This window comes from Gallinula chloropus (genome assembly GCF_964237585.1).
Source record: "Gallinula chloropus genome assembly, chromosome: 1".
Taxonomy (NCBI): domain Eukaryota; kingdom Metazoa; phylum Chordata; class Aves; order Gruiformes; family Rallidae; genus Gallinula; species Gallinula chloropus.
Window position 1 is genome coordinate 199,671,126 of NC_140085.1, and position 114,610 is coordinate 199,785,735.

A 114,610-nucleotide genomic window follows, 5' to 3' on the forward strand; every position below is an offset into this window, starting at 1 on the left:
AGGCCTTGGCTCAGGAGCAGTGTTTCAGGTCAGGGCCATGCCCCTGGGTACTGTGGGAGCAACGCTGTAGCTGTACCTATGCTCAGCACCGCACCTCACTGCTCCTAATGATGTTGACTTGTCTTCCAGAGTCTCCTCAGAGCTGCCCATTGCTGTGGGTTTGGCTGGCTAGCTCTTGGCTGTGACAGACCTCCGCCACCATCCTTGTTCCCGCCCTCCTCTTCCGTAGGACTGCAGTGTGCTGAGGAGAGCACCTCGCCATCATCCTCAGTGCTGGGCTCACCCACCCTCATCAGAAGCTTCTCCTGCTGCTGCCTGACAAATAAAGATCTAGAATGTTCCTGGGACATCCTTAAAATTAAATACAGCCAGGAAAAAGGTGTAAAGCAAAAATAAAAACTTTTTTAGTGATCTTTAAGAAAACTACAAAGGAAAATTGTCACTTACTTTCTAGAGCGAGTAAGCAAACTTTATCAGGAGCTTTCCTGGAGCTGCATAGAATTTTATTTTCCTCTTTCATTTTAAAAAAATATTTTTCATAATTCATAGCTTGAAACAGTATTTCTGCTGATGTGAAAACCATCTACCTCAGCACAGTAGGTAGGAAAAAAATGAAATAGATTATTCCTTAGAAGTGGTATTAAAAATTCAGTTCACTTGGCTAATTTAGGTAAACAGTCCAAGCAAAACAAACCAAAAGCTGGACATTTACCGTACATAAATACACTGGCAGCTCCTGAAAATTCTCCGGTCAATTTCAGGACAATGGATACAAAGTGAATTGTATTGTCCTCGTAGAAAAAATCCCCAGTGTTTGAAGAGATCTATAAACCCTAAGCTTGAAAGCACAGGTTATTATTGTAAGAATTCAAAATAGCTGTGATTCTTCAGGTACTTTGTTGTTGAACAAGACAGGCTGAAGTCCACAAAAACCCAAAGAGAAGATTCATCAAAAATGTATGTCGTTTGCACACTAATCGGAAAATAATTTGAAGACATTTTACAAAAGCATAGCTTGCTGTTCAGAAAGAAAAGGCAACGCTCAGCTTTTTCATTATCTAGTAATAAGAGCGCTTTAAAAAAATAAATACCCCAAACCCCACCCTGCCTACTGATTTATGGAATTATGTGAAAGCAAAAGTAAATGTTCCTTATCCTGGATGGTACTGCCTGAGGGGAAATTCACTCCAGCTCCCTTCAAATCCCTGGGCGGCTACTGGACGCCCGGCGGCACCCTCCCTCCCTTCGCGGAAAGCAACCCCTCATGCCCGCACCCGCCGGGCTCTGCCCCAGCCCCGCTGCACTCCCCTCAGCCCTCAGGCTGCTTCCCGCCAAACCCTCCAGCAGACGTCCGGAGCCTGCATCCGCCCCTTGGGCAACGGCCCCGTTCTCGCCCCTTGCACCGCCGCCTGCCTTGCCCCGGTGGCCGGCCCGCCTCGCTCCGCGGCCCCCGGCTGCCCAGCCGGCGGCCTCAACGCCTTCCCGCCTCGCCCTGCCACCCTTCGCGTTACCGCGGCGACGGAGAAAGCCGGCCGGCCCGGTCCGCAACGGCCGCTGGGCGCGGCGGGAGGAGAAGGCGACGGGCGGGAGCTGGGACAGGGTGGGGGAGCAGGGCTGACCGGGCTGCGGAGCTCCTACGGCCACCACAGTTACAGCGGGTGCGAAGGAGCGACGGGGGAAGCGCGGCAGGTAACGGTCGGGGAGGGGGCGGTGTCAGTCCCCTGTGGTGGCAGTGCCCCCGTGGCAGTGTCACCTCAGGGGTCAGTCCCCTGTGGAGGCAGTGCCCCCGTGGCAGTGTCACCTCAGGGGTCAGTCCCCTGTGAAGGCAGTGCCCCTGTGGCAGTGTCACCTCAGGGGTCAGTCCCCTGTGAAGGCAGTGCCCCCGTGGCAGTGTCACCTCAGAGGTCAGTCCCCTGTGAAGGCAGTGCCCCCATGGCAGTGTCACCTCAGAGGTCAGTCCCCTGTGGAGGCAGTGCCCCCGTGGCAGTGTCACCTCAGGGGTCAGTCCCCTGTGGAGGCAGTGCCCCCGTGGCAGTGTCACCTCAGAGGTCAGTCCCCTGTGGAGGCAGTGCCCCCATGGCAGTGTCACCTCAGGGGTCAGTCCCCTGTGGAGGCAGTGCCCCCATGGCAGTGTCATCTCAGGGGTCAGTCCCCTGTGAAGGCAGTGCCCCCGTGGCAGTGTCACCTCAGGACCCAAGACTGCAGTGCCATGTGACGGTGTCCACGTCTCTGACTGTACTAATACCCATTCCCTGGACACCCCACCACCACCTTCATGAGGAATTAGGTCAAGCCACCCTGTCACCCGTACTGTGACTGGTTCCTGTTGTTGCCTGCAGCCATGTCCCGGTGTCCTGCTGGACCTGCAAAACCGGACTGGTCCCAGCAAGTGTCCTCTTCTGTCCTTTCTACTGAAGAGCTTGATGTCTTGCTGTCTTCATGCTGCATCTGCTAAGTGAGGGAGTGAATACTCAATGGAAGTCCAAAATTGTGCTTGAGGGCAATTTTCACCTGGGTATAGGTTAATTAGGGTGTATGAAGGTACGAGAAAGGCTAGTTTAATGCAGCCATGGATCAATGACAAATTCAAGTGTCTTGGCAAATCATTGACATGACATGACAGGGAATGATCCAAAATAAACTGTTTCTCATGGAAATTGAGGGCTATCCTCAAACTAGAACCACCCCTATTAATCTCAGTGCTACACCAAGTGTGAGAGCTGCTGAGTTTACTCCAGGTTTCGGCTTGCCTATTCCAGCCCATATAGAGAGCTGCATTCCTCTGCCCCTGATGTTTGGAGTGGGAGGATTAGAGAAATTGAAAGGAAAGCATAGGACTATCCAGTGTACAATACTCAGCTGTGTAAATGCACACATTTAAGAATCTGAACTGTTTGATATTTGTTATTTCAACAGGTTAAAACAATCACCAGTACTATGGAGCAGGACTTGGAGGAGTTTCAGGAACAAGCTGTCAAGTAAGTGATGACTTACTGTTTGGAAGATGAATATATAATGGAATTGAATTATGTGTGTTTATTAAAAATGTGAAACAAAACAATGCTTTTAGAAGCAAACATGCTTCTTTTTCAATTCCTTCTGCTGCTTTCTATGTGAGCTGGAGAGGTTACTAATAATTAAGACAAAACATCTTAGTGCTTTTACTAATAATCTACTGCCTGTTTCTCTGAGTTATTTAAATAATTTTGAAATTTATATTGGAATAAAAAGGGGGGAAATGAAAGCTATGTGGGGTTTTATTAAAATGTTAAGAAATATGTGTTTTAGAAAAAGTTGAAGTTGCTAGGCTACAGCAGTATAAACTTGCATAGCACAGCTCTCAAAACAGTCAAAAATCTTAAAAACAAGGCTATTAATTGCTAAAGCCTTAGTCTTATATTGCACTGGTAATAACCACAATTGTTCTTACCAAGTATTAAGTGCACTTTTCATCACAACACAATCATCTTTTTCTGACATAATCCAAGTTTAGTTCTATTAATGTTAATCTAAAAAAAAATATTAGTATACAGAAGCACTGACTCACTGAATGTTAGGAGTTGGAAGGGACCTCAAAAGATCATCTAGTCCAACCCCCCTGCCAGAGCAGGATCACCCAGACTAAATCACACAGGAACACATCCAGGCAGGGTTTGAATGTCTTCAGAGAAGAAGACTCCACAACCTCTCTGGGCAGCCAGTCCCAGGGCTCTGTCACCCTCACAGAGAAAATGCTTCTCCTTACATTCACATGGAACTTCCTATGCTCCAGCTTTCACCCACTGCCCCTTGTCCTATCGCTGGCCATCACTGAGAAGAGCCTGGCTCTGTCCTCCTGACTTTCACCCATTACGTATTTATAAACATATTTAATAAGGTCACCCCTCAGTCTCCTCTTCTCCAGGCTAAAGAGGCCAGGCTCCCTCAGCCTGTTCTCATAAGGAAGGTGTTCCACTCCATCATCTTGGTGACCCTGCACTGGACTTTTTCAAGGAGTTCTATGTCCTTCTTGAACTGAGGGACCCAGAACTGGACACAATATTCCAGGTGTGGTCTCACCAGGGCAGAGTAGAGGGGGGAAGGACCTCTCTTGACCTACTCACCACCCCCCTTCTAATACTCCTCAGGATGCCATTGGCCTTCTTAGCCATGTGGGCACATTGCTGGCTCATGGGCGTCCTGCTGTTCACCAGGTCCCTCTCACCTACGCTGCTCTCCAACAGCCCAGTCCCAAACTGTAATGGTACCTGCAGTTGTTCTTCCCCAGATGCAAGACTCTACACTTGCCCTTGTTAAATCTCATCCAACTCTCCATCCTGTCTAGGTCTTGCTGAATGGCAGCACAGTCATCACAAGATCTCTAAAGAAGTATAAACATGGGTGAGATTTGATGTAGGGCCTCATCCCATCCAGACTGTTCAAGGAATACTGCAATATAAAAAGTACATATAAGGGTATTTATTTATGAAAAATTTGTAAGTAAACTTCTTACCTATTTTTTGTATAAACCAGTTTATCACTGTTAACAAGAAGCAATTCATGGTAATGTCAATGTAAAAGTATTTCTTAAAATAGCAGAAACACACCTTTATGGGACATGGCCCAGTAAAGTTTTAGTAGTATTTGCAAGTGTGCTCTGTTTTACCCAAGAAGAATGAGTGCACCATAGAAAAAAAAAAATGCTGCATTATAATGTGGCCATTTTTTTTTTGTGCTTTGAGAGGCATTCTTTTTGTTAGTGATATGACTGGTAAATATTGTCATATAAAAACTTGAATTTAAAAATATAAAAAATACTGCTATTCTCTGAACACTTTATTAACAAGTCAGAAGCTTATTACAAGTTCAGATCCTGCCTGGTCTTTGGTGTATTTGACATATGAGAAATTTCAGGCCATTGCAGATGAACCTAATGCATGATTTCATAGAATCATAGAATCATAGGGGTTGGAAGGGACCTCAAGGGATCATTGGGTCCAACCCCCTGCCAAAGCAGCTCCCTAGGACATATTGCACAGAGAGGCATCCAGACGGGTCTTGAATATCTCCAGAGATGGAGACTCCACCACCTCCCTGGGCAGCCTGTCCCAGGGCTCTGCCACCCTCACTATGAAAAAGTTCTTCCACGTGTTGGTGCGGAACTTCTTGTGCTCCAACTCGCAGCCATTGCCCCTTGTCCTGTCTCCTCAGACCACTGAAAAGGGGCTGGCCATTTCCCCCTGCATCCCCTGCTTAAGATATTTATAAACATTAATTAGTTCCCCCCTTAGTCTTCTTTTCTCTAGGCTGAACAGCCCCAGCTCGCTCAGCCTTTCCTCATAGGGGAGATGCTCCAGGCCCTTATTCATCTTCCTAGCCCTTCTCTGGACTGTCTCCAGAAGATTCTTGTCTTTTGTATACCAAGGAGCCCAGAACTGGACACAATTTCTCCCATCATAAACAAGGTATTGTAGGTAGTTACTTATTTCCATTAACTACACAAAGACTCTAAAGTGTGGTTTAGACTACACATCCAATAATAGCAGACATTAGTTTCAATCTACGCTGACAGTGTTCCAGAGCCAATGCAGATAGCTTTAAAATTTGGGAAGATGGCTGAATAACGGTGGTAGAAATCCTGACAATTCATCCCCGGTGCAAGAACTCATAAATCACAACTTATGCATCCGTAGAGGTGTATGGTTCTGTATGGCTGAAACTTGTTAAAGAAATGAGTTGTAGTTCATATAGTGGAACTTTGGGGTAAAAGATTCTAATGGACTATTGTATCACAGCCGATTTATATATTTCCTATTTTTAAAGCAAGTTTTAAGAATTCATATTGGCTCTAGAAGCTGGGCTAATGGTCAAATTCTAATGAATATACTATCACAGAATCATAGGGGTTGGAAAGGACCTCAAGAGATCATCAAGTCCAACCCCCCTGCCAAAGCATGTTCCTTAGGACACATCACACAGATAGGCAGATGGCATCTCCAGAGGTTGAAATCTGTATTAATGTTCTGCATAGATTTTACTTGTCTTTGCATAAATATAGTTATACATTTTCTTCTATTTGTCCACAAATCTGAATAATAAGGGAAGCAAGCATGAAATAGAGAGTCAGTATGAACCCAACATTTCTTAGTGTCAGTTTCTAAATTACAACTTTATTCTAAAGTGTATGGACAATAATATTCTTTCTATGTCTATCAGGAAACAATCAGAAAAATACCTATCTGTGCAGAACTCCAAAGAAAAAGGCAGATAAATAGAACTAGAAAGCTGTAACTAGTACAAAAATCCTTTGTGATAAAGATAAGGGCCTCGAGTTGGTAAAAGTTATTACCTGGATTTTGGTTTGTCTAAATTTGGAAACATCTGGATTTTATGTGAAGACAAGTAATAATGACAGCAGAATATGAATCATCTCTATTTTCACCAATATGGAAATAGAATAAAAGAAGACTAAGAGCTTGCCTACATCACTTTAAAAATAAGAAGTCTTTAAGTGTTTTGAACTGTTTCAAAGTAAATGCCACAAAAATACATAAATTAACTGCCTTTTGCTGAAGTACAAGTCTTTACTTGGATGTATGAAGAATCCATTTGATGTATGCAGTCTGCAAAGTGGGAATGCTGAAAGCATGTACCTAAAAACCCAGATGAGTACTTGTTCTTTGTGTGTTTCTTTACAGCTCCCTTTTATATATTGGTGATTCTAGGTTTAATAAACATGCAAGAAATATTGAGAGAAAATTTTCCAGTGACAGCTGCAGAACTTGCCTTGTGCAGGATGGTCTGAAAAGGATAGGAAAGATGTCAGCTGTGGGTTGCATTTGCACTTGCTTGTGACACACCATAAAGGCTGAAGTCAGGTAACAGTGGTTGCTGGTGGTTCACCAAGGTGTTGCTGCCTGACATTTACATGAGGCTTGGAGGGCACGGATCCTTATAGCAGTATCAAAGGAAAGGTAGTCCTGTTTCAGTATCACTTCATCTTCTGTTTTAAAAATCACATTTTGTATTCCACACAGAAGGTATCAAAGTTTGTTGCATCATTAATACTGTTGAGATGAGCTTCAGGCACTTGGCGAGGGGGCATTTTTGTTTTGTGATATGTACATTACAGGGTACTACTTGCTTGCATTTGGTTAGCATCATTCCTTGTCTTGATTTTAGAATGGCATTGCTAACAGTTTTAACATTAAAAAGGCGTTAAGATTTATGTGTGTATGTAATTTTTTTCCAAGCTTAACATTAATAATGTTCAAGTTTCAAGCATTTGTTGATAGAAAAGGTTTTAAAGAATAATACTGTAAAAAAATCCAGTTTTAATTATGAAACTGAAAATCTAGCATATTTGCTCCAATTTACAAATGGATGTGCATCATTTATGCACCAAAAAAAGACAGCTATTAAACAAATATCCATCCATCCATCCGTCCATCCATCCACTAGAAGACCTTTAAAGGTGTCTTTAATCTCAAATTATTCTATGTTTCTCTGTTAGCAAACTCTTTTGTTATTTTAATACAGTCAGAAGTTGAGCATTCAGGATATGAATCACAGAGTATGGGGGAGCAGCAATTGACCCAGGGCATAATCTACAGGCAGGGGACTTCAGGACACTAGGTGAACAGACATTTGGAGAGCCGGCTTAACAATTGGGATGTGAAAGATTTCCAGAAAAAAAAGGAAGCATTTTCATGCTTTCCTATGGTGACAGGCAGGGAGAGTCGAGGTTATTAAGCCTGAAGAAGAGAATGCTCCAGGGAAACCTTATTGCAGCCTTCCAATACTTAAAGGGGGACTACAGAAATCATGGAGAGGGACTGCTTACAAGGGCATGGAGTGATAGAACAAGTATCCACAGTCACATTTTCTATATATCCTTCTTATTTAATATTTTTCTTATATTCATTATCATATACAAAGTTGGCATGGATATGGAATAAAGAAATCTCCACAGTAAAATTCAAATACTTTTTATATATCTGCTAAATGTTATACACCTGCTGATTTAAACATTGTTTGACACTGTCCAGAGAAAGTTTCTTTTTTTTAAATTAATATACTGCTATGTTAGGGGCAATATAAGAGGGCAACTTTGCTTTCAGTTTCTGATGGCTCTTCAAACATGCCATAAATTAACTATATTTCATTATTTTGTTATTGGGACACATCATATTCCTAAAGCAACAGTGTAACCATTGTCTGTTACTGACAATGAAGTCATAGCATCAGGGATGTATTTTAAATTTAAACTCAGAAGTCTAGGAAAAAGTCTAATTTTGTGTTGCATATATTGTAGAAATCTCTATGAAATCCCATACATGGTCCCTCAAAGACAAGGTTTTTTCCAAAATGTGCTCACTTCAATATTTTGTAGTAGAATTACTATGTAGTATTATTCAGGTCACCTTGTTTATTTAAATCAATTTTCCCCAAAGAGAATTAGAAAACAGAGTATAAAAGTTGAACTAACAAATAAGAACTGTGGCTTGCTTTCAAGCCAGCTGTTTAATAACTTCCTCCAACAAACTCTGCTTCCATCCTTATGCACCCTTAGTAGGAAGTCCTGTGCCTACAAGCAAATTTAATATTCATCTCCCTCTACTCTTGTTCACTGAAGTTTGGGGCTGGATATTTTCAACTCAGCTTGTGCTCATTTGACAGTTCATCCCAGAAAGAGCAAGAGGATATCAAACAGCACTGAAGCTAGACAAAAAGTCCAGAACACACTTAATACTCTGTTTTTGACTTCAAGTAAACTTAAGATAGATGAAGGAAGATTCCACCTGCATTTGAAGGCATCATTTACCTTTCCTATTTCTTTATTTCTAATGTTGAAAAGTGATTATTTCCATCAGAGTTAAATTAAAGTCCTAGCAATGTAAATAATTTTTCTGCCTTTATTTGAAAAAAACAAACCTTTAATTTTTTTTTTTTTACATTATTAGAACTTCTCCATGTGAAGCTGAACTTCAGGAATTAGTGCATCAAATTGACATCATGGTAAACAGAAAGAAAGTGGAATGGGAAAGGAAGATGAAGGCTTTAGAAGCAAAGGTGGATATCCAGAATCAAGAGTTAGCAAGTGCCCATAGCAAAATGGATCAAAAAGGTCAAGAGGTATTTAAGAACATCACGTTCTATAAAGAAAGTATTCTGGGAGTTAGTTAATAGTATGCTCTAAGTGCTCTATGAGGGGACCCGTTTGTTCTATACTGTAAAAATATCAAATGCCCTTTAAAGGTCACTAATTATTCTTAGTATTTTGTTTTAAAGTGTGCTGCTGTTCTGAAAAGTGATTGTAAAAATGTCATTGAAAGTCTCATATTTCTTCTATTCCCCTAAACTCTAAACCAAATATTCTCCATTTAGCTGTAAAAAGATAATTCGATGTTTTTCTAAATGCCAACACTCCGAGTTTCATCAGAAATTGTAAATAGAAATGTACAGTTCAAAAAGTTTCACAAAATTATGTCTTTTTAGTTCCTGTTTACACCTGATTTTTATAATTTTACATACACTCCTACTGGTTTTGTATGATAACTTCATTATTAATAGTGATGACTTGAATCATATTGCTACTTAGACTTGCTTATCAAACTGAAAGCCCTGGTGGACCTGATATTGTCTGTGCTTCACAGTCTTGTCTGCTGAATATTCATTCAGAAGCAGCAGTAGATCCTAGGACAGCATTCAGTGCTAGTTCAAGACATCGGAAGTTAGGTGTTTACACATGGGAATCCTTGTGTGAGCTAGGTGTCTAAACTGCCAGCAAGAGTTTTGAAAATGAAATCTCTCTCCCTAATGAGCAATTAGGAACTTGCCCTCAGTCACTGGAGTCAGAGAAACCAAGAGAATAATTCAGCTAGCCAAGCCTTAAAGCATCAATTTATTTGCCTGTACAACCTGAAATATTTTAGCATATTCCACCTAGCTTCCAGCTGTGCCTGCAGACAAACAGAGATGTCATGTATGCGCTTTGTCGTATTTCCCAGATCTCTGTGAAACTCTCAGGTAATTCAGGATATCTCAAATGGCACTGTACTTAGGGACCTGAAATGAGACTACTGTGTCTTCTGGTAATTTTACATAAGTAGCTGAAAGTCATTTGTGTGATTATATAAGCCATTCCAGCAAAATTTTCACAACGGGGCACAGCAGTTCATTCGTATAGTTGGGTCAGAAACTCCTTCATTAAATGGTCTTTCATGACAGACTCATACAGTATTATCATTAAATCATAACATAAGGATAGAATGAGATTTTTTACTATAAAATCCCTAACTTGATGTTTACACAATCTGGGTTTGTGGTACCCGGTTTTATTATTAAGTTACTGAATGAATATATATTTTTAATATCTACCTTTGAGCGATGGTCTTCTTTCAAAGTTTCAAATGACTGTTCCATAAATGACATATTATAGAAGATTTCAGAAGAGGTAAATTTGAATGCTTATTCTAACTGTAGGTGGGACTACTTCGACAGAAACTGGAAGACTTGCAGAAAACTAAATATGAAATAGCTCAGAATTATGAAACTCAGCTTCAAGCACTGAAATCTCAAGTAAGAAAAATGTCACTGTCATTATTTTATGATTGCAGTACAAAGAGCACATACATGCCTAATGCTATAGATATACCTTTATGGATTTGGGAAAGATGAATTGTGTCCTACAAATGATGATGACTAGAGTTTCCTACTAGGCTCCATCATAATTTCTGTACTGACATGTCCAAACTCTTTGGATGGATTTTGATGTGTGATACCTGTTAGGAAGAGAGATACTCAGTTTCCTGACTTTGGTCTAATAAACTAAAACATTCATGAATAAATGAATGAAATAGATACTTAGATTCATGCTAGTAAGACTCTCGTGCCTATTAGGAATTTTAAGACTTAAACTGTACTCAACGTATCATCACTATAACTTTTTTCTGGTTTCAGTTTGCCTGATTCACAGGGATTATTAAAGTGGTCTGATAGCTTTCCACAAGGGAACATAGTATCAAAACTGGAGTAACCTGTACTATTGACAGTGGGAATTTGTTGTGGCTTAATTTATTTCAGAGTGGGCTTGGAACCCAGAAATACAGTTGTATCCTGGGCTGCATAGAAAGAAACATGGACAGCAGGTTGAGGGAGGTGATTCTCCTGCTCTATCCTGCTCTCATGAGACACCACCTGGAGAACTGAGTGCAGCTCTGGGGTCTCCAGTACAAGAAAAACATGGAGCTGTTAGTGCAAGTCCAGGGGAGGACCACAAAGATGATCAGAGGCTGAGAGAGTTGGGCATGTTCAGCTTGGAGAAGAGAAGGCTCCAGGGAAACCTTATTGTGGCCTTTCAGTACTTAAAGGGGACTTTTTATGAAAGGTGGAGAAAGACTGTTTACAAGGGCAGGGAGTGATAGAACAAGAGGTAATGGCCTTAGGCTGAAGGAGGGTAAGTTTAGATTGTATGTAAGGATGATTTTTTATTTGTTTGGGAGGGTGTTGATACACTGGAACAGGTTACCCACATAAGTTGTAGATGCTTCATCCCTGGATGTCTTCAAGGTCAGATTGGATGGGATTTTGAGCAATCTAATCTAGTAAAATATGTAGCAGGTAAGGTCGTAATAGATGATCTTTAAAGATCCCTTCCAACCCAAACCGTTGTATAGTTCTATCATTCATTTAGTCTGTGTTTGCTCTGTGCCTTTATTTTTGTTTCTTTGTTATTTTCCACTCCAATCATGAATCTAAATTCATGTGACATTCAGTCTCTTCTATTTCTCATATTTTAACACATTAACATACATGACTGCACTGATTTTCCTGCCATTCTACTGCTTTCTTCACTGGATTCTCCTACCAGCTATTTAGTATTATAATTAAAAATTTCCAACCACACTTACAATAGAATCATCTTGTATAGCATAAATTTGATGTCATTTTTTTCATTTTAAGGTGATAACAGCATCTAAATCCATCAACCTGATAAATGTATAGCTTGTTCTTAAGGTTATGTTGTCTTTATTTTTTCTTTGCATGTGTATATTGATTTGGCAAACAGTTCTGTGAGTAAGCAGAGAATGTTTTGGTTGTTATATAATAAACACTTTTAGTCATTTGGGGAAGGAGCTAGAAACAAAAGCTGGTTTATAATTTGCAAAAATTACAGAAAAATTTACATCTTTGCATGATTATTGAGAAGACAAATATCATACAATGAAAAACGATGTGACTTTTTACGTATAAGTTGTAAGGTACATTTAGCAATGCAGAACTGTCTCCAAAAATACAGCATATCTCTCTTTTCTCCTTGTTTTTCAAATTTGCTGCAATATTTTTCACTTCTTGAATGTTTTATTATCATATGCTAAAAATGAGTAGGTTTATGTAATATTTTGATGCTAAGAACTTCACTGAAATTGAATTTTCTGATATTGAAACTCCAGGTCATTTTTTATAAAGATTTTTATTTTGAAGTTGTTAATTACCCTACAAGTCCTTTTCTTGGACAAATGCAAGCTGTTATCTTTTTGTGGTGTGGTTGTTGTTGTTGTTGTTATTATTATTGTTATCTGACAATTATTATTATTATCTGACAATTCCTAACTTCTTGCCAAGATGCTCTTTTTCAGTTACTGCTCAGACCACCTAATTTTCTTCATGTTTCGTGGCCACTTCTCCTTTTATCTTTCTGCAAGAAGTTTGGATTTCTTGCTCTTAAGAATATACATCACTTTCCTAGTCTATGCCTTCCAACATTCCTTCTCTCCACCAAAGGTTCCAGCACTGATGCCATTTGCATTTTATTCTCTGATTCCCATTCCTCTCTTTCACCAAACCATTTGACTTCATGAAGTATCCATCCAGTACACACTGACCAAAGAAGTAACTATTAGGTGTCTAAGTTAGGAGACCTACCTGTGTGCTAAGCAGAAAGTCTGCTGGTCAGAACAATTTCAAGCACCTATGCTAGACAGTAGGAGTCTTCTACCCTGCTCCTCTAGCTTTTACTGAGTGTCCTTATTGAATTTCTATGATAAATTACTGTGCTGCAGTGTCTACAATCAAATGACTTCAATGTCTCCAGTTTTCAGCTGCACAAGCTCATACCTAAAATACAGAGCCTCCCTGACAATATCAATCTTTGCCTTATCTCCTCTGTCTCCTTTCTTTTGGTTCTTACCCTCAGTTGAAAGTTGTATCTCCTTCTACATTGTATAATCTTAAGAGCTACAATTTAGTATTGCAGGAGCCGTATCAGTGTTACTATTTACCAGTAGCATTGTATCCTTCTCCACATGGTATTCTTAAAATCCCTCCCAATTTTTGTTCCACCCTAATCTTGGTGGAAATAGAAAGGGTGACCTTTTCTTGCTCTAAAAACGCTAGGCTATTCAGAACAAATTTCTCTCTGATATACTGCTTCTGTGGTCCTCAGTGCTTTTTTTACCCTTGCTACTGATAAAAGCAGCTGTTTAACAAGCAACATTCCCACTGAATTGATTATATACCTGTCAAATGCAGTAAAACCTGTATTTTCCTTGTATTAGGGAAATAATTCCTGATATGTAACCTGAAACTCTGCTACACTCATACAAATGTACATTTTGTCAAAATTAAATAGGAAAAACTTCAAGGGTTCATCTTCATTACTTTTCTTTCTTCATTTTTTTCTATAGTAATGTTTAGTAGTTATTATAATTTTGAAAATGACAGAAATCCTTCAGCAAAAGAACAAGAATCCAGTCTTGCTCTAAGCACGTTAGCAACTAATTACCTCAGACATGTAAAAGCTAGATGGCTATATCTGAGCTACCTCTGGCTCCCTTTAGAATCAATGGAGGGAAATGGACACCCCTATGATAAAATTCATGTCAGTTTATGATGAGAATTTAAGATAGCTTAAGCACTTGGAGGCAGCTTTTTCCAGTGCAGAGAAGCTCAGCTTTTGTTGTCTAACTTTCAGAAATCTAAACTTAGATGAATTCTATCCCAGAACTCACAAAAATGCTTCCTCTTTTTTTTCTCACTTGTAAAACATCCAAATAGAACAACTTAGATCTTATTTTTTAAATTTACATCAAGCATTAAATGTAAAGATTCATAGATTTCAGTCTAGATTCCAGTCATGATAACATTCATACTGAAACATCTGTCTGAAATATTCTGCTTTCATTAAATAAACTTATTATTAAACTAAATTTTCTTATTTTGGCCATTCTGTTGCATTTTTGACTGATTTGCTGAAGTGTTTGATCCTGTATTTCCAAGCCTTTTTAGCATGAACAGTCTAATACCTGTCTTCATCTGAGTTTGCACTTTCCAGGCAATTCATATGTACCGTAATATATTCAGGAGGAAAACTGGTGTTGGATTAATAGGATTCTGTTCTGTTTCCAATTACTTCCTTGGAAGTAATTTCTTTTCCAGATAGTAGTTCAATTGGGCAGTTAAGAAAACTGTGAAATTTTATGGGGTCTTTTTTGGTTAGATGAAGAACTTTATGATAGAGTCAGAATTTTTAAAGTGAAGCCGTAATTGTTACAGAGAATGTAAACCATCATATATATCTGAATTAAAATGATCAAAACAACATATTAGATTTCATGTCTATCCAGTATTCATAGCTGCAAGCTTTTCTACTCAATATACTTTGCAAAGTTATTTCATTTCGCTTCCATCAAGTCCATAGTTTTCATGTTTCCTTTGTCAATATCCTTGGGTTTTTCAAAACAAGATGTACATACCCTACCCATGTCAGTTTGCTGTATCAAGCCTGTTAGCAGCCACTAGCCCCTCTGCTTGTGAAGCTCAGCTAACTGTTGATCAGTGGCCTTTTTTCTGGAGAGGCTGGTACCTTCTGGAGAGGCTGGTACTTCTGCTGGCACCTTTCCTTTCCCTGCCTGTGACTGCTTTGGTTCTGACTGCTAAACCATGCTTTCATGGTGAGATCAGTAGGCACAAGGGTATTTAGCGTCTAACTCTTACATACGTTCTTTGGCACTTAACGATTCCAGAAGAATGCGATCATCACATTCGTAACATTTCAACAGTTTTCATGATGAAAAAGGAACATGGAAGTTTAAAATGCATCCACCAGAATCCCTCATTCTGGCTAGTGATGCACCCTTTAAAAATGTCAACGCAAGATGGCAGTAAACAAGTATAGAACACTTCGTATACACATTGTCGAGGAAATGACCCTATGGGTAACAGTGCCATAAAGAACTCCAACTGAATTAAGTCGTTCTCAAATGAACCTGCTTGAACAGTTAGCTATTATTTCCATGAGAGCTTAGTCTTGTTCATCTCTAAGAAATTAACTTTATTAATTGATTCTTTGATACACTGTTTAAACATTTGGAATGCTGAAGCTGCAGTTGGTGATTCTAGTTTAAAGAAAATTTTGGCCATATCATCATATTTGATAGATTCTGCATGTTCAACTCTGCTTTTATTTTTAGTTTTCAAAGCTGGCACATAGTTATGAAAAGCTGCAGTCACATCAGTTAAAACAAAAAAAGGTTGAAAGAAGAGAAAACTGTGAGGAAAGCTTAGAGACAACATCTGAACTAAGCAATTTATGCAAGAAAATGGAGGTAAGAAAACTTTGTTATTATATTCTAATCTTAATATCATATTAGAACTAATTTGTGGTTTACAGCTGCAAACTTAAATTTGCTGATAATTCTACAAAAATATATCATTTTCTTGCTCTGGCAAGAAAAGGTGCATAGTTTAATATTCAGATTTTGTTCTTTTATCCAAGTTTTATTAATGTTTCATGAGTTAATGTAGATAATTTTCTTCAAAACCATAGATACAGATTTTTTTCTTCCGGATTAATTTATGTGTACCATTATCCATATAGATTTATATGGATAATATAATGCTTTGAGACATGACCTTCAGGTGTGCAAGATACTGACACATAACACCAACCATTAATTCAAGTTTCAAGACCTCAGGACAACTTTGGCCATGTAGGGCTAAATAGAAACAGTGTTTAGGATTGGAAAACTGCTTGTTATACACATATCTTGTCAGCACCCATGTGCCTGAGGCAATCCACAACCTTGACCTCAGTGCATAATTTCCCAAGGTACTGCATGAGGAAGGATTAAAAATATATTCCACAGGATACAGCATCCTGAGTGAGGGACTAGATAATAGTCCTCTACCCTTCCCTCTGGGCATAGAATGGATTTTAGCTGACATTCTTGAGTACAGAAAGATACTGATTTCTGATCATAATTAATTGTCTTGAGTTCTCAGAGTTAGATCACATTATTATCTGTGTAATAATCAAATATTTATTGCATCAACAGGAGAATTAGCCAGCAGAGAAGTGGCATATAAAGAGTATACCTCCAGGTGGTGGCTTCTCCACAAATACTCTTCTGGCTACACTCACTGCTGCAGAAACTCATATCCAGTCTCACTTCTTATAACAGAGCAATGTAGTCCCTAGCTGTACTAATTTTTGATTCTTGTTTTTTAGTTATGCAATAAATTTGTTGGTACCCTCTGCAAAGTGAAACAACTTCAAAAGGAAGAATTCCAGAGCCCGTTGAAAAATAATAACTTTTGTTTATTTGGTAGGAAAGTAACATGGGAAGAATCTGATTCAGATTCTGTCTGGAGGGAAGATTATTAAGTCTTCCACACCTGGGGAGAACAGTCTAACCACTAGTCTGATGAAGCATAGGAAGATCACCCCCAAAAAATCAACCTTTGCTTTGGTCATCCTTTGCAGAGAGCATAATGAGGTGTTGTGTGCTTTGAGTGTTTACTGAACTGGGTCCTGCAGGAAAAGTAAACAGAGGAATGCCAGTTCAAAGTGTCAGCGAGTTGCATAGCTGCCTAGCATTGTGATGATGTACTGGTTTATGAGGTAGATTTATGATGTTGATTTATGATGTAGATGATTTAGACACTTCGGGAGCTTTACAATTAAAAATTTAAGATCTAATAGATTTTAAGTACTTTCATACTCAAGCTGCAGTTAAGCAGGGTTTTAGGAGCTTTATTTTGGACTTGGCTATCTTTTATGTTACTCTTTAAGATACAGGACTGACTTCTGTGTCTTTCAGCTCATTTTACCTCTTTAACAGCACACACATCCTATCTCTACATAATGTTGCTGTAAGAGTCGTCACCATCAGAAAAGCTACAGCACTTTAGAACACAGCATAGCTGCCAACATCTATTACTACAAGAATAATAAATGGGTTATACATCTATCGTTGACTAAGTATATCACTACTGTGAAACTGTCTGATCCAGCTAATTTGAGAATGACCTTATTCAAGATTAAAATGTGAAAATAATGTAACACAATGCTATAATTTGATTAATTATGCAGTATGAAAAATGAGTGCTTGGAATATATTCAGCAAATTCTAGTATTTAGGAAATAATTACTGTGTTGAAAATCTACTAAGCTCAGCAGTGCTTTAGTAATGCCTTGAACCTGCCATCCTCATTAAGTAGTCTGAAACTCCATTTGTATCACATTTTGTAGAATGGGAAGATGTTTATTGGTTTAAAATGCCAAAGCAGATATTAGGAAAGCTGTAACAGAAGATTTGTATTAATCTATGTTGGAAAGCGTTCAGTTTTGTTTCAGTGAAAAATAAAATGTTATTTTTTTAAATTTGGGGAACATGACAGTTTAGGATAATTATAAAAAATCATCTATCTTTTTGGAACCAACATTCCCATTCTTAAAAAGCTCTCAGAACAGCTCATAAGTATTATAGTTTTCACTGTATAAACCAGTATACTGTTATTTTTTTAATTCTTCAAACTAAAAGAGCAATGGTTCTAGTAACTGGAGTTCTCCCACTCATTTTGTATGATACTGCCTTTAAAGTCTAGTTGTACATGTATAAGTTGTGGTATGATTTAAGACCAAATGCAAATGCACTATAAATAGGAATATAAGTGCAAATACAAAAACAATGTTAGACAAATATAGTATAATAGAATTTATTAAACAATTTTTTTGTTTAAACTAGGTGAACTCCAAGCCAGAAGCAGCAATTGTAAAGAGAACAAGATGTAAAATATATTCACAATAGCTGCTGTCCCAAAACAAACCCAAAACCAAAAACCACAGAAAAAAGGGAGCACTAAGAACATTTGTCTGAAGACTAAGGATTTGATTCCCTGCTGATTACTCTATTTGGCACTGATATAGCTTTAACATCACAGGAAATAGTCTCCAATAAAATGGGTGCATTATAGTCATAATGCCAAGATCTACAGCAATAGAAGTGATGTAAAATGTTTTATCATTTTTATTCAATGATTACATTTACCACCCATTTTTTTCAGAGTAACAGCTCTTAAGACTAGATTTTTTTTCCTGGTAAGGATGTCTCAATGTCTGTTTTGTTGTGGGGATGGTTTTTTTCCTATTTCCAAAATTACAGAAAGATTATGTATTAATTAAAAAACTAGATTTTTCTTCGAACTATGCAAATTACAAAGTTATTTAGATAAGGAAAAAAAGCTTTTTCCCCTGGGTTTACTAGCTTTCTTTTGCTGTCTTTCAGGAATTTAAGGCAAAATCAGGAGAATGGGATAAGAAAGAGACAATCTGCGAAAATTTTCTCATTTATTTAGATGCTCAGCAAAAATTATTGTCCAAAAAATATAACACATTTCAGGTAAAAATCTTACCTTTCTGCTTTAGGAACAAAATGAGGTCTTAGCTCAAATAGAGTTATTTTAACTTAATTTTTTAAAAAATCACGATACACGGATATATTGGTAGTGAATACATTGCTTTAGGAAAGGATCAGACTAAAAAATCTAATGATACAAACAGTTCTTTTTATTGTTCTCATGAAAATGAGAACACGAATAAGTATCATGATGACAACTATAAGATTTCTGACAAAAGACTCTGCAAAAGCAGTGCTCCAGTGTATGATCCTTTTTACTTTTTCAAGTATACTGTGGAGATGCTTTTATCTTCTATGCTTCTAATATGCAATTATGATGACAAGTATTGAAACGTATCTTACCAAGTAGAGTAGTACATGCCACCCCTATGTTGACTCAAATGTAAAGTTTCCTCAAATCTGAGTCCTTTTTTTTAAGATCATAAATATACATTAATATCATTTATGCAGGAAAATTATTTTCTATACACTACTCCATTTGTTTTTTGGATGATATATCACTTTTTTTTCTCATATTTTTCAGCTTTTGAGTTCCCACTCAGTCCTTGATTGACTTTGTGTTTCTTTTTCACTTGCCAATTTCTTATTACTTTTTTTATATAGCTTATTGATCTAGCATATTTTTTATTTTTCAAGTTCTTCCAACTCAGAACAAAATATTGATTTAATGATGTCTTGATAACCTATCCTTCTGCAAAAAAAAATTAGAAAATAACTTACAAATTAACTGAGTCACAAGACAACTTGAAAATTGAGGGGAAGCCAATTACATTGCAGACTTGTAATCCCCTTTTCCACTGTTAGTAAACTTATTGAGTCTTGATCTAGTGAAACACTTTCTTAACAGTTCCTATAAGACTCTACCTGTATCCAGAGTTTCCAAGGTTGACAGTTAAGTTTTGGTTTTAGATGCCAAAAGCATTACATTGCAACTATCCAACTTTCATACACATGTAAAAACTAAGGCTTTGACTAGACAAAACTACTGTTTGGTTCATGTTGACTATATAGTTAGACAAGTTAAACATTACTCAAGGTGATCATCTACTTTTTTTGTTGAGGCTTACATCACTGCCATCAGTGAACTTTCTCTGAAGACAATTTTCTTCACAGCTGTAAAATCACATGGACTAGTTTATTAAATAGAAGTCCAATGGACTGTTACCTCTTAACTGCTCCAAAAGTATTAATTGATCCTGTGTCTTTGTCTCAAGCTCCTCTATTATGAGGTCTTTGATTTTCAGCTGGAGTCTTGTGTTATATTTTTCACAGGATGCTTGGAGGTTATGTTATAAAGGACTCCATAACTTCCATGTCAGGGCAACTTTAGTTTATTATTGATGGAAATTAAACTTAACAGCAAATTATTTCCGGCTTTTTATTTGATAGGCAGCCCGTGGTCAGTTCTTCTCAGGTGTTCAGCCAACACATTATGGGAAAACAGCCATGAAGTCAAAAGCTGTCTAAAGCAATGAAATATGGTATTTGCAACCCTGTTGATTTTTAATATTAATTTTCTTGTTCAACTTGATCTCTGCAAATGACATAAGGTTTCCAGGTTATATTCTGTTGTCATTTTTCAGCAAAATCTCAGTCTTCTGAAAGATTCACAGTGAGGGTGACAGAGCCCTGGGACAGGCTGCCCAGAGAGGTGGTGGAGTCTCCTTCTCTGGAGATATTCAAGACCCGTCTGGATGCCTATCTGTGCAATATGTGCTAGGGAGCTGCTTTGGCGGGGAGGTTGGACCGATGATCTCTGGAGGTCCCTTCCAACCCCTACAATTCTGTGATTCTGTGATTACTGCTGCTTGTTAATCTCCCAGTAGAGGGATCCATGTGGATAATTTTTTTAAACTGTTAAAACTGTTACCATAGTAATTATGCTTCTTCACGATGCCTGTGAATTCACAAATACTGTCAATACCGGTTTCCTGAAGTTTTAGGTTTAGGATTTTAATTAGTACAAGAAACTGAATGGACTGTGGGACTCTGCAGAATGTGCATATGATTCCTCCCAAAGTTGAAGAGTAATGATAGCAAAGAAGTACATTTACTGTAGTAACTGAGCTGTTTATATGTGAACTATGTAATGCTAGCCCTCTAGTCAAAAGTTAATATCTATCCTGAGGCACACGCACACACATACACACAACTCCTACTGAGTTCAATGAATCAAAGAAGAACATTTCTCTAATTTATTTTTTTTAGAGGTAACTGCTTTGAGTAGGTCATCATAATCGCCTTTTTCAAAATTGGGGCTAATTAACATTAAGTGCTTGGGATATACACAGCAGAGGAGAAAAATCCTTGAAAAAATTATGTGCCCTTGAAAGTTTCTGAAACATTTTTCTTACTGAAAGCAAAGAACTTGAGACTTAGAAAAAGGAAATATCCTTCAGAGAAGTAATTCAAACTGTCCCAAATGTGCCATCTTTTCTATGCAAATGCTGGTCCAAACAGAAATATCCTTATGATTTTAGTAGTAATGGTTTGAATTTAATGTAAAATATTTTCTTGTTTTATAGCAGCAGACACAGAATTATCAAGTCCAAATAAGCAATAAGGAGCAAAACCAGGAAAAGGCAATTACCTATGGCCAGTCCAAAAGTGAAAACGATGAGTTAATTATTGAAAAACTAAAGGCAACTGTGAATGAAATAAGAATGAACAAGAATAAACTAGAAGAGGAAAATACAAAACTCCGAGAGGATCTAAAAATGTACCAAAACCAGTGCCAGGTAGTAATACTTTTTCTCTTTTATGATGACTGTGGAACTAATGTTGGAACATATACTTTAAAAAGTTGTACTGAGATGCCTGTAGAAAAGATCTGTACAGGAGGTATATTCTCTGCATGAAACGTGCGGTGAGCAGTACAATTTTTTTTAAGTAGCACTTAAAGAGAAAACTGAAATACGTTTTATATGTAGTATTTTATTCCTGTCTTTATAACTTTCCTATATTCCTATCATCTACAAAAACTTAGTTCATTTGGTTCCTTGTATATAAATGACTTCTATGAAAACTCTTATCCAATCTACTCTTCGTTGTAGGCTGTGCCATATAACTAATAAATAAGTCTATAGAAAAGTGTATGGTATAGTTTATTACTGAGAGAAGATTTTGCAGTTAATGGATTTTTAAGTTGCCAGTCATGTGAAGAACCATCCATTTTTATCTTATCCCTAGTGTACCATTTTCCAATGAAGCATTGATCTATGTAGAGAGCCATTTGGGCCTCTTCTTTTGGTCATGATATATGAGTTCTGACAAGACTGAGATAATACAACATTTTTACAACCTTTTACATTATCTGTGTTTGAAACAAATCAGGAATGAGATTCTCCTTGATGGTTTTTTTCTTGTTAACATGTATAAATTATGTTTTTCCTTATTTATTTAAGCACTTCAAGGTTCAGTAATATATTGAGTGCCCAACAATTACTTCAAATCTTTCTGGAGAAAGAGAATTTATTTATTTTATAGACAACCTTGCAGAGTTATAACTTCATGTGTAATATACTTTATATAAATTAACATACATGTTGTGGAGGTTTGTATCAGGTGCTGTCAGAACAGCCAAGATTAGCACATGTTGTTTATACATTTCTTTTGCACATTAGTTCACTGAGTCATTTGACTCCATACAAGTTATATGCAAGTCTATACCACTGTTTGGGGCCCGTTAAAAAGGCTGACATTAAAAAGTAGTGGGACTAGAATATGGGGTGGAACAAATCAAAGTGAAGAGGGACATGACAAAATGTCTTCTTCCTAGAATCCAGTGACAGAACACATAGGAATGGTTCAAAGTTGCTCCAGGAGAGTTTTCAACTGGACATTAGGAAGCATTTCTTTACCAAGAGGGTGGTCAAACACTGGAACAGGCTTCCTATAGACGTGGTTGATGCACCAAGACTGTTTGGGAGACATTTGGACAACACCCTTTTAACTTGGTCAGCACTGAGTTGGTCCAGCAGTTGGACTAGATGATTGTTGTAGGTCAGTTCCAACTGAAATTGTCCTGACTCTCCTCTCCTCTCCTCTCCTCTCCTCTCCTCTCCTCTCCTCTCCTCTCCTCTCCTCTCCTCTCCTCTCCTCTCCTCTCCTCTCCTCTCCTCTCCTCTCCTCTCCTCTCCTCTCCTCTCCTCTCCTCTCCTCTCCTCTCCTCTCCTCTCCTCTCCTCTCCTCTCCTCTCCTCTCCTCTCCTCTCCTCTCCTCTCCTCTCCTCTCCTCTCCTCTCCTCTCCTCTCCTCTCCTCTCCTCTTTCTGCAATAATTAGAGCAGATGGATAGATGTTGTACTGCAGAGAGATAAAACTGTGATATAGCCTTTAAGAAAATCTTCAAGCAAGAGGATTTTTGGAATTGCATAAATATAATGCAGGAGCTGTAGGAAGCACTGAAGGCATTTTAAGTATAAGTGGAGCTAGAGGTAGTAATTGTAGCCATACATGAGAGGCAGCCTGAAAATATGACACAGGAGGCTTAGTTCTTGGAATGTCTGCATTAAGTCAGCTGCTGGACACTAATATACATTGAAATGCAGCATATAATTGTATAAAAAAGGCTGAACAGCTTTGAGTAGAATTACAACAGAAGCTCATCTGGAATTTTTCGATACTTCGGTTTGGTATTTGGCAAACAAGTTAAAGCAACACTTTTTACCGAAGAAAAGAGAAGCTGAAACAGACTCTCAAGAATTTGTATTTCATTACATATTTTCTAAAAAAAAACCCCAAATTTCAAGTTTTCTGATTCAAAATTAATCTTCATTTTGGTTTTTTAACTAGATGCAATAGGTATTTCATAAAATAATAAGTGGTTCACATCTAAATTATTTTTTGGAAGTGATATATAAAACTCTTGACCTGAAGTTCTGTTTCAGTCATTATTGTGGCTGCTGCTGTGGCAGCTGTTGTTCCTGCTATTATTATAATTCATAGAAGAAAATACAATTTATGTAAATATGTATGATGACTGCAGCCTGCCACACTTGATGAGTTTCATCACACAGTTGTGCAGCATTCATTCCCCTTATCCACCTCAGAATGAATTTGGAGGGGCAACCCTCCCCTTTATCCATCCCAGAATGAATTCAGAGGGGTGACCTTCCCCCAAATTCATATATTATAAAATAAATGTGTCCATTTCTAGAATGTTGAAGTCATAAAGATGATCATAAGCAAAGTCTTGCAGATAATTTTAACAATTCATTAAGCTTTATTTCACATGAATATGCCCAGACTTGCATTTCAGAGTTTAAAAAAGCTCCCTCAGACTTAATCTAACAAAGGATAATATGAATGAATCTGTATATGCAGCCCCTATAAAAAAAATGCAAAAGCACTTCATATCTGTCTGCAGTAGTCCTTTCTGCCAGAGGAAAACCACAGGCTTCTTGGAAGGAAGGTCATTCTAATAGGAAGCTGTAATGGAAATAACCCTTTGAAGTTCCTTGCTTGTGGTGTCATTTCTGGATTGCATATGCCTTTTGAAAGTTTAAAGGCTTTATATTTGCTTTTAAACATGGAAATGATATTAGAATAAAATGAAGAAATTATGAAAAGTCCTAGTGGTTTTAGTGCAATAGTCTGTGAAGGCAAAGCATCAGCACCCTTGGAAAACATTTTTTTTAAATCTGGGCACTGAGCCAGCAGTGTGCCCTGGTGGCTAAGAGAGCCAATGGGATCCTGGGGGACATCAGGAGGAGTGTGGCCAGCAGGTCAAAGGAGGTGATCCTCCCTCTCTACTCTGCCCTGGTCAGGCCCCACCTGGAGTATTATAGTGTCCAGTTCTGGGCTCCCTGGTATAAAAAGGACAGGGATCTTCTGGGGAGAGTCCAGAGAAGGGCTACAAAGATGATTAAGGGCCTGGAGCATCTCCCCTATGAGGAAAGGCTGAGTGAGCTGGGGCTGTTCAGCCTGGAGAAAAGAAGACTAAGGGGGGACCGAATTAATGTTTATAAATATCTTAAGCAGGGGATGCAGGGGGAATCAGCCAGCCCCTTTTCAGTGGTCTGTGGGGATAGGACAAGGGGCAATGGCTGCAAGTTGGAGCACAGGAAGTTCCGCACCAACATGTGGAAGGACTTTTTCCCAGTGAGGGTGCCAGAGCCCTGGGACAGGCTGCCCAGGGAGGTGGTGGAGTCTCCATCTCTGGAGATATTCAAGACCTGTCTGGACGCCTCTCTGTGCAATATGTCCTAGGGAGCTGCTTTGGCAGGGGGTTGGACCCAATGATCTCTTGAGGTCCCTTCCAACCCCTATGATTCCATGATTCCATGATTTGGATCTTGGGTGAGAGGCTTGAAAGCAGCCCTGAAAGGAACTTGGGAGTACTTGTGGTACATGAGCAACCAATGTACATCTGCAGCCCAGAAGGCCAACTGCATCCTGGGCAGCATCAAAAGAAGTGTGGCCAGCAGATCGAGAGAGGTGATTCTGCCCCTCTGCTCTGCTCTAGTGAGACCTCACCTGGAGTACTGTGTCCCGCTTTGGAGCCTTCAATACAAGAAGGACATGGGCCTGTTGGAGCATGTCCAGAGGAGGGCTACAAATCTGATCAAAGGGCTAGCGCACCTCTGCTATGAAGACAGGCTGAGAGAGTTGGGCTTGGTCAGTTTGGAGAAGAGAAGGCTCTGAAAGGACCTTATAGTGGCCTTCAAGTACCTGAAAGGTGCCTATAAGAAAGCTGGGGAAGAACAGTTCACAAGGGCATGGAGCAATAGGACAAGGGGTTATGGTTTTAAACTCAGAAAGGGGAGATTTAGTTTGAATATTAGGATAAAAATCTTCAGTATGGGGGTGGTGGATCACTGGAACGGGTTGCCTGGAGAGGTAGTGGAGGCCTCATCCCGGGAGATATTCAAGGTCAGGCTTGATGGGGCTCTGAGCAAGTTGATCTAGTGAAGATGTCCCTGCTTACTGCAGGGGGGTTGGACTAGATGGCCTTTAAAGGTCCCTTCCAACCTTACACATTCTATGATTCTATGAAACAGATATTTTCTGGGTATTATTGTTGCAAGAATTTTATTATTAATGCTACTTTTGTTATTTGTGTGTTATATTTCCAAGTTCTTATCTTTAGTGTGCTTTCAGTGTATTTGGGGGGAATTCTGATTTTTTTGGGAATTCGGATTTTATGATGCCAAAAGTAGCATGTATCTTCAGGTTTTCTATCACATTACCCATCAGAAATTAAAGGTAAAATGGAGCAAAGATTTGTGGAGTCCCCAGGAAAATTCTTTTTGTGATTGTTTGAAAATTTTGTGATGTTCATTTAAATACACTGTTAACTCCATGCAGATGGATCTAGTGTTTGACATGATTGAGCACATAATTTATCTAAGTAAAGTACATTAAGTCAGATTTATCTGCTCCAAGCTTCCAGGCAATATTTAATGAAGACATGCACCTAGCACTGCCTTTCTATAGCCTTGCAGTTTTCAAGCTTATAAATTTGGAAATGCTGTCAGGAAAACAGAAAATGGAATTTTCTTCTGGAACTAATGCTTGTGTATGAAGCATGTTCTAGGGTGCAGAACCTGCTGAAACAAGCAAACTATGTATTTTAGAGTTATTTAGTACAATTCAGAACTTCTGAATGATGTTTTCTATGATAGTTTCAGAGAGAAATGCATTGGAATGTTGCAAGAGCTAAAGAATATTCAGCATCTGATTTTTAGATGACATTTCTGGAGAAAGAAACTGACATTAAAGCAATGTATTTTCCAGAAATGAAACTCAAAATCAAAGCACATACGTCCTTTCATACAAATTATACAGGTATCGAAAAAGATGTGTCAAAATACAGCAGTTTGAGCTGTCTAATTTTATTTAACTATTTATGTATTTGCTTGTTTCTTTAGAACATGGAGGCAAGCTTTTCAGAAATGAGAAGTGAGCTGCAGTCACGGGAGGCTCACTGGAAAAGGATACAACTGGAATGCCAACAGCTGCATGAAGAATTATTGAAAATCAGAGAGAATAAAGATATGCAGGAAATTCAAACAAAGTATGTATGTTGGAGACAATAACATTAACAAGTATTTATGAGCTAATAGCTTTTTTGTTACATTTGATTGAAATTTAGCCTGTTCAAAAAGATACTCTGAATTCAAATGTCAGATTCTAAGAAAATTTAGAATAAACATTTTCATCGGCAATTATATATGACAAGATTGCAGGCAAGAGATGCAGGCTCTCTTAAAAGGCTTTAATGCTTCCTAGATCTTTCCAAAGCAATGCATTTTTATATTTATATGTTTATGGTCTCTTTCATTTTCTTGGCATTAAAACATTTTAGAAGTAGGGGGATTAAGATTCCCCTGAAACTCCTTTGAGTAAAATGTTCATATTTTTATGGTTTATCTAATCTGCCATAGCTATTTGAGAATATATGAAGTAGCAATCTACAAGAGATTTTAGGATTGTTTCTGCATGCACCTCCATTGTCCTTAATCACTAGAAATCTCCCAAGATCCAAGGTCCAACCTGGTTTTAGGGAAAACCTTTGGTTATAGGGTTTTTTTGAAACAGCAAGCAGTACTTCCACAGTCTTACACTGCAGAGAGGATAGTGTAAGGTAAAGGTTATTGAACATTCTGGTTCTTTCATGTTTTGTTTTGTGGTTTTTTTTCTTATCTAAAGGCATCAATCATCCTGTGTACAGCTTACTGAGCAACTAGAAAATAAAAATGCTGAGTTACTACTATTGGCACATAGTCAAGGACATCAACAAGAAGAGCTAAACAAGGTATGTCTTATTAAGTATTTCTAGATCCTAACTACAATATGGGATTTTTAGAAGAGATAACAGTACTGATCTTGAGTATGGCATATGCACAAGAGAGCAGGAGGACAGATCATGGGTTTGGGAGAGCATGAAGTTTACATATATGACAAAGTTTTCATATATGTGTGTATTTCTGTAGGTAGTTGTATAGCTGTAAAATTGACATTCTGATTCTGTGTGCTAACAATATAGCCAGCTACTCAATTGAAATAATGGAAGAGACCATGCCTAAGCACCACTGGGATTCAAATAATACCATGCAAGTAATAAACCCTCCAAGGCTATGAGTAATTCATAGGCTATAGGAGGTAAGTAATAGTTTGCAGGTGGTGTCTAATGTAAAATATGCTGAGATCAACCCACAGAAGTCACTACAGCAGGTACCCACACAAGGGTAAGCTTAATCAGTCACCTGCTGCAGTCTAGGTCAGTGCTCTTTAGTTCAGACTATGCATCACATTGCATTGCAAGTGCAAGTGCTGTGTGCAAGCAGCAGTGGAATGGCACTGTGCAATGGCATATGGCTTGGCAGGACAAAACATTTTGGGAGTAGAAGATGCTCAGAACTCCTCTTTACAGGCATGTTGTGGTTTTGCTGAGTAGCAATGTAAGCAGGAATATCTCTAATTGGATGCAGCTGACTTGGATGCAGCAATTTTGGCATGATAGTCATGATCTAGCTCATAGGTTTTTCAAATCCACATCTATTTGTTTACAATTCTGTGTAGTTTGCATAAATAAAAATGAAATGCCATCTGTTACTGATTGTATACAGTACTGTGAGGAATTATTAAAATGGGTTCAAAGGTTGTTATGCTGGGTTTTGTAATTTTGTTTCTTACATGATAAAAAATCTATCAGTACTAAATTGCTGGTTATAGTAGAAAGATAATGAAAACAATCTTTATGTTGGTTCTTTGAGAACTCTGCACAGAAAGTTTGACCTTAAATTTTATATGTAGTGGCAGGAAAAAGTCTCATAAAGTGATTTACCACATATACTCTTTATTTCTAACATAGCTTCTCATTAAAGAGTCTCTGGATTGATTTATTGATATTGCTCCTAAGTTAATGTAGGCTGCATTAAACTTATTTTAAACCTAAATTAAGTTAGGAACAATGTAAATAAATCACACTTAAGTTTATTGAATGGATATTTCCTTGGATATTCTTTGCCATAAATTATGATTCTTAAAATTAACATTATTTTTATTACATGCTTCTTAAACGTTAATTCAAATAACAGAATATCAGAATCACAGAATCGCAGAATCGTAGGGGTTGGAAGGGACCTCAAGAGATCCTCGGGTCCAACCTCCCTGCCAAAGCAGCTCCCTAGCTGATACTGCACAGATAGGCATCCAGACAGGTCTGGAATATCTCCAGAGAAGGAGACTCCACCACCTCCCTGGGCAGCCTGTCCCAGGGCTCTGTAACCCTCACTGGGAAAAAGTTCTTCCGCATGTTGGTGCAGATCTTCCTGTGCTCCAACTTGCAGCCATTGCCCCTTGTCCTGTCTCCTCAGGGCTGGCCATTTCCCCCTGCATCCCCTCCTTAAGATATTTATAAACATTAATTAAGTCCCCCCTTAGTCTTCTTTTCTCCAGGCTGAACAGCCCCAGCTCACTCAGCCTTTCCTCACAGGGGAGATGCTCCAGGCCCTTAATCATCTTCGTAGCCCTTCTCTGGACTCTCCCCAGGAGATCCCTGCCCTTTTTATACCAGGGAGCCCAGAACTGGACACAGTACTCCAGGTGGGGCCTGACCAGGGCAGAGTAGAGGGGGAAGATCACCTCCTTTGACCTGCTGGCCACACTCCTCCTGATACACCCCAGGATCCCATTGGCTCTCTTAGCCACCAGGGCACACTGCTGGCTCATGGCCAACATTTCATGACTTGCACTTTGTTAATTTCTAATACTAAGTAGGCAAATGAAAGTACAAAACGGTTGAAAAAAATATGTATAAATAAAAGAAGCTATGTGCACTGACTCATGAAGACATCTTACTACACAATCTCAAAAATCTTTGATTTGGTTAGAAGAGTTGATGTGTCTTGGAAGCAACAGCAAAAAGAGTCATTGGTGTAGGTAGCAAGTGATGCAGTCGTTTTTACTGCACCACATTTTTACTATTTCAAACACATTTGCTACAGATAAGAAGCCATGTTTATCGAGAGGAGCAGTACCATCGCTCTGAGCAGGAGAGAATGAAGACAGAAATCTCTGACCTGACAGAAGAGCTTCATCAGAAGGAGATCACTATAGCAACTATCATGGAGAAAGCTAGTCTTCTGGAAAGACAGTTAAAAATGGAGTTAGAGATAAAAGACAAATTGTTAGCAAAACAACAGGTATGCAAGCAGGCAAAACCAGCCTAGATCATTTTACTCCACACTGTTGATAATGACATACATTATCTATAAAAAAAAAAGACATTACATTTCTTGCTGGAGTTTTCATCACAGTGCTGTAATATCTGTAAAGTATCACTCAAGCAGCCAAATTGATACCGGAACAAGAAAACACCGGTAAATGTCAACTGTACATCAAAATTGCAATCCATTCTGACCATCAAACACAGTTACTATTTTAACAAGAACAAGATCTCAAAAACTTGCAGTTTGCTGTTATTATATGTGCTTTATCATTAGAACCATTTATTAGATTATCTAGATTGTTTCATAATTTCTCATGTTTTTAAAGCTTTTGGAAGAACATTACAAATTTGCCCTGAAAATTCTGGTAATTTTAAAGCTGAAAACTGTAAGATACCAGTGTTTTAATGACATATTTCAGTTTTAAAAACAAAATATTATATACTCATTACTTAGTTTTGTAAACCAAGACACCTTTCATATTTTGGAGATCGCTGGGTATCTCTGGCTTTTCTGAGAGGGTCACAGCCTATTGCTAATTATGATCTGTGTAACATTTCACTTTTGACAATAGGAAAGTTGGTGTTTGGGAAAATGAGAGACATCTGCTAGTGTATGGCACTCTTTACCAGACCATATTCCCTGTTGTATCACTAAAAGAGCGGATGTCGTTTCTAGGCTTCATGACTAGGATTTCATCCAGTTTCAGTGGCCTCCAAAATCTGTCCCTCTTTGTATCTTGTAACTAGATGTGAACTCCCTTATTTTCTTAAGTGGTTAATTCTTTCAAAAACATAAACAAAATCAGAGGCATTGCATTTGCATATCTTTTATAGATTGTTTAAGGCTTTTCTGCTTTAAAATGGCTGTATTCTAAAAAAAAATAATCATAGTTTCATGATTCTTTCTGTATATTTTGTAAAATTATACTCACACATATCCATAATCAGTGTTATTTCAAGTTAACAGTACTATTCTTGCATATAACTAAGAATTTAATCTTTTCCTAGTTGTTGGATTTCCAATACAAAGTTATCAAATCTGAAAACACACATCTAAAGGAGATGGTGGAAAGCCAGGAGTGTAAAAGCTGCACGGTAATCTGTCTATGCAATATGCAGAACAGTTACTTTTATTTACTGTAAATTTAGATTGAGACCATGGCACATTTAGAGATTTCTGTCCCATGTAAAATAAATAAATAAAAATAAGGTGTGTGACATAACCAAAGCCAAGTGGTTTTCACACACAGCCTGAAGATGGGTATGGCCAAGAGTAATTTTAACCTTAATTGTAGTGAAGTAGAAGTAAGCTAAATTTTTCAGTAACTGTCTAGACAATGAAGAGTTCCTGGTAGCTTATTTTTGTAAGTAATGTCACTAATTTGAGAAAATATGTATTTTTAAACACTCATCATTCTCACAGATACAAAAATATGTGCTTTTAAAAAAATTATTTTATCCCTTTGTGCATATGATATTTAAATAAAAGTGTAAAAGGCTGACACATTTTGCCCCCACTCAGCTCATTTTCATAGTTTAGTATTTATTTCTCTCCAAACAGGGGATGTTTAAAGTTTAATTCCTTTAAAAGTATGCCATAATGTCATGTGGAACTATAGTTCATGTGAATATAATAAATATTACATATGCCAACTTCCACAAAAAGCTTCAAAACATCCCCTGCTTACAGATCATCCACAGTTCTTGTATCTATCACTAGAAAAAACACTGGCATGTTGCTCATGAGCAATGCTGCAAATACATCTTTGGAGGATTTGTAGCTTGTTCATTGTCTTACTGTAGACTGACAAATGCATGAAAAAATGTCACATTTTCCACACCCTTAAAATAGCACCTGTGTCTAGCAGTGATGTATTTATCTGAACATACATGTACAGTATTATGGATATATATATGTGTATATATTATTGTGGAAACATAGATGGATGTGTGTATGTATGCCTAGCTCTTCTCTTCAGTGATATTTTTCATGAAGATTGAAAGGGCTGTCTGACCAGAATCCTCATAGATATCAGGTGTTTGTTCAAATTTTACAGTAAAATCCAATTACTGGATATACTCAGGTCACTACACATATCAATGTGCTTTTGGACTTAAAAATTCATTCCACCTTTAACGGTGTATTGTGAGGCAAGACTGGATTCTTACAGATGTGTGTCTACGGTACAGTAGAGCACTACACAGACCCCTCGAACTAGTGCCAGCCCAAGTCAGTATGATGTCATGCATCATCAGGCAGGGTTATTGTTTAGATTTCAAAAGCAATGTAGCAGTGCCAGCCCAGATTTGGTGTTCATGCCATTAGAAATGTAATGCTGATCTTAGAGCTATTAGTGGTAGGGTGACATAGCACTGTTCTGCCACTCCTCTCCACTCAGGAGGCACAGCTGAGCACCTGCCCCCCCATCCTTGCACAAAATACACATTTTTCTTTACGCTTTCTGGCACTTCCATACCAGTTTGGGTCATAAATTCCCCTAAAACTAGTGAAGCAAGGCAAGGTTTATGGGAAGAGATGACAGCAGACCAGTTAGTGCAAAGAATAGACTAGCTTTCTGGTGTAGGATCCCTTCTGCGCCATCAGTATACTGAGAATCAAATCCTTAATAATCATGAATTATTGGGTTCCAAAAGAATACAGAAAATCTAGGAAGACATGAAAGAACAAAATAATAACATGTATAGGGTTTTAGATAAATCTTTTGAGCATTTTCTGATAGATTACTCTTACTAGAAATGTATTTATCCTATGTGGTACAGTATTCTGCAGAAAGGTAGTTCTACAGGTTGCCCAGGGAGTTGGTGGCTGCCCTCCCTGGCAGGGTTCAAGGCTAGGTTGGATGGGGCTTTGGGCAGCCTGGGCTAGTGGAGGGTGTCCCTGCCCATGGCAGGGGGTTGGAACTAGATGGGCTTTGAGGTCCCTTCCAACCCAAACCAGTCTGTGATTCTATAATTGTGTGATATATTAGCTAGCTCAGGTGTGCAGTATAGGCTTCATGGAATAAGTGATGGGGCAAAAAAGGAATCCTGGCTAGTCAAACCCTCTTGATATCCTAGTGCACAGGCCCCTTTCACCCCTGGTCACAGTGCACATATTGCTTCCACTTTCATCATTTTGACTTGTATACTATGTGGGCTAACGCTGCTGAGAAGCAGAATTTAGTAACAGAGAGCACTCTGCTAATGTGGCTTCACTATACTGCTTCTGAAACTGAAGATGACTATATCTCGACACAGCTACCAAATTGTGCCTGTAGACAAACCCTGTATCAAGTACAGTAATGAACTTCCATAATTTTTCTTGTTATTTTTGGTGGAATTGTTCCTAGAGGGAGCAATAGAGTCTGTAGCTATAGCTGTTATGGTTGCTTTTATGTCATAAGTTGTACAAAGCAAGCAATGAATTTACAACAACAATATTTGGAATGCATGTTTGTTGAGAAATATTGTTTTCTTGTGCTATAGAGGTTGTTGTCCCTTCCATTTATCTAGGGTTGTGATTTTTTGTGTGGAAGCAGTTCTTTTGGTTTACTATAAGTGCTGCACAATTATATATGGTAGCCAGGTCTTTCTTTAGTATAAAACATTGTTTTGTGTTTGCTTGTTAAAAATGCTAACATCCATTTATTGTGAAAAAAATAACTATTTAATGATGGGTTTATCTCCTTTTACAGAATATAGATTTATCTAACAAAGAAAACAGAAATTTCACAACTCCTATTGACAAACTGGAACATGAGAATTTAGTATTACAAAACAGTCTCCTTAAACTACAACATGACACAGAAACATCGATATTGGGTGGCATGGATATGCATGGAGAAAGAGAGGAGAGATACCAAAGCCATTCAAAGATGCAAGAGAAGGAGGAGAGGTAATATTTAGATTATAAACATATATGAATGTTCCTGTAAGTTTTTTTTTGAAACATCTAACTGTGCCAACTTTTTTCTGTTTCTGTTCATTCAGAACACCCACCAACATAAATATCAGACTTAGTTAGTATATTTGTAAGAATTTCCTACATTTTTCTGGATGGCTAACTCAATTTGGCAATAAATGAAGTCCCAGAAATGTCTGATTTGTATTGCAGTATTTGTCACATAAAACAATTTAAAAAACCTTTTTATGGGCTGCTTAAGTTATTCTTAGTTCCAGGCTTTGCAGAATGGGACAGAATGTATTTTTACTGCCAAATAAAAACAAGACAAGGAAAGGATAAAAAAAAGCAACATAAGAGGTAAACTGCTCCACAGGAGGTTATCTTAATAAGCAGTTTGAACTACAACCCCTGCTGAAAAGCTTTGTGTCCCGCCAGTTTCATTTGTTAGAAGTTTCATTAAATATATTTTAATGCCTTGTCTAGTTTTGGTGTTCTTGGGTGACCTGAATTTTAAAAGAAACATAATTTCAAATGCCCTGAATAAATCATTACTACAATAAACTCCTTGTTAGGGAAAAATAATGAGACTTAAGAATACTGAGACTCATAGAAAACATTGTAGTGATGACTTCCTTCTTAATTCCATGTATTCAGTGAAGCACTGAATTAACTTCAAACATGGTATAATCATGGCATTGCAGTAATATAAAGAGAATTAAACTCCCTGCTAAACAATATTTCCCAGGACAGGAGAATAAAAATTAATAGGAAGCGAAGTATTTTGATCATTTGTAATAAACAATTTACATGATAGCACTAATGTAAAACAGTTCTGTGAAGCAAAGTTTAAATAATAGGAGCCAAAATTGTACAGGGTAAGATTTCAAACTCATACACTTGGTCTTTGGCAAAATTCAAAGTTATTTTCCTCCTGCAAAATGAAAGGTGTCCCATTATATGTAACTACATTCTTGCCTAAAATTTCTATTTAAATATGATGTTAATGTTGGAGGTAGTATCATCTGTGTGTAAAAAGCAAATAAACGAACAAACAAGTATGTATGTACACATATATAAATATATACACAAGTATAATGTACACACTTGTATATGGAAGGGGCAAGTATAGCTGTTTTGCTACTAAGTTTCAAATTACATTGAAGGTTTTGATGAAACAAATATTTACAAACCAAGACACAGACTATGTAGGTCTTAAAATTTCTACAAAAATTGGTCAGCACAAATTTGCCTCATGCTATGACAAGTGAGAAAAACTAAGAGTTTTTCCCATTTTCTCAGGAATTACACTTAATGTACATGAGGAACTGTGCAATTTCATTCATGAGAATTAAGCATATGAGACAGTTGAGCCATGCAGGTAATTTGCAAGGTTCGATTTTGTAGCCATCGAAGGCCAATGTGAAAGTAAAACTTGGAGAGAGAAACCTGGGAGAGCCAACCCTTCCCACAGAAATCTCAACCCCACTACTGAACACAACTGAAATTATGATCCTAATTAATCTGATGAAAGAGAGATACTGAATCTGGTTTTCAGGATCTGAAACATGCGTTTGATTTCCTAACTAAATCAGCTAAATACATGTATACACAGATTTAAAAAATCTGCGAATTCCATATGTACTGTATATATCCATCAGCCAGCCAGTCTTTTTAAGACTGAGCCTTCCCTCTACTATCATTTCTCTCTTCCCAAACACAAAACTACTTCAAGATTTTCTCAGAAACCTAAGATTAAATTTTCAACCCTCAAATGTATGCAGATAAACCAGGCAATTGATGTTGGTTGAGTTAAACTCTGGGGCATGTTTTATTTTATTGTCAGCATAAACCATGTTATTTCTGTTTTAATTTGCAGTTCTGTTTCCATGGTAATTATGGCACTGGAGAAAGGGCACAAAGACTTTTTTTACATAGTAAAAAAATAGAAAACATGGTGTTTGTGCAGGAGGGGGGTGTGTTTGTGTTTTAAATAGTAATTTTCAGAAGCTGTACTTTTTGTTTTTCCTGTTTGCATTCAGAAACCTAGAAAGGTTTGCACAATGAAAAAAAAAGAATGTCTTCAATCAAGTATATTCTATAGTATTTTTCAGTCATGTCTCACAATCACTACTAGATTCCTAGGCATGGGCACGGTCATTAGATGGGAGACCTCTAGAGAAAATACAGGAAATTGCAGGAAGTTATACAGGTCATTTAGAAGGAGGCATAATTTCTTCTTTCTTTCAGTACACAATGAATTCCTAAATATTACAAAGGAAGATATGCAGGAGTGGCATCTTTTTAGCTAAAAAAGACTGTAACAGCATCCAACCTATAATCACTTTAATTAATTACTGTTCTCATATATGATAATTGGCTTACTTCTAATTGCCATTTACATAAACTTCCATGCCTTCAAGATTTCACTCCTTTATTTAAATTTTTACATGACTAAAGAGGGCTTTCTCTGATGAAGCTGGGGTGCTTAACCTGTTTTTTTCCAAATTTGAATATGCATGTGAGCTCCCAAACAAAAGGCTACTTACTTACCATCAAAATATATGCAAAATAGGTAACTAGTGAAGCCAAAATGCTCTTTCATCGTTAGGCAAAAGTGAGGGGCTAGGACTGAATGCCTGCTAAGCTAGCTGAGGGTTGCCTAAAGGATCTGTGTTGACAGTATCTGTCTTATGGAGGTTTTCACTGCCCTTTGGAGGTCACACTCTTAGTCATACTCACCACTGTACCAGTTATTGTGATAAACACACTGGGCCTTCTGAAAACAATCTCTTCAAGAAAATGCTTGTTTACCATTTTCAAAATCAAGCAGTTACACTTGCAAGGACACAAATTCAGAAAAAAATGTTGATCATTAAAGATCTGTTGTTCTCTACCTCAAAACTATGCACGTCAACCAGCCCAAGCTGGGTAAGGAATCGGTTTTGCACTGCTGAAACCATTGATCATATAGGGACCAGGTTGGTTGTATATATGAGTCTGAAAAATTACATGCTGTCTATATAAATTCCCTTTGCCAGGTCATTGTTCTTTCACTTCTTGTCCCATATGTCTCCATGTCAACAGTGATATTATTTTTGTGACGTACGAGTAGATGTTAAATTCTATGACAGAAAACCCACTGAAAGCTTAAGTTATTCAACTGCAGTTACAGCGTATTTGTGTTGCTAGTGATAACAAATGGACAGGTTTTTTACAAATTTGCAGATATTTGCCTACTTTTACATTTGTATTCAAAGTACAACTCTGTTCTTAGATATAATTTTCACTGAACTGGCAGAAATTTCAACCCCAACTGTGAAATCTGTCTGAAGGCACAGTATTCATATCAAAACACCTAAATGTAGGCATCGTGTTTTTCTGAGATAGCAAACAGCCCCAGCAATCCTACCAATTACCATAGCAAGTGCAGTTCCTTTTAAAAATCAGGGGGGTGGTGGTTTATCTGGTTTTACTATCTAAAAGCTACTAGAGGATGTTGGCACCCAAGTCTGAAAATTCTGGTCTTAGTGAAGCAAGCTGTAACGTAACAGTAATAACTGTTATTAAATACATAGAGAAGCAGTTCGGGGAGGGGGGGGGGGGGCGGGAAAGAACACAGAGCACACAGACTTTACTGTGGGTTTCAAGAGGAAATTACTTCCAAAAAGGTCAGAACACAAGATGACAAAAAAATCTGTGATTTTTATTATTCATGCTGTCTATCTTCAATTGTGGCAGGGTTTTTTTTTCAGTGTACCCTTCATCCAAACAATAGATGGACTTTAAAATAGGGGGATAAAAAAAAAACCCCACAAAACAAAAAAGATAGTCTCTTGTGCCCAAAGAGCAGTGTATTTATTTAAAGAAAAGCAATGAAGAAAGGAGAAAACTCTGCCCCCATAAAAGTAAACACTTCAGGTCATTTAGAAAACTGGAAGGTTTGGTGAATATTCTCAGAGAGTTTTATGTTAGAATATATAATAATAATAATATAACTTGCTTTCCTGTAGCATTCAGAGTATCTTTTTCACTACTTCTTTTATAATCAGCGAAAAATATGTTCTTCATTAGTTCTCTGAGTTGTTCTGCGCAGTCCATTTATGGAGCACTCACATTCCTGTCTCAGGCCTTATGTATGAGCTGTGCCCATAAAGACTGCACAGCCACCATCTCTCACCACCAAATATGTAAAGTGAGATTGGAAAATGGTGTGATCTTTCTGCAGAAAACCCTGTCCTTTCCCTGTGCTGTCAAAACATTTTTTATTTATATAAAAAAAAAGCTGTTTTCCTTAGATCTGAACAGCACTTCGTACTGTTCAATATTTATAATAATTATATTGTAGTGTCACAGAACCTGATCTTTAAAAGTTTTTAGAGCTGTGTATCAAATTAGTTAAGTGTGCAACGATAGGAGCCTTTCAGATAGCTATCATGTTTAAGTATAGTAGTTACTGCCCAGGACAAAAATTTCAATTTTATCATAACCACAGACCTCAGTACAATGGAAATTTCTACCTCTGACAGAAATTTCATAACAGAAATGCAATCAAATCTGAAATAATTTAAAATTTTTGCATGTTTTGACATGTGTGATTGAAAATTACTCTAATTCAGCAGACATCTGGGAATACTAGTCTCAAAAGTCTCTGCTCTAATCCATATGGTTGGGGAGGGGAAGTCTTATGAGGAGAAGCTGAAGTCCCTGGGTTTGTTCAGCCTGGGGAAGAGGAAGCTGAGGGGAGACCTCATCATGGTCTGTGGCTTCCTGAGGAGGGGGAGCAAAGGGTCAGGCAGCGATCTCCTCTCTTTGGTGACCAAGGACAGAATCCAAGGGAACGGTGTGAAGCTGCAACAGGGGAGGTTTAGGTTGGATATTAGGAAGAGGTTCTTTACTGAGAGGAGGGTTGGGCACTGGCACAGACTCGCCAGGGAAGGGGTCCCAGCACTGAGTTTGGCTGAGTTCAAGAAGTGTCTGGATGACACCCTCAGTCCCATGTTGTGACCTGGCTGGGCCTGTGTGGAGCCAGGAGTTGGATGGACTTGATGATCCTTATGTGTCCCTTTTAACTCAGGAGATTCTGTGATTCTCAATTCTGTGGTTTCAGAATTGTACATTTGACTGTCAGGAAAAGGAGGTATTCTGAATGGGAAGAACACAGCTTGCTGCTTTTTTTTTTTTTTTGAAGTTGCTGTTAAACATAATAGTTTTTGCTTTACAGAACTACAAATGAATACATATCTATGCTTTTACATCTATTCTGAGCACTGTAAGTGGGATTTAAGAGTTCTTTTGTAAGCTTGAAGATTTCTCTTATTGTTACAAAAGCATGTTCTTGTGCAATTTTTAACAAAGCATATGTTAAACATTTCTTTATCTCTCTTCTTAATCTCCAGTATGTTATCATTAAATCATTGGCAAAATTATTATTGCAGTAAAAAAATAGGATTAAAGATTCCTATAATATTTTAAAATTGTTTTTAAAATTATTCTAAATTCTAATTATTTGATGTAGCTGTTTAAGGTGCTATTAGATCAAAATCCAACCACTAATAACAGTTTTTGCTTCCCATCTCACCCTTTCACATGTAGTTACCTCTATTTGTGTGGCTAAATTCATTCTAGTTTCTATCCTATTGTAAGCTAAGAAAGCTGGAGGGGGACTGTTTACAAGGGCATGTAGTTAGACAGTGAGGAATAATGGCCTTAAGCTGAAGAAGGGTAACTGTACATCAGATATTAGGAAGAACTTCACAGAATCACAAAGCACTGTAGGGGTTGGAAGGGACCTCCAGAGATCATCGAGTCCAACCCCCCTGCCAAAGCAGCTCCCTAGGAGAGGTCACACAGGTAGGCGTCCAGATGGGTCTTGAATATCTCCAGAGAAGGAGACTCCACAACCCCCTGGGCAGCATATTCCAGTACTTCTTCCCTGTGAAGGCGGTGAGACCCTGGCACAGGGTGCCCAGAGAAGCTGTGGCTGCCCCCGGATCCCTGGCAGTGTTCAGGGACAGGATGGATGTGGCTTTGGGCAACCTGGGCTAGTGGAGGGTGTCCCCGCCCATGGCAGGGGGTTGGAACTAGAATAGGCTTTGAGGTCCCTTCCAACCTAAACTGGTCTGTGATTCTATGATTCTAAGTTATGAAGACATGGCTGAAGTGTGCTTGCAGAGCTCGGAAAAGCTAAAGGGATTGTGACCCTTGTCAAAGGATGGGTAACAAACAAGGGAGTACTGATAACCTCAATACCTGAAGCAAGTCTGTGTTTCAGCTCTTGTCCTGCCACAGCCACTGCAAGCTTACTCACCTTAAACTCCAGTGAAAGGGTTTAAATTAGTGTCACAGCTGAAGCAGACAGAGGATGCACACTCAGGTATTTATAGCAACTTAGGTGGAAAGTTGCTAAATTGCTGCAACTAGATAATGCTTAATCTTACGCCCGTTATCTTCCTGCAGGAAGCAGTTTGAACAGCTAAATAATGAAAATTGCACAAACAAAATTTTTAAAAGCTTGGTTTTGTTGTGATAACATCAAACTGGTTTTCAGACTTTGGTATTTTTTTCTCTTGTAGAGCTTTCCAAAAGAAAGATGCATGGGAAGTGGAATGTCAACAGACTGCTATGTTCACAGCCAGTGGATACCACAGAAACTGTAGTCCTGCTTTATATGGCCAAGGCAATATCACTGGTTCAACGAGTGACAGCATTTTATCTTTTCATACGCATCACAGAAGTCATGAAAAGAAAATAGATAATAAATGCCCATCACCACCCACGGGGCATCCTGCAGCCTTTGGCGAGTCATTTCCTGAAAAGGTTGGAAGAGGCAGTTTTCTGAACCCTGCTTACAACACAGAAGAAATCAAATTATCAGTAAGTAACTATTTTCCTATAACACATATTCTCAAAGATCTGTAGACCAAATGGAGCCTTGGAGGAGCCAAAAATTAGATCACCCCTGTTGTCATTATTATTTATACAGTGCCAGCCCAGCAAAAATGGAAATACCTTATCCTAACATGAATGCAGTTTTCCTGGAGATTAAACATCCCCTACTGGGCCATACCTCTATTCTAATAATGATGGTGATAATTACCTGCCATTATGTGACTGTGAGAGAAATTTCAACATTTTAGCTCATTGCCTTCTATATTGGGGCATTCGGCTTCATATTGCCTTCTGTAAGGGCACTCTGCTTTAACTCTATTTCCATAATGCCTGCAAACTTACTGCCTTAAGTGCTGTTAGACAAACCAAATTTCTACAGCATTTGATTGATGGATGAAATAAGAGGAATTGCAGCAACTATTTTCTGTGTTAGCTATTGTATTTGAAAAGGAACAGAAATTATAACTGGTTTAATCCTTATTTTTCGTGAAATGAAAGAGTAATTGTGCAGCATTCTTTCTTTCAGTTTTCATAGGCTGGAGATTACTACCCTCCATCACAAGTGGGACAAATCCACTTGGGCTAGGGCAACTTCTTAGGAAAAACTTTCCATAATTCTTTGACTTTAGATGTCTCTTTAAATTTGAACTTTATGCTCTTCCTCAGTATCTTCTGCTCTTCCTTAAGCCTCCACTACAGGCCTTTTTTTCCACTTGGAAACTTAGCACTTCTTTTCCAGACCTCAAAGCATACAAACCACACCATCATTACATAATGGAACTAACAGCTCAGTAAGGAATGAACTGCAGCCACCTCTCTGCCCTGTTGTGATACTTATATCTTTGTACCCCTGGATCCTGAACTGCAGGTGTGTAGCTGAGCCTGGAGACAAAGAGGGAAGACTTCAGCATTTACTGAGGCAATCAACAGGCAGTTTCCTTGCCATTCGTCACCTTAAGTAGAATGAAGGGGCATCATGACATCAACAATCACCTTCAAGCAGTTTATGGTTGTTGTACCCCACTTCTGCTCTGCTGTCCACTTCAGGGATGGACACACAACCTTCCCGTTCAGAGATGTGGCTGCTGGAAGACAGTCTTCACAGTCCAGAATCTCACTGTAGATAGACAGCACCATAGTGGTGGCCTGCCTGGGAAGCAGGGACTGCAGCACAGCCCTTCGCTGATGCTGGTCCTGGCAGCTGTGTCCCAGTAGTCAGAGAACAGTGAGAACCACATAATGATGGGTGTTTGTCCTCACTTCTATTTTTATATTCTTATGTTTCATAGGAATTCTAAGTAAATGGCTTTTGGTTTCTCACATCTTGAGAGCTTTCTCTTTAAACTGCTGATTGTGAAAAGTCTAGAATTTCTCAGGAGAGTTTGATAATCCCTAATTCCCCTCCTCTGTTCTGTCAGAAGTGTCCAACAGAGACAGCAGACCACAAAGCTTCTGTTTCCATCCAGCCCAGGGAAAATGTCCATTCTGGGACACTTTTGCAAGCTACAGGGAAACTATTTCCCAGCTGGCACTCAGGATGGGGTCAATGCCAAGGCAGTTGACTAGATGATACAGAAAAAACACTTTCCAGCTGGTGTGTGGGCAAAGTACCTAATGAAACTATTAAGAAATTATATTTTTCATACAGAGTCAAAGTCCAAATCAGTGGTACTGAAGCAGGTACAAGTTCTGAAGATTGCCAAAATTAAATCATCACTCAGACTGACACTGGGTACCACATAGTGCAGAGATGAGTCAACAGTCTGTTTCTGTCTTCATATGGAAAGCCATTGCATCAAGGAGAAAGAGAAAAAACCCATACAGTATGTTGTAAACCAGAGTTCTTTGACAGAGTTTTCAGGACTGTGAAACCTCCAGTATGTTCAAAACTTCTGAAGATGTTACAAGGAACCATTTTTCTGGATTGAAAGTGCAGGTGATGTCCTGATATCTACTAAAACTACTCTGTTGGTATTTAGGGAAAAAATCGTTGGTCTTTAGAGAGAAAATAGTCTCTAGGCCTTTAGACAAAGACTTATGTCTCCTCCCAGTAGCGAATCTTCAGACAAGATTTATAAATGTTTCACTAGCACCTCTGTCCTTTCACATTCTTTCTTAGAGGTTACATGTGTAGAGAAAGTCAGTCTTGCCTTGAAGTAGAAAGCTTGACGTGGATTCATTAGAAATTTCCATAACCCCCAGAATTCTTGCTTCAAAGCTTTCCAAACCTAGGGAAATATTCATTCTCTGATCTGTATGTTGGGCTGTGGTCTCTTTCCGAAATGATCAACTTCAGAAAATGGTTTCCTGATCCATTCCCAGTCTCTGGGAAGATTATTCCATACAACAGTCCAATGCCCAGCTTCAGAAAATAAATAAAATAACAAATAAGTTTATTGGCAGCTTCAGAATAGTCCATTCCAACATAATTTCTCCATTTTAGCTGGAGGAAGCAGTTATGTGCATTGTCCTTCCCAGACCAGATCTTTAACTTTTAGTCACAAATACCTTCTCATGTTTCTCTTCAGATGATGGACATTGTTGCTTCTTGCTTTCAAACTTGGAAAGACAAGAAAGACTCAAACTGTAGCAAGAAAATATAAATTGTGCATTAGCAAACTTTCTAACATTAAGTATGGAAAATGGCTTAATAAAGAGATTGCAGTGGAAAATTAGGAAAATTTTACCCCTGTCATGATTAGAAATGACTTTGACAGCCTTGATCCTACCCTGAGGCAGGCTGTGGTCCATCACTGTTACCTACGTGGTTAAGTACTTCAGCCCTCTAAAAACCTCCCTGTGTGGGCTGGAAATTCCCCGAGCATCTCAATTTTTATTTCCACATTTTCAGCAGAAGCATGTTGAAGACAGACATCTATGCCTGCTACCTAGGAAGTACTGCAGTGTAGGGTCAGAGAAAACTACACCCAAAAGCCACCAAATTTAGTTACAGTCAGACTAAAATTAGCCAGACAAATTAATTTGGTGGTTTGTGAGAGTGAATAGACCTAGCTTCCTGAAGTGCTTCTACCTGGCAATCCAGAGTTAATTCATAAGCACTTTGAGAAGTTGTTGCTTAAGAAGAAAACATCTTTAGCACACATTCCATACATGGAAATAGGCGTCTCTCTCAGGTGCGTTCCTTCTTTTCCAGCAAATGATGAGGCAAGAAGGTGATTCTCATTGCTGGTCTACACTGAAGAAATATGGGGTCAGCTGACACTGTAGAAATGAAAAACTAGAGTCCTTGTTTAACTACCCAAACAAGTGAGGTTGAAAGTTTACCAATGACCTCACTTCTACCCAGCTCCAGTGAGAAAACCGAAAGACATAAAAAAGGAGAGTTACCTGAGGAGAAGGAATTCAAAACTAGGCACTGTGAATCTTGTCTGAGACGTGGATTAAAGCAGTTTCTTCGTGTTTTTTCTTCCTCAGGCATTAAAAGTAAAGTGATAAAAAACATAGTGAAAGAGGTTTGGAAAGCAAAGCTTAGCTGCTAACAAGAAATGTTGCCTTTTAGACTTGTTTAGATACAACCTTCTCTCGAAGTGCATAAAGCCCGGTGCATTAGGGACCTATCTAAAATGATAGTCAGTCATGTCTGGCCCTCGGGTAAGGAGCTGTTGGGAACCATGATCTGCTTATTCTAAGTGATAAACATTCTTCTCACAACTCTGAGGCAATTCAGAAATGTATCATCAGGAGTTTACAGTGTATTTCAAGAAAAAAACCGCACCAAAGTAAGTACCAGTTGAAGCAAAGGACACTGGCATTTCAGGAAGATGGCTTGATCATGAGGCTGCGATGTTTGTCATGACAAGCCAGCAATTGGAAACGTTGTAATGAATCTCCAAGAATCCCTTGTAACTCCATATAATGTTTCTGAAAGCTAGCACTCATGTACATCTGCTCTCCATATGGAAAAGCCCGACATGACTTCTTTTCTCAAGGTGATGACCCCTATTAAATTCATGTTTCCAATTCATATTTTCCCCAGTTTCTTGTGCTTCTCACAAACTGTTTCATTTACTCAAATGAATCAGTGATTGCAGAACTGGTATTCAATAGGCAAAACACACAGTGGTTCTTCAAGTAAAGCCTCCAAATCCAGTGTCTTCTTCACAATACAAAAGCCTTCTTCAAAGACTTCAAACTACTACTTCCAACTCTATCACTGAATCCAAACATCACAAAGAGATATATTGGTGTCCTGGGCTCCATGAGAAGAGGGGTGGCCACCAGGGAGAGGGAGGTGATTGTCCCTCTCTACTCTGCCCTTGTGAGACCCCAGCTGGAGTACTGTGTCCAGATCTGGGACCCACAATACAAGAAAGATGTGGAACTGTTGGAGAGGGTTCAGAGGAGGCCACGAAGATGATTAGAGGGCTGGAGCACCTCCCCTATGAAGAGAGGCTGAGGGAGCTGGGCTTGTTCAGCCTAGAGAAGAGAAGGCTGCAGGGGGACCTCATTGCAGCCTTCCAGTCCCTGAAGTGAGCATACAAACAGGAGGGGAATCAACTTGTTAAAAGTGTAGATAATGGCAGGACAAGGGGGGATGGATTGAAGCTAAAGGAGGGAAGTTTTAGATTAGACATTGAGGCAAGTTCTTTACAGAGAGAGTGGTGAGGTGCTGGAATGGGCTGCCCAGAGAGGTGGTGGATGCCCCATCCCTGGAGGTGTTCAAGGCCTGGGCAACCTTGTGTAGATCCAGGCCTGGAGGTTGGTGGCCCTGCCTATGACAGGGCAATTGGAACTCTATGATCCTTGGGGTCCCTTCCAACCCAGACCATTCAGTGATTCTGTGATTCTGTATTTGTGAGCAAGCACATGAAGGAAAATGTGCATGGAGCCGTAATATCGAAAATCTCAGGAACAATTCTTCATATGAAAACAGTGATTTACGGATGAGAAATCCTGCATGTGTTTGTGAGGAAAACCAGAAGGCAGGTCATCTCTCTCCAGAGTTTCTCAAAAATTGGAAAATTAACATTCTTTCTTATTCCTGGCAGTTCAGGGATTGATCAGAGTGTGTTGTGGCACAAAGCAATCCAATACCATTGGGTTCCTTCTTCTCCTACATACTAAGTGAAGTCACTTTTTCTTCCCTGCCCTGTTAAAACATTAATATGGAGGGACTGAGAGAAGGAGGATTCTGCTTTACCTGTGAAAATGTATAGGAGCCCTATACATGGGAAATCCTGCCTCGCTCTAGAAGGATAATGTTATACTCAGAATTTATTTCTGGCTATCGCTTACTTGCTGTACTTTGAAAATAAAAGGGGTTTCCTATAGGAAATCTCTAAATTTCATCTCAAGGTCTGCTGCAAAGAGTCTGAAGAGAATAGTGCTTTGAAGCATGTCTCTGGTTAGGATCTTTCGGCCTGAAATGCTGCTCAAGGGCAGTTTTAAACCAGGCTGAAAGCAAAGACCAAATCTGCCTCTAGTTGCCGTGGAAATAGGGAATGTCCCATCCTGATACAAGGCAGCTTAGAATAAAAATTTACAGGTGTAATAGAATTGGCCTTTTCCACAAAACATTTGAATATTTAAATCAGGGGAAACCATTTGATGTGCTGACAGATAAACTCTCATTTTTATACTCCAGGAAAAACAACACCCGAGGTTCTAGACTAATAACTCAATCGGTTATTAAAACTATTTAACATACAGTTTAATTAAGATAATGTCAATCATCTTTCTCAATACATGATCATATAAAGATAGAAAATCTTCTTTCTCTTACTCAGTAATGCAGCTCTAACACAGAATTACAGTAACACAGTAACACAATGAGGTTTTTTCTCAGTTGACTTAAAAATTCATGTCATAAAATTATATTTATCTATACAAATAAACATTGAATTTAAACAAGCATCATGTCTTTAGGCAAAGAAAAAGTCTTTCATATTTCTTTTGATAAAAACATTCCAGTGAATGCATCTTAAGTATTAGCAAAAAGAATTAACAGAAATTGCTGCTTAAAAATTTAGAACTTGTTCCAGCAAAGCCTCACTCACGTCCTTTGCTTTATACAACTCTGCATCCCATGACAACCATTCTAAAACTGATTCTGGTAGGGTTTATGTCTCAGGCTACGAAATGCTCATTAAATGGAAAGAAGATTGTTCAGTGAACTACTTGCAGCGAATAAAATTTAGTACATTCTCCAGAATGTCAGGGCTTGAAGTTGATAGTACTGAAATGAGCATAGGTTTTCTTCCTTTCCTCACAAAGCAGAGAGCTAAAATTACAAGAGACAATCTGCAGTACCCAATACTAGTTATATTCTGTAATTCCAAAAAACATACTATTGTCCTAAATTATACATGTGACTAACTTAACCTTTATCTGATCCAAAGATTTTGGAGGTCCTGAAGCAGCTTAATTCTGTCTAATAAGATATTTACATATTTAATGGCAAATCTACATCCTAATGCTGTGGCTATTCTGATATCAAATATCATGCTCACATTTTGGGCACCTGAATGCTTTTAAAATGTGTGCCCAGATTCATGTTTTGCTGGAGAGATACAAAGTGTCATCACGTTACTGGCTGCTATAGGATGCTTTAGAATCTCAGATTTGGTAATGCAAACACAGTGTAGTGCTTCCTGGATTTTACTAACCATGACTTTCTATTCATTGCTCAGTCTCCCCCTGAGATGTCCTTCCTTGCACCAACTGAAAAGTTCCTTCAAGAGGAAGAGAAACACACAAGGGAGTTTGAAGAACGTTTAAATTTGCACCTTGAAGAACTGCAAAGACATTCTGAAAACACTCTAAAAAAATATGCCAGGATACAGCAAAGCAGGCATACTTAAGCCAGTCACACGACTAAGAAAATAAACCCAACTAATCACCCATGAGTTTCTTAGAACTAACATCTGCAACTAGCTGCTGAATTTATTTAGGCACATTGCCCACAGCAGGTATATTTAACACCAAGTTTTCAGTATGATAACCGTTATCCTATGGATTTAGGTATATTGTAACTTGATTGTATTACAAAATATCATATTCTAAACCTATTCTGAACTATGCAGGTTGGTTTTGCACAGTTACATTGTGTGCAGCAGCGAGCCTGGCACAGCACTGTAAATTAAGAAAGATACTTTCAAATCTGTGATGTACAGAGGGCTAATAAGTGGAATTATTCCCTTGGAAATATAATCAGCCAAGAGAAATTTCTCTCGATTGCACGGAACAAGAATAATAGGGGCCTTTAGCCATGTCATAGCTCCTAGCATAAAGAGCTTATCTATGCTCTGGTTATTCTTGGCTATAGAAACAGCCCTCAGGACTCTTGAAATGAGAAGTTTGAGCTCTTTTTTTCTTATGCTCTAAGCCATGCAGGTCCGTGAGAAGAACACAAATAGACAAAGCATGTATTTTGAAGCCACTTGTATTGCCCCTTTTCCCAGCCCCATAGAGTTCACCTGGCGCAGCGCTGATCTCAGGTGCTTCACACAAATACTTCACCTGCTTTGGTAACCGTGCCTGATGGCCTCAAGCTGCGCCAGGGCAGGGTCAGGTTAGATGTTAGGCAAAAATTCTTCACTGAAAGAATTGTCAGGGCCTGGAACAGGCTGCTCAGGGAGGGGGTTGAGCCACCATCCCTGGATGTGTTTAACAGATGGGTAGATGAGGTGCTTAGAGATATGGTTTAGCATAGGACAGGAACAGTTGGACTCGATGATCTTAAAGGTCTTTTCCAACCTAATCATTCTGTGCTTTGACATTACTTAGGCTCTTGTTTACCTGCACTGGAATAGTCCAAAACCCTGCAACTTCAGACAACTTCTTTTACGTAAGGGTCTACATTCTTTGTCTTTTTCTGCAACATAGAAAAGCATTATAACACTGAGCAGAGTTACTTCAACTCTGTGTGCTGAAAAACTGCATAATGCTGAGATTCCTTTTATTTGCATTTCATGCTGAATTCTATTGCTGTGCAAGCGAAACAGAAATTACAGACAGTGTTGATGAACCACCAATTTCAGTGAAAGAGATACTGAAGAACTGCTTTCCAGCATATACTGTTGCCAACTTCCTGGAAAAATCTGGATAAAAATAATACCAGACTGTCAAACGGCTTCAGTTTGTGAGTAAAAGAAGACTCATTAATATTCAAGACCACAACAAAAATGTAAATTGTTTTTGGAAGCTATATTTCCATTAAGACAAAATACACTACATCACACTTCCACAAAATACCAAGATTTTAAATACCAGTTTGGCTCAGTTTGTAATAAAATGAGTAATGGAAATGAGGACATCAAAGAACCTTTTACAGGAAAATTCAGGAAAATTACTAGACTCAGCTGGAGCAACGAGGACTGAATAGAAGATGATGGAAGGACAGCTGAACAAACTAAATATATATGCGTCCTCAACTTCAGGGAAGATGCATCTGGGAGTTTTAAAAGAACTAAGGAAGAAATTAAGGAACCTTTGGAAACGAAGCTAAATTTTAAGCTGGGAAAGATCTGTAGAAGCAAAAAGACAGCAAAATGTTGTCTTTCAGAAGGACAAGACACAAAAGAGGGGGATATTAGTCAGTTAGGCAGATTATTTTGTCACTGCATGATTTAAACATATGAGAAGATGGTGTGCTACAGGTCACCAAAGAAATGTTATGTGTCTCAGTCCAGTCCAAGCATGGGGATCCCTCTTGAATGAAAGAAAGAAATGATCAAAAAATTAGTAAGACTTCTTTTTCCTAAAGCTTTTTAAGATCTTTTTAAGCTACTAACTTTGGCTAACGAAAGAAGGGGGATAGTTTTAGCCTGGCTTTTGTGTAACACCTTATAATAAACTCCACGTGAAAAGCACTGAAAAATACCAAGTACCTGTATGGGAGCAGCCTACATGCTTCCTGTTATTCCCTGCTCAGAGCAGATTGTGCCACAACTGTGCTGAGACAGTATGGATCAACATGCCCTCTTTTAACACATATTTACCTGAAAGGTCACCCGTCCCTTCGCCAGCCAACATCAGTGGAAGTTCATCTGACAGTCCTCAATTTAAAGAACAGCCTGTTGCTGCTGGATAGAGCCAGAGCCACACCACTGGTTCTGACCACTTCAGTTGTGTTAAAAGGTGAAACTGGTTCAGCTGGTGAAAGGTTTCTGAAGAAAAATACCCATCCCTGATGTTATCAGGCCAAAAATAGTTTGTGCAACATGTACCACATTTCAAGTTACTTGGAAAACTTTTTACAGAGAGATGGGGAGCAGAAATAAGAAGAGTGAGAAATTATATACCTTATGATATACCCTGACTAGAGACGCAGGTATATTGTCACACAAGTAACGATCCGAAAGGTCCACGGCTATAAACCTCTGAAAACTCCAATAAAAAGTAGAAAAAAATGAATTATTAATCATAAGTTCATTTGGCAGGACAAGATGCAATGTTCAGGAGTTGCTGATTGCCCAAAACACACAGAAAATTCCTATTCTCCTTTGTGAGTCGCTGGACAATGGAAAATTCTTGTAAACCACTGGACTTGTGTTACGATTTTTCAAAGCTTTCCCAAAAAGTATTTTTGGCTCCCAGTAGAAAGATTTGTTTTAGACAAAAAGAACAATGGCTCAGGCTGCCCCCTGCATTTTTTTGCTGAAGGAAAATCAGAGGTCGTGTACACACAGTTGCCAACGTGTTTCATCAAGACATAATTTTGAAATAGCTGGTGGTGTAGGAGCTGCCAGACCATTGCTGTCCTATTCACTTCCCAAAACTTACTCTGATGGGGCTCTCGGTGAACCCACACTAACTGAACAGAAACATTGTTAAAAGGCCCATGTGAAAGTTGAGTGCTTAGTGCATTTTTTTCCTGCCATGTTTTACTCCCTTCTTTACTGCATGGGAAATTGAGGAACATAAGAACAGGAGAGTGTCGGAGAGGTGGCAGGCGCCTTGAACACCACCAGCGGGGATGAGAAAAAGTCATCACCAGACTGTCTAACGAGATGAGCCCCAGGTGACTGTACATCTGTGGTATGACATGCCAGTCATCAAAGTTTTATTTTACTCAGGGCTCCCCAGATCAAGAAAGACAGGGAACTACTGGAGACAGTCCAGTGGAGGGCTCCAAAGCTGATATGGGGACTTAAACTCATGTCTCCTGTGAGGAAAGGCTGAGAGATCTGGAGCTGTTTAGCCTGGAGAAGACCAAGAGGGAATCTCATCATTATGTAGAATCATAGAATCACAGGATCATTTGGGCTGGAAGAGACCTATCAATTTCCAACCCCCCTGCCATGGGCATGGACACCTCTCACTAGATCACGCCACTCAAGGCCCCATCCAACCTGGTATTGAACAGTATCTAAGTGGTGGGTGTCAGGAGGATGGGGCAGACTCTGTCCAGTGGTGCCCAGTGACAGGACAAGGGGCAATGGGCACAAACTGGAACACAGGAAGTTCCATCTGAACATGAGAAAAAACTTTTTTACTCTGAGGGTGGCAGAGCCCTGGGACAGGCTGCCCAGAGAGGCTGTGGAGTCTCCTATGGAGACATTCAAAAACTGCCTGGACACAATCCTGTGCAACCTGCTCTAGGTGATCGTGCTCTGGCAGGGGGTTGGACTAGATGATCTCCAGAGGTCCATTCCAACACCAAGCACACTGTGAAACAGTGATTTACAGAGCCACCTCATGCATGTGCTGAACTCCCTTCAGCACTGCAGCTGTATGCCAGAGGGTCTCCCCAAGACCAAAGGGCTGGAAGGAGGCAGAGGGTACTGGGGGAAGATCCTTACTCTGTATCATACAGATGATAGGATTATGTTCCCATCTGGCTTTACAACCTGCAACAGCCAATTATGTCCTTCACATTCACTTTTTGTCCATTTAATTCTATGCAAAACAGCTATCAAGTAGATTTTACACCAACTGCCTTGCACTAGGGAAATTGTTTTCTTCTCAGACACAGCAGGCTGCTGAGAAAATGCTGGGTTAAAGGTTGCTTGCAGCAGAGCTCATTTGGATTGGCCAACCAGTGTGGGAACTGTGAGTTGTTTTTTCCTCACTGTAGGGTTCAGATCTCAAAGCTCACTGGGTCTGAGTTACTATTTAATCACATGGACACCCTCAAATCCGCAAACAGGCTGTAATTTCACGTACTGCATCTAAACCTCTGCACGTGGATTGAGCAGTTCCCCCAGACACTGAGACACAGGGCTCCAGTGTCCTGTCCTAAACCAACAAAACAAACTAATCTACCCTAAACCAAACTGCTTGGGGCTTTGAAACAGATTTGTCAGGAATGTGCTTGCCCAGTCACCTTATGATAACATGTTTGTGTGCAAAGAACAGTCCTGAACCATCCTGTCACTGACTTGCCTGTGACAGCTGTAGGTCCTACTTGACTTAACCCTTGTACAACCCCAGAGGAAGAAATCCTAGAGAAGTCCTGGCCCTCGGTATCTCACGTGAGCACCAGAACATGAATGGTTTTGGTTGAAACTTTTAAACCAAGTACAGGCAGTGCACAGAAGACACCAGCTCATGGCTCCCCCTCTAGCAGTGACAACGATGCTCAACTGGGACATGGATGGCAGGACTTTGCCTTGCTGGTGGCACAGCGCGTGAACCAGAACTACCTGCCCTGGTAAGAAGCCTCTCCTGGTGAGGAACATCTTGGCAACGCAGGTCCAAAGCAGAGAAACAAATCACAGGCTCTAGTTCCCATCAGAGCAGGGGGAGCGTTCACACCTCTACGGGTACCGCTGCAGCACCAAACATACATGCTCTGATAGAAGAGAGGTGCCTTTTCTCTGCCATGTGTGTTGAAATCGCTGCTTTCCAAACATCTGAATGAGAATAGGGAAACATCCCCATGTAGATGGATTGAAACAGACTTGAGATCTAATTCGTCAGAGCTCTGAAAATATGTGAAGTCCTTCTTTCGGACCAGGGGCAGTGTCGTTGCCTTCCCTCACTTGGTGTTGGAGCTGGGGCCATGGATAACACAGGCCATGGGGAACACAGATGGGCATTTACCCATTGCTGGAATACTTGATGTGATTCCTTTATTTTCTTAGCACTTCAAAGACATTTGTAAGTCCTTTCAAACCTTCATCTTTAAGTATTTGACTCAGATTTGATTTATGTTTTGAAAAAAATGGTTTTAAGAGAATTGCTTCTGTAACCGGATTTATCAGAAGGCAATGGCAGGTTTTTAATGACTTCACCTGATAATGAGCGCTCTTGGACACCATATTATAAGACACTGCTGAAGAAGTATCTCAGCATGAGTTTTCTGGTAAAATGCTTGTAATAAATCATTCAATTTTGCCCACAAGCTACTGTGTGCTGGGAAAAGCTTTGAAATCCTATTTCTAAAACATCTTTGAAGGCAACTGACACTTGGAGAAATACATACAGTTAAAAACCCAGAGACACGGTTACACCTTTGGCTGAGAAGTTCACAGGAGTCAACATTTGGGCAACTGCCATTAATTTACTTCCTGATTATCTCCCAGTGATTCTTTGACAGTTTCTGTCTACAGAGGCTTCATACCATTTTCCAAACTCTCCCATCTGACGCTGGTAAAAGGGAATTTGGTAGAAAATGTCATAATCCAACATCATTGTTTACTAGAGAAAAATGTTTTGGGTTTTTGTTTTTTTTTTAAAGATCCAAACTGCAACATCAATTCTTGTTCCTGCATAAGGAACAGTCCAGAACACTTAACACTACTTTCCTCTCAATTAGCACTCAGTAAAATTGCACATTTCAGAGAACTGAAATACAGAACGTCTCTTATTAGCATTAAGAGTTCATATTAATAAACATTTGCCTCTGAAAAGATGATTATTGTGACCCCAAGAATTTGCAGGTGACGAGACAAAGGGGGGGCATAAGAAAAAGCAGCAGAAATGAAACATCTCATTAGAGAAGTAATCTTAAATATTATCTAACCCAGACAACCTTCTCCCTATTTAGTTGTTATCAGCCAGTTAATTGCTCTTATGTGTCACAGGCTCAACTCTTGCAGCACATGAAAGGAAAAACCCTCACACAAAGACTCTGAGCAGTTTTGGGGAAGGCTCTCTGCACTAACAGAGTTACTGCTTGCGCTGGTGAAAAAGCCCTGCCAGTGGAACGGACTGAGATGGGAGTCACAGGGACTTCCTTAGAGCCACTGGAAGGTACCACAGAACGAGCAGGGACAGGAAAACCTTGGTTCAGTGTCTGTGGGAGAAGAAGAACCTATGGAAGAGTCAGCAGAAAATTGTGCTTCTACTCTAGTCACCCAAGACACCGGGTACCCTGCAGAACACACGTATTATACACACACTTAGGCTGCTTCCTCGGGGACTGATGTCATGCAAGCTGAGCCCCTTCCACAAAAGGGCGAACTACAGGACCCCAGCACAGCCACCCCTGAGCGAGGGTAAAATAAAGACAGGGCAAAAAGGATTTGGTGCCTGGGAGGACAGGAGCAGCTGGGAGATGACACAGGCTGAGCGATCACTTTTACACGTGCACCATTTCTGACCTCTCCAGCTGGAGGAAGCGGTTCTCAGCACCAAAGCCCGGATCATTTTCAGGTGCCGTGCAGGGCTCGGTGAGCACCGGGGTTCCACGGCAGCTTCCCGCGGGTCACATGCAGAGTAAACTCCTCTGAGGATAACACTGTGGTTGTCTCATCTAGAGTTTGCTGTGCACACATCACCCATGCCCCAAGCCGCAGCCAGGAAAAGCCAACCTGACAGCTCCACCAAGCTCTTCTGTTTTGTTTTTAGCATATTTTGTTTTTCAAAAACATCTCAGGCTGCAGGGACAGTTTAATTCCAGGCACTACTGAGGGCAGTGGCACCGCGAGTGTCATAGGCTGTGGCCACCCCAGCACCCGGGTTGTGTCTCCTCCTCCCTGCATTAGCTTACAGTCGGCCAGAGACTCTTCCTGCACAGGGCTCACATGCCTGAGGGCAAAGGAACTGCACTGGTTTGCCTACATTAACCTTGATTGGCAGCAGCATTCCACACAGGGACACCACCTGGGAGGAAGCAAGGGACAATGTTCCACTGCCACATGTGAGAACAGTCCTACGGAAATCCATGGGACTCTCCTTGTGCCAGAAGATGGCACGTGAAATAAAAGCTTCCAGGGGTCGATTTCCTGCTACACCTCAGTGCACAGCAGCATCACAGTCTTCCTCGCTTGGCCTAGATTTAAGCAGCAGTTGAGTTCTCAGACTCCTTCCCTAAAGTCTTCTGACTGTTAATGCTTGCTAAGTGCCTTAAAACATTTGGATGAGACAGGGCTGCAGAAAAATACAGTAGGATTATTGAAGCATTTGAATCAGAACCGATAGCTTGATTTCCTAGAATAAAACAGCCAAAGCTGTGCTCCCAGCAGAAGCTGTGGTGAGCTGGGGGCAGCCTCTTCTCGCAGATAACCAGCGACAGGACAAGAGGGAATGGCTGCAAGTTGTGTCAGGGGAGGTTCAGGTGAGAAATGAGTAATTTCTTCTTAGAAAGAGTGGTTGGGCATTGAACTGTTTCCCAGGGAGGTGGTGGAGTCACCATCCCTTGGGGGTGTTCAAGGAAAGGTTGGATGAGGTACTTAAGGATATGGTTCAGTGAGTAACAGGGTGGCAGGGGGGTGGTTGGACTAGATAACCTCAAAGGTCCTTTCCAACCTTAATGATTCTGGGATGACAGCAGCTCACCCCAGTAAGTCAATAAGACCAAAGTTACACGAACAATACTTCTCCTTCCTTTAAAAAAGAAAAAATTAAAAAAAGAAATCAAGGGCTGTATCCAAAATCACCTTTTTATTGCCACTTTGTACAGATTTAAATATTTAACATTCAGATAAACAACTACCTGTGTTTTTGTAGTTTGTTCCCAGTTACTTCACCATAAACTGGCAGAATCTCCCTCTCCAACTTGTGTAGTTCCTTCATGCCGATCCTGAAACGTTTGCTTTGCACGCTGGCATCTCACAGCACAAAGAAACTCTTTTTGAGTGAACTGGATGTCATTTAATGAAAAAATCATTACACAATGTGGGCTTTCACAATAAGTCACATCTTTCCACAAAATAATTAGAAGAATCCAGGTAAGACTTCTCTCTTTTATTCAGAAAATAAATATATCCTTCCTGAATCAAAGCACTTCGTATGACGTTAGGTACAAAGAAGAAACTTCTTTGGAAGTTCTGAAATAGACAGGCAAGAGCTCATGGAGCAATGTTATCCCTAACAGAGAGAAAAGCTGAAAGCTCATTTTTTTTAATTTTTTTTTTTTTACAAATTTATAGCAGAACACAATTTCCCTTTACAATATAGAGCTTCAAATGGATTTAAGAAAAACACCATTTAAAAGTCTGAAAGGCACGTGAACCGGACCATAAAACGTACCGGCACATTCACCAACACGTTTCATGTTACATTCCTAAAGAGAAACTGCAGGACCCTAACCAGGAGAAAGAGTGAAGATACCAGTGAGTTCCTTTGTGAAGTACTGCAGGAGCGGCAGAGAGTTCCTTTTGGCTCTTGGCAAAATTAGTAAATACCCCAAAGCTCCCGAGTCTGCAAAGCCCCATCATTCAGTTGTATTGGGACGAGTCGCTACGTAAACAAACACAACGATCAGCAGTACTACAACAGCCAGCGTGGGGAGCACCACGGTGGTGATTTGTTGCCGGGCCTCTTGCATTGCCTGTTTCCTCTCCTTTTTATCTTTGGAGGTCTCTTTTTTGGGTTTTCCTCTCAGCTGCCTCATCCTCCTCTTAGGGTCTTTTTATTCACCAGACCAGGCGAGCAAAGGGAGCTGAGCACCAGCAAAGGCAGTCCAAGGTGTTTATGAAACAAGGGGTTGTAGAATTCCTTCTCCTTCAAGTGGTTGGCTGTGTGAGAAACTGCAAAACAAAGGGGAAAAGAAGTCTTTTGAGCAAGATCTACACATGTTCCAGTTCTTAAAACCATTTCCAGCTCCACTTGGTAAATCTTTTATCCAGCTGGCACCCGTGTCTGTGCAGCTTCTTTCAAGGAAGTGGAACCTCAGTGCACTCGCTCAGCTCATCGATAATGCTTTGGCCATAAAAACCGCAGCAGCTCATCACAGGTGCACATTCGTCCACGAGCACTGAACTTGCACTCTGTGAAACCAGAAACAAAGCCATGTATTTCATCCTCTGAGGCATTCCATCCTCCTTGGGCCCCTCACTACAAGAAGGGCATTGAGGTCTTCAAGCGAGTCCAGAGAAGGGCAACCAGGCTGGTGAAGGGGCTGGAGGGGAAACCTTATGAGGAGCAGCTGGGGGAGCTGGGGATGTTTAGCCTGGAGAAGAGGAGGCTGAGGGGAGACCTTATCACCACCTACAACTACCTGAAATGAGGTTGTGGAGAGGTGGGTGATGATCTTTTCAGCCAGGTGACAGGAGATAGAACAAGGGGAAATGGCACAAAGGTGTGCCAGGCAGGTTCAGATTAGATGTTAGGAAAGAGTTCTTCACCGAAAGAGTTATTGGGATGTGGAACAGGCTGCCCAGGGAGGGGGTTGAGTTACCAACCCTGAATGTGTTTAAAAGATGGATAGATGAGGTGCTCAGGGATATGGTTTAGCATAGGACAGGAACGGTTGGACTCAATCTTAAAGGTCTTTTCCAACCTTGTGATTCTGTGAAACAAGATAATACAGCTAAAGGCTTAGTAAAAATAATATGAATCAGTCTCGTGCCAACAGAGTACCAGCCACCCCTTCGAACAGCTGCGGGTCTGTGGCTCCCCAGAAACCTTCAGGACAAGGAAGGGCAAGCACACCCTGCTGTAAGGAAAAGCATTATGTGCTCATCATCCACACCAGGTATTTACTGGAACACAGGGCATTCTAAAAGGACGAAATGTGGGTAATGTCCTGGTTCTGGCCAGGCCAGAGTTACCCCCCAAGCAGCCAGCACAGGTGAGCTGAGTTAGCCCAGGCTGTTTCCACACAACCTGACATCACTCCCCTATAAAAGGGGCTGGTTGGGGAGGGGTGCTCCTAGGTGCCTCCAGGACAGAGTGGCTGGGGTGTTGGGTTGGTCCTGGTGTAGTGCAGCACTCTGTTACTGTCAGATCAATAAGCTACTCTGTTATCACCGTGTGTGAGAGAAATTTGTCAGGGGCTGTAATTGTTCCCCTTTTGTGTGATTTTGTCAGCAAACTGCCTTTATCCCAACCCAGGGACGGGCTCTGTTTCTCCTCCGGGAGTGAGCGAGCAGCATGTGGTGCTCAGCTGCTGCTTGGGGTGAACCACCACAGTGGGGAAAGAGCTGCTTAACTCACACTCCTGGTTCTGCTGCCAGGGAACAGTCTAAATCATAACAGGGCTCAGCGCTGTCACTCTTAGTACAGTGTTGCTTTCGTAAGAAGATCCCAAGTGATAACCAGCCTGCCTCCAAATCTCTGGTGTAGACAGGCAGGCATTACTAAGGTAGCTCCAAAGCACCTACTAGACCAATTTTTAAAAGCAGAACAATCTATAAAGCAAGATTGACAAAAACATGGCACAATGTAAAAGCCTCTCAGAAGTAAGGAGAACCAGTAGGTGCTTATTATTTTCATACTTGAAGGTTTTTTTGCCCCATAGCTGCCCACAGGTGTGTAACTCACAGACCATGATGGGGAGGGAGGATGCTGTCTGTTGGGCTATTTCCCTCTTTGCCACACCCCCCATTTCTGCAGCAGCACATCAGCCACAGGTTCGGATGGTACCAATCACTGGTATCAAATATTGAGCTGAAAGGAAACTATGAAATGGTGTTTCTCCACCAATCCCTGACAGAATAAAATATATGAAGAAATGAGTGGGTTAATGTAACTGCCTCTTTTCTTCTCCTCTTCTTTATATCAAAATATAAAGATGATTTAGCATGGTGCTAAAGGTGAGGAGCATATGTCAACAACAAAGCTGCAAAGCTTGCTCAGTTCACCACAGACACGATTTCCTCTTGATGCGTCATCTCTGGTCAATGCTACGAGCTAAGGACTCCTTTTAAAAATTAGAAAAACCCAAAAAACCCACAAAAGAAAGCAGCGGTTTTCTCTGAAAGTGGAATGCTTTCTGTTGGTGTGAGCACACATCCCCATTTGTCAGCCTGACTACAAAAGCAAAACCAAACTAAAGCGCTCAGTACGAAACAAGAATCCCACTCACAAGTTACATGCGACTGCAAGGGAGTGGTCATCCTCTGTCCTCACAGCAGCCACCTCCCTGCGGCACACCCCAGGGAATCCCGTCCCAGGGGCATCCCATCCAGCCAATTGCATCAATTAGGGTAAAATGTTGAATAACTACTAATTACTCCACTTATGGAAGTGACCAGCCTATCAGAGCAAACATTGTACATGATCCCAGAGCAGATCGGTGGGTCAGTGTTTCCATCTCTACATGGTCCTTCCTGCATACAACCTAAACAAACCCTGGATCCCAGAAAAAACACCGTTACACGTGACAGGATCTCAGTGTTCAGCTGGATTCACCAATCCCACACACACACACAGAGCCCTCTGGAGCAGTTGTTTCTTATGATCACCAACTTTGCTGATTCAACTGGGAGTCCAAGGCAAACACTTTATCTCAGTTTAGATAAAGCATAAAAAGGAAATTTTGGTGATTGGGATGATTTTCAAGAGAGGAAACTATAAAGTTCAAGTCTTCAAAAGAGCCAATTCCTTCTGCAAGCTGCAGCACTAGCACCAAAATACCTAACAAGTTTAGAGAGAAGTGGTCAGTGAACTTCATGATGGCGTGGTACATAGGAATCGGGTGGAGCATGTACACACAACACCCTGTTCCCACCTTTTAATCAGATGGGACTACTCCGTTTCACAACAGTTCTGAAAGTTTGTTCTCAGCAAGTCCTCAGCTTCAGGGCAGAGTCTTCCATACTGCACCTGCTGCAAGCTCTGGGCTTCTGGTCTGGGTTTGTTTATCACTTCTCTAACAACTCCAGTTTCTTTTGTGGCAAAAGAAGTCTCTCCTTTATCCCTGTCATTTCCACTTTGTTCTCCTCCTGCCCTGCTCACAAGCTTTATTACCAAACTCCACAAAACCTACTATGCAAAACACAGCTTTACTTTGCCCTCTGGGGTAACCAGACAGCCAGAGCATTTCGGACTTCTGTATTTTCCAATTGTTTTCTGTCTCCACTGTCAACTTATGTCAGGGGGTTTTGTATCCAGATTACTCACAAGACCCAAGAAGTGATGGACAGTAAAAGCCTCTGGGACTTTCTATGTACCATAGTAACAAACAGGAGTTGCCATGAAACCAATCTCTCCTAACAATAAATGTATGCCTTGCTCTACGCAGCATCACTTGCTACCCAGACATTAAAAACATCAGCATGTTTTTTTTAAAGTCTCTTTTGAATGAATATTTCATTCTGAAGCAAAATTATACCAAGTTAATTACATACACTAGCTAACATCTGACGGCTTAGAACAGAAAGCCTTCCCGCAAATGTCAGCACCACTTGAGTTGCAAGCTGATGCTCTCCAGTTTGGGAATCTGGCATCAATCTCCAAATATGTTTCCAGTAGATTGGGTTGGCCCAGAGTTTTCAGAGAGATGAGCCTTAGGGTTCGTCTTAACTGAACCATAAAATGGAAGCAGCGAATCTCTGCAAGGTGCTGCCAGGCCCCTGCTGCCACTCAGAGCCCGGACGCGACTGCCAGGATCAGACAGTTGCTGCAACAGACAACACTTCCCCCCAGGAAAGGTCCGGGATGTGGTACATGCTGCTGTGCTCCTGTTGGTACGAAACAGCACTTAAAAACCTGTGCTCAGCTGCCTAAGATGAAATCCTACAGCCCACATTGTACAGGCAGAGTAAGTGAGCCACAGCTATCCCCATCCACTGCCAAGCCTCTGGCCCACAAGCTTCACTGGAAAGCAGGAGACTGGACGGTCATGGAAAGGAAGAAACAGATACAGAAAGTACAGCCAGTTGGGGCCAGGGCTGGGATGGGGTTGTCAGGATCTCGCTCTCTGTGGCACACGTGCCAGGGCGAAGAAACTGTCACGCTCCTGAGCGATGCCTCCTCCAGCCAGCGATCACCCTGCCTGCGCAGCGGGAGGGCGAAGCGCAGGCGAAGAGAGGAAGGAAGTAACGAAGCATCAGGCGGGGTGTAGTTACCAGTCTAGGTCGCACTGCCCGTTTACAACGCCTGATAGCAAGTAGTTATCAGAAGGGCAATGAGAAGGCAATGAAAGTGAAAGCCTCCCCTGAATAGGAGAGGCCTCACTGCAGCAGACTGTACCCATCCTCCTAGGGCAGCTTTCCGTTTCTAATAACTGCTCAGCCTGGCCCAACTATCTGCCAAGGCTGGAAACGAGCACCAAACTGGTGCAACTGCTGCTTTTACTGGAAAGTCAATGACTCCCTCAACTTTTACAGGAATAGTACAGAAGGGATTAAGACTCTAGCAAACACACAATATCCATAGTCCACAACAGCTGTGACAGGAGCCTGGCAGTAGACAGAGGCCGTAACTTCACCTTTCTTTCATGAATTCTGCAATTTAAAATGCAGTAATAAAATTTTATGGGGTGATAAGATTATTTTTAAGTTCACTCTAGGAAAGTTTCCCCCCAAAGCAGGCATCTGCTGGCTAGAAAGAAACCATCTTGACTGCCAAGTCAAGAAAACAAGTGTTGGCTTGGTAGAGTTGTTTGAAACAGCCATTTCACAACGCTACTTCTTCTCACCAACACTGCCATGTTCCGACCTGACACTGAAAAACTGAGGTTTCAAGCAGAACAAAACATTAAGGAGTCCAAGCTAATGAGGACAAACCTAAAGACATCGCTCTTCAACATAATAAAAATCCACAACTTTAGTGCCCAGGCTTGATGTCCAGCATAATTACATTCCTCCCTGCCCATCATCCAAATTACTTTTTATACGTACATATGCTCTTCCTTCTACCTTCTGGGTTAAGTTACTCTGAGCTGTTTTGCAGAGCCGGCCACAAAACCTCAGCGTGTAAATCAGTGGCCGTGCTGAAGTCACTCAGACCAGTGCTGAAGCATTTGCCAGCATCTTAAGAAAGGCAGCTCCAGCTGAGCAGGGGCAGTTTTGCACCAGAAGCCTGTAGTGAAACTTGTGTGTCTGGTATCTTTCAAACTCTTATCAACAATTTTCCAAACAGAATTTCTGGCAATCAGTTGTCTACTGGGGTGGGGGGTTTTTTTTGGTAAAATTAACTCTGATTGGCACTGAAAAGCTCATCACACTACACATGGCTATTGCTGAGGCAGGGATAGCAGCCCCGACTCCTGCTACACTACACCAGCGTGTGCCAGGCACTGCAATTCTGCATCTCCCCCTGCATGCAGCACATGCATGAAAGATTTTGTTTACCTGCTTCTGTGTAATCACATGTCTAGACATCTGAAGTTCTTACCACTGACTGTAGGGCAGGAAGGCATCAGCCATGTTAAGATGAGTAACTTTCCTCCAAATCTGTTGGTGAGCTGATTGGGATTAACCTGGTCCAGCCTGCTACCAGTCCCGTAACATTTCTGGGACAGCAAAGCACCTTGAAATCCAAACAATCTGACAAGAACTGTTATTATTTTCATTTTCCTCTGGGCCCTGGGTGTTACTCATGTGTTGAACAAAAGCAAAGCCGGACAGCCAGCAGACAACCAGGACACGCTGTATTCAAACCACCTGCTGGCAGTGGGGACAAAGGATACAAGACACCTAAACATTAAATACTCTTCAGAGTATTACAAAGCCCCAAACCAGCAGTTCCCAACCACTGGGACACACCAGCATCAGAATCAAGAAGAACCAGACCCAACAGACTAACTGGCTTGTTAATTATTTCTACCCCCATGCTGGTTACTTCAGGGTACTACCACCAGAGCTGCTGGAAGAAGAGTTGAGTCCAAGAGACGGAAAGAGGAAGAGGTGAGGATCCAAGGGGATGAGCAATTGTTAAAACAGGCTCATTAAAACTCGCACAGGCGCTGGCCTCGTGATGAAGACCACCCACCCGTCCCAACAGTGAGAAAGGGCCGTTCCCTGCAGCGCTGCCGCAGCCCCAGGCCCCACACACACAGCAGGTCTCCGCAGAAAACACGCAGCAGCTCTGGGCAGCCAGGAGCAGCTGTGCTGGGTCTCCTACACGAGGCTTTGATCATCCCTTACCTCGTACAACTTCAACCTCACTATGGCTGAACCAGTGGCCACCACAAGGAGATGGCAGCTCCTGACACCAGAGGGAACCTGATGCACTGCCACAGTCAGGACGTGGAGCAGGACACCAACACGCTGGCTGAAGGAACACCATTCTTGCTTCTACCCTTAATTGGAGCCTAAGCAACAGATAACATGTTATTTCCTCCCTCTGAAACCATGAAAGTGGTTTAGGTTTTCTTTGTTAATAAAGGACTGAACCGCATGCCATGCTGTTTCTCAAACCCTGGGCACTCTTCAGTAAAGGACGAGACTCGTTTTACCCTACCCCATGGGGAAAAAACGTAACTTTTTATCATTGCTGCATAATCAACTTTACCTTGAGGTGAAATACCACATTTTGGACAGAATTCTCTTTCCTGCAGCTCAAATTCCTGGCCATTGCTAGAGCATCAGCAAGGTCACAGTTTTCTAAGGCGCTCCTGCCAGCTTAGAAACACAGCTAAATGAGAATTTTAAAAAGTATTTCAGCAGGAGCTTGGGCCAGATTTACAAAGAGGAATCCTTGTGCACAGAGCTCCAGTCAGGGTCTCCAGAGACATTGGTTCTGCACACAGCCTTTCCATCCACACAGGCCCAACTTCATCAATTGTTTTATACCTTGTGTTTCAGTTTTGGCAGATGTGGGAGAGAAAAATAGCAATCCTCCCATCTTTTATGAAGAATGCCTTGATCCCTTCAGCTGGCAGTAACCTGCGTAGGATTGACATGAGCTCTTAGACTAGGCCACTCCCAACTCCAACATTGTGCCAGACCTGCTCCTGTGTTTGCGTCAGACACAGGAAGCCCCTCAAGCCTTGCAAACCTGGTCCCGAGGCTTTTTCTTTCCAAGAAAAGTTTGATTTTTCACAGGTTTTGTGCAACTGCAGTAGTGACTGTCAAGCACTATTTCCATCCTGTTCAAGCACAATTATTACACTCCATTTTAAACACTAAATCTAAAATGATAGTTAAAAAAAATCTTCATTATTTGACAGGCTCTAAAGGAGCAAAATGTTCTGTGTCATCACTTCTGTGGGTGACAAAGATGGACAGAGCAGAGATTTGCCAATTTGACTGAGTGCTGAACCCTAAAGAGCAAGCCTGCCTAGAGGATTAACCAAACACTTTAATCCCTGTCACATCCTCCCCATCCCCCTCCCCCCCAAATCACCGCAGCAAACCCACTTCCAGCAACACAAAAGCAGCCCCGTGACAAACAAGTACTCCAGTTGCAGGACCAGTTCCTTTCGGTGCAGGAGCACAGCTCTGTGCAACAGCAACAAGGGGAAACGATGACTGCCTGCCTAAAAAAGAAATCTGTCCTTTGCCCAAGCTGCCCCCCTCACCAAAAGGAGCAACCTAAGGGAGCAAGGACTACTCTGCAGGAACAGACACACAAATAACTTTGGCTTCTGCACTGCCAAATGCTCCAGGTCACCCAGCTCGTTACTCTTAACCACAAGCTGCACAGCAGAACACGTAGGTAGCTGCAGATAATGCTTGCCATGCTAAATTTGAGCTCTTCATGTTTCGGCGATACTATCAGTCATCATTTCAGAGAGGGCTAAATAGGAAGAGTAGTAAGAGAAGAATTTTTACTCTGTGAAAAACAGATTTTCACGTTACAGCATGAGGCCATTTCTTAGTATCATAAAAATTTACCTCAGTCTATTTGACTGTAGCAAATAATTATGGTTAGCAAATCACAACCCCCGTTTTCAAGGGTAAAAGCTTTTAATTACATGCATAACAATATGGAACTATTAAGATGCTGTTTGAAGTCGGTTTAACATTATTTTTTAGTGAGGGGTGGTGGGTTTTTTCCAAATTACAGACCTAAATCTGTATCGACCCGTCATTACTGCAACATCACATTTACTGTAAATGCAGCTTTGAGAGTCTCCAAACTACTCACAGCATTTGGAAAATGAAAGCCAGCATTGAATACTGCCAGAAAGTCAGAGACAGCAAGGCCACCAAAGCAAAAAGCTATTTCAATACGATTTTCACAATTCTGGGGACTTGGATATGGCGAGCAATCTGTATTGGGAACAAAAAGCCATGGATCTCTGCATCTGGGAAGGCACTGTTCAACAGAGACGAGGTGGTATTTTTGGCGCACACGGCGTTGCAGTGCAATCCTATCTGGCCTGAACGCAACGAAGAAACAGAACAGAATTCAATTTCAGAAGGAAAAAAAAAAAGGAGACAAGTCCTTTTGCTCCACGGACAGGTGGATAAATAACCTGTATTTTTCTTTGTAGATAAAGAACCAGCATCAAGACAACTTTTGCAACAGGCGGTGCAATGAAGAAATACGACTAATGTTTACTGAAAACACAAGAGAAAAACCCACGTAATTCCTGTCACCGCACGAATTCAACTCCTAGGGGAGGCAGTAAGAGAAGAGTTTGCCATTTGCCATCTATACAGCTACAGAGGATGTGGCACATAAGCGCAGTAAACCACAGCACCTACCACATGACTTGATGTTATGTGTTTGCTCAGCTGTTTTCTTAAAAAGTAATTTTCTCAGCTGTTCCTGACAAGACTCCTTTGGATACAAAACATTTATCTTTCTGGTGTATTTACACAAAATCAGGCCCTTTCTAAATAGCTATACTAAATAAATACATAAAAACAAGCATGTCACTGGTGTCAGAGCTCCTCAAAATTCACATGTTGCTCTCCCAGACCAACCCCAGGCGTTTGGCATCTGCAAAGTGTAGTGATCGGAATCCAGTGTGTAAGCAACAATGGTGATTTCCAGCACATCTGCATCAGGGTCACCAGCCCACAGAGACCTGGACTGTCTGGACTTTCACTGCTAACTCACACCACAAGCTCAACTGTCACCAGAGGGTAGCAACACTCATCCCCCGAGCTGATGATGACCTAGATGGGAAGCGCTTTTCCTATGATCCAGCACGTGGTCTGGTGGTTACCTCTCCCATTCAAACTCCAGGGTTGCTAACAAGAGTCACTGCATGATACAGCATCACGATAAGCGTGTCAGAAACAGATCCCAGAGCCATGCAACAGGCAGAACGCCAGCGGGTCCGAAGCCTGATGTTGCCGTTTTGTAATGCAAACAGGAGAGTTGAGGGACTGTCACTGCTTTTTATTATAATTCTACTGTCATTAAAACTCTGGCACTGAAAATTCTGCCCAAGCTAAAACTTGGCAGGCAAAAAATTCCATGCCCACAGCAAGAACGGATTGTTAATTCTAAATCCACCAAAAACACAAAGGCAGGGGATGGGCCTGGGGCAGCGGGGTGCGCGGGGACACGCCTGCGCATGGGGACACACCAGAGGCCAATGATGGAGACTGACCAGCAGAAGATAAACGCTGAAAGAACCGTTCCCAAGGTACCAGGGCAACATCTAGAAGAATCATCTCTACTTCCTGACCAGAAAAATATCTGTGTATGCTGGACTCAGACTACTTGTTTCTTCAGAAGGCACGTGGGGAAATCTCCCTGTTCTAGCTCAAGGTACAGAACTGCCTGCAGTAGGAGAAAGTATGATGGGTGTAACCTGGGCTCCTGAAACCCACCTGAGGCAGGCCTGCAGGTACAAACGAACAGCAATGCACTGACAGATGGGGTACTTACCATTTTATTCTATCAAGCAACTTGGAGGTATCTGCAGTTTTAAAACAACCTGGATGCAGCACCACAGCATGCTGAACATGGGGTTCAGATCTCAAATTCTTCCCCTTTGGGCCTTGTCTGAATTTCTGGTTTTTCAAGCTTTTCTTGGCACGGATGGTTTTCCAGTAGGAGGCTGAGGAAAGACTACTTGGCACCATGCCTGTCTCCCTGCTTGTACACGTGCCAGGGGAGGACTGCATGACACCAGAGAGTAACTAAATCACACAGGAATCAGCCCAAATGCAATCACTGAAGTGGGTGCCTGTGTTACTCCCTTCCTTACTCCTTTTCCAAGTGGGACAGGTGTTTTAGAGCTTGTGCAATGCTGTGGTTTGGCAGATTTCATTCCCACCTCTGTCGCTTTCTACACACTCTCATTTGATCCGGGTAATCAAGTTGTCAATGAATGAAATAAAAACCTCCACCTTATACTGGAACAGCACCACAGGTTTAGGTTAGATCTCTTCCTCAGCAGCCAGAAATCTGTGCCTTTCACAAATTCCTTTCAAATTACAGAAATGTTCTCAACATCAGCGTGACAACAATGCAATCAGGACACCTTTTTCAGACGGGAAGAGAAGACAAGAACTGGGACTTGCGACACAGGATGGGTGGGGAGAGTTTTTTCTTCCTATCACTGATCTCATTAAAATCTCATTCTGTTTACTTCCCAGCTTAAACCTGAAGTCTTATTACATTTCACTAAACAATCCCACATTATAATAAAGCAGCAGGCTTTCCTGCCATGATTGATAGGCTCTGTTTGCAATTATTTAAGGAGAAGGCACATAATTACATACAGCTGGATTAGGCTGATCAAATCCCTGTTAGTGTCTGTCAATATACACATAATAAGACAGCGTGACATTAATGCAAACTAATTTAAATGCAGAAAGTTTAATTAAGACTTAATAAAATTACAGGGATAGAAAGAAAGTTTTGCACAGTCTAACCAAAGGGAGTTTCCCAGCAAAGCCACCCTCTTCACACAAACCTGGCTTTACCTCATCAGTTCTGCAACACTGGTTCTTGCACCACCTATTTACCTACTTGTATTTACAGTCCTACAGCAAGGACTTGTTACCAGCTCAAGAACTCAGAAGCAAGAGCCAACACTACAGAGGCACATGTAGTCCCATTATGAGCAAGCCCAGATAGTCAGAGAAGGATGTCTCAGAAGTTCCTCTACAACATTCAGCAAAGAGCTATCGATCTGTATCACAGTTCAACCACCATGAAGCACAAGTGACCTTCTTTTAAAGCACTTACTGAGACCAAAACACTACATCTCCCTGCGTTACAGCATTCATATTCACCCTTCTCATTTAGCCCTGTACAGCCTTTCTTTCCAGTCGGGTTGTTTTTAAGTAACCTGCTATGCTCCCAGTGCTCTCAGAGAGTCACCAATGACACACAAGCATGCGTTAACCCCAGTAAGCTTAGCACAAGATGCAGCTTCGCTCCCTGCTGAACGGATCCAGACTTTTCCAAGGGTTGTCGTGCTTGTGCACTGCCTAAGTCATCTTTTTTTGTCTAACCCCTAAGCATGTGGATGCAACTGAATTCTTAACCACAGATAAAACACATGAAGTGGTTGGTGTGACATACAAGCTACTTTAGCTTGCGTAAGCCACACGTGCTATGTCAGGGAGGTCTGGGCATGGAAGCCAGGAATCCTGTTGTCTGCACGCGTTCCCTGTTCCCCTTGGCTCTGCAATAATGACTCTACCTGTCCTGCGTGTGCACATGTGTTACCACCGTTTGTAACCCAGCTGTCTGCCCTGCTGGTATGCCAGGCACCTTCTGAGAGAGTGCCCCGGACGAGAAGGGTGCAGCAGTGACACTGTGCCGCCGCACACCTCCTCCCCACCACACGCGCGTGCGTCTCGCTACAGTGAAAAGTAGGATCTCTGTTCTCACGCTGGGCAATTCACTGCTCCCCAAAGCACCGCTTTTCCCACGCCACCATTCCCTAGTATGTTCCCTGCCAAATTAAATCAATTTGAGCATCTCATTAAAGAAAAAAACATTGCAGATTTTGATTCGTTTTTAATAGTCTCTCTGCCAGTTAAGCCTGCTGCTCTGATCTGGTTTACCCGACGATTTGTTAGCTGCTCTGCTCAGCCACCTCTCTGCGGAGGCCCTACAGCGTTTCAACAATTTTAGGAAATGCTGGAGGACAGACAGGATCCTCGCCGAAGCCTTATCCAAAAAGGCAGCAAAATTTCTGATATGAGCCCCTTTCCCAAAGAACATTTCCCACAGAATTAGGTTTTGTCAGTTGAGGGAAGGGGAAAAGGGGAAAAGGTCAACCAGGAAAACCTTGAGAGACATAAGTGCTACAAAGGATTACAGTGCAATCTCCTGGAAAATATATTAAAATTCAATACTGTATTAAAACTGTCCAAAAAAATTAAGCCCTCCTCTGTTCAATCACATCTCTCCAAAGCTCTCGGCCAATCTCCCCGTGCTAGGGACAAATCGCTGTTAGATAACCTTTTCTGAACAAGTCTATCACTTATCCCAGTTTATGTCCCATTTCCTTTGGCAGCACAGCTATTTAAGCCACCCTTCTAAGCCACAGCCTTTGGTAATTTTTCTTTTCTGTTCCACTGCAGTTCTTCAAAGCATCATAAAGGCAAATTTAATAAGCACCTCAATTTGTATTGCTTTCTATTTATAATACTGCAAGCACCTGCTGCTGCTGAGATCTAAGCAGGTATCTTTCTTACTTTGCGTAGATTAATTCAGATTACTCTTAATAGTTTCATATTTTAGAGCAATTTCAAGGAACATTGCTCCAAGCCGTTGGCTGGGCTGGGTTTTTTTTTTTTGGTTTTGGGGTTGTTGTTTTTTCTTTAGGGTTTGGGTTTGGTTTTTTTCCAGTTGGTTTTGTGGTACAGTTGATTCTTCTACTTCTTCCCATTTTTATTAAGATATTGCTGACCAGCTCTTAAAAATACGACTCGTTTTGTTTCATTGTTCACATCAGCCAAATTCAACACTGTATCTTCCAAGGTATTGAGGAGATCCCTCTTCTCAGTGCAACAGCAGGCATTCAACAATCAAACCACTTCAACTTGTACCCTGAATCACAGAAGCCAAGTCAGCATCGAGGCCTGTGGGGTTTGGGAACTGTGGGTGTGCAGAGAACGGGTGTGTAAAGGCATCTGCCAATGATCCAGTGGATGTAGGGTGTGGATCACGTATTTCTCGACCTTCTCTCAAACCGGGGATATATTAGTTTTTAATCTTATCTAAGTGCCAGTGAACAGCAAGTGACAGCTAAGGCTGCACAGTACAGAAGTTAAGTCCTACGTCTGACCTTTCAGAGGGGCTGAGGAATCATGTCCTTAGGCGTCTCTTCGGAGTCTGTCTTCCACAGCTCACCGACAGAATATTAATGGCTGCACCCTGGGCTTTGGACATCCTGGTATCTGCAGCATCAACACCAATCGCTCTTGCTGTTATTCCATTTAACAAGACTACAGATAGGAAGTTTAATGCAGTGGGGGGAAAGAAAAAAAATAATTGTGATGCAGCACAAGTAGGTGAGTGAGATAATGAAGCCCAGAGAGAAGGAGTAGGAGAGCCCCCTTAGTGTGCAAGACAGAAGGGAAGCAAAAGGAGAGAAAACCAGGGGACAGAAGATGATCAGCATGGAAGTGAAATAAAGACTAAAAGCAGCAGATGGAAGAGTCAATCCATCGGAGAAGACTGACACCAATTATCCTTCCCATCTATGCACCGTGTTTATTTACTCTTTGAGGCTGACAAGCGAGGTTTGTACCTCGCATCCCTCTCCTACCTATGTATTTAGGTGTGATACAGCACAGTCCTCCACAGTCTGCCAAGAGATCTCACAGAAGACTTCACAGGACATTCTGAGGACAATTTCACCTCAAGAGTGACTCTCTATCCCTCAAACGCCTACTCCAGAGGGATGCTGTGCTATTTGCCTCTCTGCAACATTTAATAGGGGCCTTAAAGGGGTGGGATTTTAAGAGCTCCCATTAAAAAGATGCATTTTTCTCAACAAAATCTTAGTTGCTGTCTTTATTCAGCCCGATCTTGCCAGGCTTCCCATTAACTTCACAAGAAAAGCAGGCTTGTAAATGCATAAAACCAAGTTTTCAAAACTGTTTTTAAGTACTTCATTGAAAAGTTAAGCAAATGAAAAGGCTCAGGGCCACAAAACCCTGTCACTGTAAGGTACTTACTCGGTATTACGCCCTCGTCTCACCTACCAACAACAAAAGCTCAATACAGCCATTATTTTGGGAATCCTTAGATTTGTAACTTTCTATTAACATGAGAGAGATGATACATATTTCCTCAGAAAACAGATGAGGCACGGGGACCTTGCATGTCATTTCAAAAGAGGAGATGCCATATATCTTTTCAGCCTCTGGCTGCAGCTTCCAAATTATGGTCCCAAAACATCTGTAACCTTCCTGCGTTCTCATCCTCTTCCACAATTACTTCTTATCACGTGGGCAGGTTCAGAACTTGTGCAACAGCTATATTGAGTAAATCAGCTATAAACAGACATGCTATAGATACTCTGTGCCGATAGCTAATCGTGATTTTTAGTCTTGCAAGCGAACAGGACAGCTTAAAATGGCAAACATTGCTCTATATACCCATCCATAAATTAGGAGTGACAATAGCAGATTATTACTCATTCACTCAGAGCGTTTGTTTGGCCCTGAGAGAACTGGCTTTATTCCAAGAGCTGGCAAACATTGGTTAATATACATGTAAATGTTTTATTTCTCTCAGAGCAGGCAATTTCACAAAATGAAACACCGAATTAGAGACGACCCTGGTTTTGCTGCTGATGCCTGTCTCAGACGCAGCGCCGCTGAAAGCCTTTGCAAGCTTTTTCACACCGAGTCAACAGGCAAAAAAGCCACCTTTTCTTTCGAGGGTGAGACAATTTCACTGTGGAAACATGAAAGCTTTTATATAAATATTAATCATCGAAGTTGTCCTGGAGTTAAGTGGATGGAGACTGGCTTATGTAAGGTTGCAGTACCGACTTGGTAATAGTGAGATGCACTGAAATAGTTACGCAAATGCTGCTCCAAACAGGCTGTTCCTCGCCGCGAGAGCTGCCGCGCCAGAACCAGATTCAGCGACCCCAGTGTTTAATCTGAGAGTACTATAAAGTAGCACTTCACTCCTACGAGGGAAGAATGGGCATTTTGTCCTTTGAATTTCTAGTGCAAGAGTAAAAGAAAAGGAAAACGTAATTTTCCTCTAAAACTGCCGCTAATTTGAACTAGGGGGGGGGAAAGGGGAGACTAAGAAAAGGGACAGAGGTTCAACACAGAGAGGCAAATAAACCAAGTAACTGGACAGAAAACCAGGCAGCGGTCTAGCAGAGCTTCTTGCTAACCAGTCCAGCACCTCATTATTCTAAATAAAGCTCAATGTAAGGCACCCATGCTCTTGAAGCATGGGCTCTCCACAACCCAAGAGCATCAACAAGCACATTCTGTGCATTTGAGAAGCGTCCATGCGTCCTGAGGGCACTAGAAGATGAAGTGGCTAAGCCACTCTCTTAACATATTTGAGAAGTCATGGCAGTCCTGTGAAGCTCCCACTGACTGGAAAAGGGGAAACACAACCCCTATTTTGAAAAAGGGAAGAAAGAAAGACCCAGGGAACTACAGACTGGTCAGTCCCACCTCTGCCCAGCAAGAGCATAGAGCAGATCCTCCTGGAAACTATGCTCAAGCACATGGAAAACAAAGAGCTGATTGGTGACAGCCAACACAGCTTCACTAAGGGCAAATCACGCCTGACAAGTTTGGTGGCATTCTGCAATGGGGTTACTGGTAGGTGAGGGAAGAGTGCAAAGCATGTGACACTGTACATTGAAGAGACATAGATTTGACAGACAGACAACTCAGTGGATGAGGAATTGGCTGGATGGTGCCACTCAAAGAGCTGTGGTTAACAGCTCCAAGTCCAAGTGGCAACCAGCAAGAAGCGGCATTCCTTAGGAGTCAGTACTGGGACCAGGACTATTTAACATCTTTGACAGACATGGACAGTGGGATCAAGTACACCCTCAGCAAGTTTGCCAGTGACACCAAGCTGTGTGGTGAGGTCAACACACTTGAAGGAAGGGATGCCATCCAAAGGGACCTTGACAGGCTTGAGAGGTGGCCTGTGTGAACCTCATGAAATTTAAGAAAGCCAAGTGCAAGGTCTTGCACATGGGGCAGGGCAAGATCGAGCATAAATACTAAATACTGTCTGGATTGAGAACAGATTAATTAGCAACCCTGAGAAGGACTTGGGGTGTTGGTGGATGAAAACCTCAATGTGAGCTGGCAATGTGCAGTGGCAGCCCAAAAAGCCTACTGTGTCCTGGGCTGCATCAAAAGCAGCATGACCAGCAGGTCGAGGGAGGTGATTCTGCCCCTCTACTAAAGTGAGGCCTGACCTGGAATATTGTGTCCAACTCTGGGGTCCCCAACATAAGAAGGACATGGAACTGTTGGAACAGGTCCAAAGGAGGGCCACAAAGATGATCAGAGGACTGGAGTACCTCTCCTGTGAAGACATGCTGAGAGCTGCGCTTGTTGGGGTTGAGAAGGCTCTGGAGAGACCTTAAAGCAGCCTTCCTGCACCTAAAAGGCACCTACAAGAAAGATGGGGAGGGACTGTTTGCAAGGGCATGGAGTGATATGACAGGGAGTAATCACAGAATCACAGAATCGTAGGGGTTGGAAGAGACCTCTGGAGATCATCGGGTCCAACCCCCCTGCCAAAGCAGCTTCCCAGCTCATATCACTCAGATAGGCGTCCAGACAGGTCTTGAATATCTCCAGAGAAGGAGACTCCACCACCTCCCAAGGCAGCCTGTCCCAGGGCTCTGTCACCCTCACGGTGTAAAAGTTCTTCCGCATGTTGGTGCGGAACTTCTTGTGCTCCAACTTGCAGCCATTGCCCCTTGTCCTATCTCTATAGACCACTGAAAAGGGGCTGGCTGATTCCCCCTGCATCCCCTGCTTCAGATACTTATAAACATTAATTAGGTCCCCCCCCTTAGTCTTCTTTTCTCCAGGCTGAACAGCCCCAGCTCACTCAGCCTTTCCTCATAGGGGAGATGCTCCAGGCCCTTAATCATCTTTGTAGCCCTTCTCTGGACTCTCTCCAGGAGATCCCTGTCCTTTTTATACCAGGGAGCCCAGAACTGGACACAGTACTCCAGGTGGGGCCTGACCAGGGCAGAGTAGAGGGGGAGGATCACCTCCTTTGACCTGCTGGCCACACTCCTCCTGATGCTCCCCAGGATCCCATTGGCTCTCTTAGCCACCAGGGCACACTGCTGGCTCATGGCCAACCTGTCACCAACCAGGACCCCCAGGTCCTTCTCCACTGAGCTCTTCTCCAGCAGGTCATCCCCCAGCCTGTACTGATACAAACAGTTATTCCTTTCCAGGTGGAAGAATCTACACTTGCATGGGTTTAAGCCAAAGGAGGGGAGGTTTACATTAGATATTAAGAAGAAATTTTTCCTTGTGAGGGTGACGAGGCCCTTGCACAGGTTGCCCAGAGAAGCTGTGGCTGCCCCTGGATCCCTGGCCAGGTTGGATGGGGCTCTGGGCAACTGGGCTAGTGGAGGGTGTTCCTGTCCGTGGCAGAGGAACTGGATGATCTTTAAGATGTCTTCCAATAAACCATCCTATGATTGGGAGGCAAGGACAGTATCTATCACCTCTCCAAGAGGCAACTACCAGCCAAAGACACCTTCAAAAGATACAGGGATATATACAAGTGGCAAGAGCTGAGAAGTTCAGTTCCCTCCTGGCTACTTGCCTCAGTTGCTACTACAGTGCTCCACAGGTTTCAGCCAGGTTTCTCCATGGACACAAGCACATATAGATATGGAACAGACAGCAGATCTATATTTTATGGAGAAAAATACATGAAAGACTGCTGGCATTAGGATTGCTCTCCCTCACATTTTCCTTTTTAACAGGAAAACAATTTAGCCTTTACATTAACTAAATCTACTCTTGAAATCTTCTTCATATTTAATTCCCAGAACTAGATGGAGTTATTTTTTTTAACCTACAGAAAATTACACAGCACACTGTCTGGTACTTGACAATACTTTGCTCTGAACCTTGAACCTAATGCTGCACTTTTCAGCGCTGCTTTCACAGAAGGCATACCCTCCCTCCTCTTGTATGCCACTGCTTACATGACACTTTCAGATCTCACAAGGAAATCTGCTGAATGGAAGGGCAACACAGCAGAACAAGACAGCGCCAGGTTCAGCACTGAAGAGGATTTTAAAATTTATTACAGGGTATCACTTCGATGCTCAATGTTCTACGTGGCTGAAATGAATACACAGGCCTGGCAGAACTGCAGAAGGTGCCTCTATAAAAGGCGACAGCACTATTACCAGATAAGCCACCAGTTAGACATCACTGATTACCACACTGGACAGAGATTTTAACTCATCTAGAGAGCAGACAGCTAATCGGATTTCTTAATGGGCTTCTCTCAGTTTCACTGGGGCTGATGCATGCTGCATATAGGATTTGGAAAGAGGTTGTTCCCCAAATAGCACGTACCACTCTACTACAGCATTCTGTTATCATCTTGGCTTATGCTTATATAAAGTACCAGATGGAAAGCCAGAAGTTACATGAACGGTCACAAAGAGGTTAATCATTAAATTCAAGCTATGTCAGGGCAGCAACAAAGTTGACCTCTTGAATAAATTGAGCTTGGATAAAGGTAGCACTGATTTTCCTAAAGAGGTTTCATTACTCAACTCTAGATTTGTGATTTCTTCTGAGTGTATGAAGAGTTAATCCAAACTAACTGGTTTTTTTCTTCCCAAACAGAAACCACAGCATTTAAAATGCAGAGAATATGATAGACCTCCCTCCCTTTCATTGTTCTCTCCTCTCTGAGAGAAACCGAACTTCACAGGACTTCAAACCTCAGGGAAAACAAACAAAAAACCCCAACAAAACAAAAAACCTTAAGAAAAACCCTGGCTAATCTTTATTCTACAAGCTTTTCTTCCGGCACTGAAAATCCAGTGCATATTTTCTCCCAACTCTTTTATCTTTATTGTTCTTAACACTTTCCTAGAAAGAAGTTTGTTTAGCACACAAGTGAAAAACTTTTAATTCGATGAAGGGCTGGGGATTGTTTGAAGCCTGGTCAGTGAAAAGGCACGAGGTAAACATGTGGATACGTTACATGACCCCAAGTCTTTCTGCCATATTTTCTGCTTTCCAACTCTGATCTTCCTGGGTTAAATTTTAACTATGTCAGAATCAACCAGCTGACCACTACAAGTTATACCATGAAACAGAACAGTTACTGCTTTACCTCCTTCACGTACATAAAAGAATCATCCATAAAAGCAAAAAAGCTTCCAATTTCCCACAGGTACTCTAAAGTATTTACCGAACCAGAGCAATCAGGCCCATGACAAATGGTGTTCTTACAGTCTTGGGGCTTCTTCTTTGCTTTGGCAGGGGGGTTGGACCCGATGATCTCTTGAGGTCCCTTCCAACCCCTACAATTCTATGATTCTCTAACTTTCTGAAATTACTGTTTTGGCTCACCTGCATCTCTGGGAACGTGGAACTTACTTAGATAAGGTCTAAGACAAAGCAAGGAAAATTAGAGAAACTAAGTTAATCAGAAAAAAAAAAACCAACCAATGAACAAACAGCTAAATATTTTTTCATGATAAAAGGGATATAATGTCATACTCTATTTTGAAGGCCTTGCCTCTTTCATAGTTAAGAAAAGTCTCCCCAAAGAAGCCATCACTGATTGCACTCACTAGGAATTTTTATGTAAACCAGTGTTGGAATATTAAATGGAAAGCCAAAAAGGATATTTACGTCCCAGAATCACGTATGTATCTCTTTAGAGAGCAGGAACGACAATAACAGTGAAAAAAAAGAACTGGACATGAAAAAAATAAAAACAAACAACATGGAAACAAAGATTTTTTGTGTAAGGTCCCTAAAGTCTTAAGGATTTATTAAAAGATACTGTTAGAGCACCTGAATTTCATAGAATTACTTCAGAGATGGCTCCTGTTGCAGTAGTTTCTGCTGTAATATTTTACTCTGGCTGTCAGCCAAATCTTCACTATTCTGATGCCAAATAAATGATACCCAATTTCAACGACAGATGCTGTTGTGTTGACACATAATTGATACGTTTATATTCAGGGCTCCCTGGAATTCTGTAACAGCAACACTTTATTCACAAGAAACACAACTGACAGGGACTTGCACATCGCTCACACTGTTACACTGCCAGTACTACCAGCCTGGAGGGAAGAGATCACTACCTATCCAAAGTGGGCAGGAACAGTGGAGACCACAGTTTTTCCAGGGCAATGGAAAATAAGATGGCCCAGCAAGGAAAGTTAACTGGCTCAGCCAGAAACCAGCTTGCTCAGAGAAACAGGAAACCTTAAAGTTCTCAACACAAGTCACATATCCCTTTCCTGCAGAGCCTGTAACTGCGTAGGAGATGGAAGTCATAGAAACACCACAGCACTGAAGTAACAGATATGTCCCTGTCCCCATCTCTCTTTGACTTCCTTAGCTTCCTAGGCAGGAAACAGATTAGCAACCTTTACAAATATATTCAGCAACCGTGTGTTCTAAAGAAAACATTATATACCCCGTCCTTGAATGTGCACCCTCCTGCAGGTACCTTGAAATAAACTTTCATAAATAGTATTTATTTTAGAGAGCTCCCTGAGCTTAACAAGCCTTCAGCATGTACTCCATTTCTTACAGAAAAAAAGCAGATGACATGACTTCATATGCCTACAACCTAAATTATATTTCATAACACAGCATCGTATTATTTTCACACAATGAATAAAAACATTAGCAGAACAAAAATATTCAGAGAGAACAAAAATCACTCATTTCACAAAAAAGCACAATGCTAAAAAAAAAAAAAAACAAAAAAAATCAAAACACCCACAACCCAAAAAAACCCCACACCAGCAACAACTACAATTTGCCACAGGAGACAAGTAAATGTCATATAGCAAAGTTTCTGGCCATTTATCCACACATGATGATGATGATGTTGTTCATCAAACATGCAACGAGGAACATCCTGTAGTGATGCCTCTTTTTAATTAAAGTTAACCTTAAAAACACTTTTGAATTGCATTACATGGGGGTTTATCAAATACATTTGAAGCTTACAGATGAAGAAGCATCACTACCTGTAAGTCTTTTCAACCCCTGAAAACCATATTTTGTTGGCTGTATACCTAAATTGTATTTTAGACGCCTGATCACAGCACAGAAAGCTTCTGCAGTGTAATATGCTGCCTCCGTTTGTGGGGCCTTATCTGGATCTCAAATACTGCCTTTGCTTCTCTGCCAGCACCACAGGAAAGATTTCTTCCTCCAGTTACTTCTTTCCTTACATTATATGAAAAAGGAACTGAAAATACTGATGTTAATTCTTCAGACTGCACACTGCAGGTCTTTCCTTTAATTCTCCTTCTCTCCTGCTTCTAAGGGTTGCTAAGGCCAGAACTGTCAGAAGACCTCTCTTCACACTGAGTTTCTCCTTCAGGAATGCCCAGCACAGAGCATAAAGTTACAGAAGGAAAAAAATATGCATTTATCATCAAAGCTCATAACTCTCAAACCCCCAAAACTGTGATTTAGCTCAGCAACATGGGATATGTAAAATATCCAGGATTATATCCTTGCAAAAGCACAAAGTGCTTGAAAAGGTCAGTGAAGTACATTAAGCAGAAAAGCTTTAGGGGTCAGTGGGTCCTTTTCACTGTTGCAAGAGGCACCGGAATAAAAACACTCTTTGCCAAGAAAACACATCCAGAAATGAAAAAAATTAAGGCACAGGTACCTTCTTCCAAAAAATCAAACCACCACCAGCAAGAAGAGACACCCAAAAAAACCCAGACATGCACCCCCCCAGGCCCCCTCAGAACTTTTTCCAAGTCACAAAGGACAGCTGAGATTAACCTCCTGCTCTCTCAAGAACATACAAAGAGGAGGAAGGGAACATGAAAAAAAACAGCTAAGCCAGCTGTCAACAGCTTTGATTTACCAGAACCAGTCTTGGGGTATAACAGGGTGGTATACCACAGGCAGACTAAATCTTCCTCGCCCTGTTCAGGGAAGATCAAATGCAAACCAGCTCCAGTTCAAAAGCTGCAGCAATTTGTTAGACCAGTGCTGTGTCTAAGCTAAGGCCAGTCTCTCAGCACTGCATTTTAAATTTAGCACAGCACTGAAATAACAATGCTAGAAGGCTTACAGAGAAGATCCAACTCCTGCCTAATTATTTGAGTGTGGACTGAGAAGCGTGGGTCAGTCTGTCAGGCATTGTACAGCTACACCCTATCTGTGTTAGGAGGGGCATAATTAATCCAGGAGGAAATCAATGTTAAGATGTACAGAACAACTTGAATATTTCTGCTTGTAACTGAATTTGCTCCAAAGATTTCTTCCTGCAGGTTTCTTGAATGTTTTGACCTCCCCCTTAAGCATACACTAAATTTAATAACTCTCTTTTTAAAAAAACATCATGTTCAATAGTAGTAATTAATCCTGCCTTTACAAACAAAGGCAAAGGATTTGAAGTTGGATGGATTCTCACTTCTATTTCTGCTATTGGCATCTGCATTTTGTTCTGTTTGGACACAGAGCACAAAGGTCTCACTTTCTCCCACTCAGGAAGACAGTGCTATAGCTGGAAGTTATGGGAAAAACAATAAAATTAGTGTATACAAGTATTTCCTTTTCTCTTTCCCAGCTTACAATGCCATTAAAAAAGCGTGTTTGTAGAACACTGCACAATGCACCAGCACGCTGAATAACCAGCAACGGCTTCAACTTTTAGAAATGCTTAGGAATAGTTCAGGCAATCAGATTTCAGAGCAAATCTTACTTTTACAGACACTGTTCCCTATCCTGTTAAATATTTCTCTTAGCACTGTGGGAAAGGACTTAAACAATGGAGGGAAACTGGCTAAGGCTTGCTTTGCAAACTGAAGTGATCTCAATCCAGCCACAAAGAACCATGTGGACTTCACGAGGTTCAACAAGAACAAGTCTAAGGTACTGTGCCTGGGCCTGGGCAGTTGTCATCATCAAGCTGGGAGATGATGTGATAGCAGAAGCGCTGCAGAGGAGGCCTTGGGATGCTGGTGGACAAGAAGCTCAACATGAATCAGCAATGTGCCCATGCAGCCCAGAAGGCCAACGGTATCCTGGGCTGCATTAAAAGAAGTGTGGCCAGCAGGCCAAGGGAGGGGATTCTGCTCCGCTCTTGTGAGACCCCACCTGGAGTAATGTGTCCAGTTCTAGAGTTGTCAACATATGGAGGACATGAACTGTTCGAACGGGTCCAGAGATGATGACCAGAGCGCTGGAGCATCACTCCTATCAATACAGGCTGAGAGAGCTGGGCTTGTTCAGCCTGGAGAAGAGAAGGCTCCATGGAGATCTTAGAGGCCTTCCAGTACCTGAAGGGGCCTACAGGAAAGCTGGGAAAGGACTTTTTAGAAAGGCATGTAGTGATAGGACAAGGGGGAATGGTTTTAAATTGGAAGGGGGTAGATTTAGATTGGGTATTAGGAAGAAATTCTTCACTATGAGGGCAATGAGGCCCTGGCACGAGGTGCCCAGAGAAGTGGTGGATGTCCCCTCCCTGGCAGTGTTCAAGGCCAGGTTGGATGGGGTTTGGGCAACCTGGGCTAGTGAGAGTGGTCCCTGCCCACGGCAGGAGGGTTGGAACTTGATGATCTTTAAGGTCCCTTCCAGCCCTAACCATCCTACGATTCTGTGATCCTAAGGACTAGCATCAAAGCTTCTGAAACGCCTACATTTAGCAGTGGACCCACACCCCTTTTCCATGCAAAGGTCCTTAACCACAAGTAACTCCCATTCTCCAAGCCTTCAAACTCTGTAGATTATCACAGTATAATAACACCATATGCATAATATTACAGAGTATCACATACCACAAGCCACAGTATCAATTCAGTAGATTTTTTTTCTGATGCTGCCTCTGCAGCCTTGCCACCTAAACCTAAGCCACTTAAGACACATGTTTATGCTTTAGTTTCTGTCCTAAACTATGCTAGAGTTTAACTGTATGCTCTCCCATCCAAAACAGGCTGCACTGTGATCATGGGTATGGCAGGTTGATGGCGAGAGGCAGTACAGTAAATGTACTGTTTTCTAAGCAAACCTAAGTTTGCAAAAATAAACAACTAGAGGTGAATTCCCCGAGCCTTGCTGCGGCATGGCTGCAGGCTGAGACACATATTTTATGCTGGCACTGCTAAAGCCTAATAAAAGGCTCTGGGATCTTGAATCTTGCTGGTATCATGACAGCCAGGTACCTAAAGGTATGTTTGACAGCACATTTTTACAGCTAAAAGCTGCATCCTGCAGCTTCACCTGATCATTCCTTATTTGTGTTATTCTCCTAGTTGGGCGTCAAACACAAGCACAAGATCTTTCATGATCCAACAATACTATATAAAGCGTAAGATGCTATTGGCATCTAACTACCAGTAAGCAGCCATGCTAAGAACACACATTTTAGAGGCAAAGCACCTCAGTGAGTTTTAATAACAGATTTATGGCACACCACCTCTCCAGACCTGATACTAAACACTGTACACCACGGTCCGAGAACTGTGTTCCAAATATTCACACAAAGTCAAGGTGCCAAACAAACCAAACTGATGTTCTTTGAAAAAGCAACGAGACCAATTTACAAACAGAAAGCTGTCTGAGGAGACAGACAATGCACCCTGCAGTTTGGTACATCCAAACCATAATTATCCATACCTCCAGCATGATACAGAGCTCAAAATCAACATGGCCTGAACACAAGGCTTTCATATTTAGAAATTAATAGGGCTCAAGGAGCCTTATTAAAGACCCTTATCAAAGAGCCTATCTGAAGGCAGATAGCACTTCAAGCCCTGAAGCCCCCTCAGCCACCTGCACTGATTTAAATTTTTTACAAGTTTACCATCACACAGCCACAGCTCTAACTGTAGTGTATCTTTACTCTTATTTTCTTTAGAGCTGCCTATGGCCAAAAAAACCCCAACAATACAAGCACTTCTGTAGCTGTGTTTAGTTAACAAAAGTACCACGGCAATACACAGTCCCAATCAAAATGGATTAGGTTTGTTACTGCCAGAGTCTAAGAGGTGCCCATAAGTAAGTATAAGGCCATATCACTCTGCACTCCCCCCACCCCACCAGCTCATTTCAGCCTGGAGAAGTCATTTGTGCCTGCAGCAGGGCAGGCCACGTTTCTACCCTTCATGTGACAAAGACACAAACACATTGGTTTAGGCAGAAGCAGCTTTTGCACTGATGCTGCTCTTTAGTTCCCACTCTTTTTGTGAAATACAGAGACAATTTCTGAGCAAAGCCTTTGGGGAAAGAGCTTTACTCAAAATCACTAGTCCTCTGTCTAGCACAATAAGAGCAGAGAATGCAAATTAGTTTCAATAAAAGCAGCTGGCAATCAATAAGAAAGGACTGGTCTCCAAGAGTAAAACTGGTTCCTCTAAGGACAAGAGTTAAAAGGGCAAAACTATAAGATGATGAATACAGGAAGAACAAATGTAAACAACATGGGGGGGTGTATGTGTGCACAGAAAGAGAAAAATCTAATGATACCAGTAAAAAAACCCCAGATGAACTGACAAAGAACAAGTGGGGGTAAAAGGGAAATTAATATACAGATAACTATAGTGCAAAGAAAAAGATCATTAGAAAAAGTGTAACGGAAAACATGTGTGATCCCCACAAGATTCAAAAGAAGTCATGGAAGGGAGTGGAGAAGAGGCTCACAGGCACTGAGGCTGGAGGCACTAGTCACGAGTTCACATTCCAGCCTGGTTCCCAGGCCTTGGGAAGTCCGATAATGAGTTTCATAATTCCTGCTACTGCACATCTGGCCATTTCACAGAAACTCTGAAGGTCTCCTCCAACCTTCTGCCATAATGCAGAACACCAACACCCACCAGCGTGAGCCAGAGCCCACCCCCTCTGCATGCAGTCAGATGTCCTGGGGTGATGGGATGTAGGAAAAGATACCCACAAGCACCTGCAAAGGACTGAGAAAAGCCCAGCATTATGGTTACCACCTGTTTAAAGAGGAAAAAAAGGAATCCCTCAAGACTGACACTTTCACCGAGTCTCCCTATTATCATGTCTAATTTTTATAAGTCAATTAGAGAGATAATGCATTGCAGTCAGAGAAGCAGCTTTTCCTTGCAGCTGTTCCAAATATGGCTAGATACAAAGGCAAAAAAATACAAGTACTTTGTCACTGTTAGGAACTGCTCAAGAGAAACCTAAAAATCCAAGTGCCTCACATACTGCAAGTCAGTGTCACAAATCACCCTCCCTCCACCTTGCATCTACAAACACAGCTCTGGTTGTATCAACACACTCTACCAAACACTTGGTTAACATGAAACTGAGGTCCCTCTCTCGCACATGCCTTTAATATTGCATATTAGCAAACAAGCACTTTGCTCAGCTTTTCAGCTGCAAATAATCTGGTGGCAAACTCTACCTGATGTAACTCCTTTGATCTCAAGAATGCAGCCCCCATCTTTAATAAAGTAGCAGCTTAAATTGCATAAATTAATTGTACAGGGTGGTAAGTGGTGCTTTCTACGCTCACATGATACTGCAGGGGAAAGTCCTATCACTGCACACTATTTATTTAGATTAAATATTGACCAGCATACTGATGGACTAGACAGAGAAGTCTCTGCCAAATTGCTAATATACTTAAAAATATGCTTATACTTTCAGATCTTTAATTCAGAATAATTCGATTGGGGCATGTCCTATGCTTTGAGAAATTCTATGAGACTACTAATGACACAAGTGGTCAGAAAGTTCTCCTCACACTGACATCTAAAAGCACAGAGCTCGCATTTAAAGAAAGAAGCAAACAACTTCTTTACAACTGAAAAGGGCGTAGAAGAAATTAAAAGAAAAAAAAAAAAAAAGAAAACCTTCACCAAAACCCTGAAAGGAAACTAGTGGTAGGGCAAAAGACAACAAAGAGAATATTATCACACATTCTCATCCCCTCAAGATACACGTGTGCCTGAAGGGCTCACAAATATCTAATCACTGGCTGTTTGCCGCAGTCAACATACAAAGCCTGCTTTCTCTGTTGCCTACAGCAATTATTTTAGGGCTTGTCTTATCAAGTAAAAATGTCATAATAAAACCCCCCAAAAATAGGTGGAGGAGACCCGCACGTTACTGAGTTTTAATTCGACAACCTTATGGCCTGCCACTCCTGCTAAGACAATTACAGCATTTTAACAGTCCATTTCCCTGAGGTAACAAGCAGTTAAAACCTTTATATACTGAAAGAAATGCCCTTCCACATTAGCATGGCCTATTAGCCACAAACAGGATTAACAGCTAAGCAAATCCTCACAGAGCCCACATCTGTCAACATAACTTTCCCATAATGGGCAGAAAGGAAGGTAACTTCTCAGCTTCACAGAGTGCTTACTGGAAAGCTGATAGTGCAATAATTAAAAAACCAAAACAAACAAAAAAAAACCCCACCCCAAAATAACCCTCCAGCCAAAAAAGGAGCAACACAGAACAGCACAATCATAAAGACCCCTCAGGATCTCTCACCTTGTGAAAAAAACACCACCTGTTACAGAACTCAGGGTCTTACAGAGTCCTGCTGTTGCTCTGGTGGCCCCACGCAGAAATCAACCTCAGGGGACCTCCAGAGAAGACAACAGACAAGATGTCTTTGCAGAACATTTCTCCAAGCATTATACGATTTCTGTAATCAAAAAACAGAGACATCCAGATTGGCATGCCACAGAAACTGCTGCTGGACATCAGGGACATTGATCCACCTGTAGATGCTTCCTGCAGCACACAATAGAGAAACTAGTAGTCTCTCTTTATTCTGAAGCACCTGGACCAAAGTAGTTGAATCAAGAGATGCCAGATCCATTCTTGAAGGGCTCAGATGGTTTTGGGAGTAGCTAAGGCACAGCTGTAACCGTGAAAGCAAAACCTAGCCCAACTCAGCAGAGAAAATTAGTGTTGAGTTCTCTCCAACCCTGATACCACTGTAAAAGATCAATGTGTTTCTCACTGAGGGCAGTCCCTGTGACAGCAGTTACTACCTGCTGAACAGGGCAGGCCTCCCCTGACTCTTCAGGCAGAAATTCTTTCAGCTCCTTTACCCTGCTGCTTCTTGGTAGCACGCACACCATTGGGAAAAGCCTTGTTGGGCTTTAAAGTAAAAAGCAGGGGAGAAAGAGGATGAAGGAAGAAAAATTGTAACAAAAACGAACAAGAAAACCTCATTATATTATACATTAAGTGCCAGGACCAGAAGATTTAGTGTATAGTTTACCTACCATCCCATAAGCTAGCTCACATCACCTAATCAGGCTTTATATCCTATATATATGCAAAAGCATTTCACTGTCTATTTAATGCATGGAAAAACAGAGTAAGATTAAAAATTGAGATTATTTTGCTAGTATATGGATATAGCAGCAAGCAGTGAGGAAACAGTCCACTCTTACTGTTACTGGACACACTACCCTACAAGCAGCAATGAACCAGCAAAGGAGGGCTGTCTCCTCACACAGGGCTATTTCTGTGCAATCTGCTGCCCTGGGGTAGCTTCAGGCTTCAGGTGGTGTTTCACAGACAGGAGGTGTGGGCGTGTGGCCACTGCTCAGTATCTTACATTGCACACAAAGCAGTGCCATAGGTCTGTGAACACCAATCACATCCCAGAAAGGTGTTAAGCATGGTAAGGACTGAAGATGTCTGGCTCTGTAAAAGGCTTGCTTTACCTGTCTATGTCTGCCAGTGCTGGCCATGCTCTTCTCTGTCACCCTGCATTTGTGGTCAACAGCTCCACCAAAACCCTCTAGAGACGTAATGACCTGTGCAAGTCCGCGTTAGAAAAAGCACTACAGGAACAGGTACTTCCCTAGAGTTTCCTACATGATAAGGGGTATTTGCCAACAGCACCCAAGATTCCTGTTGGTAGGCATCCCTTCTCAGTTTCCCACAAAGCATGAGGGAAAGCAGCAGCTAAAACTGCTGTGACAAGGAGCGGTTTGTTTGTAAGTGAAATTTTACCTACAAGGTTGGAGAACAGTCTAAAATCAGCTTTCTTCTTAACTTCAGTCTAGGAGGTCTGCATGTTATAAATAGGCCACTGAAAGGCAGTTAAGAGAGAGAGGGAGAGCAAAAAGTTATTAAAAATGTACTAATGAGAAACTCATTTCCCTGTTTTTTAACAGGGCATCAGGGAATTCCTACAAGACTTCTGGTTCATTTAAAGGAGGAAATATTTAACAAAGCTAAAAATAACTGACAATCACATTTTCAAAATTGAGAAAAACACGGAACCCCAGGAGGTCCTCGCCCAGGGTGGTACCACACAGGCCGATCGAAAAAAAACCTCATACATGTTTCAGGCAGGATCGGGACCCCGGATTGGAAATCTCCGTGACAAGAGAACATTTCTCCGCTGCCGTAAGAGGTTTGAACGATAACCCGTTCATAAACGTAACAGAAAATATTTGTATTTTCCTCTTCTTTTTGTTTAGCCGAAGAGCCGAACTGGCATCAGCACATCGCACAAATGAAGATCTGACGTTTAAAAAGGAAGAGAAAGAGACAAACCCCACATTCCTGCCTCCAGAATGCATTATCTTGATTTCTGTTTGTCCCCGGGTCACCTTTTAATGCTTCCCTTGGATGTTTTATTTCCGTAGGCTGTTCAAACCCAAAGTCTCAGCCGTTTCTCAGCACACAACCGGGCTCGCGAATGGGGAACCGAAATTACGAACGCGCACACACACACAAAACCCGCACACAAAACGTGAAAGTCTTCTGCGACTCTTTTTAAGTTACTCTCCTCATTAATCTCCCAGCAGGGCTTCTCGGGGACTCAACCCCAACGCGTGGCCTGGCGGCGCGCCTCCCGCCCCGCTAAGCCGGCGGCACACCTGAGCTCCCCCCACCCGGAGCGGCGGGGCCGGCGCTGCCCGGGCCGCCCCCGGGCCTCCCCCGCGGCGGGGACTCTACCTGAAGCGGTTTGGTTTCAGGGCTCGGAGCCAGCCGCCAGCCGGGCCGGCCCGCGGAGAGACGCCGGGAGGGCGCCCGAGCCGCCCGCGGCCCCCCCCCGTCGCCACACGCTGAGGCGGCGGCTCCCGCTGGCTCGCCCGCCCGCCGCAGCCGAACCCCGCTCGCCTCCCGGCTCTCGGCCGCGGCACCCAGCCCGCGCACCGGCTTTTCAAACTTTCCCGTTTTAACAGCGGCGCCCCGGCCGCCGGACCCCGGGCCGCTCCCGCTGCCCCGGGAAGGAGAGAGCTCGGAGCCAAAGTCTGCAGGAAGTTGGCCCGCTCGGGAGCCGAGCCCGCTGCCCCCTCGGGGATATCGCGGGCTCGACCCGCGGCCCCTCGGCGCTCCCCGCCGCCCCCTTCCCAACGCCTGAGGCGCGCCGCTGCCGCCCGCGCCCACCGCCCCGCCGGCCTCCCCCCGGGACAGCGGGCGGCAGCGGGCCGCCGCGTGCCCTTACTTGGAGTTGCACTCACCCGAGGGACAGGGAGGGACGGGCAGCGGCGGGAGAGTGGCAGAGCCCGAGCTGGCCGCCGGCAACTTCCCCGCTCCGCCACACGTGGGGCTGAGGCGCGGGCTGGCTTACCCTACCGCTCGGCGCAGCGGACGTGGCACCTCCTTCCCCGGCCGCGCCGCGCGGAGCCAAACCGCGCCGGAGGCTCCTCCCGGCCCCGCTCTGGCGGAATGCGGGGCGCCCTCTGCCGCACGCCGAGGGACCCGCTGCCCCCGAGCCTCGCCCCGGTACCCCCCCCAGCCGCGGCTGCGCTACCGCTGCTGCGAGGTGGCGGTCCGCCCCGCTCCTGTGGAGGCCCGGGGCTGTGAGGGGAGCTCAGCCTCAAGGGCGGGAAGCTGAGGGACGAGGCGCGAGGAGCCGCCGGCGCCCATCAGCGCCCGCCGCGGCGGACGGGAGCCGGCGGCCCGCAGCGGGGGGTCAGGGGGAGAGCGGTGCCCGCCTGAAGGGGAACCCCCCCGATGGCTGCGAAGTTGGGAGTTACACCCGACTCCCTCCCGGCTCGGAGCTCTCAGGTGCCGTCCCGCTGGCTGTGCGGGGCCGGTGCGCGGGAGGCGAGCGTGGAAGTCATTTGCAGTCCAAGCGCAGCTCTCCGACGGTGCTGCGCGGAAAGGCGTTACCCCAAGTCACAGACTTATTGGCGAACTGGAAATGCGAATGCCCGAATAGGTGAAATCACAACAGCCAGTTGCTTTCTTGCATATCAACGGGATGGAAGCGCTGGCCTGAGTTGATCGAACTGCAGTAACGGGCCTGGGATGGAGCGCAGTCCCCACATGCACCAGAGCCGGGACTGACTGCACCGCAGCGGGACTTGAACCAGCCGAGGAACCCTGCGGCACCCATCCCGCACCGCTGTTATCCCTGTGCCAGCAGGACCCTGAACACCTGTAGCTGCTCCCCACTTTCTGTGGCTTAGGCTGGCTCCACTTTTTCGTTCTCACTAAGGAGAAAGGACCTCTCCCTATACTCCTAAAACACACAGTAGCTGGCAGAAAATAAAAGACCCCAGGCATCTATTTGCATTTTCTTCTTTTCAGGATTACACGTTTTGAAAATAAAAGATGTTACCCGGGCTTCATTGTTTCAGAGCGCCTGACAGAGGTTTTCACTGAAAAGGTCAGTTGGGAGAAATCTCGCCCTTCTTCCAGGTTAATAACAGCTACAAAACTGCTCCCTCACTGAATGCTGTTGTCCTTTGCCTCGTGGCTTTCTTGAAGTGTTTCTTGTAAAAGCATCTATGTCAGGCACATTAGTGTAACATTAATATACCTCCTGATTGAGTGCTATCAGACTGCTGTGTTTTTAGCTCCTGTTGCTCTCCTTTCTGCTGAAAACATCTATTTCTTCCAGTGGCGAGCAGATTTTTAATCTCGAGGTGTGCTGCCAATTTGAGATTAGAATCTGACTTTGAAGTTGTAAAGAAGTGCTGTTGCCGATGTTCAAATAACGCTGGAGCGCTTAGGGCTAAAGCAGAGAAGAAATAAAATTGTGCTTTTCTAAAACATCTCTCACGCTGTGGTTATCTCAAAGGGCTTTATGAAGTAACGTCAAGTAATGGAGCGCCCTTTAAGCACAGCAGCCCTTCTGTGCACAAACATACCTTTGCACAAAGAAATTTTTGGCTTTTGTTCCCTGCGATCATTTAGTAGGCATATTATGTATGTTTAATGATCACTTACATTGCCAGGAGAAATGTTCAATAATCGCCAACACTTAAAACCATTAAGGAAAGACAAAGTATGTGTATATATATTAAATTCCTCTTTGGGCTGACTCTAGGTAAGAAAATGTAGGCCAGTAGATTTAAGGTTAAAGTGAATGTGTGAATCTTTCCTACATATTCCAGTAAAGCTGTTACACTTACAAAGTACATAATTTGTTGGTTGTTAAGTTATGTTTCCACACTACAGTACTCTAATGGCAAGCTGTACCTGAACTTAGGTTTGAGCAGTAGGTCTGCCTAATGCTGGCTGGCACACAGTTAATTGCTACTGCAATCACCCTGACGCTGGCAGAGCTCCGGCAACAGGACATTGTCATTTAGGAAACACAGATTCACTTCTAAGCTTTAAGTGGAAGGAATGCATGGACCATATAGGATTTTCCCATCTGCATCTGTCCAGAGTAGATATGATTAAGTGCATTTTTGCTTAGCTATTGATTTATTCACCTGGCTTCCTCAAATGTCAGATATATGTATGGTTTTTGTCCAAGAAAAATAGGGCTGTTTGGAGTATTGATTGCAGCAGCGGAGTCTGCAGTAGAGCTCAGGAAAAGGTTCAGTTCACATTTTAAGGCATTGCACTGTTCTTTAATAAACCCACACGTCCTTTGGATGTAGATGTAAAAAACCTGCTGCCAGGATTATACTATGATCTTTATAATTTTATGTTTAATCTAGAATAAAAGTATTTTCAGTGTGCAGTAAGCTCCTCATAAGCCTGCTCAGAATTTATGGATTTTATATGTGGCACTGTAAAAGGATGGGAAATGCTATTATCAAATTCAGTACTTTTCCTTTTGCTGTATCCTACTTCTGTGGCAGCAGCAGCTTAGTCTTTTAATAAATACATATGTTTTTACATATGTGTGTGTGTGGAGAGAAGAAATTCCCACATAAACAGTAATTGAAGTGCAATAACTGTGGTAGTAGTTACAAGTTCTAATACAAAATCTATTATACATACGCTCCACAGGGGTCTTTCACTGGAGAATTTTTTCCTCCCATGAGAATTTACAGTGGTGAAACTTTCCAGATTATCCCAACTGGCTAAGTATTTCCTGATGATAAGACATAAATGTAGCTTGTCAAGTCCCAATGGATTTGTGATTTTCACGGACACCAGCAGTTCTGGACTTCTTTTTCTCCAAAGGGTGCCAGACCCTCAGCACTCTTACAACAAATCCTTCCCACCTCTGTGCAGTTCCACCTCTGGGTTTTGCTACTGTCTTTACTTCTCAAAAATTCCTTTGTCTTTCTTTGACTTCTTTTTTGGTTCCACACTTTCTGCAAATTCACTCTGCACTCTTCCCTATTTCATGTTCATGCTCCTGTGGGGCCTCCCCTGAATCACATCATCAGAGTCTTCTTTCTCTCATGTTAAATATTGAGGTTTAATATGGAAATCAGTTAGCATGGAAAACATGTTACAGTTACCTGAAACACTCAAGTAAGCTGATATTCATCTGTCAAGTTTTGGATGGGAGGGATGTGCCATGGAAGTGTCTATTTATGTTTTACTGACTATAAAAAGTACATAAGTAGAACAGATTTAGACATTTAAAGTAAGGTGAGATGAACTCTATTTTATGAGACTTCTCTGTTGCCAGTGAAGTCAAAGACAAACTTTCAGTAATTTCAGTACTGAGACATAAGACCCAGAAATGTTTTGTCTTGCTAACAGTGGTACCTGAGGTGATGGATAATGAGTGGCTTCCTTTCTAGCTCAGTAGCTATCTCAGAACACAAGTCACCGTTATTACTGTCTGAAGGTGGTTTGGTAGTCTCTGAAAAATAAGAAATCCACCTGGCTCTTAATCTATCTTCTCAGAGATGACTTGATGATAGATGTCACTGAACTGTCCCAGATGCTGTATTACTCTTTCTTCTCTGGAGGGGAGATTCTTGGAGCTCAATCTGACTGTGGAAGAACAAATGTTTCTTTATGGAGAGATCAGCTGTGTACTGGAAGTACACAGGAACAGACTCTTCAGGAAAAGACTCTTCAGGATTCCAAATGAAAATTAGACCTCAACGTATTCACACAAAGAATGAGATTAAAAACATGCAAGCACATAAATAGGGAGAGTAATATACATCCAGTATGACTTGGAAAGTGGCAATACTGGTAATATCTAAATTGAGACAATGATTCCCTAAATTATTGCTGCAGTTCACACAAGAATTGAGCCCAGAAATGGTAGTGACCTGTATATTCAGAGAGTCAGACTAAATTACCACAGTGCTTTCTTATGACTTTACAGACTATGGAATAAGTTCTTCAAACAGAAAGCTGGTCTGTATTGATGAGGTAAAAGAAGTGGTTTGCACTGTCACCATCCCGCAGAACTCTTTTCTTCTGAACTCTGGGTAAGAGTTTCACTGTCACAATAGTTTGCTCAGTGTAGAGCCTAAAATATCCTTTAGGGGGAAAAAAAAGGGTGAATTGTGATAGAAAACAAAAGACTGCCTGCATCAACTGCTAGTAACTTGGCATGGCTCCACTGAAGTTGGGGAAATTATATTGATTTACACAAGGAGAAATCCTGATCTATAAGCATTTGAAGCTAAGTCTGAGAGATACAAAGACACTATCCCTTTGTCCTAGAACTCCAGCTTACAGCAGGATTCTTGGACATCAGAATTTCTTTTTTCAGCAGGACAAGGCATGTGATATTCTGAAAGCTACTGTAGAAATGTGGCATCACCAGAACTTCGGCTGATCTTATCTGAAAAGCAGAAAAATATTCAGAAACTTCTGACAGATAATTTGCATTTTTTATGTTGGATACAGTACAATGACTGTTGTATCGTATTTTGCAGGCTAATTCTGTAGTATGTGTTTAGTCTTTTTACATTTCATTCACTGTCACAAGTGATCAAATGACAGATAAAAAATTTACTTGATAATAATTCAGTATGTCATCTGCTTTCAAAGGCTTATAGTTCCAAAGCTGAGAAAGGCTGAAAGAAGAAAATGTATAGTGTTACATTATACTTTATCTTTCAGGTAGCTAAATATTGTGACTAAAAGTCAGATTAGACGGTTACATCTGTACCATGTTTTACAGAAGTGGAAAGATAAGTCACAGACGTTGACAAAGCTTTCTTCAGTATAGACTATTGATATAAATGCTTTAGTAGATCTGCTTATAATTTTTCATGCTGTCTCCTCTTTTGGCACTGAACTATATGAGACATACAAAAGCAATACCTGCAGCTCTCTAAATCACAACCGGTTTGGAAGTTGATGTCTACCCATAACATTTTCACATTCAATCATCATAAATATATTAACAGTTCTGTGACTTATGGTGACTCCCTGAAGACGTACACTTGAGAATAGATTTTCTTTGCTTCAAAATGTCTTTCTCTCTGAAGAATCTGTCATACCAGCCAGACTTTCAAAATCTGCACTATAAACACCACGGTGCTGAGCAACTTCCTGCAAGTTACTAAATGTTTTCAACTCCTATGGGTCTTTTAGGAATTGAAGGGAGTTGACTATTTACAGGAAGAGCTGAGACTTTTTAAGGATCAAGTGCAAATTAATTCCATTAGCTTACACATTGGTAGTTACTTCTAGGTATAGTTTGACATTTTCTATTTTTCCTTCTTGACATAAAAATATACTTAACTCGCAAACACCTACTGTCACTTCCTTTATGATTCTCACACCAGCCATCACTGCTTCTGTTGCTGTTGATGTTATCTTCAGTGTTAGAGGACAAAATGTTTTGGAGAAATTTAAGTGTAAAAAGCTTTCTCTTTTGAAAGTTAACGTGCAGTTACATGAGTTTCAGTAGATAATTTGACTCTTATGTATATAAAGATAACAATGCTGTGAGCTCTTTTATATTTTTCCTAGATCATAGCAGCCAGATATCCAAACAGCCGATTCGGTTGAGGACTTTTTCTCTAAACAATCAGCCTAATTCCAGACTGGAGCTGTTGACTGCTCAATGAACTGTTGAAAGATCCAGTAGCATTTGGCACACAGATACTGTTTACAACATGTCCTTTATTCTTTCTGGCACATAAGAAAGCCTTCTGCTTCCTCCTGGTTGCCCAATGGTCACCTTGCAATGACTGGGGAAATAAAATATGATAATTAAAGGGAGTGTAGGTATCCCCAGATAACATTAGAAAAGCACCTAGCAGTATTACCCAGCTCTGTGCTTAATGTGTTTAACAGGAAGATGGGTCCTGTGCTTTTTTGACATAGATGTCACTATAATTCTTTGCGATGGGCCTTCACACTTGATGACACTGCAAAATCCAACAGCTTTAAGTGGGATAGATTCAACCTTGAAATAAAATGTGATCTGTGAGAATAATTAAACAGTAGGGTGCCTTAACAAGGAAGCAGTAGATCATTACAACTTAGTATTTTAAAAGTAGGAGTTAATGTCTTTTTTATAAAACATGCATTCATCATCTGGAAGAAATTTACAGCCTGTGTGCTGAGGTTATGGCCTGGAGACATTGCAGTTCCTTTTAGTGTGGGGAACTATAAATCTGTGGAGAGTTTCCTTTCCTGGGTCATGGCAGAATTGTGTCCATAGTCTTTGCTTTGCTCATAGCTCTTGCAGTTCTATGGTAGGCCAATGTCTGTAAATAAATGTCATCCCTCAGGACTTCAGGTGATTTCCTCAAGTGATTAGGAAGTTTTCTCTCCCTTGCCCCCTCACTTGCCTGGGTAAAACTGGATAGGTAAGCTTTTATTTATCTTTTCCTCCATCAAAACCATCAAAAGTGAGATGCTGGATTGTGTGGCTAGAGAGGGTGAAGGGTGAAGATTGCAGACTGGCTGGCTGGGATGTTGTGTTGACGAGCCAGCTTTGGCCTAGGAGAGAGATCAGTCAGGCTTGGACGATGAGGTGGATGCATGTGTTAATGTTAGAAGAGAGGGGCTGGGGGATTATACTTACAGCTGGGTGGAGGAGTAAAGTAGATTCTGGCTCTAGATTGGCTGGTTCCAGGGATGCCACATAATGATACCACTGTAAGACATTTTCATACATAACATGATAAAAGAGAATGTTTTGTTGCTGTTCACCTCCTCCTGAAAAGAGTTTGTGACTTGACCATAAACACCTTCCCAACTACCATTTCTTAAAAGTTTGGGCAGAGCCTCAGGGCTGTGTTGTGGTGTGGTTTAACCTGGCAGGCAGCTAAAACAATCACATAGCCCCAGCTGTGGGATGGGGGAGAGAATTGGGGAAAAAAAAAAACAACAAAAAAAAAACTTGTGTGTTGAGACAAAACCAGAGAGAAAATACTGATAATAACAATAATGATAATAATAATAACAACAAACAAAATGACTGATGCACAGCACAACTGCTCACCAGCAACTGGTCAATGCCCAACGAGCTCCTGAGCTATGCCCCCACCTCTGGCCAGCTCCCAACAGCTTATGTACTGAGAATGACATCATATGGTAAGGACTATTCCTCAGGCCAGTTTGGGTCCCCAGTCCTGGCTGTGCTCCTCCCTGCCCTGCTGTGCACCTCCCTGACTCCTCTCCAGCAGGGCCTGGGAAGCTGAAAAGTCCTTGACTTAATTGTAAACACTGCTTAGCAACAACTAAACATTAGTATGTTACCAACACTTTTTTCATACTAAATCCAAAAGGCAACACTATATCAGCTACTGGCAAGAAAATTAACTCCATCCCATCCAGAATCAGGACATTCTGTCATGCAAATGGAACTAGGCAATAAAGACCTGGCCTTCATAAAACTATGCAAGTTTAATTCCAGCCTAGAAACCTTTTGATTTATTAATATCAGACTTTGAGATTTTTAGGAGAGGCATAAGGAATTCTGTCTTTTATCAGCAGTTCTTTCTGGGCTCAATTCCAAAGTCTTTCTCCACATTGTATCCGTGGATATAATATCTAATAGTATATCTGTGGACATTCTTATCAGTTCAGTCCTGTGGATCCCAGAGGCAAGTTCATCACCTTTCTCTCCCCCCTCTCTCCCCACACTATGGTTTTATATTTATAATGCAAAGTGATATTGCGCGGTGTTAGCAATGTTGTGAGAAGTGGAGGGGAGAGATACTCTTATCCCTTTCTCCTTCAGTCTAATAACTTGCATGAGTAGGTGCTACTCAGCATGAGCAGAGACTGCAGTGGCAATCTCACAAAGATCAGGTGGGCATTAAATTCTGTTTTGAAACTGTACCCATGTGGAAGCTCACAGTTGGGGGGTAGGGGTGTATTTGAAATACTATGTTCCTGATGGCTTCAGATTTAAAGTTCTGTTTTGGGATCTTTTTTTTCCAGTGGAAATAAGCACAATTATCCACCCTAGCTGTTTGAATAATCTTTAGCTAGATCTGGATTCACTGCTATGTATGTTTCATACTTCCTCCCATAGAAAATATTAGGGATTAGCTCTCCACCTCCATCTATGTAGTTGTTGGGGTTTTTTTCCCATGAAATTCAATAACAAGAAAAAAATCCAATGCATTTATACTCACAGAAAACCAGTCATGCAAAGCATTCGTTTATGAAAGAGAGATGGTTACACTGAGTCAATACTAATACAATTACCTACTTGAACAAGCTCAGCTACTCTATGCATTACCTAATTCTGCCTCTTTAGATTCTTGCTGTTTTTTCTGTAAGGTTCTTTTTCTGTATTCTTTTATTCTTGTGTTTTCAAGAACCACCACTAGCTAGAAGTGTAGAAGTACACACTGTTGTCATGGAAAACCTGACTTACCTATACAGATATCTTACCATCACTGTAAACAAAAAACAGATGCAAGATCTGCAAACTGTATTTATTTGGCTGGGATTTTTTTTTTTCAGCCCATGAAAATCTTGAAATAAACTCTTTTTATTCCCAACAGGACAGTTTTCCTATTCCAAGTGGAACAAAAGCTTCTTTTTTTTTTTTGAGGGGCAAGGAGATGAGTGGGATGAGAATTGTATCTGATAAATTGTTAAATAAAAAGAAACTAATTTTAAATGAGTTCCCGTGTTTCACATAAATCTGTTCCAAATATTTTGATTCAATTTACATTTCTTTTATCTAATCTTTATCACAATTTCCAAACAGTACTGAATTTTAAAATCATCATTTCTCATTTGAAATACTGAAAGAGGAAGATTTTCACTATTTCCTAATAGAAATTGCTTTGAATTTGATAAAACCCCCACTTCTGTAAAAACATCTCTTTCAAAAAAAAAAATTGTTTAGATTAAAAACTGTGACTGGTCTAGTTTATCACTGATTGTCAAAGGTGAAGACTGCTGGTTTAGAGTGAGTAATTTCTGTCACCCTTTGAAGTCAATGGGAATCTTCTACTGATTTCTGAAGATTGAAGCAATCAATTTTGCTAAGTGTTATGTGTCAAAAACATTTAAAAAAAATATTCCCAGACCTGGAAATAGGTTTCTCTTAGAGATGTACTGAAGCTTGTCATATCCTGACTTTCTTGCCCAGCAATGTAATGGGAACTGATTTAAATGATTGAAGAACCCTCTGTGCATGTAGTGGCCTGGTTCTTCTTCTTTAGCTGGAGCTAGAGGAAGTTACTCCACCAGACTACACGTGCTGTTGCACTTGATCCCACAAACATGTGGATTACCCTGGAGTGCTGCACTTGATCACAGTTTGAAGTCACTTCAGAAGGCACCAGAATACAATTGTGATACATATTGGAGAAGCAAGTGGTGAAGACACTCCTTTACCACAGTGGTTTGTCTCTGAGTAGTGTTAGCACCAAATTTAAGCCTGTATCATTGTGCATTGCCTGCCTAGCATTCATCTTAAATTTTTGATCACATACTTGGTATATTAAAACTCATATAATCCCTGGAGAACAGAGAAGAAACCCCATCCCCCGCTCCAGAGGCCTACCTTAGTCACTAATACAAGCCATACTCTCTCAGGTCCCTGTGAATATTAATTATTTTATGCTTCAGCAAAGGTGGCCAAGAGAGACATTTGGAGTGCTCTGTAGCTTGGACAATATGGAACTTTCATGGGAAAACATTCTCAAACCTTTAAGGCAAGAGAAGCAACTGGGACACTTGTGTCCTGGGCTGCATTCAAACTCATGTCCTTATCAGCAAGCTGTTAGGTGAAACACTTATCAGGAGCATCCAGCAGGCCCAGCAGAGCTTCCCCTTGAACCTAATCTAAGCAGCCTCCTAGCAGTACACCAGCCACAAAACCACTGCTGATATTAATATGCCTTCCTCTGGTGTTAATCGTTATTTAGGAATAATCACTGCAGTCTTTTTATTTTTTTTTTCCCACAGAAGGAATGAGGGTAAAGCATCTCTGACGCTTGCTGTGACACGAGGGGAATGTGAAGCAGTAGCTCTTTAGGAAAGCATACTGCTGGAAATCTACATTGGCTCAATCACTCTGCAGCTCACAACTGTGAAATGGCCTGTTTTGTCGAGCTTGTCAGCAATGTGCATCATTCAGTTGACAACAGAAAGCTGGGGTTGGCTCACGCACAGTAATTTCCAGTTGACGAGTTGGTTCAATTGATACATTCACTTTGGGAAATAAAGTAAGAATATGCTCAGTATGAGCGAGGCTACGCTGCAGGAATATCTCCCTCACTGGAAAGAGAGCTGGTGGCTGCGTATAAGACAAGGCACGATTAGCAGGAGGGAAAAGAAAGAGGGGCGATATATCTTTTGGGGGGAATTGTTTCATTCATTTTTCCTTGATCTCCTTTTTGAAGGAGATTTTGTTTCCCTTCCTAGTTACATACCCCATTTGGATCCAATGGGACTGTCTGCTTCTCCCTTTTCCCCTTTTCCCACATACACTGCATACACTGCACAGCCATGGGTGTAACTTAAAAGTCGTGCACAGATTGTATTTCTTCTCCAAAGAAAAGGGATCACTACTTTGTAATTACAGAATTAAAGCCTCAAGAACTATCAAGACTCTTTGATAGTCAAAGAAGTGCAGCTGGACACAGGGGAAGACTGATTCATGTAAAGTTACAGTGCACTGAGGGCAAATTTAGTCTCTAAAAGAGGTGCAGAAGATCAGGAGTTACGGATCAGGTATCAAGCAGTAAGCATCACTCTATTGCTTGGATTCTGGTGCCTTCTGGCACAAGGCAGGTTGTTTTTTTGAAGTTGCATGCTATAGTATTAATAAGAGCAATTCATGTTTCAGCACTGCTCTTCCAGGCAGTACTTCATTTTTTGGTGCAGGGGAAGAAGGAGCACTTGGCTTTTTTTTTTTTTTTTTTTTTTAATGTGTAGCCTGCACAGAGGGAATTCCTCATGGTTTATGTAGTCAGTGGCTGATAGTTTGCACTGGCATTCACTCTCCTTCATTATCGCTACCTTTGCCACAGGTCTAAGCACCTGTATATATTAGCAAAAAGATCAGAGTGGCCTCTCGCAATATAACTCACTGCTGAGGCTGCTGCAAGAGCCATTTTCTATTCCTGTTTCTGCTCGGAGGAGCATCTTTCCTGAAAACCTTTAAATAAATTAAATATTCCCACTGTGCACCATTTAATGTCAAACTTCCCTATTTTAAGATGCTTTTTCTCCTTCTGCTTTGTACCGAGTCCTGTGTCACCGGTAGCCTTGCAGTCCTGCCGTGTGAATCAAACCAGCCAAGCAGTGGGCTTGTTTTGTTGCTGGTGTAGATACCGATCCTTAATTACCCCGGCATTGTTTTAACTACCTCGGCACATCCTTATCTGTTTTGCTGCACTTCGTTTCATATTACGCGTTTCCAGTTGGAGACTTGACAGGAGGCAGAAGCAATCAAACCATATTGTCTGGCATAACAGTGGGGAAACTGCCATGTCTCTCATGCAAAAGATTAATAATAGACTGTGTGCTGTCTTTGTAAAACAAAAACACGTCTCGCTTAAACGGCTTAAAAGTTACATCCCCTGTGATGCTGTCAGTGTGGGGGCCCGATGTCAGACATCTGAAGGAGTTGGAATCTTTGAAGAGAAGGCTTTTTTTTCTTTTTTTTTCCCCCCTTGTAAATCATATTGTAAATTCCTGCCGCTGATCTCAGGGCAAGATGCTTACATTGGGCTGTGGCAGCAGATAGGAAGGGACAAACTGTTGCTGGGCAGAAGATGAGCGTGGAAAGCCACAGATACCTTAGGTGGAGAGGGAATAGCCTGCTATTGCCAGGCGAGGGAGCCGTTTAGGTGTAAGCCTGAATTTTAGATCCAGGCGTTATCCCTGGAATTTAAGGAGCCTGATCGCACTACTGCAGCCGTAAAATACCTGTGAGAGCCAGGCAGTTAATTGCTACGCCTGCCAACAGCTAGGGAAAACCTACATAGGTGTTCTCTCTCCCTCTTTGCTGGGTTTGATCCGAGGAGGTGGGGATATGTCCAGAAAAACCAGTAATAGGAAGAGTGGCAAGATTTAAGAAAATGCAGCAAAGTTTATTTGGGAGTTTTACGCATTTAAGAGTAAGAAAGACTTCAGAAAAACCTGAAGTCATTCTAGGGACTGATTTTCAATCCAGGAGCATAACTACTGCATATTGCGTTTTCTGTGAGCCACCTTGTCCGAAATACCTGAATTAAAGGCAATGCAGCACAGCAACACTGGATTTTATTAATCTCACCAGAGCACAGGGAAATGGCTGCACATAAAAAAACTTGCAGGTGGTGGGGAGGAGGCGAATCCAAAGTCCTGGCGAGATGCTTTGCAGGGAATGTATAATCTTCATTAGAAAATTCAAAGCCTGTCTGCTTGGCGTGGATCCTAGCTGTGTAGCAGTTTGTTTAGTGATGATGGAAAGCTCACTCTACATTAATTCCTAATGGATTATTGCAAAATGTTCTGTAATGATGACGTGCTTGAGCTGTTAATTGATTATGAAATGCCTTAAGAGCTTTATGAAAAGCATAAGATACGGTTATTATTGGATCATACCGCTTATTAACTTTAAAGAAAATAAATGTGCTGTAATTCCAACTGTCCTGTAAATCTTTTTTGTTTGGAAATAGATTCAGGCCACCCTCCTTTTCTCTGGTAATAACAACCTCTGCTGCTTGTTTGAATAGAAATGCATTCAGAGAGATTAAGGGCCTGAACAAATCTGACTGAAGTCAACTGGAGTTGATCGCATTTGACTACAGGAGTTGCAGCCGTCCTTGTTTGGTTTGTTCAAGTCCCCCCAAAAAACAAAAGGCTGTGGCAGAGACACAGAGATTTGTGACACAGCAGCCACAAAACTCTACAGAGAGGGGACATGAAAATTCTCGTTTCTGAACTGGGACCATTTCTTTATCCTAGAAATGTTTCTCACTCCCAGCCATCAAAATAAATTCTGCATAAATGGTGAGCATAGAAGATTGGGACCAGATTTGCAGTGATAAAGCTGTGCACATTCATTTGGCCACTACTGCAGTCATGCAAACAATTGTTTTACCGCTCTTTATAACGTGGTTTCTGTAAGGAACTCTTAGGTTATATCCTATAAGCTCACCTTGGCAGCATGCATTTTCCTCTGTTCCTGCTCTGTGCTTTTGAAAGCCACAAGGACAACTAAAAGTACAATTCTGAAGGAATCAGAAGCCTGTATTCTTGGTTAAGCACTGGCCTGATCCTATCGTATCCCAGATTGACTTGCTGGTTTATATTATCACAACCCTCTGCTAGGAAACAAGCTTAACAGGAGGCTGAGTGCTTTAAATGTGGGTGAACATAACCCTGGGGTAAGTTATTCATGCTGTGGATCTGGTGATACACCAACCCTGAAAAAGAATAGTCTCTCACCCTGTGGCTCTGTGACTGCTGTGGGGGAGAAGGCAGAGAAGTGATGGAGTGGGATGGGGACACATTCCTCCACATAAGGCTACAGATCCATATGTAAATCATAGATTTTTCCCTAGAGAGAATGTATCTCATTATCTGTATCTCTGCTTTCAGCATCTAACCCTCATTGTATTTTACTAGTGCAATTAATTAAAAATAAAGGTGAATATGCCTTACCATAAATAAACAAACATCAGCCAGTGAAATAGAATCCACCTTCACAGCTCTTCAGTAGCACAGTTCAAGAACCAGGAAATCCGTAGGCCTTCTGATGTGTGTTGTACAGGAAGGTTGCTATTACCGTTTACAGAGGAAAAGTTTTCCACACAAAATCTGTTACCCTTCCCAGCATCTCTCATTCACTTAAGTGCTGCCATGTGAGACAGATAAAAATCCCACCTGATGATAAGCTGTATTAGGAAAGAGGCATCTCTAACAGAGAAAGAAAAGCAGCACTTGTGGATAATGGAACTAATGAAACACTAAGAAGTATTTTCTGAATTCCCTTTGCAAATTGAGGTTTTGAACATTAATTATTAGTGAATACTTTGGCAGCTTAACAGTGCTGGTTACTTACTACCATAAATAATCAATCCATACTTTTTAAAATGCCACCTTTCATCATACAGATTAGTAGAGTTTTCTCAACCTCTGATTCTTATCTCTGCACATTTTTGGAAATGGACTACAATCTCCAGAGTTCTGCTAAGCTCTGAACGGATTAAATTTCCTGGCTCAAAGTTGGTCTTGCAAAGACATTTACATAATTGGTTTTCTTATACACTTGCCTTTGGAAGGAGTTTTGTGTGAAAAGCAAATTTGGAAAAAAATAAATGTTTTATTTCCTATTTAGATTTTCAAATTCAAAATATTTAAATATTTTAAAATTTCAGAAGAATATCAAATCCCATTGGAATATTAGTTCTCATTTCAGCAGACCAGACTCCATATGATTTTGCATCTCTGTAGTGTGAGTGATGTCACTGAACTGGTTCATGAAATTTGGCCTCCACATTGGTTTCTGACCCAGAAAGCAATTTTTTGCTCTGTAGGTCTGAAATTTGGTGGGTTGGCCCTGGCTGGAGGCCAGATACCCCCCCAAAGCTGCTCTATCCCTGCCCTCCTTATCTGGGCAGGGGAGAGAAAATACAGTGAAAGGGTTGTGGGTCAAGATAAGGACAGGGAGAGATCACTCACCAGTTACCCTCATGGGCAAAAAGACTTAATTTGGGTAAATTAAATTTATTACCAATGAAATCAGAGCATAAATAAACTCAAATCTTAAAAGACCTCCCTTCTTCCCAGGCTCAACTTCTCTCCCTGTTTCTCTCCCTCCTCCCCCCAGCAGCACAGGCAGACAGGGAATGGGGGTTGGGGTCAGTTCCTCACACGTTGTCTCTACTGCTGCTTCTTCAGGGGGAGGACTCCTCACACTCTGCCCCTGCTCCAGCCTGGGGTCCCTCCCAAGGGAGACAGTCCTCCATGAACTTCTCCAACATGAGTCCTCCCCACAGGCTGAAGTTCTTCACCAACCGCTTGAGTGTGGGTCCCTTCCATGAGGTGCAGACCTTCAGGAACAGACTGTTCCAGCATGGGCCCCCCTGCTCCAGGGTTACAGCCTCCTTAAGGTGCATCCACCTGCTCCAGCGTGGGGTCTCTCCATGGGATGCAGCTAGATATCTGTTCCTCTGTCATCCTCCATGGGCTGCAGGGTCTTCTCCGTGGGGTGCGGGGGAATCTCAGCTCCGGTGCCTGGAGCACCTCCTCCCCCTCCTTTTTCACTGACCATGGTGTCTCCAGGGTTGTTCCTCTCACATTTCACTCCTCTCTCTGGCTGCATTTGCTGCTGGAGTGTTTTTCCCCTTATGAACTCTGTTATACCAGAGGTGCTACCGCTGTGGCTGATGGGCTCAGCCTTGGCCAGCCTTGGGTCCTCCTTGGAGCTGGCTGGCATTGGGGGAAACTTCTAGTAACTTTCACACAGAAGCCACCCTTGTAGCACCCCTTGCTGCCAAGAACTTGCCCCACAAACCCAATAAACTGCAACACTCAAGATTCAGTTACAGTTACCATCTAACTTCCAAGAAGGAATTTGAATTCTTAGGGTACTGCTCAGCCATGGTAAGGGGCCACTGGCTAGTGCAGTGAATGTCTATTCAACACATAAAGGCCACTCTGGGCAAGGAGATTAATGAGTGGGACTTTAACCTTGTTTTGAGTGGGCATTACACATGATGCTTGGTATTAATCCCCTACGTAATGCTGAATTCCAGCTCTAATTCCCAGACTTGCAGTGAGTATATTATAACTGACAGCGAAATGTTTTTATAATGGATATGTTAGAAATAATTTAACTGGGAGACATGATAGTTGTAAGTGTTTTCAAGTCACACTGCTCCAGGAATAATGCTTTTGCCAACACCTGCTTGGGAAGGAACACGTATCTTGCAAAAAGATTTTCTATTTTTGCAGAAATAGTGTAGACCCCTAATTCCCACAGAGCACTCTGCCTTGAGAAGTCAGCAGACTCCCACTTTACTCCAGATCTGAAGTGCTGACAGGTACCACCAGGATTCTGGAATAACTGTAAGTGGAAAGTGAATTCTGGATATTCATATGTAAATTGAAACAACTGATGTCCCATTGTGCTTTTGCTTTCCAAAAAATGAAGGGAAAAAAAAAAAAAGACACACACACACACACACACCCCCAACACATGTATTTGCATATAAAAAGGCTTTTAACTTACATTCTTTGCTCATTGCAATTTCTGGAAGCCCATTATTCTTTGCTACTATTAAATTTACCCAGAAAAACATTCACATTTCTGGGAAAGTAGAAGTTCATCAAAAATAATTTATTCTTGTTCATTTATTTCCATAGGATGCAGACCTTTCTAGACACAGGGCAATTATTTCTAGACACAAGTGGGACAGCAATGATTCTGTGGTGGTGTGGTGTGGGGTTTTTTTAAATTATCCTAGCTAAAGGTTTATAGTTGCTATTTCAGTAGAAAGTCTTCTTGTAACAGCAAAAGAAATGTGCACAACTTCAGTTTCTAATCCTGAGTGTGAGGGTTTGTGACTAGATAACCATGAGCTTATTCTTTTGAGGGCTAACATTAGTCTCACATCTACTGATGTAAACCTGGAGTAACTCCGCAGAAGTCAATGGAGTTACCATGCTAATCCGATGTTGTTTCCTCATCTGTAAAAGAGGTTAATGACATTCTCCTCTCTGGGGGTGTATGGCAAGGGGATTTAGTGAGCGTTGACTCTTTACTGTGTAAAACGCAGATAGGTTGTCATTGTTTGGATACAGTTTGTACTGTACAGATGAAAGAAACAGTTAACACATGAGGCACTCATGCTTAACCCACTCTGCTAAAGACACATCATAATATACTGGCTTTCATTATAGTACCTCCAGCAATTTTCCCATGACTACTTTCATTAGGGAAGGAAGACTGGTCTATTCTATTAGGAGAGCGACCAGATGCATGTAAATAAATTAACACCAAAAGATTACTAAGTGTAAAATGTGCATATGTTCTCCACTATGCTGCTTGCCTGTGTACAGGTCAAAAGAGAGCGCTGTAAATTCAAAATAAGCAGCTTTGATTCTGCTAAGTAATTTGTTGTTGCATACACACAGAGAGAGAATAAAATAGACACAGACAAAGTGGTGGACAGAAAAATACTTTTGCCAGAAGTGATCTGCAGTTTTCAGGCAATCCTTTAACATTTTTCTGTCTCATTATTTCTGTATATAAATGAGAAATGTCTTTGTAACAAGTAGCAAGGATACCAGGCATGAAAGCATTAGTACATGTCTATCCAATGCAAGCAGGAACGTAACTGTTTAATTCTTAGTAACTCAGAGCTAGCAATTTACGAAGTGATCATGGCTTAGGACACTGTCACAAAGCAAGTAGAGGCAAGTAAAACTGCAATAACAATCATTTCCACTCCTGTTCTGAGCTTCATGCTGGTAGTTCTGAAAGCATTTTTCAAAAATGGGTGTATTATTCCCATTTTTCAGCTTTGGAAAGTGATCCCACAAGGAAAAGTGCCTTGCCTAAGCAGATCAGCCAGTGAATGAGGTGGGAGGAAGCCATGCAGCTGAGAGTGGGGAAGAAAAGGGTGGGAGTGGGGCTGCCATTTTCAGCAGTTGCCATCCCACAGAGCAGCTCCCATCCCTGCTCTTGCAATTGGAAAGAAAACCTTGGTCTACCAGCCTTCATCGTCTATCACAGAATCACAGAATTGTAGGGGTTGGAAGGGACCTCTGGAGATCATCGGGTCCAACCCCCCTGCCACAGCAGCTCCCTAGGGCATATTGCACAGATAGGCATCCAAATGAATCTTGAATATCTCCAGAGATGGAGACTCCACAACCTCCCTGGGGAGCCTGTTCCAAGGCTCTGGAAGCATTGAAGAGCCTGGCCATTTCTCTCTGTCTCCCACACCTAAGATATTTATAAACATTAATAAGATCCCCTCTCAGTCTTCTTTTCTCAAGGCTGAACAGCCCCAGTTCATTCAGCCTTTCCTGGTAGGGGAGATGGTCCAGGAAGACAAAAGGGTATGACATAAAATAGATGCTATTTTAGAGAACTTTTTAGAGCTTTTTAGAGAACCCTTCCCTGTAAACAACTGTCTCAGCTGGTTGGATCCCTTTTTTCCTTTCTATAGACCACTCTTCTCAACTGTGTGTTAACACTGACATTTGGCATTGCATCCTCAACTAGCGACTTCCCTTCTGCTACTGCTGTAGAGGTGAGGGGGCCAAATGAAGCCCTTCCTCTGTGTCGTTTCCCATGCTCTAATCTTTCCAGGGGTTCAACTATGGGCTCTTGAACTAGGCCTGCAGAACCAGTGGACCACCTCAGGGTTGGGTAGCTTGCAAGGTCTTGTGAATTCAGACAGTAATGGATGAAGCTTCCTTCTGTCCTAGCCAGCATGCCTGTGCCCAGGGAGATAATTTTTCTGTAGAAAAACATTGTTTAACCAGTTCTGTATTAAACAAGAATGTTTTTACATTGAACTCTCGAGCTGGCAGTGTAGATAGAGTAGCTTGGGCACCAGCTGCGAAGTATTTACACAGGATTTCAAGCTGGCTTGTTTAATTCATGCTATGATAGCTGTGTTGCTACTGGTTCCTCAGTCATCGTGCTACTAAGCATGGTTTTATTAACATAAGAATATGCTAGACTTACCTTTGTTGCCAAAACATTTGCAAGGAAAAAACCAAAGATATTACAACAATCATTGAAAATTACACACTGGGAAAACATTTTCTTTCCAAAATTAGGCTTTTGTATATTCACATGCTAAAAGGAAAAGAGGCAACAATATTTTCTATAAAATTTTAATTTAGGAAAGGAATTAATCAAGTAACTTTTTCTGTAGCCTTTATAAATTAGCAATAGCAGTTTTGTCCAACTTGTCCTGAAAATGAGCTCATTAAATCTAATTGGACACACTGTATAGCAAAGAATCATATGATAAAATGATGAATTTAATGTCCAATTAGAAAAATACGCTGTGGTGTTCAGCACTGAATCCAGTGGTGGATGTTTGCCAAGATACATTTAACTAAAGTGTACATGTGGGTTAGATTAATACACTTGGAGATAGAATCAGCCCTGGCAACAGGGAAGTCATCTATTAGAGGCAATAACTCAAAGATCACAGCAAAATTGCTCGTTAAAAGAAATCATAAACTCAGAAAATATCAATGTTTATTAAAATTTATTATCTCTGATTTAAATAGGTGGCTTAGTAGAAGAGATGAGAGTTTTCTTCTGATTTTGTAACTTGACCATAAGAAAATAAAGCTCATATCCTCCTCTACAGTCAAAAACAAAGAGGAAAAGCACATTTAAATGCTGAGAGGATGAGATCCAGATTGCCTATTTATGCACTTTTTACAGGCATCACAAGATCTGGTCTCAGCAGGGTGAATCAAAGAACTGAAATGATGTGTGTAAAGTCCATATTCTCAAAAAAAAGAATTAGACACTTCCCAGGGTAGCCCAGAATGCCAGACAAGGGCTTGCTGGATGTCCAGTATAAAACCTGGATGGTAACACATGTCTCAGCACTTCTCTCTACCTGGATTTTGGAGCTTCTGCTCACTCAGGATACACAGCACAGACCCTCCCTCTTACCGTAGTGGCCTAACCAAGAATGGTTCATTCTTTCTAGAGGAATGTACTGGCTGAAGGACAAGCCCAAACTGGGGTCTCCACTCCCTCACTAGCTGTAAATATTAATCTCATGATTGCCATATGTAAAATGCATTGATAGTTCAGAGCACAGCAGAAAAGATTTCAATGTTTGCCTGACTTCCAGGTCCTCACACCTTACTCTCCATGCTTCAAGAGCCTGGCACTATCCTGCCTGCTTTCTTTCTGGTGTCATCTGTAGATTCATAGCAGCACAGTTGGCACAGGTCATGGCCCAAAGAGACCTTCCTAGACTGAGACAGGACATTTGCAGGCCCTGGATAACTGCTTTGACTGCTAAGCAACAGCACTGAAGAAGCAAGAGCAGTGTCACTCAGAAATAGGGTAGCGTGGCTCTCGTGCCTTCCACTGAAAAAAATACAGTCTTTGTGTGATGTACCTCACCTGGTCATTCCTGGTTGCATCACAGCGAACTTCTGTTTTCACAGAATGAGCACCTACTTTCACAGAAAAGGGCAAGTTGAAGTCTCATTTGAAGCAATGGGAGACCTTCCAAGTCAAGTAGAATCATAGAATTGTTTTGGTTAGAAGGGACCTTCTAGATCATCAGGTCCAACCATCGCACTAACCTGTAGGAGCATGCCGTCTCCAAGAGTAGGTTTTCTGAAGAACACAGGAGTTTGAAGATCAATGTCTTACATTCTTCCCAACTAATTGTCTCTAGGCACTGAAGGAATATCCCTAGAACTCCTCCTGACTGCAAGGCATGGGATGTCCTAACAGCCCAGGATTTGTTTTGCACAGACACTCAAAATGTGGGCTAAAAAGAAATTTCTTCTTGAGACCTTGACACAGGGTAATGCTCACATGGTGAATTAGATCCCTTAAACAGGATTGGCTGTTGACAAGAGGGCAACAGGATCCTTGCAATGGCATCTTAACTGGATCATGAGGTCCACTGTTTTGCTCAATTCTTAGATAACCTCTCTGGCCTGTGGTGATACATCACCACACCAGCACTTACATGATGCATTCCTACAGATAATCCTAAACTCCATACAAAACTTCTAACTGTCTAAGTATATAAAAAACTCCTATTTTTGTATATGTAGCAACAGTTTCTGCTGCCTCTTACAAATGACTATGTAAAGTTTAGCCAATTCTGTAGCAAGAACCAGGGAATTGCTCAACCTGATTCTCCACCCTGAATGTTAATCATAGAATCATAGAATCATAGGGGTTGGAAGGGACCTCAAGAGATCATCGGGTCCAGCCGCCCTGCAAAAGCAGCTCCCCAGCTCATATTGCATAGGTAGGCATCCAGATGGGTCTTGAATATCTCCAGAGATGGAGACTCCACCACCTCCCTGGGCAGCCTGTCCCAGGGCTCTGGCACCCTCACTGGGAAAAAGTTCTTCCGCATGTTGGTGCAGAACTTCCTGTGCTCCAACTTGCAGCCATTGCCCCTTGTCCTGTCCCCACATGGAAGCTAGCAAACAAACAAGAAACTTGTGTTGTCAGTAAATCTACATATTTATCAATTTCCCATCACTACAGTGTCTGAACGAGTCATTGCCTGTGTATGTTATTAGTATTAATCTCATTTTCTACTTGGGTAACTGAGGCTCAGGTTTTTTGAGTCCCAGCCCAGTGTCTTCCACTAGCTCAGGCATTCTGTTCTTCCTTGACTATTGTTTTTTCCACTAATGTTTGTCAAATAAGAGAAGTGGAAAGGAAAATCAAGAACATAAATGTCATCTAATTCTGTCTCCTTCATTCTTAAACCACTTTTCATTCACACAGAATACAATTTAACTTTTAGCAGAGGACCGAGCATTAGACCTAAGCACATTGCCAACCACTGATTGGCCTTGTGTGCATAAAATTTAACCTTCATCAATCTTTTTCATCCAAATGGTATCACTGTCTGGCACTGATTCGTGCCTAGCTGTTCTCTGCCACCTGCAGTGGAATGAGATCCCTGACCAGCCAACCCAGCCTGTGTGAGAGGAAGCTGACAGATAATGTGCAATAGAGCTTTATTTTTTCCCCGAGTATATGTTTACTCGGCATCACAGAAAATCCATTTGTCAAATATTAATTGAATTCTCCAACATTTGGCATATTTGCATAACTATTATGAAATGGAGCATTATCTCCCTTGGTATTATACCCATTTCCCTTAGATGGTGTCTCTTTGATCCATTAATCATGTTTCCTGTATCCTCCCACAGAAGCTTAATTGCTCACATCCTGCAGAACCCACTCACAAAGAAAGAAATTAGCTCTATGTAAATCTAAGGTTATTACCTTGCCTCCATAAATGTAAAACAATTAAATTATCCTCTAAAAATGACAGTGATAAAATTCCAGATGAACACTGATCACCCAAGAAAGCAGATTGAGGCAATTTTATTGGGCCAATGGGAAAAAAAAATAGAGTGGGAGGGTGTTTGTGTTTGATTTACCAGGGACATTACTGGGGCAAACAATACCGCTGTCCATGTCTTTCTCCACCTCTGCTGCTGTCCCCCTGAAGTCACTTGAGTATTGCTTTGATATCTGAGACAAAGGGCCAGATTCAATAGACAGCACTGATTTTAGGGCTGGCGTAGGTTCATGCTGCTGGATAGCTCTCTAAGAATGTGAGCACATCAACAGGAAGCCACTTAAAGGTGCAGCTATCTAGCACTAACTTCTAGGAGATACTGAGAAAAGGAGTCTAAGTTAAATTCCACCCCTCAGACCTGTAGGGATATGCTTGTCAGAAGATATATTTTTAGCCTCAAGCCTCTACTAAATATAGGAACACATATTTTCAAAAAAAGAGCTGGGCAAAGCTCTTTTTTTCCTTTTTTCCTCCTCCAACAGGAGCAGGCGATAAGAGCTGCGTTGACTTAACAGCAGTTTGGTGGTCACAGCACTTGTGGAGGAAGTGGGAAGGATTCAATGTCTTTTCATACAAGTCAGAGTCTACTCCCACAGAAATGTTCTAGCCACCAGGCATAGCTCTTTCTAGGAAGATGGGATCATCTGCCTCTCCCTGTGAAGCCACGCCTCTGCAAAACCTAATTCACTATGAATTTGGTCAGAGAGTGAACAGATGACTTTAATCAGGTTGTTCAGGTGAAAACACGGAAAGCAGGAGGCCTGGGCTCCAATTGCCTCCTCCGTCTGATCATAAAAGAAAGTAGTAGCCTGGTTTAGGCAGAATCCTGTGCAGTTCTGGTGGTGGTGCATGTACTTCGAGTACACTAGGTGTTGACCTATATAAAAAGAATGTAATTCCTGAATCCTCTTCAGGTTTAGAATGTGAGCTCTTCAGTCCTGTCAACATTAGAATGGTTTGAGCATGTAAAGGTCAACAAATCTAGAAGCTCAGGGAGCTTTAGGATTAAAAAATGCTAACGTCTTCTAGACTTCAGTAGCTTAGCAAAGCTTTTCAGGATCAGGATTCCGGGGCTTAGTTCCATTTATCAGATCAGTGCCAAAGAGACTAAGCCAAGACCACAAACACAAAAATCTATGGTCTTGCAGAAAAATGAAGCAGCTCAGACTCGTTTACCAACTGGCTGCTAAGCCATTAATCAAATTCCTCCCACATTTTCTTTTTGCAGACTTGACTCCAGATTTACCCCCTTCCAATCACCAAAGACCCTCTGTTCTTTCATCTCTCTGTGATTTCTACAATATTTAGCAAAATTACAACAGAAAATGTCTCCGTGTCTGCAGAGAGATTGGTTTCTGTTAAAAAGAGCAGTAAAAGCCACCTGTATCTCACTGTTCCATGTTCACTGCTTTCTTCTCAACACACGGCGGTTCACTCTGTAGCTATTCCAAGTTCCTCTTTTTGGTGCAGATTCATTCTCACTCCTTCTAAATTTTTCTTCACTGTCTATTTCTTTTGTAAGGTTCTCTTTGAAACATGGCTCCTCCATAGAGTCTTTTAATGATGCCATCTATATAACCAGTTTCTTTCTACTAAAGAAAACATCACAGCAAATTTGCATTAGAAGTGTAATCTGGTATATCACAGGTCTGTCTGATCATATAGTCCGTTTCATTCAGACTGTGAAGGTCTTGATCAAACCAAATTCCACTTTTTTATACTGTGGACATTTTGCTGTTATGTCATAACCTATATTAAGATATTCGAACAGCTATCCAAGGATGATGGCATGTACTTTCCTGAGAGGAGACCTGCATTCTGTATCTTACCTTGTCTGTCACTCACTGTAGAAGTTGTCAGAAATGGCAGAAGCCAGCTGTAAGGAAAGGGAATATCTAGCACACATTTTCAGTTGCTGAAAGTATAAATGATTATAAAGACATCAAAAGGGATTCTGACAGAATCCGTCATTAAGTTGGCAGGACCTGACCATTTACTTGTTCTTTATGATTTCATCCAGAACCTTTAACCTCTTCTTTGGTGATTTGTAGACATAGAGCATTAAGCTGTTTTTCAAGATGTTCTTACATTAATTTTATTGCTTAAAGCACAGCACTTGGATGCACATTTGAGAGACACTGAAGCTTGTGAAAACTCGAAGACCTCCTATATACAATATAATAAACACAAGCAATCACAAGGACGAGGCAAACAATACAAAACAAACCAATTCAGGCTGGACAACAAGTAATAATTTTAAAATTAGAAAAAAAAATCCCAGTCACACCTGTATTACATACTGAAAATATGATTCTTACTATTAATGTAGGACTCAACTGAGAAAGAAAAGCATTTATTAATCACATAAAGAGATCTTTCTCTACAAGGTAAAATATTAAGCCATTTAAGAGATCTTGCTGGAGTAGAATCCTTTATTTACAGGAAATGCAAGAAAATCCAGCACCATCCTATTTTCTGCTTGAAACTACCTGCAATAAAGCAAGCAATGCTCAGTATAGTTTGTGAAATTGAATAAAAGTAGATATCACAAGAAGAAATGAAGGAAGGTTAGCCAAACAATACACAGCACAGTAGCTGAGAAAAGCTGGCAAAGACCAGCTGTAAACTCACTGGACTGAACATAATTGGCTTGTGTACATCGTTACTATGGATTTTATAACAATTAGAGAAAATCCTGTGTATGGTTTTAATATATCTTGGAAGGCTGAACACGGGTTAGGAGAAATTTAGTAAATGAATGCTCACACACCAAGTTTGTGTTGTAGAGTTCTGACACACTGGCATCGCTGAGGCAGACTGGTCCTGAGGACACGTGGCCGTATAGCTACACAAGGCTCCTTTTTGGCTGTAAAAACCTGAATTCAGCTCAGTTCTGTTGGCTTCAAGCTTTGGGAGATTTATTTGCTTGAGAGCCCATTTTAAAATGGCATTATGTAGTACCATGGTTCATATGTGAATAGTAAGTTCTTAAGGAGTTGGTTCTGCTCTTACCATCCCAAGGCTGATTGTTTTCCAGAGATCCAAATCATTAAGCTGGGAGAAGTCACTGGTATGGTTGTGACAGAGCATGGGGGCTGCTTAAGGTTACTGTTGGTTCCTAATAAGAGCTTCTGGACCAATGTCACAAGAAACCATGCTTTTCTTTTTTTCTTTTTCTCTTTCTTTCTTTTTTTCTTTTCTGTAAGACAATACGATTTATATCTAAAGCCAGATCTGAATTTACAGCCATTTCTTTGTCTTTCCATGACAATAATTTTAGTATGTAAATTGTATTTAATTTAATTACATATAATTATCCTTTTACCAATTTAGCTTTATATGCCTTGTATTTTGCTCCATGTTTTTAATCTGTAGCATCTTTTTTATGACCAGAATCTGCAAGTTGAGAATTTACACAGGCAGAGCTCTGGGGTTGCTTTGGTACTGGAAAGCATAGCTTTGCAGCCTTCTATTACATGACATGTAGAATAATAATACAAGCTACCCTTCCACATCTGCCAAGAAAATTTATCTCCAAATCAGTCTCAGGCAAAGACATTATTGGCTGTGCTTGCATGGGCTGACCACAGTAGATTAGTCAGTCTCAGAAATAGAGATTATCCCTTTTTCTTTGTTGGGAAACGTCAGGTGTGTTTGCAAAGCTTACACATAAAAAACACACTTAATGCAAACTATTTAATAGAAGCACTTGGCAGTCCTGATACTGCATGAACCAGAGGATTACAAACCTTTGTAAAGCCACATCCCATTAGCTCCTGTCAGTCATGATAATTAGACATTCAGTGTCAGGTGCTAGAAGAGGTAAAACAGCATGGGAGAAGTAATCACAGATCAAAACAAAATGAACCACAGGGAAACATTTAAGACCATATGATAGCGTGGTATGTGCCATGGAGGGATACTAAATGCAGAGAAAAGCCAGTTCAAACTGAGAGAAGTTCTCATTTCATTCAGAGACTTCAGTAATCAGCAAGAAGACGACAAGAAACAGAGAACTGCATTACTGTCTAATGAGGTGTTAGAGGACTCGGGGCAGGAAGGTTAGTGTCTGAATATGACACTTTCTTTAAAGCTCTTCCTTGAGAGGTTTCCAAGGAGAATACTTAATTCTTGCAGGGTGCCGAGTCCTGCACAAGGCTGAGCTGTCAGGGGGTCATTCTGTTCCGAAAACCCACAAGCCAGTGTTCCCCTGCTGAAGATGCAGGAAAGCCTGCGAGGCCATCCTTCCCCTGGGAGAGGGAGAGAAAGAAGTGGCCAATTAAGAATTTCTAGTGAAGAAAGGAACAGGTGCTTCTGGGTGGCAGTAAGAGGTACAAGGTGGCATGTGCTGGTCTACTCAGCCTGCCACAGAGATAGGGAACCCGTTCTCCCAGGGTGCACAAAGGCAATTCCAGTCTCACTAGTCTTACATCCAGACTTCCCAGTCCCGCAGAGCGCACCAAGGCACATCTCTGCTGATGGAATAAACATCCTCTGTAATGGGGAAGCACAGATAGTCCCACTCTGCCGTTTTCTGCAAGAGCAGAAGGCCTATACTGGGATTTGAGCTCCTGACCATGAGCTGCAGGCTACCTCAGCAGTGGTATATAACTATATGACTACCACAGCAGTCATATAACCCCTCCTGAAAAACATGAAACAAAAATTATTTCTTTTATCTGTGTTTTCATGTGGATTCACACTGAAACACGTTGTATGGAAGGCACTCTGGTCCCAAAAATAAATTCAGATTTTCCCCCAACTGTCTTGGGAATTTGTAGATAACTCCTCCAAGTATCATGCTTTTCCCCCAGGAGAAACGTGACCAGTAATTGAAGCACGGGGGAGCCATTATCTTCAGTTTTATATATGTCTGGCTAGATGCACTGATACCACTGCATCACTCTCCATGCTTTTTAAAAAGGAAAACTATCCATTTCACAAGGGGAAAGAATTAATGTATGCCTGTAACACTGTGATTCCAACGGGTGTAGTAAAAGGTAGAACATATTACAGTATTAAAATGACTGTTTGCTAAATCCCTGTGTTTTCAGCATATGTACGTAAATTAAGTGATAGCAGAAAAAAATTCTGTAATACATTGACTAGAAAACACCCTTGAAACAAAATCTTTACCCAGCACATGTAGGTTTTATAATAAGCCCTTTTTTCCAATAGTATAATTGAGGAGCATCTATTTGACCTCTTTCACAAGCAGAGGATTCTAAAATCTATAATCTCAATTACTCTCTTAATAGACTGTCTTCAGTTTTTTTTTTACCTGTTGACCTGCAGGATAAAGCTATTTAGA

At 41.4% G+C, this 114,610-nt stretch overlaps 2 protein-coding genes across 3 annotated transcripts; one reads left to right on the forward strand and one right to left on the reverse strand.

Annotated features, from left to right (window-relative positions):
- Nucleotides 1–2,937: 2,937 nt before the first annotated feature.
- On the forward strand, nt 2,938–47,500 carry DEUP1 (deuterosome assembly protein 1; the record flags this gene model as incomplete). Its single annotated transcript, XM_084265874.1, has 13 exons — nt 2,938–2,978; nt 8,943–9,114; nt 10,465–10,560; nt 15,453–15,587; nt 18,549–18,662; nt 21,206–21,418; nt 26,550–26,695; nt 27,331–27,436; nt 29,631–29,828; nt 30,863–30,949; nt 33,550–33,749; nt 40,331–40,631; nt 47,297–47,500. The coding sequence occupies 13 exons, from the start codon at nt 2,938–2,940 to the stop codon at nt 47,465–47,467; spliced, it is 1,980 nt and encodes a 659-aa protein (XP_084122000.1). The 3' UTR covers nt 47,468–47,500.
- Nucleotides 47,501–55,175: 7,675 nt separating this feature from the next.
- SMCO4 (single-pass membrane protein with coiled-coil domains 4) lies at nt 55,176–87,209 on the reverse strand. Of its 2 annotated transcripts, none has more exons than XM_084265885.1 (2): nt 87,150–87,209; nt 55,176–56,524 (listed from the first exon to the last, which is right to left on the reverse strand). In XM_084265885.1, exon 2 carries the CDS (start codon nt 56,386–56,388, stop codon nt 56,209–56,211), a length of 180 nt encoding a protein of 59 aa, XP_084122011.1. In that variant the 5' UTR covers nt 56,389–56,524; nt 87,150–87,209; the 3' UTR covers nt 55,176–56,208. The 2 variants fall into 2 exon arrangements, with proteins under 2 accessions (XP_084122011.1, XP_084122012.1); XM_084265886.1 differs by lacking the exon at nt 87,150–87,209 and adding an exon at nt 84,218–84,355.
- Nucleotides 87,210–114,610: the final 27,401 nt, after the last annotated feature.

Excerpts from the sequence above, each read along its gene's own strand:
- SMCO4 (XM_084265885.1), bottom strand. The coding sequence starts at position 56,388 with ATGAGGCAGCTGAGAGGAAAACCCAAAAAAGAGACCTCCAAAGATAAA.